Consider the following 144179-nt stretch of genomic DNA (forward strand, 5'->3'; position numbering starts at 1 on the left):
CGACAATAAATGTAAATAGATTAAATCACTCTATTAAAAATCAGAAATTATCAGCATGGATATAAAAAAATCAGTTATATGCTGCTTATAAGGCACACTGCTATACACACATGCACACAAACACACTCTGAAACAGAAAATATAAAAAGGAAAAAAAAGAAATATACTAAGCATATATGAACCAAAAAAGAGCTGGTGCAACAATATCTGTCAAAATAGAATATGAAGTCAACACATTAATGTGAATAAAGCAAATAAGCTATACTTCATGAAAAGGCTATAGAAGTGATAAATTTGTATTTGCCTAACAATATAGAGTTAAACTCTAAAACACCAAAAGCCAACAACTACAAAAATTCAGAATTACAAAATAAAATTGAAAAGCTCATGTAAGCATAATGGCAAAATTTAACACCTCTTTCAGAAACCACATATTTGGAGAATATACAGAGAATCTGAGGAACGCATAGGACATAATTGTGAATTTACATATGCCTGCACCCAAAAGACAACACAACAGAGGATACACATTCTCCTAAAGCATGCATGCAACACATTAGATATGTATAAAATTAACTGTATACTCTCAGTCACAAAAAGTCATAGTTATTCAAACCATATTATCTAATTACTATGTAATTTATTTAGAAATTAACTACTACCACTAGTAATTAAAATCCTATAGGTTAGAAAATCTGAAAAAAACAAAAGCTTAAACAATGAGTAAGTGAAAAAATACTTCACAAAGAGAATCATAAATTGTAATGGTTTTATCAACAAACTAAAATATGAAAAATTTGTGAGATATAGATAAAGCAGTACTTAGAAGTTATGAATAGTCTTATTAAATATATTTACTAAATTTAAATGAGCTAGCATTTAATCCAAGAAGCTAGATGAAGAAGTGAAAACAGTAAGAAAGTTGAAGCAATAGAATGGTAAAAGCAAAACACAAATTAATAACCTAGGAAAAAACATTAATGGAGATGATTTTTAAAATCTATTTCTTTGAAAGCTAATAAACTAGGCAAGCCTCTAGAAAGTTTGATCAAGGTAGATGTGTACACACATAAATGCATTATCATATAATGGAATACTAGACGGAGTGAACCAGGTCATCCATACAGAGGAATCACAAAACCTATGGTAAAAAGATAAAATTGCTGAATGATAAGAATTTCTGTAGTTTACTTATTCATTTAACAATGTTTTGTATGTTTATATATACAAATTGTGTGTGTGTGTGTGTATGCATGGGTATGTTGTGGATATTTATGTAATAAAGTCACCTCTAACATTTTCTTAAGAAGTGTAAAGCACGTGGTGAAATGTTAGCATTTTTAAATCTTTCAAGAAATTAAATTAATATATGTGTGCTTGGAGTTTCTTTTTACCCCCTTTACTCAATCCCATTCTTTCCTTCCACAGAGGTAATCACTATCCTGAAGACGGTGTTGTTTTGTTTTTTCTTTCCCAACTAGTTTTATATTTTTACATTTTGGAAAAACTCCCATTCTTACAAAGCAGTTTCTCTTTTTCCATTTTAGGAAATTACAACTTTCCTTTGACAGTTTGGTTTTCTAGTTGTTTCTTTTATTTGACAAAGGAATGATACCATTTTTTAAAGATTAAGCCAACTAAATTAATACTGACATTTAGGCCAAGGACCATAAGGAAGCCAATTTTTTCTTAGCACCAATTATGTTGTGGGTAAGTAAAACAAAACAAAACTGGAAAATAGAGTCACCATCCACTATAAATCTTCAGAGTATTACTGGCCCATTCGGCTTAAGCATAGAAAGAATTACAGAAAAATATAAAAGGCATCGTTCAGTGCTCTCTGAAAAGAAGTGGCTTCTTGTACTAATATATATTCCATTCACCAAATTCTTACATGTTGCTTTTGTGGAATAAACATTGAGTGATTATATATATATCCCACTTAATTTATCATGGTAATTAATCCCAACCATCCATGATATTAATTTGCTGATATTGGTAGCCTGTGAGTCGCTTTCTTTCTGGAATAAAATAGGAGAGTCATTCTAAGTACCTTTATTTTACTTCTGGAGATGTTTAACCTTAACTACATCACTAAGTGCAGATTGACTGATGACTACACACATCTTACTCCCAGGTACGGTAAAGGCCAATATCAGAATGTCTAATTGCCTTTTATTCATTCTAGATTAGGCAATTAAGTTCTTTTACAGTTTATCAGAGTTCCTAGGATCTTTTCCTCAAATTTAAGAAATAAATTGTTATTCTCAAGGAGACATTATGCTTGAGTCTCCTGAAGGAAATACTAACATTTATTAACCATTTTCCTAGGTCAGGAGTCTCTTGAGTTGCCATTGACAAATAAGTTCAATTTCAGCTTTTCTTTACCTTCTGGTATTTCTAGCTCCTCTTCTTTTCAATTTTTTTTTTTTTTTTAATATCTTCCTTGGCTTAAAAACTCACAGATGCATTGCCCAGCCATGTTTTTTTGCCCCTTTTATTCTGGATTGTTGATATTTAGAAGAAATTTAATACAAAAATGCAATTATTCCCAAATGCATCACACCGATATCAGATTTTTTACATAATGAATAAAAATAATATATCCCAGAACTTGTGAATAAGGCTGTGAAGTCATATCTAAAAAAATTGGTCAAACTGATGATGTCTTATTGCCACCCATTGAAATTCCATATGTGCTGTATTCTACCTCTTCAGTTTTAAAACTTGCAGTTGCTACCAATGTGTATAAAATCTCTACACCCTTCGAAAATTGAACATATTCATTCATATTTTTTTGAGTAGAAATTTAGCCAGGCATTAAAAGTAATATAAAACTAACACAAGATACAGTTGTTTACCACAGGAATTTGGATTTGCTGAATAATGTATGAACACACTGGCATAATTCCCGACGGTGCAAAGCAGCATACGAGCCAATGTCTAGTAGGGGCAAGCGCTCATGTAAAGAACAATTAATTTGAGATCAGGAAGGCTTTGTGAAATTCTGGGAGTGGAGAACCCAGATGGCTACCTAGTTAGTGGGTGGAAACGTAGAGACCAAGGAGAGGTGAGGATTATAGTTAGAAAAGTGAGTGTGACTTATTCAGGGGCCAGTACCGTTTCTGACCTAGCTAAAGCAAAGGATCTACAATGGGAAAGAGTGAAGACAAAATTGATTACTAGAGCAGGTTGCATTGTGGAGGATCTAAAAAAGGACATTTTTTTCTGAAAAAAAAAAAAATTCAAAGATCTATTGATGGCTTCTTAGCAGGTGAGTGAAATGGTAAAATCTGTGAGTTAAGAAGAAATAAATTCAGAGCGATGTTTATTAATGTATGTTCCCAGGATCATTAATTAATGGGGTTACTCCAAAAGGGCCAAGCAATGTCAAATAAGTGTGGAAAAAACTGGAGCATTTGACTTCAAAAGGAAAATACAGAATTTCCCTAACCTATTTGACCAGGGAACCCTTTCTAGGAAAACTGTGCTTGGATCATATATTCTATATATATTGATACCAACCTCAATGTATACATTGACATATGTAATAAATGTCCAATTCTGTGTTTTTAAATAGCTCGCTTGGTGTCTAGTTTGATTCTCTGTTCCCAGATTGGTAGAAATTCAGGATCTCTTAATTTCCCCCAGGAGTGTGTCTATGTTCTGGAGTCTTCTAGTGCCAGGGAGTTAGAAGGCTATGAAATGGCGAGGTGGCACTTATCTGCTGCTTTGGGTCATTGATGTATACTAGCATCTGCTGAGATGTCCTCACTGTTCTCTGGTCCTGGGGAATTGGTCAGTACTACTGTTGTTGAGACATGTCTTTCAAACCTGGTGGCTCTCTGTAGTTCTTCCATACTATTCTGGAATTGATGGGAATACTTTTCTTACTGATCTGTTCCATGCTGAGGTATAAGAAACTCTATGTGGACCCACAGGGGCCCCGTCTTTCTTAGACAAGTCAATTAGCTATTCTGTGAGGCCTTCCTGCTTTCTTTTGGCTTCTATCCAGGAAAAGGGGCAGATGTCCCATGTACCTAATGATTTTGGGCTTTTCCCATGAGATTTCCACCTAAATCTTCTACTCTATGCCATGAGTAAGTTTTGTTTCCTAGAAAGCTAAATTTTTAAAACTCATAAGCAACAAAGGGCTCCCTTTTCCTCATATTCTCCTATAGCTTCTATTCCCTGAGGAAGTGATTTAGTTGTCCGTAAGACAGCTTAAGACCGGGACAAGGATAGAGGCAAAGAATACCTGAGGTAAAAAATCAGTTACTATTTCAAAGATACTTCCTACCACACTTTGAATGCCTTTTAGGAAATGCTGATTATAATCCACTGAGGATTAAAAGCCGATGAATAAAAGGATGTGTGTAGTAGTGGTGCTGCCTTGAGCTTTGATTATCATGTGTGGTCTTAATAAATAATGAATGCCTCCTTGTCTTGTAAATCACTGTCTTTGGCATGGTGCTTTGCACAGTCCTCTCCCACATTAACTCTTGAAAAGCCTTTCTTGCTTCTGGCAACTCTTCCTCCACCATATGCAGGACAGGCTAGCTCGTTGAAGACATGGGGACCAGCTGAGAGCCAACACCAATAAACAGACTCCTAGGTTAGCTCCAGATGAGCTGCCAGCTGACTGCAGGTGCTCAAGTGACCTCAGCTGAGACCAGAACTGCTCAGATGAGCCTCCACTGAAGTGTTGATATGAATCATAAACAAGTAAAATGGTTGTCTAACCCACTGAGTGATGGAATTACTTTTATTGCATCAGTATAAAAATATGCAATACACTACAATGCAACAAAGTACATAATATGAGATGGTAGGTATTGAAGACAGAGGAGATACTTTGTGGGAAGATTTCCTCAATATGGATAATATGAGATGAGGCAAAAGAAAAATTCTAATGGGATGAGCAAGTTCCTTGGAAGGGGCTCATTTTTCATTCATTGGAAAAACAGTTCATTTTATTTTCTATTTTATAGGAACTAAAGAAAACGGAAGAGTCAAGTGTCATTATGTAGATGGTACTCTTCAGTGACTTAGAAAACTGTAGACAGGTAGCTGGGTGGAACCATGCCAGATGGGGTCTTCGTATCATTCTGCAGTTGTGCCTTTTTGTAAATCACTCTCACTCTCACTGGCTTGGATTCAAGAGGTTGATTTCCTGACACTACTGAAATGAAAAATAAACAGTTGTCTTATATAAGCATATTCTCAGACATTACACTAGATTTATCTTAATTCCTGATGACATGTATTTTCCTAAAGATTTCCTCAAAGCAATGACAAAACCGTCATAAAACCAAGAAATGTCAAAAATATAGAGGGATTGATGAGATGTGTCTCCAAGTTCTGAATCGAAAGTCTATTATAAGGTGGACTGCTACGAGTTAGCTGTGATTAGCTAGGCTCAAATATACTAGCTCTAGTCTCAGGGGCACTTCTCCTAGTCCTATTAATGGCTTTTTTTTGAAATTTATTTTACATCCATCACCTTATTTAATCTTTACAACAATTCTAAGATTTAGACAATATTTTTATCCACAATTTTAGAGAGAAAGAACTGATGCCAGTTCTTTTCAACCCAGTTCAAAGGACACTGGAATCCTGTGGTGCCTCAAGAGCCCCTGAGCCAAAAGAGGAGGGAGGGGAAGAAAGGCCACTTGCTCTGGCTTCAACCAGAGCACATCTAATATACATAAGTATATACATTGTGTTTAAAAATTAGATATTCTAAATTTCTAATTATATATTATATATATAACTAAACATATATGTATGATATGACATATATATATGGCACCCATTCAAATTTGGTTAGAGAAATTCCCAAACACTGTAGCATACCATGATGAGTCCTAATGCCCTTATGATCTACACTAGAAACTTCTTGAAGTTAGAGACCTCATCTTATCCTTTCTTTGGTCTCACAACAGTGTGGAACCTCCCTTGACCTGTGAGCCAGCCTTCGGAAGAAGGAGCCCATGGAAATCCTTGCCCTGGCGATGCTCTGGGCTCCAGAACAGCTCTGTCTAAGCATCTCCCATGACCCCTGGCAACCTTGCTGTCTGCTTCTCACTAAAGCCAATTAAATTACTCCCGGTACCTGCAGCCTTCTCGCTGTTACCACGACTCATTGAGTTCTCGCCCAAGAGGGAAGTGATGTCTTCTCCAAATATCCTGAGGCAATTTTCAATGAGAAATTGTACAAGAGAAATCTGTAACACAAAAAGACAAGAATGGGGTGCTCTTTTCCATAGGGCATAGTTATAAATCACATTTTCTATACAGACCTTGGATCTAAGAAAAAATGGGAAGGACTTCCCAGTAAAATTCAGACTTGATAAAAATACGTAGAAACCAGGGGCACCTGGGTGGCTCAGTCGGTAAAGCGTCTGCCTTCGGCTCAGGTCATGAAAGCAGGGTGCTGGGATCAGCCCTACATCACGCTCCCTGCTCAGCGGGAACCCTGCTTCTCCCTCTCCCACTCCCCCTGCTTGTGTTCCCTCTCTCGCTGTGTCTCTCTCAGTCAAGTAAATAAATAAAAGCTTAAGAAAAAACCAAAAAAACAAAAACACATAGAAACCAGAGTTCTCTCAGAAATAACTTAGAAAGAGTGATACTTTCCCGTGTACTTTGGGTATACATTTTAAAATACTGCTCATCCGTGGGCTAAAGTTATAATGCATGGCCTAGGTTAAAAGCTAACATTTTGGGATCAGTGGTTACATCTTTAAGCCTAGGATAAATTTGGGGGCCCCTCAGGTGAGCGTCTGACTCTTGATTTCGGCTCAGATCACAATCTCATGGTGGTGAGATCCAGCTCCACATGGAGCCAACTTTGGGCTCCGTGCTCAGCAGGGAATCGGCTTGGGCTTCTCCCTCTCCCTCTCCCTCTTCTTCTGCCCCTGCCCCTCTCACAGTCTCTCTTTCCCTCTCTCAAATAAATACATATCAAAAAAATAAATAAAACTAGGATAATTTTCAAAGTAGCCTACCTTATTAAAGTTTATTTATTTTTTGCTTTTAAATTTTGTTTCCAGTTTTACTGAGCTGTAACTGATGTATACCATCTTATGAAACTTTATAAAGTATGAACGACAACTTAAGAAAACCATTTCTTAAATGAAGAAGTATCATAAAGTTGGGAAGCAGGGATTTTGGTGGGGTTGTGAGGGAAAACCCACACAGCTGGAGAGAAAACGTATCTGTCTGTCTAACTTCAGTCCCTTCTCACGCATTGCTTTGCCTCATGCTGGCTCTCTCTGGGTGAGCTTGGGGAAGACCTGTCATCTTATTAGGATATTCTGGAATCTCTTGCTAGTTTCCATATGACGTAGCAGAGGTGAAATAGTAGCTGAGTACTTTTCTAGATGAGCCACAATTGGCAGAGGAAGGCCAATGTGTTTGGAGGCATGGGGGCTCATATTGCCCAAGCCACCCAGGATGTGCCAGTGATGACCGGAGGAGCTGGCTGTTGTCGCCATTGTGTAGTGAGGAAACCATGGCTTTGCCCAAGGTTACGAGTCCCTCAGGGATTAGGCTGAGAGTTGAACCTTGACTGGTGAAGTTCCAAAGCCCAGGTTCTTTCCTATCGTATCACACGACTCTTCTCTCTCTCGTTTAGTCAGTCTAGTGTTTAGTCTCCTGGAGGGGGAAGAAGTGACTCGACTGCTCCGAGTTTCCCGTTTAACGACAGCCCTTCCCAGACCCCGCCAGAGTAGCATAAAGAACTCTGCCACTCCACAGGGGCCTAATGAAAATGTGCACTTCACAAAGTTCCATCCGTCAGAGTTACTACTGCACTTGTCTGGTTCAAAGTAGGGATTCTACCCCCTGGGGGACAAAAATGAGAGCTCTCATTACCTTTCTTATCAAGTTGTCTTCCAATTCCAAGCTGCCGGAATCAGGTGGGTAAAGAACACTTGGGGCTATACAAACGGATAAATTATAAGCTGTCATCTGATTGGATGAGGAATGTAGCTCAATGTTGTATAGCACTCCAAAAAGGTATCGCAAGAGAACAACATTTGCTCTTGGCAGCTGGGCTAAAAGCCTAAGGTCAGAAAAACACACTTTTAAATTAGGCAAGTGATCCCACTTAAGAGGTTGGAAAAACAGAGACAGGGAACAGGATACATCCTTGTATATCTAGCACACAACCCGCTCTAGCAGAGTTCCAGGCATGAAGGTATACAAAATTGTTGCACTGAATTCAGTTCCTGAGCCAGATAACAACTTCTCTGCTTAGTTAAATGTTTCACAGACTTTTAAGGTCATAGCCCTGGAAGTCAATGCTCTAGCATCTGTCTTGGACCAGGGAATTTCGTCTACCAGTTTCATGGATCCAGAAGGGGTAAAATGGCCAAGGAGTCCACATTAATAAGATCAGGAGAAGAACAATAATAGCCCTAAAGCATGCCTCTATTCTGAAGCTGGACCCCATGGGTGTGAAGAATTGAAACTCTTTGGCGTTGGTCATGATTTTAGTAGGCAAAGCTGCAAAACGTAAGCCAATGTTTTCCTGATAGTATGTTGGGTGTATTTTGGAGATGTGACCAGAGTAGAGTAATTATGGCATCATTACCTCTGGGCTGCAGTTATCTTCTCCTCTTTGTTGCCTTGATCAATAACACTGAGCCATTTGTCATAGAGATCGGATAAAAATATACTTCCTTGGATATTTCTAAGAAAGTCCTTATGGAGATAAAAAAATATGTATATATATTATAGAAAATATTTATTGGAAATATTCCAGAGAAAATATGTAGTTAAAAAATTCAGTTCAGCCCCCACTTCCTTCACAGATACCCAAACTGGGACCCACACGGAGCTCGGCTTCGACTTTCCATTGACTTGCTCACACAGGAGCAGGTGCTTGGATTTTCTCCCGCTAAAACTTAGAGGCATAAAAGCAGAGCTTAGCCTGTGGTGGAAATGAAGATAAAGCTCCCTTCTATCATCTGGAACTTATTTTGTGTGAGTGCTTTTTTTTTTGCAAAGTACCACAAACTGACAGGGTCTGGCTATAGACCATCCTAAATCCTATTAGCTTCCTGGACAGAAATACACATACCCATGTTGCTTGTTTTAGACAAGGTGCTAGCTCTTAATTCTAGCAAGAAAAGGCCTGAAACAATCAAAACACAAACAGGTGGGCTCTTGCACACATATTAGGAAAGAACTAGGTCTTCTCACTCGGGGTAGGTGTGCTCCCTGGAAGAAAGCTACTCTCACAATTGCTTCATTCTTCCTTTTCTTAACTGTCTAAAAGTCGAGAGTCTAATGGCAGACTCACTGTGGTCCTGAGGATAGATTCATTTCTAGTTTAGGACAATTGTCCAGTTAGTTTGCCATGATATTATCAAGGCCAAGGTTGCAGAGTCTGATTCTCCACCAAGATCCGTCAACTTCAGGAAGAGAAAACTTTAGAAATGTCTAAGCACCATACCCACAAGTGCACACCCTCTTCCTAGTTGGTGCTGATAACACAGAATCAGGAAGGAACCTCCTAACTCTTGCTAAAAAATCGATTCCATGTGTGCACCTTACAGAGGGCAACGCTCATCTTGCTACCTAGTGTATCATCATTCTTCTCCTGTCTCCCAATGCCTACATGTATATTACTACTGGATATCACTATGGCCCCAGAGTAGGAGTGGTTACCTAAGTCATTTGCTATTTATCACATCTTCGAACATTAACGGGGGACAAGGGAAGACCAAATGTGACTGAGATTCAAAGACTGTACTCATTACTACATTAACATAGGGTTGTTCAGAGCTGTTAATTAGTGCCAAGGTGGATGGATTAAATTTTTTCCCTGCTCCATTTCTTTTGGAAACTTTGCCATCATTAGCAGGGTGGTGAGGATGTCTGTTTCGGTAAACAGTGTGTTTGTGTCAGTGCGTATTTTGAAATTTATTATCATGACTAGTAGTCATTTCAGTATTAGTATTTTGCATGGAGTCTTCAGGAGTGGAGGTGGGGAGGGCGGTGTGTAGTGAAAACAGAAAGTATTTCTAACACATGGGGCTTTTAACTCCTAAAGTAGCTTCCTTAAATTTTGATTTTGTCAAGCATTTTCAGCTTGTCAGGTTCTTAATCTGTTATGCCCATTACAGTTCTTGAGCAGTCATGATGAAGGACACCAATCATAGCTTCAGTTACTCACGTGTGGATAATGCTAGAACCTTCCCTACCTTGAAGACGGATGCGACCACATGAACAGATTCGCTGTACGGGTTCACTTTGACCCCAGAATTTAGTTTTTTCTTTAGGACTCTGCAGGATTTTATATTGGCTGATTTGCGGAAGACGCCTTCTGTGAGTGGCCCTTTTTGATTAATAAAGGAAAGCATATCCTGTAGGAAGAAAAGAAAAGTATATGGCATCTCATATCCACAAACGCAGAGCACAAGCTTGCCTCCGTTTTGAAAGAGGAGGGGAATGTAATGGTACACTGTTTTTGAGCTGGAAGGACTAAAGTCAATTTAGATTGTTTTTTTTTTTCAGTGTCTCTCTATATACTTTCTACCGAAATATCTATTTTACAGTCATACACTGAAACATTTTAAACACTTCTTTTAATCAGATTTTCCTTTCCACTGAGTTTCCACTTTTAAATCAAACTTCTCTGCTTCAAAGCCTTTGGGGAATCACCATCTGTTTCCTACTTTAGCATTTTTTTCTCATTATTCCCTACATAGATGCTCTTCCCCAAGTATGGAAGTCTATTTAGGAAATACTCATTTCCCATTTGTTTATTTCTCTTTAAGTGACTGTATACTCCTTTCCTACTTGTTCTATTTCCTTCCCTCTTTTAAAGTCAGGCTCAGGAACTCTCTTCTCCTTCTCTGATTACCCTCCCTTCTCATGAGTCTTTCATTGTCTTTTGCTGTATCTTCATGTCCTCTCCCTGCTGTGTAGAAACTTAATAAGGCCTGGACTCAGGGAATCCAACGGATCTGAAGTCTATTATGCTACTTATCTATTGTCTGAGCTGGGGCACATACATCCTGTACTGAGGCTTTTCTGATTCGTTTAGGCAGTGCGGAGGATGATAATCCTAGCTAGCCCCTAAATTTGCTGTGATGCATGGACCTGGGGTAGTAGCTAGCAGGTAACATGCTAGCTAAGGTGATATATTTCTTCATAGCTAGCAGAACGTTCCCTACATACCGTACAGTGCTTGCAGAGATACCGAATACTCAGTGAATGTACACACTGACAATTCACTACAGCAGTTTGAGATAACACGGGCCAAACTCTGTGGCTTTCATTTGACATACTCTGTTAGGATTAACAGATTCCTATTTGCCAGAGGATGAGTCTATGCTCGTGTCAGATGTTTGCAGTTGTTAGACTGAGTAGACTCTGCTGAAGGAGACTTGAGACTCATGTGAGGAGGAAGGCAATGAAGGGAGAGTGTGAAGATGAGGTGGACTCTCAGAGATTCACATACACAGAGTCCATTTTGACTCATCTGAACAGGCCTCCATGGGTCTTTGTGGAAACAAGACAGAAGTGGAATGGACAAGAATGTCTTTTCCTTTTGTATTTGCCTCATGAGTCTGCTGGACCTAAATCAGATTCTGTTCTTTGAAATAACAGTAACAGAGCTCCTCTTCCAAAGCCAGGGACTATGTAATGACGTCTCCATTTGGGGATAGATTTGGATGAGGACGCTTGGCCTTTCAGTTTCCGCTCCTCAGGAGGGCTATAGAAGACCAAAAGGAGATGACCTACCAGAATTGGAAAGGGCAGGTTGTCTTTATCACAGATATCCATGAGGGAAACTCCAAAGAGCTGTCCTGGCTTTGCGGAAGGTGGGGCTGTGCACTGGGTGAGCTGGCAAGTGCGGGAGCCCCACCAAAAGGCCCTGTCTCTGAAAAAATGGCTTTTCACAGTCTTCCGGCCGGAGTCTAAGAAGAAGAGAGAGTACTAGTAGTAGTAGTTGTTGTGTAATACGCTGAACCTTCTTTTTCCTTTTTTTTTTTTTTTTATAGATTTTATTCATATTTTGACAGAGGGAGAGAGACAACGAGAGAGGGAACACAAGCAGGGGGAGGGGGAGAGGGAGAAGCAGGCTTCCCTCAGAGCAGGGAGCCCAACGCGGGGGTCGATTCCAGGACCCCCGGATCATGACCTGAGCTGAAGGCAGACGCTTAACAACTGAGCCACCCATGTGCTCCAGGCTCATCTTAATTCCTAATGACTTGTATTTTCCTATAGATTTCCTCAAAGCAATGTGGTAAGCATCATAAAACCAAGAAATGTCAGAAATATGGAGGGATTGATGATACGTGTCTCCAGGTTCTGAATCGAAAGTCTACCTTCTAAGGTGGACTGCTTCCAGGTAGCTGTGATTAGCTAGGCTCAAATCATACTACCTCTGGTGTCAGGAGCAGTTCTGCTACTCCTATTAATGGGTTTTTCTTGGATTACATCCATCATCTTATAGAGTGTTTACCACAATTCTAAGATTTAGACATTATTTTTATCTACATTTTAGAGATGAATAAACTGATGCTGAGCTGGAATAACTGGCCAAATATAATATAGCTGGTAAATGGGGGCATAGGAATTTACACTCTGGAGAGGTTGTTTGACATCAAGTCAAGTCCTTTTTTCTCAATGATGCCAGTTCTTTTCAACCCGTTTCAAAGGGCACTGGATTCCTGTGGTGCCTCAAGAGCCCCTGAGCCAAAAGAGGAGGGAGGGGAAGAAAGGCCCCTTGCTCTGGCTTCAACCAGAGCACATCTTATATACATAAATATATATATTATGATTATATATTTATATAGAATAAGTATCTAATTATATATTATGTATATATAACTACATATATATGTATGATGTTATATATATATGTGTGTGTATATATATATATATATAGAACCCATTTAGAATTTTGTTAGAAAAAATTCCCAAACACTGTAGCATACCATGAAGTGTCCTAATGCCCTTATGATCTACACTAGAAACTTCTTTAAGTCAGACATCTCATCTTGTCCTTTCTTTGGTCTCACAACAGTGTGGAACGTCCCCTGACCAGTGAGCCAGCCTTCGGAAGAAGGAGCACATGGAAATCCTTGCCCTGGCGATGCTCTGGGCTCCAGAACATCTCCCATGACCCCTGGCAACATTGCTGTCTGCTTCTCACTAAAGCCAATTAAATTACTCCCGGTACCTGCAGCCTTCTCGCTGTTACCACGACTCATTGAGTTCTCGCCCAAGAGGGAAGTGATGTCTTCTCCAAATATCCTGAGGCAATTTTCAATGAGAAATTGTACAAGACAAATCTGTAACACAAAAAGACAAGAATGGGGTGCTCTTATCCATAGGGCATAGTTAGAAATCACATTTTGTATACAGACCTTGGATCTAAGAAAAAATGGGAAGGACTTCTCAGAAAAATTCAGAGTTGATAAAAATACGTAGAAACCAGGGGTGCCTGGGTGGCTCAGTCGGTTAAGCGTCTGCGTTCGGCTCAGGTCATAATCCCAGGGTGCTGGGATCAGCCCTACATCGGGCTCCCTGCTCAGCGGGAAGCCTGCTTCTCCCTCTCCCACTCCCCCTGCTTGTGTTCCCTCTCTCGCTGTGACTCTCTCAGTCAAGTAAATAAATAAAAGTTTAAAAAAAACACAAAGAAACAGAAACACATAGAAACCAGAGTTCTCTCAGAAATAACTTAGAAGGAGTGATACTTTCCTGTGTACTTTGGGTACACATTTTAAAATACTGCCCATCCGTGGGCTAAAGTTATAATGCGTGGCCTAGTTTAAGAGCTAACATTTTGGGATCAGTGGTTATGTCTTTAAGCCTAGGATAAATTTCGGGGCCCCTCAGTTGGGCGTCTGACTCTTGATTGTGGCGCAGATCACGATCTCATGGTGGTGCGAAGCAGCCCCACATGGAGCCAACTTTGGGCTCCGTGCTCAGCGGGGAATGGGCTTGGGCTTCTCCCTCTCCCTCTCCCTCTTCTTCTGCCCCTGCCCCGCTCACGCTCTCTCTTTCCCTCTCTCAAATAAATACATATCAAAAAATAAATTAAACAAGGATAATTTTCAAAGTAGCCTACCTTATTAAAGTTTACTTATTTTTTGCTTTTAAATTTTGTTTTCAGTTTTACTGAGCTGTAACTGATGTATACCATCTTATGAAACTTTATAAAGTATGAACGACAACTTAAGAAAACCATTTCTTAAATGAAGAAGTATCATAAAGTTGGGAAGCAGGGATTTTGGTGGGGTCGTGAGGGAAAACCCACACAGCAGGAGAGAAAACGTATCTGTCTGTCTAACTTCAGTCCCTTCTCATGCATTGCTTTGCCTCATGCTGGCTCTCTCTGGGTGAGCTTGGGGAAGACCTGTCATCTTATTAGGATATTCTGGAATCTCTTGCTAGTTTCCATATGACGGAGCAGAGGTGAAATAGTAGCCGAGTACTTTTCTAGATGAGCCACAACTGGCAGAGGAAGGCCAATGTGTTTGGAGGCATGGGGGCTCATATTGCCCAAGCCACCCAGGATGTGCCAGTGATGACCGGAGGAGCTGGCTGTTGTCGCCATTGTGTAGTGAGGAAACCATGGCTTTGCCCAAGGTTACGAGTCCCTCAGGGATTAGGCTGAGAGTTGAACCTTGACTGGTGAAGCTCCAAAGCCCAGGTTCTTTTCTATCGTATCACATGACTCTTCTCTCTCTCGTTTAGTCAGTCTAGTGTTTAGTCTCCTGGAGGGGGAAGAAGTGACTCGACTGCTCCGAGTTTCCCGTTTAACGACACCCCTTCCCAGACCCCGCCAGAGTAGGATAAAGAACTCTGCCACTCCACAGGGGCCTAATGAAAATCTGCACTTCACAAAGTTCCATCCGTCAGAGTTACTACTGCACATGTCCGGTTCAAAGTAGGGATTCTACCCCCTGGGGGACAAAAATGAGAGCTTTCATTACCTTTTTTATCAAGTTGTCTTCCAATTCCAAGGTGCCGGAATCAGGTGGGTAAAGAACGCTTGGGGCTATAGAAACGGATAAATTATAAGCTGTCATCTGATTGGATGAGGAATGTTGCTCAATGTTGTATAGCACTCCAAAAAGGTATCGCAAGAGAACAACATTTGCTCTTGGCAGCTGGGCTAAAAGCCTAAGGTCAGAAAAACACACTTTTAAATTAGGCAAGTGATTCCACTTAGGAGGTTGGAAAAACAGAGACAGGGAACAGGATACATCCTTGTATATCTAGCACACAACCCGCTGTAGCAGAGTTCCAGGCATGAATGTAGACAAAATTGTTTCACTGAATTCAGTCCCTGAGCCAGATAAACACTTCTCTGGTTAGTTAAATGTTTGACAGACTTTTAAGGTCATAGCCCTGGCAGTTGATGCTCTTGCATGTGTCTTGAACCAGGGAATTTTGTCTACCAGTTTCAAGGATCCAGAAGGTGTCAAATGGCCAAGGAGTCCAGATTAATAAGATCAGGAGAAGAACAATAATAGCCCTAAAGCGTGCCTCTATTCTGAAGTTGGGCCCCATGGGTGTGAAGAATTGAAATTCTTTGGCGTTGGTCATGATTATAGTGGGCAAAGCTGCAAAACGTAAGCCAATGTTTTCCTAATAGTATGTTGGGTGTATTTTGGAGATGTGACCAGAGTAGAGTAATTATGGCATCATTACCTCTGGGCTGCAGTTATCTTCTCCTCTTTGTTGCCTTGATCAATAACACCGAGCCATTTGTCATAGAGGTCAGATAAAAATATACTTCCGTGGATATTTCTAAGAAAATCCTTAGGGAGATAAAAAAAAAATATATATATATATATATACATAAATATAAACTATAGAAACTATGTATTGGAAATATTCCAGAGAAAATATGTAGTTAAAAAATTCAGTTCAGCCCCCACTTCCTTCACAGATACCCAAACTGGGACCCACGCAGATTTCGGCTCTGACTCTCCATTGACTTGCACATGCAGGAGCAGGTGCTTGGATTTTCTCCCGCTAAAACTTAGAGGCATAAAAGCAGAGCTTAGCCTGTGGTGGAAATGAAGATAAAGCTCCCTTCTATCATCTGGAACTTATTTTGTGTGAGTGCTTTTTTTTTTGCAAAGTACCACAAACTGACAGGGTCTGGCTATAGACCATCCTAAATCCTATTAGCTTCCTGGACAGAAATACACATACCCATGTTGCTTGTTTTAGACAAGGTGCTAGCTCTTAACTCTAGCAAGAAAAGGCCTGAAACAATCAAAACACAAACAGGTGGGCTCTTGCACACATATTAGGAAAGAACTAGGTCTTCTCACTCGGGGTATGCGTGCTCCCTGGAAGAAAGCTACTCGCACAATTGCTTCATTCTTCCTTTTCTTAACTGTCTAAAAGTCGAGAGTCTAATGGCAGACTCACTGTGGTCCTGAGGATAGATTCATTTCTAGTTTAGGACAATTGTCCAGTTAGTTTGCCGTGATATTATCAAGGCCAAGGTTGCAGAGTCTGATTCTCCACCAAGATCCGTCAACTTCAGGAAGAGAAAACTTTAGAAATGTCTAAGCACTCTCCCCACAAGTGCTCACCCTCTCCCTAGTCAGTGCTTATAACATGGAATCAGGAAAGAACCTCCTAACTCTTGCTAGAAAATCGATTCCATGTGTGCACCTTACAGAGGGCAACACTCATCTTGCTACCTAGTGTAGCATCATTCTTCTCCTGTCTCCTGATGCCTGTATGTATATTACTACTGGATATCACTATGGCCCCAGTGTAGGAGTGGTTACCTAAGTCATTTCTGGACCTTGCTATTGATCACATCTTCGAACATTAACGGGGGACAAGGGAAGACCATATGCGACTGACATTCTTATGACTGTAGTAATTACTATGTTAACATAGGGTTGTTCAGAGCTGTTCATAAGTGCCAAGGTGGATGGATTAAATTCTTTCCCTGTTGTATTTCTTTTGGAAAGTTTGCCTTCATTAGGAGGGTGGTGAGGATGTTTTCATGGGTAAACTGTGTATGTATCGGTGTGTATTTTGAAATTTATTATCATGACTAATAGTCATTTCAGTATTAGTATTTTGCATGGAGTCTTTAGGAGTGAAGGTGGGGAGGACGGTGTGTAGTGAAAACAGAAAGTATTTCTAACACATGGGGCTTTTAACTCCTAAAGTCGCTTCCTTAAATTTTGATTTTGTTAAGCGTTTTTCAGCTTGTCAGGTTCTTAATCTATTATGCCCATTATTGTTCTTGAGCAGTCTTGATGAAGGACTCCAGTCATAGCTTCAGTTACTCGTGTGTAGATACTGCTAGAACCTTCCCTACCTTTAAGACGGATGCGACCACATGAACAGATTCGCTGTATGGGTTCACTTTGACCCCAGAATTCAGTTTTTCCTTTAGGACATGGCAGGATTTTATATTGGCTGAGTTTCTGAATATGCCTTCTGTGAGGGGCCCTTTTTCATTAATAAAGGAAAGCATACCCTGTAGGAAGAAAAGAAAAGTATATGGCATCTCATATCCACAAACGCAGAGCACAAGCTTGCCTCCGTTTTGAAAGAGGAGGGGAATGTACTGGTACACTGTTTTAGAGCGGGAAGGACCAAAGTCAATTTAGATTATTTTTTTTTCAGTGTCTCTCTATATACTTTCTACCCAAATATCCATTTTACAGTCATACACTGAAACAATTTAAACAGTTCTTTTAATCAGATTTTCCTTTCCATTGAGTTTCCACTCTTAAATCAAACTTCTATGCTTCAAGGCCTTTGCGGAATCACCATCTGTTTCCTACTTTACCATTCTTTTCTCATTATTCCCTTATGTAGATGCTCTTCCCCAAATATGGAAGTCTATTTAGCGAATACTCATTTCCCATTTGTTTATTTTTCTTTAAGTGACTCTATACTCCTTTCCTACTTGTTCTATTTCCTTCCCTCTTTTAAAGTCAGGCCCAGAAACTCTCTTCTCTTTCTCTGATTACCCTCCCTTCTCATGAGTCTTAAATTCTCTTTTGCTCTATCTTCATGTCCTCTCTCTGCTGTGTAGAATCTTAATAAGGGCTGGACTCAGGGAATAAAATGGATCTGAAGTCTATTATGCTACTTATCTATTGTGTGAGCTGGGGCACATACATCCTGTACTGAGGCTTTTCTGAATCGGTTAGGAAGTGTGGAGGATGATAATCCTAGCTAGCTCCTAAATTTGCTGTGATGCATGGACCTGGGGTAGTAGCTAGCAGGTAACAAAGTAGCTAATATGATACATTTCTTCTTAGCTAGCAGAACGTTCCCTACATCCCGTACAGTGCTTGCAGAGACACCGAATACTCAGTGAAGGTCCACACTGACAATTCACTACAGCAGTTTGAGATAACACAGGCCAAACTCTGTGGCTTTCATTTGACATATTCTGTTAGGATTAACAGATTCCTATTTGCCAGAGGATGAGTCCATGCTCATGTCAGATGTTTGCAGTTGTTAGACTGAGTAGACTCCACTGAAGGAGACTTGAGACTCATGTGAGTGCAGGAAGGCAATGAAGGGAGAGTGTGAAGATGAGGTGGACTCTCAGAGACTCACATACACAGAGTCCTTTTTGACTGATCTGAACAGGCTTCGTTGGGTCTTTGTGGAAACAAGACCCATGTGGAATGGATAAGAAAGACTTTTCCTGTTGTATTAGCCTCACGACTCTGCTGGACCTAAGTCAGATTCTGTTCCTTGAATTAACGGTAACAGAGCTTCTCAGCCAAAGCCAAGGGCTGTCTAATGACTTCTCCATTTGGGGATAGATTTGGATGAGGACACGTGGCCTCTCAGAGTTTCCCCTCCTCAGGAGGGCTGTAGAAGACCAAAAGGAGATGACCTACCAGAATTGGGAAGGGCAAGTTGTCTTTATCACACACATCCATGAGGGAAACTCCAAAGAGCTGTCCTGGCTTTGCGGAAGGTGGGGCTGTGCACTGGGTGTGCTGGGAAGTGCCGGAGCCCCACCAAAAGGCCCTGTCTCTGAAAAAATGGTTTTTCACAGTCTTCCGACCGGAGTCTAAGGAAAAAGAGAGAGTACTAGTAGTAGTAGTTGTTGTTTAATACGCTGAACCTTCTTTTTCCTTTTTTTTTTTTTTTACACATTTTATTTATATTTTGACAGAGGGAGAGAGACAGCGAGAGAGGGAACACAAACAGGGGGAGGGGCAGAGGGAGAAGCAGGCTTCCCTCGGAGCAGGGAGGGAAGCCACCCAGGCGCCCCAGACTCATCTTAATTCCTGATGACTTGTATTTTCGTAAAGATTTCCTCAAAGCAATGTGGTAAGCATCATAAAACCAAGAAATGTCAGAAATATGGAGGGACTGATGATACGTGTCTCCAGGTTCTGAATCGAAAGTCTACCTTCTAAGGTGGACTGCTGCCAGGTAGCTGTGATTAGCTAGGCTCAAATCGTACTAGCTCTAGTCTCAGGGGCACTTCTCCTAGTCCTATTAATGGCTTTTTTTGGATTCCATCCATCATCTTATTTAGTCTTTACCACAATTCTATGATTTAGACATTATTTTATCTACATTTTAGAGATCAATAAACTGATGCTGAGCCAGAAAAACTGATCAAAGGTAATATAGCTGGTAAATGGGGGCACAGGAATTTACACTCTGGAGAGGTTTTTTGACATCAAGTCAAGTCCTTTTTTCTCAATGATGCCAGTTCTTTTCAACCTGTTTCAAAGGGCACTGAAATCCTGTGGTGCCTCAAGAGCCCCTGAGCCAAAAGAGGAGGGAGGGGAAGAAAGGCCCCTTGCTCTGGCTTCAACCAGAGCACATCTAATATACATAAATATATATATTATTGTTATATTTATATAGTATAAGTATCTAATTATATATTATATATATATATATAACTACATATATATGTATGGTGTTGTATATATATATATAGATATATAGCACCCATTTAAAATTTTGTTAGAAAAAATTCCCAAACACTGTAGCATACCATGATGAGTCCTAATGCCCTTATGATCTACACTAGAAACTTCTTGAAGTCAGACACCTCATCTTATCCTTTCTTTGGTCTCACAACAGTGTGGAACCTCCCTTGACCTGTGAGCCAGCCTTCGGAAGAAGGAGCCCATGGAAATCCTTGCCCTGGCGATGCTCTGGGCTCCAGAACAGCTCTGTCTAAGCATCTCCCATGACCCCTGGCAACCTTGCTGTCTGCTTCTCACTAAAGCCAATTAAATTACTCCCGGTACCTGCAGCCTTCTCGCTGTTACCACGACTCATTGAGTTCTCGCCCAAGAGGGAAGTGATGTCTTCTCCAAATATCCTGAGGCAATTTTCAATGAGAAATTGTACAAGACATATCTGTAACACAGAAAGACAAGAATGGGGTGCTCTTTTCCATAGGGCATAGTTATAAATCACATTTTCTATACAGACCTTGGATCTAAGAAAAAATGGGAAGGACTTCTCAGAAAAATTCAGAGTTGATAAAAATATGTAGAAACCAGGGGCGCCTGGGTGGCTCAGTCGGTTAAGCGTCTGCGTTCGGCTCAGGTCATAATCCCAGGGTGCTGGGATCAGCCCTACATCGGGCTCCCTGCTCAGCGGGAAGCCTGCTTCTCCCTCTCCCACTCCCCCTGCTTGTGTTCCGTTTCTCGCTGTGTCTCTCTCAGTCAAGTAAATAAATAAAAGTTTAAAGAAAAAACAAAAAAACCCAAAAACACATAGAAACCAGAGTTCTCTCTGAAATAACTTAGAAAGAGTGATACTTTCCCGTGTACTTTGGATACACATTTTAAAATACTGATCATCAGTGGGCTAAAGTTATAATGCGTGGCCTAGTTTAAGAGCTAACATTTTGGGATCAGTGGTTACATCTTTAAGCCTAGGATAAATTTCTGGGCCCCTCAGTTGGGCGTCTGACTCTTGATTTCGGCGCAGATCACGATGTCATGGTGGTGAGATCCAGCCGCACATGGAGCTAACTTTGGGCTCCGTGTTCAGCGGGGAATCGGCTTGGGCTTCTCCCTCTCCCTCTTCCTCTGCCCCTGCCCCACTCATGCTCTCTCTTTCCATCTCTTAAATAAATACATATCAAAAAATAAATAAAACTGGGATAATTTTCAAAGTAGCCTACCTTATTAAAGTTTACTTATTTTTTGTTTTTAAATTTTGTTTCCAGTTTTATTGAGCTGTAACTGATGTATAACATCTTATGAAACTTAATGAAGTATGAACAAAAACTTAAAACCATTTCTTAAATGAAGAAGAATCTTAAAGTTGGGAAGCAGGGATTTCGGTGCGGTTGTGAGGGAAAACCCAAACAGCTGGAGAGAAAATGTATCTGTCTGTCTAACTTCAGTCCATTCTCACGCATTGCTTTGCCTCATACTGTCTCTCTTGGTGAGCTTGGGGAAAACCTGTCATCTTATTAGGATATTCTGGAATCTCTTGCTAGTTTCCGTATGATGTAGCAGAGGTGAAATAGTAGCCGAGTACTTTTCTAGATGAGCCACAATTGGCAGAGGAAGGCCAATGTGTTTGGAGGCATGGGGGCTCATATTGCCCAAGCCACCCAGGATGTGCCAGTGATGACCAGAGGAGCTGGCTGTTGTCGCCATTGTGCAGTGAGGAAACCATGGCTTTGCCCAAGGTTACGAGTCCCTCAGGGATTAGGCTGAGAGTTGAACCTTGACTGGTGAAGCTCCAAAGCCCAGGTTCTTTTCTATCGTATCACACGACTCTTCTATCTCTTTTTTAGTCAGTCTAGGTTTAGTCTCCTGGAGCGGGAAGAAGTGACTCGACCACTCTGAGTTTCCCGTTTAACGACACCCCTTTCCAGACCCCGCCAGAGTAGCATAAAGAACTCTGCCATTCCACAGGGGCCTAATGAAAATGTGCACTTCACAAAGTTCCATCCGTCAGAGTTACTACTGCACATGTCCGGTTCAAAGTAGGGATTCTACCCCCTGGGGGACAAGAATGAGACCTCTCATTACCTTTTTTATCAAGTTGTCTTCCAATTCCAAGCTTTCGGAATCAGGTGGGTAAAGAACGCATGGGGCTATACAAACGGATAAATTATAAGCTTTCATCTGATTGGATGACGAATGTTGCTCAATGTTGTATAGCACTCCAAAAAGGTATCGCAAGAGAACAACATTTGCTCTTGGCAGCTGGGCTAAAAGCCTAAGGTCAGAAAAACACACTTTTAAATTAGGCAAGTGATTCCACTTAGGAGGTTGGAAAAACAGAGACAGGGAACAGGATACATCCTTGTATATCTAGCACACAACCCGCTCTAGCAGCGTTCCAGGCATGGATGTATACAAAATTGTTGCACTGAATTCAGTTCCTGAGCCAGATACACACTTGCCTGGTTGGTTAAATGTCTGACAGACTTTTAAGGTCATAGCCCTGGCAGTTGTTGCTCTTGATCTGTCTTGGACCAGGGAATTTTGTCTACCAGTTTCATGGATCCAGAAGGTGTAAAACGGCCAAGGAGTCCAGATTAATAAGATCAGGAGAAGAACAATAATAGCCCTAAAGTGTGCCTCTATTCTGAGCTGGCCCCCATGGGCGTGATGAATTGAAACTCTTTGGCGTTGGTCATGATTATAGTGGGCAAAGCTGCAAAATGTAAGCCAATGTTTTCCTCATAGTATGTTGGGTGTTATTTGGAGATGTGACCAGAGTAGAGTAATTATGCATCGTTACCTCCGGGCTGCCGTTATCATCTCCTCTTTGTTGCCTTGATCAATAACACTGAGCCATTTGTCATAGATATCAGATAAAAATATACTTCCTTGGATATTTCTCAGAAAGTCCTTAGGGAGATAAAAAAAAAATATGTGTATATATTATAGAAAATATGTATTGGAAATATTCTAGAGAAAATATGTAGTTAAAAAATTCAGTTCAGCCCCCACCTCCTTCACAGATACCCAAACTGGGACCCACACGGAGATCGGCTCTGACTCTCCATTGACTTGCGCACGCAGGAGCAGGTGCTTGGATTTTCTCCCGCTAAAACTTAGAGGCATAAAAGCAGAGCTTAGCCTGTGGTGGAAATGAAGATAAAGCTCCCTTGTATCATCTGGAACTTATTTTGTATGTGTGCTTTTTTTGCAAAGTACCACAAACTGACAGCGTCTGGCTACAGACCATCCTAAATCCTATTAGCTTCTTGGACAGAAATACACATACCCATGTTGCTTGTTTTAAGCACAGTGCTAGCTCTTAATTCTAGCAAGAAAAGGCCTGAAACAATCAAAACACAAACAGGTGGGCTCTTCCACACATATTAGGAAAGAACTAGGTCTTCTCACTCGGGGTATGCGTGCTCCCTGGAAGAAAGCTACTCTCACAATTGCTTCATTCTTCCTTTTCTTAACTGTCTAAAAGTCGAGAGTCTAATGGCAGACTCACTGTGGTCCTGAGGATAGATTCATTTCTAGTTTAGGACAATTGTCCAGTTAGTTTGCCATGATATTATCAAGGCCAAGGTTGCAGAGTCTCATTCTCCACCAAGATCCGTCAACTTCAAGAAGAGAAAAGTTTAGAAATGTCTAAGCACTCTCCCCACAAGTGCTCACCCTCTTCCTAGTCGGTGCTTATAACACGGAATCAGGAAAGAACCTCCTAACTCTTGCTAGAAAATGGATTCCATGTGTACACCTTACAGAGGGCAACACTCATCTTGCTACCTAGTGTATCATCATTCCTCTCCTGTCTCCTGATGCCTATATATATATTACTACTGGATATCACTATGACCGCAGTGTAGGAGTGGTTACCTAAGTCATTTCTGGACTTTGCTATTGATCACATCTTCGAACATTAACGGGGGACAAGGGAAGACCAAATGTGATTGAGATTCTATGACTGTAGTCATTACTACGTTAACATAGGGTTGTTCAGAGCTGTACATAAGTGCCAAGGTGGATGGATTAAATTCTTTCCCTGTTCTATTTCTTTTGGAAAGTTTGCCTTCATTAGGAGGGTGGTGAGGATGTTTGCATGGGTAAACTGTGTGTATGTATCGGTGCGTATTTTGAAATTTATTATCATGACTAGTAGTCATTTCAGTATTAGTATTTTGCATGGAGTCTTTAGGAGTGAAAGTGGGGAGGGCGGTGTGTAGTGAAAACAAAGTATTTCTAATACATGAGGCTTTTAACTCCTAAAGTAGCTTCCTTAAATTTTGATTTTCTCAAGGGTTTATTAGCTTGTCAGGTACTTAATCTATTATGCCCTTTATGGTTCTTGAGGAGTCTTGTTGAAGGACTAAAGTGTGCCTCATAGCTTCAGTTACTCGTGTGTGGATAATGGTAGAACCTTCCCTACCTTTAAGACGGATGCGGACCACATGAACAGATTCGCTGTACGGGTTCACTTTGACCCCAGAATTTAGTTTCTCCTTTAGGACCATGCAGGATTTTATATTGGCTGATTTGCTGAATATGCCTTCTGTTAGGGGCCCTTTTTGATTAATAAAGGAAAGCATATCCTGTAGGAAGAAAAGAAAAGTATATGGCATCTCATATCCACAAACGCAGAGTACAAGCTTGCCTGCATTTTGAAAGAGCACGGGAATATAATGGTACACTGTTTTAGAGTGGGAAGGAGTAAAGTCAATTTAGATTGGTTTCTTTTTTTCAGTGTCTTTCTATATAGTTTTCACCCAAATATCCATTTTACAATCATACAGTGAAACAGTTTAAAAACTTCTTTTAATCAGATTTTCCTGTCCACTGAGTTTCCACTTTTAAATCAAACTTCTCCGCTTCAAGGCCTTTGGGGAATCACCGTCTGTTTCCTAATTTAGCATTTCTTTCTCATTATTCCCTACATAGATGCTCTTCCCCAAGTATGGAAGTCTATTTAGGGAATACTCATTTCCCATTTGTTTATTTCTCTTTAAGTGACTGTATACTCCATTCCTACTTGTTCTATTTCCTTCCCTCTTTTAAAGTCAGGCTCAGAAACTCTCTTCTCCTTCTCTGATTACCCTCCCTTCTCATGAGTCTTTCATTGTCTTTTGCTGTAACTTCATGTCCTTTCCCTGCTGTGTAGAAACTTAATAAGGGCTGGACTCAGGGAATCCAATGGATCTGAAGTCTATTATGCTACTTATCTATTGTGTGAGCTGGGGCACATGCATCCTGTACTGAGGCTTTTCTGATTCCTTTAGGCAGTGCGGAGGATGATAATCCTAGCTAGCCCCTAAATTTCCTGTGATGCAAGGACCTGGGGTAGTAGCTAGCAGGTAACATGCTAGCTAAAATGATACATTTCTTCATAGCTAGCAGAACGTTCCCTACATCCCGCACAGTGCTTGCAGAGACACCGAATACTCAGTGAATGTCCACACTGACAATTCACTACAGCAGTTTGAGATAACACAGGCCAAACTCTGTGGCTTTCATTTGACATACTCTGTTAGGATTAACAGATTCCTATTTGCCAGAGGATGAGTCTATGCTTGTGTCAGATGTTTGCAGTTGTTAGACTGAGTAGACTCCGCTGAAGGAGACTTGAGAGTCATGTGAGTGCAGGAAGGCAATGAAGGGAGAGTGTGAAGATGAGGTGGACTCTCAGAGACTCACATACACAGAGTCCATTTTGACTGATCTGAATAAGCCTCGGTGGGTCTTTGTGAAAACAAGACCCAGGTGGAATGGACAAGAATGTCTTTTCCTGTTGTATTTGCCTCATGACTCTGCTGGAACTAAGTCAGATTCTGTTCCTTGAAATAACAGTAACAGAGCTTCTCAGCCAAAACCAGGGGCTGTCTAATGACTACTCCATTTGAGGATAGATTTGGATGAGGACACGTGGCCTCTCAGAGTGTCCCCTCTTCAGGAGGGCTATAGAAGACGAAAGGAGATGACCTACCAGAATTGGGAAGGGAAGGTTGTCTTTATAACACATATCCATGAGCGAAACTCCAAAGAGCTGTACTGGCTTTGCGGAAGGTGGGGCTGTGCACTGGGTGTGCCTGCAAGTGCTGCAACCCCGACAAAAGGCCCTGGCTCTGAAAGAACGGCTTGTCACAGTCTTAGGGCCGGAGTCTAAGGAAGAAGAGAGAGTACTAGTAGTAGTTGTTGTTTAATACGCTGAGCCTTCATTTTCCTTTTTTTTTTTTTTACAGATTTTATTTATATTTTGACAGAGGGAGAGAGACAGCAAGAGAGGGAACAGAAGCAGGGGGAGGGGCAGAGGGAGAAGCAGGCTTCCCTCGGAGCTGGGAGCCCGTTGCGGGGCTCGATCCCAGGACCCCGGGATCAGGACCTGAGCTGAAGGCAGACGCTTAATGACTGAGCCACCCAGGAGCCCCAGACTCATCTTAATTCCTGATGACTTGTATTTTCCTAAAGATTTCCTCAAAGCAATGTGGTAAGCATCATAAAACCAAGAAATGTCAGAAATATGGAGGGATTGATGATACGTGTCTCCAGGTTCTGAATCGAAAGTCTACCTTCTACGGTGGACTGCTGCCAGGTAGCTGTGATTAGCTAGGCTCAAATCGTACTAGCTCTAGTCTCAGGGGCACTTCTCCTAGTCCTATTAATGGCTTTTTGTGGATTTCATCCATCATCTTATTTAGTGTTTACCACAATTCTAAGATTTAGACATTATTTTTATCCACATTTTAGAGATGTATAAACTGATGCTGAGCTGGAATAACTGGCGAAAGATAATATAGCTGGTAAATGGGGCACAGGACTTTACACTCTGGAGAGGTTTTTTGACATCAAGTCAAGTCCTTTTTTCTCAATGATGCCAGTTCTTTTCAACCCGCTTCAAAGGGCACTGGAATCCTGTGGTGCCTCAAGAGCCCCTGAGTCAAAAGAGGAGGGAGTGGAAGAAAGGCCCCTTGCTCTGGCTTCAACCAGAGCACATCTTATATACATAAATATATATATATATTGATTACATATTTATATAGTATAAGTATCTAATTATATATATATAACTATATATATATGTATGATGTTATACCCATTTAGAATTTTGTTAGAAAAAATTCCCAAACACTGTAGCATACCATGATGAGTCCTAATGCCCTTATGATCTACACTAGAAACTTCTTGAAGTCAGACACTTCATCTTATCCTTTCTTTGGTCTCACAACAGTGTGGAACCTCCCTTGACCTCTGAGCCAGCCTTCGGGAGAAGGAGCACATGGAAATCCTTGCCCTGGCGATGCTCTGGGCTCCAGAACAGCTCTGTCTAAGCATCTCCCATGACCCCTGGTAACCTTGCTGTCTGCTTCTCACTAAAGCCAATTAAATTACTCCCGGTACCTGCAGCCTTCTCGCTGTTACCACGACTCATTGAGTTCTCGCCCAAGAGGGAAGTGATGTCTTCTCCAAATATCCTGAGGCAATTTTCAATGAGAAATTGTACAAGAGAAATCTGTAACACAAAAAGACAAGAATGGGGTGCTTTTTTCCATAGGGCATAATTATAAATCACATTTTGTATACAGACCTTGGATCTAAGAAAAAATGGGAAGGACTTCTCAGAAAAATTCAGAGTTGATAAAAATATGTAGAAACCAGGGGCGCCTGGGTGGCTCAGTCGGTTAAGCGTCTGCGTTCGGCTCAGGTCATAATCCCAGGGTGCTGGGATCAGCCCTACATCGGGCTCCCTGCTCAGCGGGAAGCCTGCTTCTCCCTCTCCCACTCCCCCTGCTTGTGTTCCCTCTCTCGCTGTGTCTCTCTCAGTCAAGTAAATAAATGAAAGTTTAAAAAAAACACAAAAAAACAGAAACACATAGAAACCAGAGTTCTCTCAGAAATAACTTAGAAAGAGTGATACTTTCCCGTGTACTTTGGGTACACATTTTAAAATACTGCCCATCCGTGGGCTAAAGTTATAATGCGTAGCCTAGTTTAAGAGCTAACATTTTGGGATCAGTGGTTATGTCTTTAAGCCTAGGATAAATTTCGGGGCCCCTCTGTTGGGCGTCTGACTCTTGATTTCGGGGGAGATCACGATCTCATGGTGGTGAGATCCAGCCCCACATGGAGCCAACTTTGGGCTCCGTGCTCAGCGGGGAATGGGCTTGGGCTTCTCCCTCTCCCTCTCCCTCTTCTTCTGCCCCTGCCCCGCTCACGCTCTCTCTTTCCCTCTCTCAAATAAATACATATCAAAATATAAATAAAACAAGGATAATTTTCAAAGTAGCCTACCTTATTAAAGTTTACTTATTTTTTGCTTTTAAATTTTGTTTCCAGTTTTACTGAGCTGTAACTGATGTATACCATCTTATGAAACTTTATAAAGTATGAACGACAACTTAAGAAAACCATTTCTTAAATGAAGAAGTATCATAAAGTTGGGAAGCAGGGATTTTGGTGGGGTTGTGAGGGAAAACCCACACAGCTGGAGAGAAAACGTATCTGTCTGTCTAACTTCAGTCCCTTCTCACGCATTGCTTTGCCTCATGCTGGCTCTCTCTGGGTGAGCTTGGGGAAGACCTGTCATCTTATTAGGATATTCTGGAATCTCTTGCTAGTTTCCATATGATGTAGCAGAGGTGAAATAGTAGCCGAGTACTTTTCTAGATGAGCCACAATTGGCAGAGGAAGGCCAATGTGTTTGGAGGCATGGGGGCTCATATTGCCCAAGCCACCCAGGATGTGCCAGTGATGACCGGAGGAGCTGGCTGTTGTCACCAATGTGTAGTGAGGAAACCATGGCTTTGCCCAAGGTTACGAGTCCCTCAGGGATTAGGCTGAGAGTTGAACCTTGACTGGTGAAGCTCCAAAGCCCAGGTTCTTTTCTATCGTATCACACGACTCTTCTCTCTCTCGTTTAGTCAGTCTAGTGTTTAGTCTCCTGGAGGGGGAAGAAGTGACTCGACTGCTCCGAGTTTCCCGTTTAACGACACCCCTTCCCAGACCCCGCCAGAGTAGGATAAAGAACTCTGCCACTCCACAGGGGCCTAATGAAAATGTGCACTTCACAAAGTTCCATCCGTCAGAGTTACTACTGCACATGTCCGGTTCAAAGTAGGGATTCTACCCCCTGGGGGACAAAAATGAGAGCTCTCATTACCTTTCTTATCAAGTTGTCTTCCAATTCCAAGGTGCCGGAATCAGGTGGGTAAAGAACGTTTGGGGCCATACAAATGGATAAATTATAAGCTGTCATCTGATTGGATGAGGAATGTTGCTCAATGTTGTATAGCACTCCAAAAAGGTATCGCAAGAGAACAACATTTGCTCTTGGCAGCTGGGCTAAAAGCCTAAGGTCAGAAAACCACACTTTTAAATTAGGCAAGTGATTCCACTTAGGAGGTTGGAAAAACAGAGACAGGGAACAGGATACATCCTTGTATATCTAGCACACAACCCGCTGTAGCAGAGTTCCAGGCATGAATGTAGACAAAATTGTTGCACTGAATTCAATTCCTGAGCCAGATAAACACTTCTCTGGTTAGTTAAATGTTTGACAGACTTTTAAGGTCATACCCCTGGCAGTTGATGCTCTTGCATGTGTCTTGAACCAGGGAATTTCGTCTACAAGTTTCATGGATCCAGAAGGTGTCAAACGGCCAAGGAGTCCACATTAATAAGATCAGGAGAAGAACAATAATAGCCCTAAAGCGTGCCTCTATTCTGAAGTTGGGCCCCATGGGTGTGAAGAATTGAAACTCTTTGGCGTTGGTCATGATTATAGTGGGCAAAGCTGCAAAACGTAAGCCAATGTTTTCCTAATAGTATGTTGGCTGTATTTTGGAGATGTGACCAGAGTAGAGTAATTATGGCACCATTACCTCTGGGCTGCAGTTATCTTTTCCTCTTTGTTGCCTTGATCAATAACACCGAGCCATTTGTCATAGAGGTCAGATAAAAATATACTTCCTTGGATATTTCTTAGAAAGTCCTTAGGGAGATAAAAAAAATATATATATATCTGTATATACTATAGAAACTATGTATTGGAAATATTCCAGAGAAAATATGTAGTTAAAAAATTCAGTTCAGCCCCCACTTCCTTCACAGATACCTAAACTGGGACCCACACGGAGCTCGGCTCTGACTCTCCATTGACTTGCACACGCAGGAGCAGGTGCTTGGATTTTCTCCCGCTAAAACTTAGAGACAAAAAGCAGAGCTTAGCCTGTAGTGGAAATGAAGATAAAGCTCCCTTCTATCATCTGGAACTTATTTTGTGCGTGTGCTTTTTTTTTGCAAAGTACCACAAACTGACAGGGTCTGGCTATAGACCATCCTAAATCCTATTAGCTTCCTGGACAGAAATACACATACCCATGTTGCTTGTTTTAGACAAGGTGCTAGCTCTTAACTCTAGCAAGAAAAGGCCTGAAACAATCAAAACACAAACAGGTGGGCTCTTCCACACATATTAGGAAAGAAGTAGGTCTTCTCACTCGGGGTATGCGTGCTCCCTGGAAGAAAGCTACTCTCACAATTGCTTCATTCTTCCTTTTCTTAACTGTCTAAAAGTCGAGAGTCTAATGGCAGACTCACTGTGGTCCTGAGGATAGATTCATTTCTAGTTTAGGACAATTGTCCAGTTAGTTTGCCATGATATTATTAAGGCCAAGGTTGCAGAGTCTGATTCTCCACCAAGATCCGTCAACTTCAGGAAGAGAAAAGTTTAGAAATGTCTAAGCACTCTCCCCACAAGTGCTCACCCTCTTCCTAGTCGGTGCTTATAACACGGAATCAGGAAAGAACCTCCTAACTCTTGCTAGAAAATGGATTCCATGTGTGCACCTTACAGAGGGCAACACTCATCTTGCTACCTAGTGTATCATCATTCTTCTCCTGTCTCCTGATGCCTGTATGTATATTACTACTGGATATCACTACGGCCCCAGTGTAGGAGTGGTTACCTAAGTCATTTCTGGAACTTGCTATTGATCCCATCTTCGAACATTAACGGGGGACAAGGGAAGACCAAATGTGACTGAGATTCTATGACTGTAGTCATTTACCACGTTAACATAGGGTTGTTCAGAGCTGTTCATAAGTGCCAAGGTGGATGGATTAAATCCTTTCCCTGTTCTATTTCTTTTGGAAAGTTTGCCTTCATTAGGAGGGTGGTGAGGATGTTTTCATGGGTAAACTGTGTGTATGTATCGGTGCGTATTTTGAAATTTATTATCATGACTAGTAGTCATTTCAGTATTAGTATTTTGCATGGAGTCTTCAGGAGTGAAGGTGGGGAGGGCGGTGTGTAGTGAAAACGGAAAGTATTTCTAACACATGGGGCTTTTAACTCCTAAAGTAGCTTCCCTACATTTTGATTTTGTCAAGCGTTTTTCAGCTTGTCAGGTTCTTAATCTATTATGCCCGTTATGGTTCTTGAGCAGTCATGATGAAGGACACCAATCATAGCTTCAGTTACTCGTGTGTGGATAATGCTAGAACCTTCCCTACCTTTAAGACGGATGCGACCACATGAACAGATTCGCTGTACGGGTTCACTTTGACCCCAGAATTTAGTTTCTCCTTTAGGACATGGCAGGATTTTATATGGGCTGAGTTTCTGAATATGCCTTCTGTGAGGGGCCCTTTTTGATTAATAAAGGAAAGCATAGCCTGTAGGAAGAAAAGAAAAGTATATGGCATCTCATATCCACACACGCAGAGCATAAGCTTGCCTCCATTTTGAAAGAGGAGGGGAATGTAATGGTACACTGTTTTAGAGCGGGAAGGACCAAAGTCAATTTAGAATGTTTTTTTTTTTTTTGTCAGTGTCTCTCTATATACTTTCTACCGAAATATCCATTTTACAGTCATACACTGAAACATTTTAAACACTTCTTTTAATCAGATTTTCCTTTCCATTGAGTTTCCACTCTTAAATCAAACTTCTCTGCTTTAAGGCCTTTGCGGAATCACCGTCTGTTTCCTACTTTACCATTCTTTTCTCATTATTCCCCTACGTAGATGCTCTTCCCCAAGTATGGAAGTCTATTTAGGGAATACTCATTTCCCATTTGTTTATTTCTCTTTAAGTGACTGTATACTCCTTTCCTACTTGTTCTATTTCCTTCCCTCTTTTAAAGTCAGGCTCAGAAACTCTCTTCTCCTTCTCTGATTACCCTCCCTTCTCATGAGTCTTAAATTGTCTTTTGCTCTATCTTCATGTCCTCTCTCTGCTGTGTAGAATCTTTATAAGGGCTGGACTCAGGGAATCCAACGGATCTGAAGTCTATTATGCTACTTATCTATTGTGTGAGCTGGGTCACTTACATCCTGTACTGAGGCTTCTCTGATTCGGTTAGGAAGTGTGGAGGATGATAATCCTAGCTAGCCCCTAAATTTGCTGCGATGCAAGGACCTGGGGTAGTAGCTAGCAGGTAACAAAGTAGCTAATATGATACATTTCTTCATAGCTAGGAGAACGTTCCCTACATCCCGTACAGTGCTTGCAGAGACACCGAATACTCAGTGAAGGTCCACACTGACAATTCACTACAGCAGTTTGAGATAACACAGGCCAAACTCTGTGGCTTTCATTTGACATATTCTGTTAGGATTAACAGATTCCTATTTGCCAGAGGATGAGTCTATGCTCGTGTCAGATGTTTGCAGTTGTTAGACTGAGTAGACTCCGTTGAAGGAGACTTGAGACTCATGTGAGTGCAGGAAGGCAATGAAGGGAGAGTGTGAAGATGAGGTGGACTCTCAGAGACTCACATACACAGAGTCATTTTGACTGATCTGAACAGGCCTCGGTGGGTCTTTGCGGAAACAAAACCCAAGTGGAATGGACAAGAATGTCTTTTCCTGTTGTATTTGCCTCATGACTCTGCTGGACCTAAGTCAGATTCTGTTCCTTGAAATAACAGTAACAAAGCTTCTCAGCCAAAGCCAGGGGCCGTCTAATGACTTCTCCATTTGGGGATAGATTTGGATGAGGACACGTGGCCTCTCAGAGTTTCCCCTCCTCAGGAGGGCTGTAGAAGACCAAAAGGAGATGACCTACCAGAATTGGGAAGGGCAAGTTGTCTTTATCACACACATCCATGAGGGGAACTCCAAAGAGCTGTCCTGGCTCTGCGGAAGGTGGGGCTGTGCACTGGTTGTGCTGACAAGTGCTGGAACCCTGACAAAAGGCCCTGTCACTGAGAGAACGGCTTGTCACAGTCTTACGGCCGGAGTCTAAGGAAGAAGAGAGCGTACTAGTAGTAGTAGTTGTTGTTTAATACGCGGAACCGTCATTTTCCTTTTTTTTTTTTTTTTTTTTTTACAGATTTTATTTATATTTTGAAAGAGGGAGAGAGACAGCGAGAGAGGGAACACAAGCAGGGGGAGGGGGAGAGGGAGAAGCAGGCTTCCCTCGGAGCCGGGAGCCCGATGCGGGGCTCGATCCCAGGACCCCGGCATCATGACCTGAGCTGAAGGCAGACGCTTAATGACTGAGCCACCCAGGCGTCCCAGACACATCTTAATTCCTGATGACTTGTATTTTCCTAAAGATTTCCTCAAAGCAATGTGGTAAGCATCATAAAACCAAGAAATGTCAGAAATATGGAGGGATTGATGATACGTGTCTCCAGGTTCTGAATCAAAAGTCTACCTTCTAAGGTGGACTGCTGCCAGGTAGCTGTGATTAGCTAGGCTCAAATCGTACTAGCTCTAGTCTCAGGGGCACTTCTCCTAGTCCTATTAATGGCTTTTTTTGGATTCCATCCATCATCTTATTTAGTGTTTACCACAATTCTAAGATTTAGACATTATTTTTATCCACATTTATAGATGAATAAACTGATGCTGAGCTAGAAAAACTGATCAAAGGTAATATAGCTGGTAAATGGGGGCACAGGACTTTACACTCTGGAGAGGTTTTTTGACATCAAGTCAAGTCCTTTTTTCTCAATGATGCCAGTTCTTTTCAACCTGTTTCAAAGGGCACTGGAATCCTGTGGTGCCTCAAGAGCCCCTGAGCCAAAAGAGGAGGGAGGGGAAGAAAGGCCCCTTGCTCTGGCTTCAACCAGAGCACATCTAATATACATAAATATATATACTATGGTTATATTTATATAGTATAAGTATCTAATTATATATTATATATCTATATAACTACATATATATGTATGATGTTGTATATATATATAGATATATAGCACCCACTTAGAATTTTGTTAGAAAAAATTCCCAAACACTGTAGCATACCATGATGAGTCCTAATGCCCTTATGATCTACACTAGAAACTTCTTGAAGTCAGACACCTCATCTTATCCTTTCTTTGGTCTCACAACAGTGTGGAACCTCCCTTGACCTGTGAGCCAGCCTTCGGAAGAAGGAGCCCATGGAAATCCTTGCCCTGGCGATGCTCTGGGCTCCAGAACAGCTCTGTCTAAGCATCTCCCATGACCCCTGGCAACCTTGCTGTCTGCTTCTCACTAAAGCCAATTAAATTACTCCCGGTACCTGCAGCCTTCTCGCTGTTACCACGACTCATTGAGTTCTCTCCCAAGAGGGAAGTGATGTCTTCTCCAAATATCCTGAGGCAATTTTCAATGAGAAATTGTACAAGAGAAATCTGTAACACAAAAAGACGAGAATGGGGTGCTCTTTTCCATAGGGCATAGTTATAAATCACATTTTGTATACAGACCTTGGATCTAAGAAAAAATGGGAAGGACTTCCCAGTAAAATTCAGACTTGATAAAAATACGTAGAAACCAGGGGCGCCTGGGTGGCTCAGTCGGTTAAGCGTCTGCGTTCGGCTCAGGTCATAATCCCAGGGTGCTGGGATCAGCCCTACATCGGGCTCCCTGCTCAGCGGGAAGCCTGCTTCTCCCTCTCCCACTCCCCCTGCTTGTGTTCCCTCTCTCGCTGTGACTCTCTCAGTCAAGTAAATAAATAAAAGTTTAAAAAAAAAACACAAAAAAACAGAAACACATAGAAACCAGAGTTCTCTCAGTAATAACTTAGAAAGAGTGATACTTTCCCGTGTACTTTGGGTACACATTTTAAAATACTGCCCATCCGTGGGCTAAAGTTATAATGCGTGGCCTACTTTAAGAGCTAACATTTTGGGATCAGTGGTTACGTCTTTAAGCCTAGGATAAATTTCGGGGCCCCTCTGTTGGGCGTCTGACTCTTGATTTCGGCGCAGATCACGATCTCATGGTGGTGAGATCCAGCCCCACATGGAGCCAACTTTGGGCTCCGTGCTCAGCGGGGAATGGGCTTGGGCTTCTCCCTCTCCCTCTCCCTCTTCTTCTGCCCCTGCCCCGCTCACGCTCTCTCTTTCCCTCTCTCAAATAAATACATATCAAAATATAAATAAAACAAGGATAATTTTCAAAGTAGCCTACCTTATTAAAGTTTACTTATTTTTTGCTTTTAAATTTTGTTTCCAGTTTTACTGAGCTGTAACTGATGTATACCATCTTATGAAACTTTATAAAGTATGAACAACAACTTAAGAAAACCATTTCTTAAATGAAGAAGTATCATAAAGTTGGGAAGCAGGGATTTTGGTGGGGTTGTGAGGGAAAACCCACACAGCTGGAGAGAAAACGTATCTGTCTGTCTAACTTCAGTCCCTTCTCACGCATTGCTTTGCCTCATGCTGGCTCTCTCTGGGTGAGCTTGGGGAAGACCTGTCATCTTATTAGGATATTCTGGAATCTCTTGCTAGTTTCCATATGATGTAGCAGAGGTGAAATAGTAGCCGAGTACTTTTCTAGATGAGCCACAATTGGCAGAGGAAGGCCAATGTGTTTGGAGGCATGGGGGCTCATATTGCCCAAGCCACCCAGGATGTGCCAGTGATGACCGGAGGAGCTGGCTGTTGTCGCCATTGTGTAGTGAGGAAACCATGGCTTTGCCCAAGGTTACGAGTCCCTCAGGGATTAGGCTGAGAGTTGAACCTTGACTGGTGAAGCTCCAAAACCCAGGTTCTTTCCTATCGTATCACACGACTCTTCTCTCTCTCGTTTAGTCAGTCTAGTGTTTAGTCTCCTGGAGGGGGAAGAAGTGACTCGACTGCTCCGAGTTTCCCGTTTAACGACAGCCCTTCCCAGACCCCGCCAGAGTAGCATAAAGAACTCTGCCACTCCACAGGGGCCTAATGAAAATGTGCACTTCACAAAGTTCCTTCTGTCAGAGTTACTACTGCACATGTCCGGTTCAAAGTAGGGATTCTACCCCCTGGGGGACAAAAATGAGAGCTCTCATTACCTTTCTTGTCAAGTTGTCTTCCAATTCCAAGCTGCCGGAATCAGGTGGGTAAAGAACGCTTGGGGCTATACAAACGGATAAATTATAAGGTTTCATCTGATTGGATGAGGAATGTTGCTCAATGTTGTATAGCACTCCAAAAAGGTATCGCAAGAGAACAACATTTGCTCTTGGCAGCTGGGCTAAAAGCCTAAAGTCAAAAAAACACACTTTTAAATTAGGCAAGTGATTCCACTTAGGAGGTTGGAAAAACAGAGACAGGGAACAGGATACATCCTTGTATATCTAGCACACCACCCGCTGTAGCAGAGTTCCATGCATGAATGTAGACAAAATTGTTGCACTGAATTCAGTTCCTGAGCCAGATAAACACTTCTCTGGTTAGTTAAATGTCTGACAGACTTTTAAGGTCATAGCCCTGGCAGTTGTTGCTCTTGATCTGTCTTGGACCAGGGAATTTTGTCTACCAGTTTCAAGGATCCAGAAGGTGTAAAACGGCCAAGGAGTCCACATTAATAAGATCAGGAGAAGAACAATAATAGCCCTAAAGTGTGCCTCTATTCTGAAGCTGGGCCCCATGGGTGTGAAGACTCGAAATTCTTTGGTGTTGGTCATGATTATAGTGGGCAAAGCTGGAAAACGTAAGCCAATGTTTTCCTAATAGTATGTTGGGTGTATTTTGGAGATGTGACCAGAGTAGAGTAATTATTGCATCGTTACCTCCGAGCTGCAGTTATCATCTCCTCTTTGTTGCCTTGATCAATAACACCGAGCCATTTGTCATAGAGATCAGATAAAAATACACTTCCTGGGATGTTTCTTAGAAAGTCCTTAGGGAGATAAAAAAAATATGTGTATATATTATAGAAAATATGTAGTGGAAATATTCCAGAGAAAATATATAGTTAAAAAATTCAGTTCAGCCCCCACTTCCTTCAGAGATACCCAAACTGGGACCCACACGAAGCTCAGCTCTGACTCTCCATTGACTTGCACACACAGGAGAAGGTGCTTGGATTTTCTCCCGCTAAAACTTAGAGGCAAAAAGCAGAGCTTAGCCTGTGGTGGAAATGAAGATAAAGCTCCTTTCTATCATCTGGAACTTATTTTGTGTGTGTGCTTTTTTTTTGCAAAGTACCAGAAACTGACAGGGTCTGGCTATAGACCATCCTAAATCCTATTAGCTTCTTGGACAGAAATACACATACCCATGTTGCTTGTTTTAGACAAGGTGCTAGCTCTTAACTCTAGCAAGAAAAGGCCTGAAACAATCAAAACACAAACAGGTGGGCTCTTCCACACATATTAGGAAAGAAGTAGGTCTTCTCACTCGGGGTATGCGTGCTCCCTGGAAGAAAGCCACTCTCACAATTGCTTCATTCTTCCTTTTCTTAACTGTCTAAAAGTCGAGAGTCTAATGGCAGACTCACTGTGGTCCTGAGGATAGATTCATTTCTAGTTTAGGACAATTGTCCAGTTAGTTTGCCATGATATTATCAAGGCCAAGGTTGCAGAGTCTGATTCTCCACCAAGATCCGTCAACTTCAGGAAGAGAAAAGTTTAGAAATGTCTAAGCACTCTCCCCACAAGTGCTCACCCTCTTCCTAGTCGGTGCTTATAACACGGAATCAGGAAAGAACCTCCTAACTCTTGCTAGAAAATGGATTCCATGTGTGCACCTTACAGAGGGCAACACTCATCTTGCTACCTAGTGTATCATCATTCTTCTCCTGTCTCCTGATGCCTGTATGTATATTACTACTGGATATCACTATGGCCCCAGTGTAGGAGTGGTTACCTAAGTCATTTCTGGACCTTGCTATTGATCACATCTTCAAACATTAACGGGGGACAAGGGAAGAGCAAATGAGACTGAGATTCTACGACCGTAGTCATTACTACGTTAACATAGGGTTGTTCAGACCTGTTCATAAGTGCCAAGGTGGATGGATTAAATTCTTTCCCTGTTCTATTTCTTTTGGAAAGTTTGCCTTCATTAGGAGGGTGGTGAGGATGTTTTCATGGGTAAACTGTGTGTATGTATCGGTGCGTATTTTGAAATTTATTATCATGACTAGTAGTCATTTCAGTATTAGTATTTTGCATGGAGTCTTCAGGAGTGAAGGTGGGGAGGGCGGTGTGTAGTCAAAACAGAAAGTATTTCTAACACATGGGGCTTTTAACTCCAAAAGTAGCTTCCTTAAATTTTGATTTTGTCAAGCGTTTTTCAGCTTGTCAGGTTCTTAATCTATTATGCCCGTTATGGTTCTTGAGCAGTCATGATGAAGGACACCAATCATAGCTTCAGTTACTCGTGTGTGGATAATGCTAGGACCTTCCCTACCTTTAAGACGGATGCGACCACATGAACAGATTCGCTGTACGGGTTCACTTTGACCCCAGAATTTAGTTTCTCCTTTAGGACATGGCAGGATTTTATATTGGCTGAGTTTCTGAATATGCCTTCTGTGAGGGGCCCTTTTTGATTAATAAAGGAAAGCATAGCCTGTAGGAAGAAAAGAAAAGTATATGGCATCTCATATCCACACACGCAGAGCACAAGCTTGCCTCCGTTTTGAAAGAGGAGGGGAATGTAATGGTACACTGTTTTAGAGCGGGAAGGACCAAAGTCAATTTAGATTTTTTTTTTTTCAGTGTCTCTCTATATACTTTCTACCCAAATATCCATTTTACAGTCATACACTGAAACATTTTAAACACTTCTTTTAATCAGATTTTCCTTTCCATTGAGTTTCCACTCTTAAATCAAACTTCTCTGCTTCAAGGCCTTTGTGCAATCACCATGTGTTTCCTACTTTACCATTCTTTTCTCATTATTCCCTTACGTAGATGCTCTTCCCGAAGTATGGAAGTCTATTTAGGAAATACTCATTTCCCATTTGTTTATTTCTCTTTAAGTGACTGTATACTCCATTCCTACTTGTTCTATTTCCTTCCCTTCATTTAAAGTCAGGCTCAGAAACTCTCTTCCCCTTCTCTGATTACCCTCCCTTCTCATGAGTCTTTCATTGTCTTTTGCTCTATCTTCATGTCCTCTCTGTGCTGTGTAGAATCTTAATAAGGGCTGGACTCAGGGAATCCAACGGATCTGAAGTCTATTATGCTACTTATCTATTGTGTGAGCTGGGGCACATACATCCTGTACTGAGGCTTTTCTGATTCGTTTAGGCAGTGCGGAGGATGATAATCCTAGCTAGCCCCTAAATTTGCTGTGATGCAAGGACCTGGGGTAGTAGGTAGCAGGTAACATGCTAGCTAATACGATACATTTCTTCATAGCTAGCACAACGTTCCCTACATCCCATACAGTGCTTGCAGAGACACCAAATACTCAGTGAGTGTCCACACTGACAATTCACTAGAGCAGTTTGAGATAACACAGGCCAAACTCTGTGGCTTTCATTTGACATATTCTGTTAGGATTAACAGATTCCTATTTGCCAGAGGATGAGTCTATGCTCGTGTCAGATGTTTGCAGTTTTTAGACTGAGTAGACTCCGTTGAAGGAGACTTGAGACTCATGTGAGTGCAGGAAGGCAGTGAAGGGAGAGTGTGAAGATGAGGTGGACTCTCAGAGACTCACATACACAGAGTCATTTTGACTCATCTGAACAGGCCTCGGTGGGTTTTTGCAGAAAGAAGACCCAAGTAGAATGGACAAGAATGTCTTTTCCTGTTGTATTTGCCTCATGACTCTGCTGGACCTAAGTCAGATTCTGTTCCTTGAAATAACAGTAACAGAGCTTCTGAGCCAAAACCAGGGCTGTCTAAGGACTTCTCTATTTCGGGATAGATTTGGATGAGGACACATGGCCTCTCAGTGTTTCCCCACCTCAGAAGAGCTATAGAAGACCAAAATGAGATGACCTACCGGAATTGGGAAGGCCAGGTTGTCTTTATAACACACAACCATGAGGCAAACTCCAAAGAGCTCTCCTGGCTTTGCAGAATGTGGGGCTGTGCACTGGTTTTGCTGGCAAGTGCTGGAGCCCCACCAAAAGGCCCTGTCTCTGAAGGAACAGCTTTTCACAATTTTCTGGCCGGAGTCTAAGGAAGAAGAGAGAGTACTAGTGGTAGTAGTTGTTCTTTAATCCGCTGAAACTTCTTCTTCCTTTTTTTTTTTTTTTTTTTACAGATTTTATTTATATTTTGATAGAGGGAGAGAGACAGCGAGAGAGGGAACACAAGCAGGGGGACGGGGAGAGGGAGAAGCAGGCTTCCCTCGGAGCAGGGAGCCCGATGCGGGGCTCGATCCCAGGACCCCGAGATCATGACCTGAGCTGAAGGCAGTTACTTAACGACTGAGCCACCCAGGTGCCCCAGACTCATCTTAATTCCTGATGACTTGTATTTTCCTAAAGATTTCCTCAAATCAATGTCGTAAGCATCATAAAACCAAGAAATGTCAGAAATATGGAGGGATTGATGATACGTGTCTACAGGTTCTGAATCGAAAGTCTACCTTCCAAGGTGGACTGCTGACAGCTGTTATTAGCTAGGCTCAAAACATACTAGCTTTAGTCTCAGGGGCACTTCTCCTAGTCATATTAATGGCTTTTTTTGGATTACATCCATCATCTTATTTATTCTACACAACAATTCTAAGATTTAGACATTATTTTTATCCATATTTAGAGATGAATTAACTGATGCTGAGGTGGTATAACTGGGCAAAGATAATATAGCTGGTAAATGCGGGCACAGGAATTTACACTCTGGAGAGGTAGTTTGACATCAAGTCAAGTCCTTTTTTCTCAATGATGCCAGTTCTTTTCAACCCATTTTAAAGCCACTGGAATCCTGTGGTGCCTCAAGAGCCCCTGAGCGAAAAGAGGACGGAGGGGAAGAAAGGCCCCTTCTCTGGCTTCAACCAGAGCACTTCTAATATACATAAATATATATATTATGATAATATATTTATATAGTATAAGTATCTAATTATATATTATATATAACTACATACATATGTATGATGTGTTTTACATATATATATGTATATACAAATATATACATACATATACATACATCCTGTACTGAGGCTTTTCTGATTCGTTATTACATATATACATATATATACAAATCTATATGTATATATATGTATAGCACCCTTTGAGAATTTTGTTAGAAAAAATTCCCAAACACTATGGCATACCATGATGAGTCCTAATGCCTTTATGATCTACCCTAGGAACTTCTTGAAGTCAGAGACTTCATCTTATCCTTTCTTTGGTCTCACAACAGTGTGGAACCTCCCTTGACCTGTGAGCCAGCCTTTGGAAGAAGGAGCACATGGAAATCATTGCCCTGGCGATGCTCTGGGCTCCAGAACAGCACTGTCTATGCATCTCCCATAACCCTTGGCAGCCTTGCTGTCTGCTTCTCACTAAAGCCAATTAAATTATTCCCGGTAGCTGCAGTCTTCTCGCTCTTACCACGACTCATTGACTTCTCTCCCAAGAGGGAAGTGATGTCTTCTCCAAATATCCTGAGGCAATTTTCAAGGAGAAATTGTACAAGAGAAATCTGTAACACAAAAAGACAAAAATGGGGTGTTCTTTTCCATAGGCCATAGTTAGAAAACACATTTTGTATATAGACCTTGGATCTAAGAAAAAACGTGAAGGACTTATCAGAAAAATTCAGAGTTGATAAAAATACGTAGAAACCAGGGGCACCTGGGTAGCTCAGTCAGTTACGCGTCTCCCTTCGGCTCAGCTTATGATCCCAGGGTGCTGGGATCAGCCCTATATCTGGCTCCCTGCTCAGCGGGAAGCCTGCTTCTTCCTCTCCCACTCTCCCTGCTTGAGTTCCCTCTCTGTCAAGTAAATAAATAAAATTTAAAAAAAAAAAAACAAAAAAAAAAATAGAGACCAGAGTTCTCTAGGAAATAACTTAGAATGACTGATGCTTTCCCGTGTACTTTGGGTACACATTTTGAAATACTGCTCATCAGTGGGCTAAAGTTTTAATGTGTGGCCTAGTTTCATAGCTAACATTTTGGGATCAGTGGTTACATCTTTAAGCCTAGGATAAATTTCGGGGCCCCTCAGTTGAGCGTCTGACTCTTGATTTCGGCTCAGATCACAATCTCATAGTGGTGAGATCCAGCCCCACATGGAGCCAACTTTCAGCTCTGGGCTCAGCAGGGAATTGGCTTGGTCTTCTCCCTCTCCCTCTTCTACTGCCCCTGCCCCGCTCACGCTCTCTTTCCCTCTCTCAAAAAAATAAATATCAAAAAATAAATAAAACTAGGATAATTTTCAAAGTAGCCTACCTTATTAAAGTTTACCTGTTTTTTGTTTTTAAATTTTGTTTCCAGTTTTATTGAGCTGTAACTGATGTATAACATCTTATGAAACTTTATAAAGTATGAACGAAAACTTAAGAAACCATTTCTTAAATGAAGAAGAATCTTAAAGTTGAGAAGCAGAGATTTTGGTGGGGTTGTGAGGGAAAACCCACACAGCTGGAGAGAAAATGTATCTGTCTGTCTAAATTCAGTACCTTCTCACGCATTGGTTTGCCTCATGCTGGCTCTCTCTGTGTGAGCTTGGGGAAGACCTGTCATCTTGTTAGGATGGTCTGGAATCTTTTGCTAGTTTCCATAAGATGTAGCAGGGGTGAAATAGTAGTTGAGTACTTTTCTAGATGAGCCACAATTGGCAGAGGAAGGCCAATGTGGTTGGACCCATGGGGGCTCATATTGCCCAAGCCACCCAGGATGTGCCAGTGATGACCGGAGGAGCTGGCTGTTGTCGCCATTGTGTAGTGAGGAAACCATGGCTTTGCCCAAGGTTACGAGTCCCTCAGGGATTAGGCTGAGAGTTGAACCTTGACTGGTGAAGCTCCAAAGCCCAGGTTCTTTCCTATCGTATCACATGACTCTTCTCTCTCTCGTTTAGTCAGTCTAGTGTTTAGTCTCCTGGAGGGGGAAGAAGTGACTCGACTGCTCCGAGTTTCCCGTTTAACGACACCCCTTCCCAGACCCCGCCAGAGTAGCATAAAGAACTCTGCCACTCCACAGGGGCCTAATGAAAATGTGCACTTCACAAAGTTCCATCCGTCAGAGTTACTACTGCACATATCCGGTTCAAAGTAGGGATTCTACCCCATGGGGGCAAAAATGAGAGCTCTCATTACCTTTTTTATCAAGTTGTCTTCCAATTCCAAGCTGCCGGAATCAGGTGGGTAAAGAACGCTTGGGGCTATACAAACGGATAAATTATAAGCTGTCATCTGATTGGATGAGGAAAGTTGCTCAATGTTGTATAGCACTCCAAAAAGGTATCGCAAGAGAACAACATTTCCTCTTGGCAGCTGGGGTAAAAGCCTAAGGTCAGAAAAATACACATTTAAATTAGGCAAGTGATTCCACTTAGGAGGTTGAAAAAAAAGACAGGGAACAGGATACATCCTTGTATATCTAGCACACAACCCGCTGTAGCAGAGTTCCAGGCATGAATGTATACAAAATTGTTGCCCTGACTTCAGTTCCTGCGCCAGATAAAATCTTCTCTGGTTAGTTAAATGTTTGACAGACCTTTAAGGTCATAGCCCTGGCAATTGATGTTCTTGCATCTGTCTTGGACCAGGGGATTTCCCCTAACAGTTTCATGTATCCAAAAGATGTAAAACGGCCAAGGATTCCACATTAATAAGATCAGGAGAAGAACGATAATGGCCCTAAAGTGTGTCTCCATTATGAACCTGGCCCCCATGGGTGTGAAGAATTGAAACTCTTTGGCATTGGTCATGATTATAGTGAGCAAAGCTGCAAAACATAAGCCAATGTTTTCCTAATAGTATGTTGGCTGTATTTTGGAGATGTGACCAGAGTAATTATTGCATCATTACCTCTGGGCTGCAGTTATCTTCTCCTCTTCGTTGCCTTGATCAATAACACCGAGCCATTTGTCATAGAGATCAGATAAAAATATACTTCCGTGTATATTTCTAAGAAAATCCTTAGGGAGATAAAAAAAAAAAAACTATGTATATATGTTATAGAAAATATGTAATGGAAATATTCCAGAGAAAATATGTAGTTAAAAAATTCAGTTCAGCCCCCACTTCCTTCACAGATACCCAAACTGGGACCCACACGGTGCTCGGCTCTGACTCTCCATTGACTTGCACACGCAGCAGCAGATGCTTGGATTTTCTCCCACTAAAACTTAGAGGCATAAAGCAGAGCTTAGTCTGTGGTGGAAATGAAGATAAAGCTCCCTTCTATCATCTGGAACTTATTTTGTGTGTGTGCTTTTTTTGCAAAGTACCACAAACTGACAGGGTCTGGCTATAGACCATCCTAAATCCTATTAGCTTCCTGGACAGAAATACACATACTCATGTTGCTTGTTTTAGACACAGCGCCAGCTCTTAATTCTAGCAAGAAAAGGCCTGAAACAATCAAAACACAAACAGGTGGGCTCTTGCACACACATTAGGCAAGAAATAGGTCTTCTCATTCGGGGTATGTGTGCTCCCTGGAAGAAAGCTACTCTCACAATTGCTTCATTCTTCCTTTTCTTAACTGTCTAAAAGTCGAGAGTCTAATGGCAGACTCACTATGGTCCTGAGGATAGATTCATTTCTAGTTTAGGACAATTGTCCAGTTAGTTTGCCATGATATTATCAAGGCCAAGGTTGCAGAGTCTGATTCTCCACCAAGATCCGTCAACTTCAGGAAGAGAAAACTTTAGAAATGTCTAAGCACTATACTCAGAAGTGCTCACGCTCCTCCTAGTCAGTGCTTATAACACAGAATCAGAAAAGAACCTACCAACTCTTGCTAGAAAATGGATTCCATGTGTGCACCTTACAGAGGGCAACACTCATCTTGCTACCTAGTGTATCATCATTCTTCTCCTGTCTCCTGATGCCTATATGTATATTACTATTGGATATCACTATGGCCCCAGTGTAGGAGTGGTTACCTAAGTCATTTCTGGACTTTGCTATTGATCACATCTTTGAACATTAATGGGGGACAAGGGAAGACCAAATGTGACTGAGATTCTAAGACTGTAGTCAGTACTACATTAACATAGGGTTGTTCAGAGCTGTTCATATGTGCCAAGCTGCATGGATTAAATTCTTTCCCTGTTCTATTTCTTCTTTTTTTTTTTTTTTCTTATTCATTTGAGACACAGAGATAGAGAGGGAGAGAGCATGAGGAGGGAGAGAGGCAGAGGGAGAGGGAGAAGCAGGCTCCCCGCTGAGCAGGAAGCCCGATGCGGGGCTCGATCCCAGGACACTGGGATCATGACCTGAGCCGAAGGCAGACGCTTAACCATCTGAGCCACCCAGGCGCCCCTCCCTGTTCTATTTCTTTTGGAAAGTTTGCCTTCATTAGGAGGGTGGTGAGGATGTCTGCTTCGGTAAACAGTGTGTTTGTGTCAGTGCGTATTTTGAAATTTAGTATCATGACTGTAGTCATTTCAGTATTAGTATTTTGCATGGAGTCTTCAGGAGTGAAGGTGCGGAGGGCCGTGTGTGGTGAAAACAGAAAGTATTTCTAACACATGGGGCTTTTAACTCCTAAAGTAGCTTCCTTAAATTTTGATTTTGTCAAGCGTTTTTTAGCTTGTCAGGTTCTTAATCTACTATGCCCGTTATGGTTCTTGAGCAGTCATGATGAAGGACACCCATCATCGCTTCAGTTACTCACATGTGGATAATGCTAGAACCTTCCCTACCTTTAAGACGGATGCGAACACATGAATAGATTCCCTGTACGGGTTCACTTTGATCCCAGAATTTAGTTTCTCCGTTAGGACTCTGCGGGATTTTATATTGGCTGAGTTTCTGAAGATGCCTTCTGCGAGTGGCCCTTTTTGATTAATAAAGGAAAGCATACCGTGTAGGAAGAAAAGAAAAGTATATGGCATCTCATATACCATGCCTGCCTCCGTTTTGAAAGAAAAGGGGAATGTAATGGTACAATGTTTTAGAGCGGGAAGGACTAAAGTCAATTTAGATTGCTGTTTTTTCAGTGTCTCTCTATATACTTTCTACCCATATATCCATTTTACAGTCATACACTGAAACATTTTCAACACTTCTTTTAATCAGATTTTCTACTAAGTTTACACTTTTAAATCAAACTTCTCTGTCTCAAGGCCTTTGCGGAATCACCGTCTGTTTCCTACTTTCCCATTCTTTTCACATTTTTCCCTTACATACATGCTTTTCCGCAAGTATGGAAGTCTATTTAGGAAATACTCATTTCCAATTTGTTTATTTCTCTTTAAGTGACTGTATACTCCATTCCTACTTGTTCTATTTCCTTCCCTCTTTTAAAGTCAGGCTCAGAAACTCTCTTCCCCTTCTCTGATTACCCTCCCTTCTCATGAGTCCTTCATTGTCTTTTGCTGTATCTTCATGTCCTCTCCCTGCTGTGTAGAAATTTAATAAGGGCTGGACTCAGGGAATCCAACGGATCTGAAGTCTATTATGCTACTTATCTATTGTGTGAGCTGGGGCACACGCATCCTGTACTGAGGCTTTTCTGATTCGTTTAGGCAGTGCGGAGGATGATAATCCTAGCTAGCCCCTAAATTTGCTGTGAAGCAAGGATCTGGGGTAGTAGCTAGCAGGTAACATGCTAGCTAAGATGATACATTTCTTCATAGCTAGCGGAACGTTCCCTACATCCCGTACAGTACTTGCAGAGACACCGAATACTCAGTGAATGTCCACACTGACAATTCACTATAGCAGTTTGAGATAACACAGACCAAACTCTGTGGCTTTCATTTGACATATTCTGTTAGGATTAACAGATTCCTATTTGCCAGAGGATGAGTCTATGCTTGTGTCAGATGTTTACAATTGTTAGACTGAGTAGACTCCGCTGAAGGAGACTTGAGACTCATGTGAGTTCAGGAAGGCAATGAAGGGAGAGTGTGAAGATGAGGTGGACTCTCAGAGACTCACATACACAGAGTCCATTTTGACTGATCTGAACAAGCCTCCGCATGTCTTTGTGGAAACAAGACCCAAGTGGAATGGAGAAGAATGACTTTTCCTGTTGTATTTGCCTCATGACTCTGCAGGACCGAAATCAGATTCTATTCTTTGAAATAACAGTAACAGAGCTTCTCAACCAAAGCCAGGGGCTGTCTAATGACATCTTCATTTGGGGATAGATTTGGATGAGGACGCTTGGCCTCTCAGAGTTTCCCCTTCTCAGGAGGGCTATTGAAGACCAAAATGAGATGACCTACCAGAATTGGGAAGGAGAAGTTGTCTTTATCACACACATCCATGAGGGGAACTCCAAAGAGCTGTCCTGGCTTTGCGGAAGGTGGGGCTGTGCACTGGTTGTGCTGGGAAGTGCTGGAACCCCGACAAAACGCCCTATCTCTGAAAGAACGGGTTTTCACAGTCTTCAGGCTGGAGTCTAAGGAAGAAGTGAGAGTACTCGTAGTAGTAGTTGTTGTTTAATATGTTGAACCTTCTTTTTCCTTTTTTTTTTTTTTTTACAGATTTTATTTATTTTTTGACAGAGAGAGAGAGACAGCAAGAGAGGGAACACAAGTAGGGGGCGGGGGAGAGGGAGAAGCAGGCTTCCCTTGGAGCAGGGAGCCCGACTCGGGGCTCGGGTACCAGGACCCCAGGATCATGACCTGAGCTGAAGGCAGATGTTTAACGACTGAGCCACCCAGGTGCCTCAGACTCATCTTAATTCCTGATGACTTGTATTTTCCTAAAACTTTCCTCAAAGTATGTGGTACGTGTCATGAAAACAAGAAATGTCAAAAATATGGAGGGATTGATGATACGTGTCTCCAGGTTCTGAATCGAAAGTCTACCTTCTAAGGTGGACTGCTGCCAGTTAGGTCTGATTAGCTAGGCTCAAATCATACTACCTCTAGTGTCAGGGGCACTTCTCCTAGTGCTATTAATGGCTTTTTTTGGATTACATCCATCATCTTATTTATTCTACACCACAATTCTAAGATTTAGACATTATTTTTATCCACATTTTAGAGATGAATAAACTGATGCTTAGCTGCTATAACGGGCCAAAGATAATATAGCTGGTAAATGGGGGTACAGGAATTTACACTCTGGAGAGGTTGTTTGACATCAAGTCAAGTTCTTTTTTCTCAAAGATGCCAATTCTTTTCAACCCATTTCAAAGGGCACTGGAATCCTGTGGTGCCTCAAGAGCCCCTGAGCCAAAAGAGGAGGGAGGGGAAGAAAGGCCCCTTTCTCTGGCTTCAACCAGCGCACATGTAATATACATAAATATATACATTATGTTTATATATTTATATAGTATCAGTATATAATTATGTAATATATATAACTACATAGATATATATATAGCACCCATTTAAATTTTGTGAGAAAAAGTTCCCAAACACTGTGGCATACCATGATGAGTCCTAATTCTGTTATGATCTACACTAGAAACTTCTTGAAGTCAGAGACCTCATCTTATCCTTTCTTTGGTCTCACAACAGTGTGGAACCTCCCTTGACCTGTGAGCCAGCCTTCGGAAGAAGGAGCCCATGGAAATCCTTGCCCTGGCGATGCTCTGGGCTCCAGAACAGCTCTGTCTAAGCATCTCCCATGACCCCTGGCAGCCTTGATGTCTGCTTCTCACTAAAGCCAATAAAATTATTCCCGGTACCTGCAGCCTGCTCGCTGTTACCACGACTCATTGAGTTCTCTCCCAAGAGGGAAGTGATGTCTTCTCCAAATATTTTAAGGCAATTTTCAATGAGAAATTGTACAAGAGAAATCTGTAACACAAAAAGACAAGAATGGGGTGCTCTTTTCCATAGGGCATAGTTATAAATCACATTATGTATATAGACCTTGGATCTAAGAAAGAATGTGAAAGATTTCCCAGAAAAATTCAGAACTGATAAAAATACATAGAGACCAGGAGCGCCTGGGTGGCTCAATCGGTCAAGCGTCTGCCTTCAGCTCAGCTCATGATCCCAGGGTGATGCGATCAGCCCTATATCGGGCTCCCTGCTCAGTGGGAAGCCTGATTCTCCCTCTCCCACTCCCCCTGCTTGTGTTCCCTCTCTCGCTGTGTCTGCCTCTGTCAAGAAAATAAATATAATCTTAAAAAAAATAATAAAATAAAAAACAGAGACCAGAATTCTCTAAGAAATAACTTAGGAAGAGTGATACTTTTCCGTGTACTTTGGGTACACATTTTAAAATACTGCTAATCAGTAGGCTAAAGTTTTAGTATGTGGCCTAGTTTAATAGCCAACATTTTGGTATCAGTGGTTACATCATTAAGCCTAGGATAATTTTTGGGGCCCCTCAGTTGAGCATCTGACTCTTGATTCTGGCTCAGATCACTATCTCATGATGGTGAGATCCAGCCCCACATGGAGCCAACTTTGGGCTCCGTGCTCAGCGGGGAATGGGCTTGGGCTTCTCCCTCTCCCTCTCCCTCTTCTTCTGCCCCTACCCCGCTCACGCTCTCTCTTTCCCTCTCTCAAATAAATACATATCAAAATATAAATAAAACAAGGATAATTTTCAAAGTAGCCTACCTTATTAAAGTTTACTTATTTTTTGTTTTTAAATTTTGTTTCCAGTTTTATTGAGCTGCAACTGATGTATAACATCTTATGAAACTTTATAAAGTATGAACAAAAACTTAAGAAAACCATTTCTTAAATGAAGAAGTATCTTAAAGTTGGGAAGCAGAGATTTTGGTGGGGTTGTGAGGGAAAACCCACACAGCTGGAGAGAAAATGTATCTGTCTGTCTAACTTCAGTCCCTTCTCACGCATTGCTTTGCCTCATGCTGGCTCTCTCTGTGTGAGCTTGGGGAAGACCTGTCATCTTATTAGGATATTCTGGAATCTCTTGCTAGTTTCCAAATGACGTAGCAGAGGTGAAATAGTAGCTGAGTACTTTTCTAGATGAGCCATAATTGGCAGAGGAAGGCCAATGTGTTTGGAGGCATGGGGGCTCATATTGCCCAAGCCACCCAGGATGTGCCAGTGATGACCGGAGGAGCTGGCTGTTGTCGCCATTGTGTAGTGAGGAAACCATGGCTTTGCCCAAGGTTACGAGTCCCTCAGGGATTAGGCTGAGAGTTGAACCTTGACTGGTGAAGATCCAAAGCCCAGGTTCTTTCCTATCGTATCACACGACTCTTCTCTCTCTCGTTTAGTCACTCTAGTGTTTAGTCTCCTGGAGGGTGAAGAAGTGACTCGACTGCTCCGAGTTTCCCGTTTAACGACACCCCTTCCCAGACCCTGCCAGAGTAGGATAAAGAACTCTGCCACTCCACAGGGGCCTAATGAAAATGTGCACTTCACAAAGTTCCATCCGTCAGAGTTACTACTGCACATGTCCGGTTCAAAGTAGGGATTCTACCCCTTGGGCGACAAAAATGAGAGCTCTCATTACCTTTTTTATCAAGTTGTCTTCCAATTCCAAGGTGCCGGAATCAGGTGGGTAAAGAACGCTTGGGGCTATACAAACGGATAAATTATAAGCTGTCATCTGATTGGATGAGGAATGTTGCTCAATGTTGTATAGCACTCCAAAAAGGTATCGCAAGAGAACAATATTTGCTCTTGGCAGCTGGGCTAAAAGCCTAAGGTCAGAAAAACACACTTTAAATTAGGTAAATGATTCCACTTAGGAGGTTGGAAAAACAGAGACAGGGAAAAGGATACATCCTTGTATATCTAGCACACAACCCCTCTCTAGCAGAGTTCCAGGCATGAATGTAGACAAAATTGTTGCACTGAATTTAGTTCCTGAGCCAGATAAACACTTCTCTGGTTAGTTAAATGTTTGACAGACTTTTAAGGTCATAGCCCTGGCAGGTGATGCTCTTGCATGTGTCTTGAACCAGGGAATTTCGTCTACAAGTTTCATGGATCCAGAAGGTGTCAAACGGCCAAGGAGTCCACATTAATAAGATCAGGAGAAGAACAATAATAGCCCTAAAGCGTGCCTCTATTCTGAAGCTGACCCCCATGGGTGTGAAGAATTGAAAGTCTTTGGCGTTGGTCATGATTATAGTGGGCAAAGCTGCAAAACGTAAGCCAATGTTTTCCTAATAGTATGTTGGCTGTATTTTGGAGATGTGACCAGAGTAGAGTAATTATTGCATCATTACCTCCGCGCTGCAGTCATCTTCTCCTCTTCGTTCCCTTGATCAATAACACCGAGCCATTTGTCATAGAGATCAGACAAAAATAAACTTCCTGGGATATTTCTTAGGAAATCCTTGTGGAGATAAAAATAAATATGTATATATATTACAGAAAATATGTATTGGAAATATTACAGAGAAAATATGTAGTTAAAAAATTCAGTTCAGCCCCCACTTCCTTCACAGATACCCAAACTGGGACCCACACGGAGCTTGGCTCTGACTCTCCATTGACTTGCCCACGCAGCATCAGGTGCTTGGATATTCTCCCCATAAATCTTAGAGGCATTAAAGCAGAGCTTAGGCTGTGGAAGAAATGAAGATAAAGCTCCCTTCTATCATCTGGAACTTATTTTCTTTGTGTGCTTTTTTTGCAAAGTACCACAAACTGACAGGGTCTGGCTATAGACCATCCTAAATCCTATTAGCTTCTTGGACAGAAATACGCTTACCCATGTTGCTTGTTTTAGACACAGTGCTAGCTCTTAACTCTAGCAAGAAAAGGCCTGAAACAATCGAAACAGAAACAGGTGGGCTCTTGCACACATATTAGGAAAGAACTAGGTCTTCTCACTCGGGGTAGGTGTGCTCCCTGGAAGAAAACTACTCTCATAATTCCTTCATTCTTCCTTTTCTTAACTGTCTAAAAGTCGAGAGTCTAATAGTAGACTCACTGAGGTCCTGAGGATAGATTCATTTCTAGATTAGGTCCATTCCCAGTTTTTTGACATGATATTATCAAGGCCAAAGTTGCAGAGTCTGTTTCTCCACCAAGATCCATCAACTTCAGGAAGAGAAAACTTTAGAAATGTCTAAGCACTATACCCACATGTGCATACCTTCTTCCTAGTCGGTGCTTATAACACCGAATCAGGAAGGAACCTCCTAACTCTTTTTTTTTTTTAATGATTTTTTTTTAAAGATTTTATTTATTTATTTATTTAAGAGAGAGAGAGAGAGAGAAACAGCATGAGATGGGATAGGGTCAGAGGGAGAATCAGGCTCCCTGCTGAGCCGGGAGCCCGATGTGGGACTCGATCCCAGGACTCCCGGATCATGACCTGAGCCGAAGGCAGTCGCTTAACCAACTGAGCCACCCAGGCGCCCGGAACCTCCTAACTCTTGCTAGAAAATCGATTCCATGTGCTCACCTTACAGAGGGCAACACTCATCTTGCTACGTAATGTATCAGCATTCTTCTATATGTATATTACTACTGGATATCACTAGAGCCCCAGTGTAGGAGTGGTTACCTAAGTCATTTCTGGACTTTGCTATTGATCACATCTTCAAACATTAATGGGGGACAAGGGAAAACCAAATGTGACTGAGATTCTAAGACTGTAGTCATTACTACGTTAACATAGGGTTGTTCAGAGCTGTTCATAAGTGCCAAGGTGGATGGATTAAATTCTTTCCCTGTTCTATTTCTTTTGGAAACTTTGCCTTCACTAGGAGGGTGGTGAGAATGTTTGCATGGGTAAACAGTGTGTATGTGTCAGTGCGTATTTTGAAATTTATTATCATGACTAGTAGTCATTTCAGTATTAGTATTTTGCATGGCGACTTCAGGAGTGAAGGCAGGGTAGGCGGTGTGTGGTGAAAACAGAAAGAATTTCTAACATATGGGGCTTTTAACTCCTAAAGTAGCTTCCTTAAATTTTGATTTTGTCAAGCGTTTTTCAGCTTGTCAGGTTCTTAATCTATTATGCCCATTATGGTTCTTGAGCAGTCATGATGAAAGACACCAATCATAGCTTCAGTTACTCGTGTGTGGATAATGCTAGAACCTTCCCTACCTTTAAGACGGATGCGACCACATGAACAGATTCGCTGTACAGGTCCACTTTGACCCCAGAATTTAGTTTCTCCTTTAGGACCCTGGTTGATTTTATATTGGGTGATTTGCTGAAGATGCATTCTGTGAGTGACCCTTTTTGATTAATAAAGGAAAGCATATCCTGTAGGAAGAAAAGAAAATTATATCGCATCTCATACCCCAAACGCAGAGCTCAAGCTTGCCTCCGTTTTGAAAGAGGAGGGGAATGCAATGGTACACTGCTTTTGAGCTGAAAGGACTAAAGTCAATTTAGATTGTTTTTTTTTTCAGTGTCTCTCTATATACTTTCTACCCATATATCCATTTTACAGTCATACACTGAAACATTTTAAACACTTCTTTTAAGCAGATTTTCCTTTCCATTGAGTTTCCACTCTTAAATCAACTTCTCTGCTTCAAGGCCTTTGCACAATCACCGTCTGTTTCCTACTTTACCATTCTTTTCTCATTATTCCCTTACATAGATGCTCTCCCCCAAGTATGGAAGTCTATTTAGGAAATACACATTTCCCATTTGTTTATTTCTCTTTAAGTGAGTGTATACTCCATTCCTACTTGTTCTATTTCTTTCCCTCTTTTAAAGTCAGGCTCAGAAACTCTCTTCTCTTTCTCTGATTACCCTCCCTTCTCATGAGTCTTTCATTGTCTTTTGCTGTATCTTCATGTCCTCTCCCTGCTGTGTAGAATCTTAATAGGGGCTGGACTCAGGGAATAAAATGGATCTGAAGTCTATTATGCTACTTATCTATTGTGTGAGCTGGGGCACATACATACTGTACTGAGGCTTTTCCGATTCGTTTAAGAAGTGTGGAGGATGATAATCCTAGCTATCCTCTAAATTTGCTGTGATGCAAGGACCTGGGGTAGTAGCTAGCAGGTAACATGCTAGCTAAGATGATTCATTTCTTCATAGCTAGCAGAACGTTCCCTACATCCCGTACAATGCTTGCAGAGACACCGAATACTCAGTGAATGTCCACACTGACAATTCACTAGAGCAGTTTGAGATAACACAGGCCAAACTCTGTGGCTTTCATTTGACATATTCTGTTAGGATTGATAGTTTCCTATTTGCCAGAGGATGAGTCTATGCTCGTGTCAGATGTTTACAGTTGTTAGACTGAGTAGACTCTGCTGAAGGAGACTTGAGACTCATGTGAGTTCAGGAAGACAATGAGAGGAGAGTGTGAAGATGAGGTGGACTCTCAGAGACTCACATACACAGAGTCCATTTTGACTGATCTGAACAAGCCTCCGCCTGTCTTTGTGGAAACAAGACCCAAGTGGAATGGAGAATGTCTTTTCCTGTTGTATTTGCCTCATGACTCTGCAGGACCTAAATCAGATTCTATTCTTTGAAATAACAGTAACAGAGCTTCTCAGCCAAAGCCAGGGGCTGTCTAATGACTTCTCCATTTGGGAATAGATTTGGATGAGGACACGTGGCCTCTCAGAGTGTCCCCTCCTCAGAAGGGCTATAGAAGACCAAAAGGAGATGACCTACCAGGATTGGGAAGGGCAAGTTGTCTTTATTACACACATCCATGAGGGAAACTCCAAAGAGCTGTCCTGGCTTTGAAGAAGGTGGGGTTGTGCACTGGCTGTCCTGGCTAGTGCTGGAGCCCAGACAACAGGCCCAGTCTCTGAAAAAACCGCTTTTAACTGTCTTCTGCCTGTAATCTAAGGAAGAAGTGAGATTAGTAGTAGTAGTTGTTGTTTTATTCGCTTAACCTTCTTTTCTTTTTTTTTCTAAAGATTTTATTTATTTTTTGATAGAGAGCCAGTGAGAGATGGAACACAAGCAGGGGGAGCGGGAGAGGGAAAAGTAGGCTTCCCACCCAGCATGGAGCCTAATGCAGGGCTCAATCCCAGGACACAGGGATCATGACCTGAGCCCAAGGGAGACGCTTAACAAGTGAGCCACCCAGCCATCCCGCTTAACCTTATTTTCACCATTCCCATTCTACGGTACATTCACTGCAATGGCTAGAAGAGGGAAACTGAGGCATTTTTTGTGTAGAATTTTCCATGTTTTGAAATTGGCCAATAGCATTCTTATGGTGTTAACAGTTGTTCCCCAGATCCTGCAAACTGATGGTTAAACCTAGAGACTTGATCAGACTTAGTGTCAATGCTTTCAATCCCATCTACTGCCCGTTGTGCTTTATCATGAGGCACTTAACTTGTTGTTTGTTTCCTATTGGTAAGTATGATTAGTGGATTCATCCAGTGTCAGATCTGATTTTAAAAGCTCAAAAGATCTGGTATTCAAATCAAGCTGAGTTTGTTAATCATCTGCTTTCACAGTGAGTCTCCTTCCAGTCTTAAGTTTCCTCTTTGGCTTTCTGAGTGCTCAACTTTTTTTTTTTTTTTTTAAGATTTTATTTATTTATTTGGCAGAGAGAGACAACGAGAGAGGGAACACAAGCAGGGGGGGATTGGGAGAGGGAGAAGCAGACTCCCACTGAGCAGAGAGCCCGATGCAGGGCTAGATCCCAGGACCCTGGGATCATGACCTGAGCTGAAGGCAGACGCTTAACGACTGAGCCACCCAGGTGCCCCTGAGTGCTCATCTTTCTATGATCAAAAGGATCTGCCTTTCATGACATGATCCGCCTGACCCCACTTCTCAGGCAGCCTCTGGTGTCTCTGCTCTGGGCCATCCCCAAGGATGACTCCCTGCAGTCAGGGTTCTTGGGAAATAGTCATTACATGCTGGCTATGTGGTAAGATTCCAGGTGACTGTGTTTTCTTGTGATACCCCACCAAGCTACCCAGAGATGACTTTTTTTTTTGTAAATTATGTTTGATATTTACGGAAAAGAGTCTAATCCACAATGAATTGCACCCAATTCCTCACACATACTCAAACATACATGTATATACACCATACCAGTACAAGGCTTGAAAGAAAACATACAAAAAGAAAAACAATGAGAGATTATGAATGCCTGATTTACCCCCAATTTCCAGAGATGATTTTGAATTACCCAACATTCCCTATCAAAGGAATGCAGAAGAAGAGCTTTACAAAGAAAAGGTGATCTGCAGTGAAAAGCTGAGTTGAAAGTTTCTACTGCTCAGCTATGAATGTTTTCCTTATAAGATACCTTAACATTTGCTTCCAAAATCTGCTTAAATAACTGAATTCTTTAAAAGTCCACAGAGGAGCCAAGCTGTAGAAGGATAAACAAATGAGCAACATTTCACCAAACACCCATAAACACCTGTCCACTGGGCTTTTCTGGGATGTAGTGAGTGCATCACCATATCCACTCACGTGGGTGGCAACACTCATGGCACTTGACCAGAGAGACCAGGATCTAAGAACCAGAAGCATCCTGGTTCTGCCACCTAGTTAGATTACTCAAAAATTCTTAAGCTTTGGTTTGCTTCACTTTAACATAAATGCTGCTGCCTACAACTCGTTGAACTAAATGTAATGTACTACTCAGCACAAGGCATGGCTCGTGGCAGCCTTGATAAAAGTAATTTCCTTGCTCAGAAGGCCTCAGGCAGTCTAGACATCAGTCTCTTCCCCCTCCAAAGCAGACATCACTCCCATTCTCTATTTGATTTTGCAACCTCTAGAAGGTAGGCAATCATGAAGGATGGCTACCACTTTATTTAACTAAGGCTCTTTCTTCCTGCTCTGAAATTGATACCGCTACCATTTTAAAAGGAGAGAAGAAAGAAAGCAAACACATTCTTAAATCCAGGAGGAGATTCCTGTACATCAAAATGTATGCATTTGCTGAAGATACGTGTTAATATGTAAGTTGAGTTGTTGTATGCAACCTGGGTTCCCTACTCTTCCCCTAGTTTTATTATTTCTAAAACTACCCAAATATATTCCATTCTTCAGCTTTAATAAGAAGAATGCTCTTAAGAAGAATGTTGTATCCCTTGGTACAAAGCTATATATCTAGCTACTCTTTGAGTATACAGAAAATAAGTACACATTGAGTCCTATACTTTCTCCAAGGTATTTTCAGGCTTAGCTGGATGTTTCATAATGTACATTATTTGCTGTTAGAGGTCATGTTGCCTCTATTACTAATAAAAATATATGCTATAGCCATGAAAAATATAGGAATGATTAAACAAGCTAACTTTATGGAAACCTATTCTTTCTTAAACAGTCCTGGCAAGATTTGGGTTAATGTTTCCTAATGCTTGAATTAGGGTATGAATATTAAAAAATAAAATTTTTGAAACTTTGTGCTTATAGAATAACAATCATAACAATAAAATACTTTCTATTTTGGCCCAATACTTCTCAGATGAATAACACATTTTCATCAGAGAAAAAAATATCAATGGGAGAATACTGGAATGGTAGGGAAAAAAATAGCAAGAAGGAAGATGAAAAAGCCCTGACCATAAACATTCAGTCTAGCTCCAGCCTTGACCTGTGTCTGAAGCAGACATGGAAAGTGGGGGCAGAATTGAGACTTGAATTCTAACTGTAAGCCCAAGGCCACTTCAGCCTAAGCCCAGAATAAATCCAATTCAGTTCCATAACTCTTTACTCCACTGGAGTTCTTCCATTCCAGGTGCGTCTAAGCCATGCAGTCATTTGATTCCATCCTGTGATGGCCTGAGATACTAGATAAAACCCTGGAATAGGGAAGACCTGTTTCCAGGCCACAAACAGCTTGTGCTCTAAGAAGACACACAGATGTGTACTCACATAATTATATGTAGAAAGTGTTCTGGGGATACAGAGAAAGGAGCTAACAGTCTACCTAGGAGAATTAAAACAAGCACACAACCTTCCTCGAAGTGAGTTGGGTCCTAAGACCTTTGGGTTTCTCTAAGCTCGATTCTGTGCAGTTTTGGGGTTCTTGCCTCTACTGTTCCTCCCCACCCCCCACAGAGAGAGTGAGCTCTGTGTCCTCAATTTGTGGGCAAGAGTGGAGACATGAGCCAAGAGAAGACACCTGAAGAAAGGGAAGGGGCTCACCTCTCCCTTGCTCATTCTGCGCCGGGTGCCTGGGCTTCAGGATGAACCGGCCTTGCATCTCTGCGAACCCCTGCTCCAGAAGGAGGGACTCCTGGAGGGTGGAAGGAGAGATGGAGTCCTCTGGTGTCTGCGGCAGCAGTGTGGTAGATGGAAGATGGCTCATTTTAATTCCATAGGGATGTTTATGTCCTATATGGAAAAAATATAGATTCAGGCTGATGGTGATGGCTCTGATCAAATCCCCCTTCCCATGAGTGTATGCATCACACTGGTATATGCTGCTATTCTCCTGGGGCTTCTGGCACTCACTCTGTGCCTCCTGAGTGAGCATCATATTCGCTCTTGTTGGAGACACCCTGCAGAAAGCAGGTGCCCAAGGAAAAGATTTTAAAAAGAGAAAAAAAATTTAAAGCATGTTACTTTACTTGGAATACAAAGATTCATCAGTGCATTGCACAATGCTGACTTTTGCTGTGTTTCCATCTGAGAATATTTAAGGCCTTCTAGTTTCTGCCTTGACACTAACGAGATCTGCACATCTTAGGCAAATTACTTGACCCCTCTGAGCCTTACATTCATCCTTTGAAATGCTTGCCCTCACACAAACTTATAAGGATCAGAGTAAATATATTAATATGCATTGGTGGGTAATATTTTTTAAATAATTGAACATATATATTAAGAATTGCTATTCTCTCTCACATAATGTCAGTTGAGCAGATTTTTTTTTCATTTCCTTTTGTCAATTTCTAGAGGCAGAGCTACTCAAGGGCAGTGGGATGGGTTGCCTTTATGCTTTATACTTCCCTCCCACTGCTGCCCTTCCTCCAAGGGGAGTCCTGCCAGGTGATGATCAGAGGGAAGGCTGCACAGTGTTGGGAACCCAGAAGCAAAGTGCAAAACGATGTTTACAGAGTGGAAAACTGCACCCAGAGTCAGTGAGAGTTGCCTGCCAAGTGATTTGTTTTGTTCTTGTATGCTTTAAATTGTTTCCTCTCTATAGAATTCTCAAAGACCCTGTGCTATAGGATATGGATCTCATTTTTTAAGAACAGAATGGAAGTTCTCTTTCTGTCGTTTCTGATTTATTATTGAATGTAACTTGGGGAGCTTTTGCTGTTCCTTCTCATCTGTCATAGATGCAGTGTCAGTGATGTGTTCACAAGAATCACAGTGACTTCCCTCTTTTAAGGAAAAAGAAGCTTCTACGACAGCAATACAACCAAATCACAAAGATAACCAGGAGATAATCCGCAATTGAGAATTGAGAGCATTGGTAAAAAATGCATTTTGAATGCTGCCAATGGATCATCATGAATGACAGGCTCTCTGGATTCCTTAGAGCTGCCTTGGTGTGTGAAGCTGCTCAAAGTCTAAAAAGTTATCATCTCTATTGTTTTACCTAAATTAATGCACTTTATTAAAATAAATATATTTAAGTATTTGACTTTTTTCCTTTTTGTGGTTGGCCGACTTTTACAGAGATGTCAATATTAATATGAAACATGAAATGGTGGGGGGGATTTTTTTCCTCAGCTATGCCCTTGGTGACTCTCTGTATTCTAAGACTGGGAATATACATTTCGTAGAAAGAAATTGGTTATTTAGATTTCTAGATCACTTGAAAATATTCTTTAGATAACTTGAAAAAGAGTAATAGCCTCACGGGATTATTTTCTTTTTAAGATTTTATTTATTTATTTGTCAGAGAGAGAGAGAGAGCACAAGCAGGGGGAGCGGCAGGCCAAGGGAGAAGCAGCTCCCCACTGAGCAAGGAGCCCAGGACCCTGGGATCATGACCTGAGCCAAAGGCAGACACTTAACTGAGCCACCCAGGCATCCCGCCTCACAGGATTATTAAAAAGATTTTGAAAAATGCATGTAAGAAGGAATGCTCTAAGATTTCTAGCAGAAATCATTGTCACCATTACCATACATTACTATACTTCAAGGTCTGCTACAGATCCTCTCTTTTTTCTCTGGTTTTTTAATCCTTCTATTTTTGGTAAGCACTGAACAATTTTGCTAATCCAAAGATTTTTTTTTAGAGAACTTGTGCTAATAACTATTTTAGGAGAGGTGTAATCTGTTTATCAATAACCTTAAGAACAGTGATGGAAAAAGCCTGAGAAACAACAAAGTGCAGGTAGTTTAGTCAGTGAAGACTTGAGGAGTTTAAATGTGATTATCTCATTCTCTTTATGATGCTGAGAAAACTTCTGGGCACAGAGCAGGTGTTAAATACATACCTATACCTGGATTCAGAGACATGATTGGATTTTAGCGGATTCTCACAAAATAGAGGCTATTTAGTTGTTAGGAACTGGAATTCAAGACTGGAATATGAAAAATAAATGTATGGGAAAAAGAAATTCCAATTCTTTGCTTTCATACCTAAGTGAGTAAATAAGTAAGTAAACAATAAACAAAAAAATTTTTAAGACAGCTCTGTTTGTCAGGTAAAATGAAGTAGAAACGAAAAATTTACATTTCTCTCCCTAACTAGACCTTAAGCTGATGAATGAAGAGATGTCCTCAGTGCCTGGGAACAAGTAAGCACCTGGTAATTCTTTAATAAACGTGAGAGTGAATATTGCATGTGATTTTCACTTTTAAGGGTATTTAAGCTGAAGACAGAACAACCATTACTTTGAGATGTAGAGTTACAATTTTGAACCTAATCAATCCCATCTTAGATTTTCCCTGACACTTACCAGTGAGTGGGTGTGGGGACGCTTCCTTGCCAGCACTCACCCACAGCTGGTAGTCTTTCTCAGAGCCCTTGGAAACAAAAAGAACTATGCATCATAACAAATCTTTCACAGTACTTGAAGAACACATTTCCTTTGCATTTCTCTGTTTCCAGAAAGAAAGAATTGGGGCCAGTATAAATGCCATTTGGTCCATGGAGGTAGCTACAGTACTTGTTAACTTGTTCCCTCATAGCCTCCAGTGGACCGTCCCAGGTTCTTGTCATTTTTGATAAAGGCCAGGAAACCACAGTACAATCAGCCCCTCACGGTGTGGGTGGCCCATGGCCTAAGAAATCACAGTTGTGCCCCTTCGCTAAGGAGGAAACTTCTAATCTCAGAGTCCTGCCTTCCGCTGTCTCTAGATTCCTTGGATAATGCTGGCTTTTGCTGCCAAATGTCCCTGCCCTGACATGCATATTGTCCAGAGAGCCATATACCCTGCTATGACTATTCCTGAGCAAAGTAACTTGAAAGGCATCAATAGTTCAGCAGCCCTGGGCAAAAGGAGACAAACGCCCAAGAGGCCTTGAGGAGATAGTGGACTGAAGTCAGCCACTGGCTTTGGTGCAGGCAAGCCCCACTTCAGGGAGAGAAAGAACAAGGACTCTAACCTAGACAACATATCAGATGCAGAAAACAATTACTCCCAGCAGAATTACCGCCCAGTAAACCTGGAAGTCCTACTTGAAACAAACACATCTAAATTATAAAGATCGCTGAACTATTTTAGAGAGTCTTCCAGGAGACTAAAGCAAAAAATGTTTGACATGGAGTTGTTGGTGATAGGTACTATGCTTGACCTGGACTCCTGATTAAGAATCATGGTCTTGCCCTTATGAAGAAAGGTCATAGGTATGGACACAGACACACACACAGACACACGCAGACACACAGACACACACACATAGCTAAATCTGCTCAAAATTGTATTGCAAATAACTCGTGAGAGCTAGTAAGGTAGGGTAGGGTTTGGAAATGCTATGCTGGAATCCCTTAAATCAGGCATACATAAAGCCAAATAACCCCAATTCTTCATTAAAACAGAAATTCTTTGTGTGGTGAGATTGATCACTTTATGCAAAGGAAAATCACAAACATGAAATAAAATGAGCTTCATCATTAATCAATCTCCTCAACTTCATCCCTAAAACCACTCACTCTCTTTCTAAGACTTAATTCCTATTTAGGGTATATATATCATACAGGTTAGAAATCAATGTAGATATGTGCTTTACTCAGTACATATAAATTCAATTTTATTTCAGATATATTATTAAATTTTGTTTGTACAGAAATCATTGATTTCTTATGCTAAATTCCAGTTGCCCTGAATTTTTAAGGGGCTTTATTATACCATTGGGTCAGACAGAATTTAAGTAAGAATCTTGTAATTATGTCATGTCATAATAGCAAGACATTTTTGCATTTATAGAGGATTTTATATAAGAAGCTGTGCTTTACAAGTGCTCCCTTCAGTTCTGTCCATCTGACTATCACTCTCCCTCTCTTTTCCCTTAGAAAACCTCATCCTCAAATATGTCCATGTCTTTCATCAAAAAAAAAAAAAAAAAAAAAAAAAATCCAGCAACTCACACCAGCACCATCAAAACATAAAGGAACAGGCCGTTAAAACCAAAACAAGATGAAAGTGATATGTACGAAACTGCCCCCAGATCATGGTCTTATTCAGAACTTGTCCTCTTTACCAGTTCTTAAGGGGTGTGAGCCGCCTCATCCCAAGGAACTGCATCAAGAGGAGGTAGCTTCTAGCCATGTGGTCTTTATGTCAAAATGTACAACAAAACATATAATTTAGGATTCATCTAACTGGGATTGAGTCCTTGGGTGATGACCAGGGTAAACAGGGATGGGGAGGAATCAGGAATGAAGACACAGACAGAAGAGTCCAATAGAGGAGGAAATATTTAGAAACTTAGAAATATTTTATTGTCTGTGTATAAAATATATACAATAAACTGCATGTTGTTATTAGCACTCTAAAATTATAGCCCAATTTTATGCTATGATTTTGAATTCGCAGAAAATTTAAAATGGGAAGACAAGAAGAGCACCCATGTATAGGCTAATAATATAGCTTTGCTGCCTTCAATTTCTAAATCTGGGGGACAAAATATGACTATGATATGTATAATAATCAGCTGTCTTATAACGGGAGGTACACAACACACACACACACACACACACACAAATCTCAAAAGTCAAAGATGGTTTTTAAATTAAAAATAGTTTGCAAGGGAACTTACAGTTATTCCTAGCATTGGTAGTGACATGTTGATAATGTCATTCACTGTGTCTGAATTTGTTACTGTTACAGACTGTAAAAAAGAAATGAGAAAAATTGCTATAAATTTTTAAAAATTTAAAGCAGGTGACCAAATAATTATTGTCAAATTATTATCCATACTCTAAAGGCAAAGCTTGTTTTCAGTTAATGACAAAGTAAAGCATATGTAGAGCACACACCCTTGATTACAATATTTTCATTTCTTTACATAACATGAAGCTAGTAGGAAACATTTCAGTGAAACATATATTTCCCTTCAAGGATTTGTGGCTTACAAAATATAGCAGCTTAAGCAAGAAAGAGAAAAACAGAATTCCACGAGGGGACATGAACTGACCCTCAGCTCCATAAGGCTATTCCCAAAATAGAGAGGGGAGATAGTTTAAAAAGGAGGAGCTAGATACTTTTCTCTCTTCGCAATTACATACTCAGTTTCAGCAAAATCAGAATAAGAACCGTCTGTGACAGACATTTAAAAAAAAAAACAAAACTACTATTTAGTCAATACTTTCTTTGTGTCATCATGGTTACTAAGATTTCCATTGTTGAAATCTGTTGAGACAAATAAAACCAATGAGTCTAGGAAATGAGACTGTAAATTTTAGAAGTTTATATTCCATTCACAACTCTGACAGTGAGTAGTTACTTATAATATCTCTCTATCACACCTTATATTGAGAAACTGCTCCATACAACAAGGAAAACAGTTATTGAAAATTATCTGAAAGGGATGGATAGGAATCTGAGATGATATCGATAAAAGTACCCGAATTCCAAAAGACATTTTAAAATAGGACAATATGTAACCAACCACGCATACACTTTTTATAACATTATTAGGCAATGAGGCCTGTGTTCTTTGAGAAACAGTGCATGAAGAAGACAAGCAACAGAAGTGGACACTCACAGTCCTTAAAAATATTAAAAACAAAGTTAAAAGAAACTTGTTCTTTCATTGTATTTTTCTTCTTATGAATTGAAATGCAATTGCTTGATATGACAGATGGCCCAAAAGTTGTTTGATAATCGAACTTTTATAAACAAAAGTGTTCATTGATTTCAAACTACTTGAGCTTTAAGGATTATAAAAAAAAGTGTTCAGAACCTAGCAGTAGGACTCAGAGCACCCAAACTCAAGGATATCCTATGTTAAATTGTCTAGGAGGGGCTTCCTATGTTAAATTGTCTAGAGGATTCAAGACTGGGTCTTAGCTTGAAATTTAGTTAGAAGTAATGGCTCTGCTATTTTTTTTAAGATGTCTGAAAGCCTTTCAGTACAACTTAAAAAGTTTCCCACAAAATTTTTTTTTTTTTTAAGATTTTTGTTTATTTATTTGTCAGAGAGAGAGCACAAGCAGGGGGAGCCACAGGCAGAGAAGGCAGAGGGAGAAGCAGGCTCCCCTCTGAGCAGGGAGCCTGATGCAAGACTCCATCCCAGGACCCTGGGATCATAACCTGAGTCGAAGGCAGATGCATAACTGACTGAGCCACCCAGGCATCCCTCCCATGAAATCTTTTTAAAGAAAAAAAAATCTCTTTTGAAATACTAATAATCACTTTTTAATTTATCTGGTCTGCAAGATAATGGTTTTCATGGTATAAGGAACATACTATGTTCAAAATAGTAATTCCAGAGATGTATGTATATTTTCCTGCATGTTGTAGGTTCTCCAAAACAGATAAATTCCAGTAGATAGAGCTCTCTGTAAACAAATGACTTCAGAAAAATAAGCTGCTTTTTGAAATAATTTAAAAGAAAAAGAAATGTTACTTTTTTTTTATATGAGTCAAAGTGTTACTTAATATAGGAAGAACAAGGAATATGTGATCAATTCTCAAGAGCTGAAGCCAACCCTGAGATAGATGATCTAGATGTTCAGACTGTTAGCCAAAAACAGCTATTACAATAATGCTCAATGATACAAATGAAAATATGCTCACAATAAACGAAAGAGGCATCTTAGCATAGAAACTAAAAATATTTAAAAACAGAAATTTTTTATCTGAAAAATATCTTAAAGAAAAAATTTACTGACTAGGCTACATTGCATAATGGAGATGACAAAAAGAAGTCAGTGATTTGAAAATAGATAATAGAAATTATCCTGTCTGAAGAAGAAAAGGGGAAAAAAAGATTGAAAAAATTAAGAGTCTGAGGGATCTATGAACAATATGAAAGGGTCTAATATACATATAACTGGACTCTCAGGAGGAGAGGAGAGAGAAAATGGGGAAAAAAATATTTGAGGTAATCATGATTAAAATTTCCCAAATTTGGTGAAATTAAATTTATAAATTCAAGAAGTTCAGAATATGCCAAATAGGACAGATTCAAAGAAAACCATGCTTTGATACTTCATAGCCACACTGCTAAAAACCAAAAATAAAGAGAAACTCTTGAAAGCAGCTAGAGAAAAATGACAAATCACCTACAGGGGATTAATGTTTGATTGATCACAGACTACTCATCAGAAAGCACAAAGACAAAAAGACAGTGGAACATCTTTAAAGAGCTGAAAGGAAAAAGTTTGCGAACAAAATTCTACATCCCTCAAAATATCCTTGAAGAGTGAGTGTGAAATAAAGCCATATTCAGATAAGAGAAATTAAGAAAATCTGTTTGCACCAGGTCTGCACAAGAAATGCTAAGGATCATCTCTCTAGGATGAAATGAAAACAGTGTTAGAGGGAAACTTGGATGTTCAGGAACAAGTGAAGAACATTAGAAATGCTTATTTTGTGTAAATTATACATAAATAAAGTTGATTTTTAAAGATTTCAAGGTAATTTTCCATGGAAAATTCTGAGTGTAACCCACTGCCACAGCTGAAATCAAAGCAGGCAGAGACAAGAGTGTGCTCTGCTGCTAGAGAACCCTCTGGCCTTATCTCCTTCATGCAATGCATCTACCTGGTGCTTAGAAACCAATCAAAATATTTGCATGGCTTTTGCTTTGGCCAGGAATAACTACCACTTTTTCCACCTTCAAATACTATTTTGTGTGACCTAGAGCTACTGTAAAGTATAACAGGAAAAAAAAAATGTCACTTAAAGATACCCAAAGTATCTTGTTCATCATTGCAAATGTCTTGGCTACTGCACTACAATTTCAGAAATCAAATTTTATACCAAGAATGGGCAACTGGTTTGATTTTTTTTCCCCCAACAGCCAAAAGAAAATGAGATAGAAATATGCTGATCCCTTAAAAGTGTCATCCCTCTGAGCTCAATTCAACCCTGATATTCCTTGGATCAAAAGACCTTTCAAAACCCCTCTGCAGTTGATATAACTACTAAGTGAAATACCTGACCCTTGAGTAGATCCTGTACTGGAAAGGAGACATTATTGAGGTCAACTGACAAAACGGGAACATGGAAGGCAGAGTAAAGTATTACACCGATGTTAAATTTACTAAAGGTGATAACTGTGTGATGGTGATATAAGAGGATATCTTTATTCCTGGGAAATACCTAGGTTTAAGGATAAAGGGCCATGGCATTTGTATGACCCTCAAAAATAAGTATAACATACACATAATAGGGACAGAGAAAGAAAATAAATGATAAAGCAAGTGGAGTAAAATGTTACTAATAGCTGAATCTAGGTAAAGGGTGCATGGGGTGTTTTTTGTTTTATTTTTATACCTACAACTTTTCTGTGAGTTTACAGTTATACCAAATAAAGCGTCAATGGGGGGAGGGTGGAGAACTGTGGAAACAATCCAAACCATTCTGTACATAAGTAGTAACCATTGGGAAAAAATGTTTACTTCTAGTAGGAAATACCTGCATGTGAAAATCACCTTATTACAAGCCAGTGTTGTTGCTATTAGAAAGAGCCAGGGAAATATTATGGATATTTAACATGCAATATTCTTTCCATGCTTAAGTACTGTGGCATGGATTCCTCTCGCTTCATATTACCTAGGATTCACTCTTTATGTATACAAAGACACGTGTAGACAGGAAAATACATTTTCCCACATGGTACTTTTCGAAATACTCTCTCTCTTCTTATCTCTTGCTCTCTCCTTCCTACCTCCCCATCTCTCCCTCCCTCCCTCTCTCTATCTCCATCTCCATCTCCATCTCTTTCATTCTATCTGAATCAGGAACATGGAATTTAATTTTTGGTCTTAAAAACACTTACACAGGCACAGTTCTTGATGTCCTCAGTGAAGATTCTGAGAGGAATGCTTTTGGGCTGGTCCTTCTCTTTGGCCAGATTGATGTACCTAATCAAATTCAATAAGAACCCCAAATAGAGTAGGATGAATTAGCTATTAGCTTACTTTCAAATTGATCTATGTGGCTAAAATTTTCAACATACTCTGTTATTTTTAAATGCATGTAAATAAACTCAGCAACATCAAATTATGGGTTGGAAGAAAACATGCAAAACTATTTCAGGAAAATAAGACATGACTCAGAAAACAACAGGTTGCTCTTGTCATGTAAGATGTGAGTAGCAGATCCAGTCATCAAAGCTTTCCTGCCTAGACTGGAGGGCCCAGCACCTTCAAGGGTAGGAATGAGAAGGTGCTTTGAGCATCACTCAGGAGAGTAAATTGCACTTAAGAAAATTTAATATGTATCTTTTGAGAATAATGTTAGCTCCAATCATTAGGTCTGAGAGAAGGGGAAGATGAGAGTGATAACCAGAATTTCATCAAAAATAAGCAATATGTGCATGTAAATAAGAGCAGATTATTTGCAGTAGCAGCCAGGGTACATCTAAATAAGAAATTATTTGAGGATAGTCTAACAATTTCTACTAAGTAGGGGAAGCATAGTGTGTGGGGGCACTGCTTTGAAGAGATTTATTCTTTTCTCATGGGTTAAAGATGTATAATATGTATAGTGACAAGATACCTTTGAAGGAAAGAATGCCATTTTTCCTTTTGTTCCGAAGAACTGCAATTTAAAAAAAATGGGAAGAAAAAATTAAGATACATACAATACTTATACTAGCAAAATAAGATCACCATTCCAGAAAAAAATAGCAGCAGCCAGTTAAGGATGTGGATGCATGTGTTAATATCATACTGTCCTCATAGTTGCACTTTGGAGGGACCCCACTCTTTTATGAGCGTATTAAAGCAATGGGAAGTAGATCCTAAAGTGGGAGAAAAGTTGGTTTTGAATCTGAACACTTAATTGTAACTATGTGATGCAAGCTATGTGATCATGGGCACTTTGCTTAACTGCGCTGATCTTCAGTTTCCAGAACTGGAAAAGGGTTAATTATACCCCGAGTGTTCCTGCAGCTGCAAGTGCTATTCAGATATAAAGAACATTATTATTCAAATTAAATCATACTTAAGGAATTTGGCATTTGGATGGAACTATCTTGGCCCAGAAACAAGAATAGCTTTTTAGGAAGAAACACCTGTAATATTTTCATTTCTTTATACACATAGCAGATTGGAATGTGTTAAATTAGTTTCTAGAAAACATTCTTCGTTACTGTGATCCTCTGAGCAAGATCAATCCAGCTAGTGCTAAACTACTAAAGGTTAGTCTTTTCTCAACTAAAGTTTTCACAGCATTTAATACCCAAAGTTGCGAATGTTTTAAGCCTCATGCATACATGGCCTTACCACTTACTAGCGTTTTTTTACCGTGGTAAACTACACAAAATAAAATTGACCATTAGTGACCTTTAGTACATTCACAGTTTTGTGCAACTACCGTAACTGTTTAGTTCTGGAACATTTTTTCACCCAAAAGCAAACCTGTGTCCACGAAGCAGTCACTCTTCCTTCCTTCCTGTTTCTAGCTCCTGTACCATATTTTGTGTATTTGTTGATAAACACTTGGGTTGTTTCTACTTTTGTTTGTTTGTTTTTTGGCTATTGTCGACAATGCTGCTATGAACGTTTGTGTATCAATTTTTGTGTGGACCTATGTTTCTCTTGGGTATCTATCTGGGGGTGGCATTGCTGGGTCGTATAGTAATTCTGTTTGACTTACTGAGGAACCATCAAACTGTCCACAGTGGCTGCCACATTTTATACTCCTCCCAGCAACACTGCTCCCCAACCCCTCCATCGCTGTTTCAGGATTTGTCCCATCTGGAAAATGGAACGCCCACTTAGCGTCCCAGCCTGCCTATGCGCATGGACACAGCTTCTAGTTAGCCATGCTGATCTGCAGAACAGTAATAATCACAAATAGCAAAAGCACTAGGTGCCAGGAATTGTTATAAATGCCTTCTATATGTTTACACAGCTTTTTAACTAATATAACATGTATAAGCCTGGCTTCCACATTTTCCTCCTTGTTAGGGAAAAAAAGTCTCTTGGAAACTCCCCTGTCAAAGACTTTATACATTCCCAATTGAAACTGTTTCCTTCCATTTGCAACATGGAGAAGACAGGAAGCAAGAGGAACTGAGAATCTTTACAGAAATACATCGTGGAAAAGAAGACATGCGGAGAGCATATAAATACATATTTCTTCCCAATAAGCTTTGAAAATTTCTCAAGTCAACGCTGCATTATAGGGCTTAATAAATTAACAACTTGTAAACATTTTCGTTGTCTTCCCTTTGTGATGATGTGGGACATTTTGGTGGAGTGGGGTGAGGAGAAGAAAGAAGGGTGTTAAGTGCATGTGATGAACACTCATTGTGCAAAACAAGAATGAGACTTGGGGTGTGGTTGTTTCAAACAGCAGATGTAAGTGTTGCACCACCCCTGTAAACTCAGGAGTGTCTGCTCAGGATGTCCGGGGTAGAGAGTCACATTCCCCATCCTCGTGTCAGCCTAAGAATGTGTCTTGCACAACTAACCTCTACTCAATGCAATCATACTTTTGTTTTAGATGGTCACCTCTCTAGAGACACCAACTAAGATAATCAGTACACAGCAATTCAGGCAACCTCATATTCAATGACATGATTAATTTATTTGTATAATTCCATACTATTTTTAAAGGAATGACCTTGGGAGTATAAGAGCAATTTTTCAAATTTAATTGGACTCTTTAATAGTACTTGCTCAAGAAAAATATGCCAGTGATTTAGAAACACACATACCCCCTGGGAATTAGGGGGCAGGATATTGGAGAGGGGTTCTAGAACCTCACTCTCTTGATTCTCCTTCCATATGCCTAGAACACCCAATTCCTCAAGTGGCTCCTAGAGCCCATGGGAAAAACCACTGATCAAAACCAAAAGAAATTACTCCAATAGTTCCCACTCTATGTTATCTACTTGCTCCCATTTGTACATACCTTTTGGGGGGAAGTACAAGGCAAATGAGTATCATTATGGGAAGTCAAAAAGGGAGTCACTGGCTTGACATATAGTCAGATTAAAATGTTTTTCTTTTTATCCCATGTAAATACAAGACCAAACGGTCGGTCTTACCCGAAGGTGGCCACAAAGGTCACCGTGGGCCAGCCCAGGATAAAGGACCTCCCAGCACAGATGTTGGCATCCTCCACTCTGTCCATACAGTTGGCAGTCCACATGGTGTTCAGTGGTATTTTCTTTTTTATCTTAAGTTTTTTCTTATACCTAGAAAGATACCCAAACAAGACCTCTGTTAGTTTGTTTCATAAATGTTATGGGAACAGCTGTGCTCATCAGAGACCAGTTCTCACTGCTCCAGGGCACAGCATGCCTCCCTTGTCTCTATTACCCTCTGTGCCCAGCACAGCAAATGGTGACATGACCTTTACAAAGTGTGTGTTGAGCGAAGTCTGGCCCTAGGAAGGCCCTGAAAACACTTCCTCAAATGGCAGCAAGTGGCCATTTTTCTGAATGTTGAGTGTTGAGTAAAGACTATATATTCCAGAGCTTTTTAAGAAAACCATTAATTCATTTATTATTGTTAGAATTTGTTTCTTATTATATATAGTTTTATGGTTATTATTATAGTTAATTATTCATTTATGACTTGCTTACTTCAAAAAGTATTTGAGGGGCTGAACAAAGCTACCTGATACACGATTTATAAAAATAGTCATACAATTTTTTGCTTAAGAGACACAAACCAGGGGGCGCGCCTGAGTGGCTCAGTCGGTTAAGCATCCAACTCTTGGTTTCGGCTCAGGTGGTGATCTCAGGGTCTTGAGATCGAGTCCCCATGTAAGGCTCCCCTCTCAGTGGGGAGTCTGCTTCCCCTCTCCCTTTGCCCCTCCCCCCGCTCACGCTCATGCTCTCTAAAATAAATAAATACATAAATAAATCTTCAAAAAAAAGAGAGAGAGAGAGACAAACCAAGAACAAAAAATAAACTTGGATCAGAAAGATTTTTTTTGGGGGGGGGGGATCAGAAAGATTTAAAAGTTATTTTCAACCTTAATTTTAAAAAAATACTTTCTAGCCTTTAAAGCATAGGTTATTTTCAATTTCCCTTCTTAAAATTTTATCCATATCATTTTCCCTTAGATTCTGGCTAAAACTGAAAAACTGTTAGCCTACAGATTGAGCCCAATTTAAAAATCATCAATCCATCCATCAATCAATCCCAGATCAGCGGTCAGGAGGTCTTATATGTGAGTGATGGATACTTCCCATTTCTCTGAGGAGTCAGAAGGTGATCAACTTTGTCAGTGGTGAAATTGCTTTTTGACAATTTCTGCCTAATCTTCTTTGATCTCTAACATGAAAACCACCATATTGATTGATTTGGTTAATTCACAACTTTAACTCTCAGGTGGGCTTGGGATTTAAATAGTTATAAGCCCTCTGAGGGATGCTTAGGGAACTTGGACACACCACTCTGGAACTCCTTACTATTCAGAAACACATGTGGAAACACTAAACTAAAATGAGATCAAAGACACCTCATGTGCAAAAATCCCTGTGACTCCAGTGATTCATGGAACAATTAAAGCTAAGACTCTCCAATGGGTTTTATGAAATAAAAATAATTTTGCTGGACGCACACTTGAAGGATAATCTAGATTCAAAGTTTATGACACAATGAATAAAGTCATCGGATAAAATCATTATCAGATATCAGATGTCTGATTATCAGATAAAATCATTTTTCTAGATAGTAACTCCAAAGGCATTGTCAGGGTAAAAATATATGGCTAATGGGAAAGATAGACATATATCTGTTGGTTTTTAAGATTTTTTTTTTTTTTTCTAATGTAGGTATCTGTGTGTATACAGACACCCAAGGTACTGTGTGGGAACTTCCAAATACATTGACCTGGAAAAAGGCATTTCAGTAATTCTCTCCTTAGTTCAAGAAAGCACCAAGATTATCTACTCCAAACCAAGGAGTTATCCCAAAGCCCAGAGCATGGTTTCGACTGTCCTATCACGTTTGGAGCACTTATCATATGCCAAGCACTGTTCTAAATATTTTATAAATACAAATATAAAAAATGTAATCCTCAAACAACTACACTAGGTGGTCTTTATTAGCTCTATTTTACAAATAAGGAAACTCACAGAAAGGTCAACTAAATTGCCAAAGGCAAGAGAGTTTGAACCCAGACAGCCTAACTCATGAGCCCATGTTTGTAACCACTTGGCCTCTGTGGGTGCTGACCTATCGTTCCATGAACTACCCTTCTCATGTTTCCTACCCTCACTCAGCCTCACTTCGGTCCCCAGAGCCATCAGGCTTTCTCATTGGATTATCTGGGGAGTGAGAGGATAAATCTCAAGACATTATATTAACAAAGCTGGTTACTAGCTTGGAAATATTTAAAGTTTATTACAACAAAGCTTCATACTTCAGTGGATTCTTCTAGGGTCTTACTGCATTTCTTCACTCTCAATCACTGACCCAACTGGATTATCTCAGTAGAAATTAGAAAGTATTAATCTGATGTAAACTGACTTGAGGAGAAGAAAGAGGAGGAGAAAGAACTGTGGTTTTTATTTCTAAAAATAGTCCTTTATTATATTTGTATTAACATGATGGATATCACTCTTGCTTTCTGCTACCTCAACCTTTATACCAGAAGGGAAGCCCCAGTGCACTGTGGAAATTTACAGGATTCTAGGGGGATTTCCCCTGTTCTAAGATAGGGGTATCCTTTTACAGATGTTGGGAGTGGGGGTCCTGTTATATTCTGTAAGTAATTCTTTGTAATTTCACGGATAATGAGTTAATAGTCATCTTCATCTTTTGACCTAATTTAAATTCATTTTTTGTTTCATTTTATATTCTTTAATAACTACATATGAGGAATGTGATGTCTAAAGAACTAAGTTCAGTCCCTTCCTTTTTGTAAATTCTTCATGGGCCTCTACTAGTATTAATATCTTAATATTTATCAAGCAGATACTGTTCTTAAAAATAAAGTAATAATTTTCTTTGAAAAATAACTTATTTAGTATTCTAATGAATATCAAAAGTAATAAGGAAGGTTCCATCTGACCTTAATTCTTGAGAAATTTCTGAAGGTGTATGAAAAGAATCCCCAAACAATTTTCACTATTATTAACATCTTGTACGACTAGAGAAATATAAGTTCTTTGTGAAGAAACAAACATTTAAATTCCTTTTATTATTACACACAAACTAAAATTCACTAATTTTGACAGAATAAATAGGTAGCAATTAGTCAACTACTTACCCAATTTGTGTTAATTTCTATAGCGTCAACCTAAAGATGAGAGTTTCCAGCTGAAGCCTGCAGGTGAGCTGAGGTAAAATGGAACCTGGGTCACCCCAACCCCTTCTTATGGCTAATTGGAAAACGTAGGCCCTAAATTCAGATTATTAATTTGAACAGATTGATTCAGGGCATAACACAATCCTCCAAGAACAAGGATGACAGGGATGAAACAAGGTTGTTAATGCAGGAGCTATTTCTTTTTAGTTGTTTCCTTCTAGAGAAAAAAAATGTAAACTTTTCCAATATTAACAGTGATCATAAATATACCCAAATATTTACTATGGGAATGTCCTCATGGTCGTTTTCTAAAAACTGTGGCAAAAACTTGTACGCGGCCACAGCATGAAGTGCTGCTCGTGACTGCTAGGGACAGAATTGTGTCCCCTCCCCCACTGCTCCCCACAGTCTTACCGTGAAGCCCTCTCTGCCAATATGACCATGTTTGAAGAGAGAGCTTTTAAGCGGTAACTAAGTGTAAATGGGGCCATCAGGGTAAGGGCTTAATCCAGTAGGATTGGTGACCTTGTAAGAAGAGGGAGAGAGAGCTCTGTGTGTGTGTGTGTGTGCGTGCAGGCGCTGAGGAAACCCCACAGGGCATAGGCGAGAGGGCAGCCATCTGCAAGCAGAAAGACAGCTCTCGCGGGAACCTGACCCTGATGGTGTCCCGAACTTGGACTTCCAAAAATCTGTGTTCTCTCTCTGTCAAGGGCCTTGGTTTTAGAAGCCAAATTCAAGTGCCTGAGATCACTTACATTTTCTAATATTCCAAATGGATGTAAAAAGTATATAAGATAATCTTTCAGGAGCTGAGTCTCTTAAAGAGAACATTATTAAATACATTGATGTAGATTTTGTCACATCATAAAAACCCTTGCGTAGACACAAAGACCTATCTCAAAAGCAATATGTGAAGAGGAAAAATGTTGCACTTCTTTTGTAATAGTGAACCAATCAAAATAAAAAATTCAGCTCTTAAAAGGATGCAGTTCTCTCATGGGGAAAGAACACTGCCTTTATATAAAATCTTTTCAGCAGAACACCGTAGGTTCTGTAAAACCCGCTGACAGGTAAGCAGTATCCAGGACAATAAATGGCTCTAGTAAGAAAAGAAAGGTCTTCTCCTCTCCCTAAGTGCTATAATAATTACAAAGATGAAAACAAAGTGAAGGACAACCTGTTCCCCTTATAAATCGAATGTGAGTGGTCTGCAAGGTCCCAAGGAGCAGGAAAGGAGTTTGCTGTTTGTTAGCGTGTCTCGGGCTGAGCATGCAAGAGTAGGTGTGGCATGGTGTGGCAGGAAGAGTGTGGCCTTGGGATGAAGGCAGGCCTGGCTTGGAGTCTCTCCCACCATTTCCCTGTGGATGACAGGTGCATTCCTGAGACTTCCTCCATCCCCACTTTCATTTCTGCAGTCGGTGGATGGTAACAATACTGGCCTTGGAGGGCTGTGGGGAAATTACACGAGGAATCTGTAATGCTCCTCGTGTGGTCCCCAGCATGCATCCCACACATTTTAGTCTCCTGTACTCACCTTGGTTAAATAAAGGGAATGGTAACTAGTCTGCTTTTTTAAAAATAATGATGTGGCCCTCTATCAGGAGGAGCAGAGTGCGTCATACGGACCTCATGCCAGGACCTGGACAGTCTTTTTCTCTCTGTCCTCCTCATGACATCACCACCTCCAAGGCTACATCTGTAGGCAATATCACTCATCTCAAATATATTTTACTATTTCTGTCTTTGCCTCTGATTTTATTTATTTATTTATTTATTTTTGGACAGCTACACTACCTTCATTTCTCAGTTCACTAAGCATTCTGACCTATTTCTTACCAGATACCAAGCAGATTGGAGTTGTTTACTCAACATAAAGGAAAGGTTGATTTCAATAATGAGAGAGAATCTAGGTGTTCATGGAATGTTGTATGAAATTCAGAAAAATAGAAATAATAGAAACAGCAGCACCACACGTAGAATAAAAGCCTGTACTTTGAAAGAAACGGACCTAATTTCAAACGTAGACTCTACTCATCACTAATATGGTGACCTGGGCAAAACCTTCAGACCTCTGATTTTCAGAGGTCTTCTCTAAAATAAAAATAATCCCATCTCACAGGGTAGTTGTAAGGTTGGAGAAGATTGCATACATGAAGTTCTTAGCATAACACCTGTCATGTAGTAAGCCCCTGATAAATTATCATTAATGTCACTCAGATTGAGTACAGCATTTTGCCAAATTAGTACTTGCATGTCTTACTAATGGCATGGCATAACTGGGAGCTGGTGAGGGCAGCAAAATAAAGGGGGCGTAGTTTTTTTTCTGGTGACTAAAAAGCTTCTTGATATTTGGTTTGTTGGAATAGTCTTTGTCTTTCATGATGTTTTGTGAATAATGAAAACAGAGACAGAGCAAGTAAACAGCTGACCTCCCATCCACCTGCTTTTGGACAGTTATTGAGCAATCATCAGGTTCCAGGCTGGCTATCAGTTACCTTTGTGTTCAGGGTTGAGAGGAAAGTGCACGCAGTTAGTTCTGTCTCCAGAATACATTCCCAGGCTGTCTGCTGCCTCCTTCCTTTTCACTGCACTCCTATCCTGGAGCCCTTGGGAGCAGCCATCAGGACTACTGCCTCCCCTAACCAGTCTCCCTGCCCCCACTCTCGCTTAACCATCCACCCATTACCTGCCAACAGTCAGAAAAATTTGCGAGAGCTATAAATCAGATTCAGTCAGTCCTAGTTAAAAATGCTTTGGCAAAATATTTCCACTTTTCACCATGGCCTGTGAAGACCGTGTGTGACTGGACCCTGAGCGCAGTTTCACATCTGATCGCATGCCCCATGCTTTCGGCTCCCATCAAATCAGCCTTCCTGAGTCCCTCCCCCCAGGGGTCAGGTTGCACCCACGTAGCCTGCCGGTCCCTCAGCCTAGAAGGTTCAGGCACCTTGTCTAGGACTGTGGCTGCTTCTCATCCCATAGATCGAGTTTCAGTGCTGCCACCTAGGAGAGGCCCTCCTGGACTACCCCTCTCTCATACGTTCCCATCATCTCCACACGGCCCCCTGCCTACTTTCTATCAGAAGCACTAATCACAATCTATAATTACCCCTCTTATTTTTGTCATTTGTAAGTTCCAGGCAAGAGACACACTGCTTGTCACATTCTCTATTGTATTCTCTGCAGGCGGGGGGGAGAGGGGGGTATGGCACAAAACAAGACCTCCATAAGTACTTGTTGAATGAATGAAGGATCCAAACATGGGCAAAAACAAAAGAAAAAAAATGTCATGTCTTCTCATGGTAAGGGTTAATGGAAATGTAACTTCGTGATCATCACAAGGGCACGTTGCTTAGTATACATACTTGGTATCGGACACCAGCAAGAAATCGCTGAATAAGAAGAGGTGCCGCTTCTGCCTCCTCCAGCCTCTCTTGAGCTCGACGGGGCCGTGGATAAGCAGGGTATGGGCGGCACCCTCAGATGATGTAGTGCTTTTGCTGCAGGCATCCACCTCAACAGAAGAGCTCTTCCTGCAACCCACCAAACACCACGGAGCAGCTAGTTACTAGTCAAATATACAATAGAGTTTTATGCTAAATGTCAAGGTTCGCATAACACTAAAATTTAGTCTCAACCCCGAAAGCAGAGCTCCAGAGCTCACATTCAGGGATCGCTGAGTTATAGAAAGCTATTGAAAGAGATGAGGTCGGACGTCTGGGTGGCTCAGTCGGTTAAGCGTCTACCTTCAGCTCAGGTCATGATCCCAGGGTCCTGGGATCGAGTCCCACGTCGAGCTCCCTGCTCAGCGGGGAGCCTGCTTCTCCCTCTGCCTCTACCCCTCCACCCTGTTTGAGCTCTCTCTCTCTCTCTCTCACATGCTCTCTTTCTCAAATAAATAAACAAAATATTTTAAAAAAGGAGAGAGAGATGAGGTCACTTGGTGAATTGATGCAGATGGAGAACAGTTTCAAGGACAAAGCCCTTGGGCATGCCAACACTTAGACGTGGGGTGGAGAAAGCAGCAAAGCTAATCATGAGCTTTTAGGAAGGGGAGGATCAAGAGGTAGAGTGTATTACAAGAAGGCAAACAAACAACAACAACAAACAGGACAATTGGTGGCCTAATATAAAACAAAATGATACGGTGTGTGTGTGAAGAATTAATTACAATTTGCTTTCATGTTAAGATAAAAATGAAGACAACTGAAGATTCTGGAAATTTACTTATCTAAATCTATCTAAATCTTATCTAAATCAATATTCAAACTTGGGGGAAAAATTCTCAAAGATCGGCAAAAATACTGGAAACATCAAAAAGTTTCTAAACACAAGAGTTTAGCTATTACTTGGCTGAGCTCTGACTGAGCTCTGATAGGACTTTCTGGTCATCATAGGTAAAACAGCTAAATTGAACAGAATGCAAAAGTTCTTTCATAAATAGGACAGATATTTTCATAGACCTGGGAAAATTCTCTCTCGTGGAGCCAAGAAAGTGTCTCCTCCGAGAATGTAAACCCTGCTCTCTTCAGCTCAGCAGCACTGAATCTTATGAACCTGAGTAGCCTTTCACGAAGCTGGTGCTGAAGTTACTCATTAGTGTACACGTATTAGAAGAAACAAAAGAGAACAACACTTCCTGTTATTGTCAGTCTGTTTTGAGGCTCAAAAATAGTATATCAAAAGACTACCTTCTGCAGTGAAGCCTTGAATGACCACCTATAAGTTCTGCATACTTTCTGAATGATGTGAACATCCTTTTGTCTTCAGTTCTCAGGACTGAAAATCAAGTGAGTCTACAGCACTAGGCAGAGTACTGTAAAATGCTTGAAGCCTGAGGATTCCATAGTAACCTGAGATCACTACCATTATGATGTCACGGATCTAAGGCTCATGTCGTAACTGCCAAACTGACATACTTGTTTCCCTGATTTGGCCTGCACGTTTTGATTTTTTAAAAGTAATCTTTTTTATTTTGAGATAACTATAGATTCATATGTATCTGTAAGAAATAATACAGAGAGATTACATCAATTTTCTACAGATAGAGACTTCCAGACACTTCCATCACCACAAGGATCCTTCCTATTACCCTTTTACAACCACACAAACTTCCTTCCACCTCCCCCACCTCTTTAATCCCTGGCAATCACGAATCTGTTCTCCATGTGTATAATTTTGACATTTCAAGAATGGTATACAGAGGGGATCATATAGTATGTAACATTTTTGTGATTTGCTTTTTTCCACTCAACATAACGGGAGAGTCATCCGGATTGCCACAGGTGCTCACAGTTCATTTCTCTGTGTCTCTTAGTAGTATGCCAGGATATGGCTGTATCACAGTTTGCTTCACCACCTGCTGAAGGAATTCTGGATTGTCTGCAGGCTTGGGCGTTCACTAATAAAGCTGCTGTAAACATCTGTGTACAGGTTTTTGTGTCAGCGTCGGTCTTCTCTCCTCTGGGCTAAATGCCCAGGACTCCAATTGCCAGGTCCTAGGGTAGCTGCTCTGTTTTGTTTTTTAAGACACTGTCTAACTGTTTTCCAGAATGGCTCTGCCATTTCACATTCTCACCAGTACTGTGGGAGTGATTCAGTTTCCCCACATCCACACTAGCATCCACACTGGCAACTAGTGTTGTCATTTTTTATTTTAGCTGTTCTGATAGCTGTGTCATGATATCTCACTGTGGATTTAACGTGCATTTCCCCAATGGTTAGTGATGCTAAATATCTATTTGCCGTGCGGACATCTTCTTCAGTGTGACGGAACCTACAGTAGTCTGTTAAAAACATTTTCCGTGGAGACGGTGTTCCCTGTCCACTAGAAAACTGACCATCTTACAGATGAGGAGGTGCTTCACGGACAGGTTAGACGCTTTCAATTCAAGCAGCTGCGACATAACATGAAGGATTCAAATCCAGCTGACTCAGGAGGTCACTCAGCTTCCTGTGAGGGCCCCCCACTCTTCTCACACGGACAGTGTCTTTCCTTTGACAACAGTGGAGGACTGAAATTTGATCCTACTAACAAAGTTCATGGTTTCCCTTATAGGCACCTCGAACAGGTATGTGAATCCCTCTCTTTTATTCCCCACTCGACTCTATGGGCCTCAAGGAAAGAGTCTATGTCTGATTTATCATTTTAATTCTCACAAACATTGGCACATTGGAGGAATTAAAAAATTCTCTTGAATGGGTGAATGAAATAGTTTTCTGGCATGGATGGATGGGGAAAAGGCATGACCTAAACTAGTCTCTCTCTCATTTACTTCATTCATTCAACAGATAGTGTTTGAACCTGTACTAGGAGAAAGACACTTGCTAGGTCTGGGCAACAGAGAGCCAGGCCCAACTCTCACAAAACCAGGATTTAAATGGGGGGGGGGGGCAGAAATTAAACAAAGAGTGTCATCAATAACTGTGTAACACCAGACTCTGGAAAGTACTGCAGAGAAAAATTAAAGAGTGAGATGAGAAATTAAAAGAGGGACCTGACACCTGATTTCAGTTGTGAAGAAGTCTCCTTTGAAGAGCTCCTTTAAAATGAGCTTTAAAGAATAATTAGGGATTGATTAGAGAGAGGAGAGAAAAGAGGAAGGCAGAGGGAAGGGACAAGAAGAGAAGTGTATTGGAAGGGAAGATACATTTTTCAGCTGAAGGGACAGAATGCGAATATGTGACGTTTCAGAGACATGGAAGAGTTTGCTAGTTTGGAGATACAGGCAGAAGGTACAGGAGCATGAAATATGCCTGAAAAAGTAGGTAGAGGCAAGAGCACAAGTCCTGGTAGACCTTTTAGACTTTACTGAGGCCTCTCATCTTAAAACCAAACTAGCACAGAAGTGACATGTAGATAGTGGCCTTCAGACTTTTCACCACTTTTATTTTTTTTAAGATTTTATTTATTTATTTGGGTGGGGGGTAGCAGAGGGAGGGGGACAAGCACAAACAGTGCTGAGAGTGGAGCCTGACCTGGGGCTCGATCTCACAGCCCTGAGATCATGACCTGAACCAAGATCACGACCTGAGCCGAGATCAAGAGTCAGAAGCTTAACCGACTGAGCCACCCAGATGCCCCTTCTCACCACTTTTAAAGGGACAAGTGCTAGTCTGGACATGTTTGATTGTATTAGAACCATGGAGGCTCATGGGGCAACACTTTCTGGCCTCCCATCAAGCATCTGTCAACAGTTATTTAATGTAAAAATGTAGGCAAACTTATCTCTGCACCTTCCCCAATTCCCAGATTATGTCCCATTTCTCTGCCTCTCCCTTCAGAGAGGTTAGAGATTTAGAGACCAGGAAAACTCTCCTTCTAGAATCTAGTATCTGCTTATCAATACTGATACGCATCAGTCTCACTTGGGGGAGTTTTCAGGCACTCCCTCTCTAACCCCCAGAGGTTCTGATTCATCAGATCCAGAAAACCTGTATTTTGAAAAATTTTTTGAGTGATTCTTGTATGTCACCAGGATTGTGAGTTACTAATCTTCAGGAATTAATTGAGAAAGATGTAGTGTTCTGATTCTATCTTCCCCTTGTAGTAAAGCCAAGGAGAGAAAAGTTTTCTTAGAAAGATAAAGGGAGCTTTCCTTAGTCATGTAATAGTTACATTTACAGTAATAGCTAAAGCTTAATTTCTTCTAAAATACCATTGCTACTTATTTTAATTTGATGAATGAGCTCTAAATAGAATCACAGTGATAGGGTTTGTTTTCATCTATTTCATTGAACACTTAACTTTTCACCCTAAATATCAAATAGAAGAGATAGTATAAGGTAATCCTAGGCCCATAATACCAATATTTTTAAGCATGTTGCAAAGACAAGACTATTTAAAAATTTTTTTTGAAGATTTTATTTATTTGAGGGAGAAGTGAGAGAGAGAGAGAGAGCATGAGCAGGGAGGGGGGTTGGGGGGAGGGGGAGAAGCAGACTCCCCTATGAGCAGGGAGCCCGATGTGGGGCTTGATCCCAGGACCCTGAGATCACGACCTGAGCCGAAGGCAGATGCTTAACTGAATGAGCCATGCAGGTGCCCCTAGACTATTTTCTTAATTCAATTTCTTTCTTTTAATTTTTTTATATTTATTTTATTTCAATTCCAGTATAATTAAGTGTTATTATTAGTTTCAGGTGTACAATATAGTGAGTGATTCGATAATTCTATACATTACTCAGTGCTCATCATGATAAGTGTACTCTTAATCCCCATCACCTACCATCCATCCCCCCACCCACCTTCCTTCTGATAACTATCAGTTTGTTTTCTATAGCTAAGAGTCTGTCTTTTGGTTTATCTCTTTTTTATTTGTTTTGTTTCTTAAATTCCACATATGAGTGAAATCATATGGTATTTGTCTTTCTCTGACTTATTTCACTTAGCATTATACCCTCTAAATCCATCCATGTTGTTGCAAATCGCAAGATTTCATCTTTTTTATTGCTGAATAATATTCCATTGTGTGTGTGTGTGTGTGTGTGTGTGTATATATCACATCTTCTTCATCCATTCATCTATCAGTGGACACTTGGGCTTGCTCCATAATTTGGCTACTGTAAATAATGTTGCAACAAACATAGGGGTGCATATATGTTTTTAAATTAGTGTTTTTCTCTTTTTAAAGATTTTATTTATTTATTTATTTATTTATTTATTTATTTATTTATTTATTTATTTGAGAATGAGAGAGGGTGAGCAGACAGGTGGGGGCAGGGGCAGAGGAAGAGGGAGAGGGAATCTCAAGCAGACTCTGTGCTGAGCGCAGAACCCAATGTGGGGTTCGATCCCATGATCCCGAGATTATGACCTGAGCTGAAACCATGTGCTAGATGCTTAACCGACTGAGCCACCCAGACACCCCACAAATTAGTGTTTTTCTATTTGGGGGGTAAATACTCAGTTATGGATCATATAGCTATTCTATCTTTAATTTTTTGAGGAACCTCCATATTGTTTTCCACAGGGGGCTGCACCAGTTGGCATTCCCACCAACAGTGCACAAGAGTTCCTTTTTCTCCACAATCTTGCCAAAACCTGTTGTTTCTTGTGTTGTTGATTTTAGCCATTTGGACAGGTATGAGGTGATAGCTCATTGTGGTTTTCATTTGCATTTCCCTGATGATGAGTGATTTGAGCATCTTTTCGTGTCTGTTGGCCATCTGTGTCTTCTTTGGAGAAATGTCTGTTGATGTCTTCCGCCTATTTTTAAATTGGATCATTTGGTTTTTTGGTGTTGAGTTGTATAAGCTCTTTATATATTTTGGATACTAACCTTTTATATCATTTGCAAATATCTTCTCCCATTCAGTAACTTGTCCTCTCGTTTTATTGGTGGTTTTCTTTGCTGTGCAGAAGCCTTTTATTTTGATGTAGTCCCAATAATTTATTTTTGCTTTTGTCTCCCTTGCCTCAGGGGACATATCTAGGAAGATGTTGTTACAACCAGTGTCTGAGAAATTACTATCTGTGCTCTCTGCTCGGACTTTTTTGGTTTCAAGTCTTACATTTAGGTCTTTAATCCATTTTGAATTTTATTTTTGTGTATAGTGTAAGAGAGTGGTCCAGTTTCATTCTTTTGGATGTACCTGTCCAGTTTTCCCAACACCAGTTTTTGAAGAGACTATCTTTTCCCCATTGTATATTCTTGCCTCCCTGCTTGTACATAAAATCATGGGTTTATTTCTGGATTCTCTATTCTGTTCCGTTGATCTATTGTCTACTTTTCCGTCAGTACCATACTGTTTGGATTATTACAGCTTTGTGATATACCCTGAAATCTGGGATTGTGATACCTCCAATTTTGTTCTTTCTCAAGATTGCTTTGGCTATTTGGGGCCTTTTGTGGTACCATACATATTTTAGAATTATTGGTTCTAGTTCTGTGAAAAATGCTATTGGTGTTTTGATAGGGATTGCATTAAATCTGTAGATCATTTTGGGTATGGGACATTTTAAAATATTTGTTCTTCCATCAATAAGCATAGAATATTTTTCCATTCATGTTGTCTTCAATTTTTTTTCATCAGTGTTTTATAGTTTTCAGAATATAGGTCTTTCACTTCCTTGTTTAAGTTTATTCCTAGGTAGTTTATTATTTTTGGTATAATTGTGAATGGGACTGTTTCTTAATTTCTCTTTCTGCTTCTTCATTAGTGTATAAAAATGCAGATTTCTGTATATTGATTTTGTATCCTGTGATTTTCCTGAACGCATTTATCAGTTCTAGTCTATTTTTGGTGGAGTCTGGAGGGTTTTCTGTATATATAGTATCATGTCACCTGCAAATAGTGAAAGTTTTACTTCTTCCTTACCCATTTGGATGCCACTTATTTCTTTTTCTTGTCTTATTCCCGGGGCTAGGACTTCCAGTACTATGTTGAATACAAGTAGTGAGAATGGACACCCCTGTCTTGCTCTTGATCTTGGGGAAAAGCTTTTAGTTTTTCACCATTGAGTATGATTTTAGCTGTAGGTTTTTATATGGTCTTTATTATATTGAAATATGTTCCCTCTAAATCTACTTCGTTGAGAGTTTTTATCATGAATGGATATTGTACTTTGTCAAATGCTTTTCTGCATCTATGAAAATAATCATGTGCTTTTTATCCTTTCTCTTGTTGACGTGATGTATGATGTTAATTGATTTGTGAATACTGAATCACGTTTGCATCCTAGGAATAAATCCCACTTGATCACGGTGAATGGTTTTTTAATGTATTGTTGGATTTGGTTGGCTATTATTTTGTTGAGGATTTTTGCATCTGTGTTCATCAGAGATATTGGCCTGTAGTTCTCTCTTTTTTAAAAAAGATTTTATTTATTTGCGATAGAGCAAGAGTGAGAGAGCGAGAGCGCACAAGCAGGGGGAGTGGGAGAGGGAGAAGCAGGCTCCCCGCTGAGCCAGGAGCCCGATGGGGGACTCGATCCCAGGACTCTGGGATCATGACCAGAGCTGAAGGCAGACGCTTAACTGACTGAGCCACCCAGCCATCCTCTTTTTTTTTTTTTTTTTTTTTTAAGTGTCTTTACCTGGTTTTGGTATCAGGGTAATGCTGGCCTCACAGAATGAATTTGTGATTTTGGAAGCTTTCCTTCTAACTCTTCTTTAAATGTTCGGTAAAATCCACCTGTGAAGCCATCTGCTCCTGGACTTTTGTTTGTTGGGAGTTTTCTGACTACTGATTCAATTTCATTCCTGGTAATCAGTCTGTTCAAGTTTTCTATTTCTTCCTGATTCAGTTTTGGGAGGTTATATGTTTCTAGGGATTTATCATTTCTTCTAGGTTGTTCAATTTGTTTGCATACAATTTTTCATAATATTCTTATAATCCTTCATATTTCTGTGGTGTTGGTTGTCCTTTCTCCTCTTTCCCTTCTGATTTTGTTTATTTGAGTCCTCTCCCTCTCTCTCTCTCTCCTTTATGAGTCTGGCTAAAGGTTTATCAATTTGGTTGATCTTTTCAAAGAACCAGCTCCTGGTTTCATTGATCTGCTCTATTGGGTTTTTTTTAGTTTCTATTTCATTTATTTCTGCTCTAATCTTTATTATTTTCTTCCTTCTTTAGGTTTTGGGTTTTGTTTGTTCTTTTTCTAGCTTCTGTAGGTGTAAGTTTAGGTTGTTTCTTCAATGTTTTTCTTGCTTCTTGAGGTAGGCCTTGATTGCTATAAACTTGCCTCATAGAACAGCTTTTGCTGGATTCCAGTTTTTGGACCATGGTGTTTTCATTTTCATTTGTCTCCATGTATTTTTTAATTTCTTCTCTGATTTATTCCCTTACAATTTTAAATCTTTGATTAAATGTGTATATTGGAAAACATTATGTAGTGTCGAGAGCATGAGCTCTGGAATCCAATTACCTAGTTTTAATCCTTCCTTATGATTTACTACCTACATGACACTGGGTAAACCAGTTATACTTCTAAAGTCTCAATGTCCTTATCTGCAAAATCAAAATGATGATAAAAGCATCTGCTTCATAGGGTTGTTGTGAGAATTAAATGAGATCATACTGCAGAAATGTTAGTATGGTACCTAACAGATTAATCCTTCAAATAATTTAGTTATGCTTACAGGAGACAATGAGACTTTTTATTCAAAAATAGCAACAATATAATGGGTATTCCCCCATGAATAAAGACAGGGAGAGAGAACAGGTAGTAATGCCAATTGAGTAACTACAAATTGCCAAGTTCTTTGCCAGGCAGTTTATGGACATCATCTCATTTGCTTGCAGCAGATTTGTGAGGTAAGAATCATTATTTCCATTTTATAGATGGAGAAACTGAAGCTCAATAAAGTGAAGTAACTGAGAACCACATACCAAATAATCTGCAGAGTCAAGTTTGTCTAATTTCAAAGTCATATAGTTTTTCCTCACCTAAACAATGTTTTCCTTCTGGAGGAGGAAAGAAAATATATTTTAAGCCACATCCCATTTAGGTTGGCTCCCAAATTATTTAACTGACACATATGTGAGTGTTTTCATCAGCTGTCAGTGTTTGCCTATGGTGCCCCTATCCCACTCAGTCTCTCCTCCCTGAAATGGCTGGTTGAGGAACACTTAGCCACTGCTGGTACCATGTCCTAACTCTCAGTCAGGAAGTTTGCATCAGCTCCCAAGATGGACAGGAGACTCCTGTTATTTTACGGAGCCAGATCTGAGGTTTTAGACAGGCAGGGAGTAGGAGGAGTCAGGACTGGGAAAGTCGAATGATTCCCCTCCTGATGTCTAGTGGTTCACATCGCTAAGATAGATACCAGGCTGTGAATTGTGCCTCCTCAGCTGATCCCCATTCTGGATCAGTATCCCTATGAGTAATTTCTCTCCTGATTCTGGCACTCTGGACTTTCTACTACCACTGATGGGTTTTTATCTCTATAGAGGGGAAAAAAGGGATGCCCAGGCCTTGGCTGCGAGTGCTCACTCCACTACCCTTTGCTGCCCTCTACTGACCATACCTGGAAAGTACATTTAACCTTTCAGGCCCTTGGCCCAAATAGATACTACAGTGAGTGAAACCAGGCACACAAAATTTGAGGTGCACCAAAAAACTAAGTAAATAAGATATGATATTTTAATTTTAATATAGTATTTTAAAAAGTCAATTTGCAAAAAATACATGGTGAACAAAATATCTAAATGTACCCTAAAACAGTACTACTAGCTTATATGTACACAGAACCTGCCATCCATCTTTTCATTCAAGAAAGAGGTCTAATACTGCAGTGGCAAATCATGCTATCAATACTGGTCAACCTTTTTCATCACTCACATATATGGGAGGAAAAAACCCAGAAAATTTAGAGTAAGTGAAAAACAAAAATGAGGAGGTCTAAGTGGAACAGATATTGTAACAGTCGAATCCTAAAGAAAACAAGTAAGAGAACAGGGAAAAAAAAAAAACAACTGATTAAGAAAACAAAACCAACTAACATCTTCAGAGTCAAGAAGCCAAAGAATGGGTGGCTATAAAATAAGAACAAAGAAAAAGATTTTTTGGAAATTAAAGATATCATCGACCAAATTAAATGTACTAGAAAGTCTTGAAGATTGAGTTTCAGGAATCCCACTTGACTTTGACACTTGGAACATTCATCTTTCAGTTTTAATGACATAAGATTACCCTTTCTTTCTCAGTAAGTAGAGCTATTTGGTCCTTCGGTAAGGAGTAATTTAATCATTGGAATAATGGAAATGCTATTTTAATTTGTAGAATCAACGTATAAACAAAACTTGGAAGACAACAACTGTAAAAGAATCTGACTAATACTAACATTGATAATATAAAAAAAATGGAAGTCTGAATATTAAGGCAGCAGAGACGTGGAAGAGATAATGTCACAGATCTTTTTCACCTATTTATTTATATAGCAAAAAATCAAGATACACTGTCTAAAATTGATGTAACAAAATACAGACGTAAGCATACTCTTTAAAATGGTAATAACCAGAAAAACCAAAACAATGTAACTGGAAAATGTAGAAGCAGATGGATAAAAGAAATAAGTTTCTCATCTTTCAATAGATGCTATTTCAAGTTCATAAAACAAGAAATGAAAGTATTAACATAGGTTTCAGAGGTATTGTGATAACCACCAGCAGAACAGAAAATATTTAAAAATAGGGAGCTGGAAATGAGGAGTTGGGGAACAGGCTCAGGCAGGGAATTTACTTTTCATTTGGTACCACTCTGTACTGCTTGTTTTTTAAAATGTGTGTATGTATTAATTTTACACTATAAAAGTTAAAAAAAAAAAAAAACCCTCTTTGCAGCTGCAGCTCTTGGCATCATTTCCTTCCCAGCTGCAGTCTCTTTCCTTACACCAGTGGTCAGATCCTACTGAGACAGGAAGGAGTAAGAGAGAAAAGAAAAGTTTCTGCCCTTAATTTAAGTGTCTTGGAATCTTTTTTATTTGTTTGTGCTTGTGTTCTGTCTTTTCAAATGGCGCCACTCTTTGGAATACTAACTTTTGACTACTTTCATCTGTGATGTCTAGAATCTTCTTAAAGTCTTGCTAAACTTTGGTATCCTTCTGTTCCTTCTTGACAAAGAGTAATCCTGACTCATTGGCTCTTACTGCGACCGTGGTATTTTATTTTCTTAGAATCTTGGTTCTGGTCAACTACTTCCTAGCCAGGTCCAACTCAAGCTGCCTAGGTAGGAATGAAAAGTCTATGGAAGAGTGATGACAATTACTACTATCAGAACAAGTAAGACGTGGCATATTAGTAAGTTAAACATAGTGCTAAGGGAGCAGGGTGACGTTCATTACCCCATTCCTCATGCACTGACAGAGGAGAATGTGTTTCACTCCACTGTTCTGGAGAGAACACACTCGGAGGAATTTGGGAGTAGACGTTTTCTCTAGACCACAATCTTGCACCAAAGTGCCAAAAGCATGGGACACGAGACACAAGGAAATGAAACCAGAATATCTAAATTTTCGAAGAAGGCAATAATGTCTCAGGGTCACTCTCTAAATTTGAGAAGCAAGGCAGAGGATCATAGGGGAAGGGAGAGAAAAATGAAACAAGATGAAACCAGAGGGAGACAAACCATAAGAGACTCTCAATCTCAGGAAATAAACTGAGGGTTGCTGGAGTGGTGGGGGGGTGGGAGGGATGACGTGGCTGGGTGATAGACATTGGGGCGGGTATGTGCTATGGTGAGCGCTGTGAATTGTGGAAGACTGATGAATCACAGACCTGTACCCCTGAAACAAATAATACGTTATATGTTAATAGAAAGAAAAAAAAAAAAAGAAAAGGTCACTCCCTGAAAGTAGGCAATATATATGGGAGATAACTACACACGAGTCACCAAAACAAAACAGTAACAACAACAAACACAAAGAAATACACACACATATTAAACATAAACCGTTGTGGAAGCACAACAGTTGCTGGGCGCTGTGTGCTCAGTGAATACGGACTCACAGGCTGTGGACTCAAGGCGGGTGCCTCTGGCTGGCTTGCCGTGGGACTGAAACCCAACAGTTCCCAGGTCCTCGCTGTCTCCAATAGAGGGAGCACTAAGTTACCTGCCACGCCATTACCTATTCACTTAATTGGGGGACCACAGTTTTGTTTGTGACAACTTTTTTTTTCTTTTAAAGATTTTATTTATTTATTTGAGAGAGAGAATGAAAGAGAGAGAGAACATGAGAGGGGGGAGGGTCAGAGGGAGAAGCAGACTCCCTGCCGAGCAGGGAGCCCAAGGCGGGACTCGATCCCGGGACTCCAGGATCATGACCTGAGCCGAAGGCAGTCGCTTAACCAACTGAGCCACCCAGGCGCCCCTGTTTGTGACAACTTCTATAGGGGAGATGCAGTTTCTTTTGTGACTGCTGGCCCCTTGGAGACTAGAACTAATTCGAGGTTCGAACCAACTTTGAAGAGGCTGAAGAAGCTACGCCCATTCCTGTGAAATCCCAGGACACCGCTACAGCTACCGGAACCCAGGCTCTGCGTAAAAGCCTCTGGGTGACACTGAGCCAACTGTATACGATTGAGAATGAAGGCACTTGGACTTTAATTTCTATGGGCTTTTGTGAGGGGATTTAGTTTGGGGGGAAGTGGAGTCATAAACAAAGAGTGTCCTATTGTTCAAATTTGGGACATTTTCGTGTGGATACAGTCTCTGTGTTCATTTCATCAAAGTCTGGTGAGCCACTTTGGACAACATGACTGGACCTAATTAGTGATACGAAATGGACCGGAGAGTTAACTTTCAGCTTAGCGTGCTGCATGGCGTTCTACCGGACTCATGGGGCCGGAGTCTTTTGTGGGCAGAAAGCAAGATGCCCTTCAGCAGTTCCAGAAGGACTCTGTGGGGAGGAGGCGAGTTCAGGCGTGTGTGAGCGCAGCAGTAGCGGGAGCAGGCGCGGCTCCGCTAAGGGGACTGCTGCCCTGGCTCCCTTCGGAGGCTGGAGCACAAAGGGCTACGACATTGGTTCTCAGCCTCCCATCGTGTGTGCGCGGCCTTCTTACCTTGTCTACATTTGCATCATCCATACAAAATACTGATATGTTTTTCTTTAAACATTCAGAGTGGACTTTAGAATCTTCGCTCATGGTAATGTGTTAGAACATGTTATACGTTTTTCTGAATACAGATTAAAATACATAGTTACTAAAATTAAAAAAAAAATGCCCGTGAGCATGCTACCTAAAGCAACTCACAGGACGCCCGTGGAACGCACAGTGTAATACACTAAAAAGCTTAAAAAGCTGGCAAATATTCAACGAGAGGGATGCATGCTACTCCACTCTCCAGGTCTCCATTCCAATCCTGATGACAGAAGGTGGTGTTGGGCAGAGATCTGGGGCCCCTCTCTCCACTGTCTCTCTCACACCATTCCAAGCAACAGAGAAAAGACCTTTCTAAGACTTATAGGAGTTCGAGTCAAGTGCTTTCTTATTGTGCCCTTGGCGTTCAGGACGCAGGGCTTCTTGCTCCCATGTTGGAGTGGGCTTGCGCGAGGATGCCTGCAGTTGCCTGGCCATTCCCGGCTCATTTCTTGAGGTGTAGTAGCAAACCCTGTTTCTGCTTGAGATCTAAGCCTCACTCTACCCAGCTTTGCTAGGGAACCCCATGATTTGGATGATAACATACATCTCAATCGCCTTCTGTCTCCTCTATTTCTCACTCGTTCAAATTCCAACACAGCATGTAGTTACAAAAACAAGTGAAAGAATGAGAGAAGAAAATGTTGATGGAAGAAGATGCATGCAGCTATGGTACAGCAAAATACTGTGTGTATATAAACATTTAATGATCGCTTGTTATGAAAAAGTGTTTTTTAAAAAATTAATGAAACTTGATACTCAAAATACTGTTGAGTTCTCCTTCCCCAACTTGGGGTTAGAGTCATGTAGCAGTCTAGTCTTTTTGGCTGAGTCTGTGCACACTGGAGCAGGGGCACCCTCCTTTGTTCCCTAGTCTCTGAGAAGCAAGGAGATATACTAGAAAGAATATTGGCCTTGGGGTCGGGCCTGGGGACAGATTCTGGATGTTTGAAGTTGGGCAAATTACCTAGGCTCCCTGAATCTCAGGTTTTACGTGTGTAAAATGGCAACAATAACCTTCCTAGGGTTGTTGTGAGGATTAAAGGAAATGCGTGTGAGTCAGCGAGACTGCCATTCAGAAAGAAATTCACATCCATGTCTAGGTATCCACTGGGCATGTCCCTATCTATAGTTTTTAAAGAGGTTTGGCATCTTTCCCTTGCATGGAAGTGGAGCCTGAGCGGTCGTGCTTATATTCAGAGGCCTTTTTCAGCACAGATAAAATGCCAAAACAATAAAGATTTTGATAGGATGTGTACCTTTGTGCAAACAAGCTTGCATAGCAAAATGGTGCAGATAAACGCAGATGACAATGGACTTTATACAAATAAATGAAATGATGTTTCTCTAGTATAAAAATAGATCAAATGGTAAGAGCACAAAAATAGGTGAAACGGTAACATAAACTGACTTGTGTAATCAGAGGGTCAACTCTTGACATTTTTCTCTCTAGGCCTTTTCTAATAGTTTTGTTGCTAAGGCTACAGTGTTTTTGCCAGATTGGAACAGCACTGTCAACTCTAATGAAGATTAAGTAGCTTTCCCAACTAGATTTTTTTTAATAAGCATCAGTTAATACTGCTGGCTTTCAAAGCCATGTTCGTGAAGAATGGAAAGATCTTTAAAGATCTGTTCTTAGAAAATGTAGCTCATAAAATTTGGAATTTAGCAGCATTTCTATTCCATAGTTATTCCAACACAAATTTTTATCACGGTTACACTGAACAAAATAACTTAAAATCTAATTTCACATATTTAATTAAAACAAGAATAAGAAATTATTATTTACAACTTTAGCCAAAAATTAATTCCCTAAAGAGTAACTGAGGTTACTTAACGAACAATTCTTTTGACTAGTGGGTAAAGTGTTTCACAACTGCTCACAAAGGCACACTTGATTTATTCTTTGCACAATATGGATAAGTTACAGGAAGTCATCTGAGGAAAGTGTAAATACAAATGCACCCAAAGAGACGTAGAGTTTTGTAAAGCGGAGTAAATGAAAACCAGTTTGCTCTGGACACTCAATTGCTAAGAGGATGTCAAAGGTAAGAGCCATTAGGAAACGGGTGAAGAAACACTCCTTTTGATGTGCTTGCTGAGGAGCCAGATGAGCTTCCTTGGTCATGGACAGAAGAGACCATCTAAACTCTAAAAAATGTAGTGCAGTTTGCACGCCCGCTGATTCCGCAATTCTACTTGTGCACTAAAGCATGAGAATTAAATTAAATAATTCATGTGAAGTGCTTAGCCAATTACAGATGCTGTATTTCCTTCCTTGGATGTCTATATTTTTGTAGCCAGAAATCCCACTGTTAATTTCCAATAAGAAAAGCTGAATATTACAGCCTTTAAAGTCAAAAGTTCACCTTAATTTGAATATTGCAGCATTAGTGACATCTGGTGGAAAATGAGTTACAATGCGGCATTATAGCTATTCTGATCTGTCCTGTCTAATAATAATATTATCACTTTCATCACATTTTCACATACCCCTTTCCCCAACTCCATGGGAGGAGTATACTTCCCTGCCCCACTGAAGTTTGGCTCAGCCACAAGACTTGGCCAAAATCAGTGGAATGTGGGCAAAAATGTCAGTGTCAAAGTTTGGAAACTAAGCTTTAAAAGTCCTGGCTAGCTCTTGCCCCTTCAGTGGTAGAATGAAACATGTGACCTGCAGATTTGCATGAGAATAAAACAAGCACCCCAGATAATCCACAGACTTACAGGAAAAAAAAAAATGCTTACGGTTATTCTATGGTTGTTTGCTATGAAGCGAAAGCCAACTAAAACATGAGATCGTTATACCTCTGTGTAAAATTCCCATCCAGGCTTGACTTCCCTGTCCAATTGATGACACTGGGAGAAGAGTCCTGAAGACCGGGTGTGGTTCAGTCCCATCTGGGGCTCTGTTTCAGACCTCGACAGGCCCAATCGGAACATGTTGTTTTCATTCCTGTACCTATGGTAAGCAAAACCGAGTCAGAGTCCAGGCCAGGCCTATCAGAGGCCTATCAGACTCTCTTGGAATCTTGGCTTCTCTGTTTCACATGGTATGGAAGTCACGCACGTTTTGTTTTTTTTTTTCCTTCCAAATCTTTATTTAAATTCTACTTAATTAACATATACTGTAATATTAGTTTCAGGAGAATTTAGTGATTCATCACCTACATGTAACACCCAGTACTCATCAGTCATTCCCAATTCTTGAACCTGTTGGTTTAAATATCTCCCTCCTAAGGTGAGCTTCAAGGTAGAGGAAAGAAGGCAGGACAAGTTTAGCTGGAGCCATAGGCCAAAGCTTTTCCAATTGAGCTTTACCAACAAAGCTCATAGCTTTGTATTTGTATTTCTTAAATGATACATAATCTATAAGGGGGGAAATTAGCAATGTTAGAAATCACAAATTAAAAGTGATAATATTAGGGTCATTTAATTTGGTAAATAAAAACACAAATGACAGAAATTTAAGTATTATCAATGATATATTAAGAAAGTTGCTACCAGTGAGCTTTTGTGGGGGAAGAACCACATTATTTCCGGCCATTTAGCAGAGGCATTGTGTTTCCTAAAGCAGTTACTGCTTTCTGAAAAGAATTTCAAACTTTTGTCCCAAAAGTAGTTTCAGAATTTTCAACTCTCTCCATATTTTTACTGAACTTCCATTTCTGCTTTCTTTCTCAACCTAATGTGTCATGTTATGAAGGTTATGTACAGCCAAGAATTCAAATGTTTTAATCTTACTAGTGACCACTTTGTACTATATCTCATGTTGGAAAACCAGACTCTTGACCATACCTAATTCAAAATCATTTCCATTTCTGCATAACTACTTTTCTTATTCAGGCAAGAGTTGTGGGTGGACCTCTAAAATTAGATAGCTTCAACTCTCAAGGGAATGGGCTTTCGCAACAGCATTCACTACACCCATCATCAAATACGGGGACCTACACTTGTCTTGTAGTGAGAGAATTGCCCTTTATTCTTAACAGGCAGGCAACAGGATCAAACAGATCATTCAGGTGAAATAACAAAGACAAATACATATGTGATAAATCTGTGTAGTTACTTCTTGGAAGCTTGCCATGTACTTTCCTCTCCTTCATATCTCAAACTTCAGAAAGGCCAGGACCCTGTTTCATTCATCCCAATACTTGGCACGTTAACAGGTGTTCACTTTGTAATTTTTGAAGGAATGGATACAGGCTATGTGTTTTTACTTTATAGTGAAGATTAACGAGTTAATACATATAAAGAGCTTAGAACAGTGCCTGATACTAAGCACTTAATTATTACAAAATGAGATAAGATTTAGAACAGAGATTAGAAGAGACTTTTTAGAAGTCTGCCTTCAACTGACCTTGGCAAAATAAGGAAGACTAGGCTAGCAATAAGGCTAGGAGTATAGAAAAGTTCTACAGCCCAACATATGCTAAAATGAATTAATTCCAAATGACATGTATTATTTTATACAAAGAATGATGCTTATTTTAAGTCCACAGTTATAAGATTAAAGGGGTATAATCAAAGCTTGTCCATTAAATTGAAAGCACCTCCAGACTGACTCAAGTTTGTATTCTTAGGCCCTGGTAGGTACAAGATATTATTTGCTATACTGAATCCATCCTACTATTTAACTGTGTTAATACCACACCAATATAAAAATATGTTAAGACAAATTAAAATATACATACTTAACTTTATTACATCATTTAAAGCTTGATTTTATAAAACATAAAAAAAAAATTTAAGTGTTCTGTATCACAGGAATTTAAACAGTGGCAATATACATAGCTTTGTAAGTTCAAGTTATATAAATTAAAATCAAATAACTGGAAATGCTTTTAATATGGAAAATATACAAATAAAATAAATGGCAAAAGGACCTAACAGGAGCAGTATTTCATTACTTACAGATTATCATTAGATAATTTCAGGATCTAAACAAAGACTCTGAATATTCGGACTTCTTTTGCTGTATTTTATATTTAAATATCTGCCTACCTATATTCCGAATCAAGGTACTTGACCAAAAGGTTTAAGAAGGCATTTAGCTTTATGGCAAAAGCTTTCCATCTACAGTTACCACCTTTAAAGGAATTGACATTAACAATGCTGATGTAATCTGCTAGTTCCCTTCTGAACAATGTGCAATAATTTATACCAACCCTGTATAAAGTCATACAGGTACCAAAAAATGGAACAATTATGCACAGTTCAATAGAAGTATAATGTTAAGTTTTCCCCATCTAAAAATTAACCAGTGAAACAAAATGTATCAACTATAGTTGACTTGGTTTCAGGAAAACCACATCTGAGAGTTATAAGTACATCACTGTCCTTATCTTATCCTCAGTCATTGACAGGAATTTTGTAGGCCACCATGCTATTTACTTTGTGGATTGTAGTAGTAAATGAACGAAGGGACGGACTTCCTCAGAATTGGTAATAAACTGTGGTCCCGACTCTTCCCATTTTTCAGGTACAACCAAATCTTTGTCTGTATGTATCAGTAGATCAAATGAACCTAAATTGGGGATAAGATCATTAAAGTACAATTATTTTTTTCTAAAGTACAACCACCCTTCCTGTGTCTTTCACATTTGAACCATCTATAGTGTCAGAAAAGCTAGTTTACCTTGATCTCTAATCAATTATATTAACTAATTGCTTTTCCTCAATGGAAATTTTAGTACAGAAAACACTGTACTCCTTTTACTTTATGAAAAACTCAAGTTTTTTTTTTTTTTAAAGAGAAAACCACTAAAAATATTTGCAGAAAGTATACAATTAATCATGAGACAGCATGAATCTAAGCCATAGAAAAGATAATACCTTGGTTCTGTGACAGCTGTATCCCAGTGCCCAGAACAGCATCTGGCATGTAGTAGGTATTTAGGATATATCTGATGAATGAAGGAGTAACTAAGAAAACAAAGACACAATTATAGCTATAAATCTTAATTATATACATAGAAATGTGTAGAAAATAAAAATAATGAAAGAAATTACATCAAAATATTCAAGAGTGAGTACTGTAGAATACTTTCATTGCTTTCCTTTTCAGCACTTGTAAATAAAATGCAAATAGCATTACTTTAGCTTTATCACACTTTTCTCATTCATATAACATGACATTTATAATTAAGAAAAAACTTAATGAGCGCGTTAATTCTTAAAGTAGTAGCTTAGTCTTTTCCACAACAAATTTAAGCCAGTGTGAAGTTGTATAATACTTACAAGAAACTTCCAATAGTGGCAGAAATGTCACCGTAGCTGTGATCTGTCTGATCACTGAACGGATTTCATCTTGGATAGCTTTCTGAGACTTTTCTCTGGGTGCACTATCAAAGAAACCAATTAATTCATTTTAAGTTTTAACAAGTTCTTTGAAACACAGGTAAGATTATTTATCTGATTAAATGCTTCCAAAATCAAATAAGTAATGCATTCAAAAGGAGTTTTTTTTTAAATGAAAATAAATATATGTCCTTAAGAAACTTAGTAGGCCCAATATGTATCTCTATTATTTCATTTATCCTTCCAATCATTTTTTAGGGTTGTTCTTAGTATCAGGTCATTAAATAACAGATGACTAGAAAACCTGCCAAGTACTTCAAGTCAGGAAAGCTTCAGCATGTCTTAAAATAAAGATAACAAGCAGTATCTAAAATATTGAATCGGTATAATCATTTTGGCATTTTTAGTAATGCCTAAATGTCTAATTTCCTATTGCCTCAAATAAGATGTTAATCGTGTATGGCGTTAATAATTAAACATTTTCTAAAACAGACCAAAGGCTTCAGGAGCAAACTCCATCATTTCATTATGAGAGATAGTTCAGAGTTTACAGGTAAGCATGCCTAGGACGATGCTAGAAATTAGCATATAATGATGGGCATCTCCCATCCAGATAATCTAAAAACTTCAGTTTAATAAGTGTCTAAGGAGGGGCGCCTGGGTGGCTCAGGTAGTTAAGCGACTGCCTTTGGCTCAGGTCATGATTCCCGGGTCCTGGGATTGAGCCCCACATCGGGCTCCCTGCTTGGCGGGAAGCCTGCTTCTCCCTCTCCCACTCCCCGTTTATGTTCCCTCTCTCGCATGCTCTATTAAATAAATAAATAAAATCCTAAAAAAAAAAAAAGGGGGAGTGTCTAAGAAGTTTGTAGCATTAAATGAAATACAGTAGAGCTGCACAGTAAGCTGGGAGAAAGTCTAGGATAATACTTCATGGTTAAAAGTACCTTTCTACAATTCATGAAATGGCCCACCTAGGACGGACAGCATGGTAGCTTTACATATAGCATCATAAACACTAAAGTTTGAAATTTATGGATTTAGCCTAAGCGCAATTATGTTAAAAGTCCGTGATAGGCAAAATTCTTTCGTGAGCACAATTTGTGAGCCCAATCCTTCTCCACAGGAGATTAAAGATCACATCTAACATACTTAGAAACAAACTACTTTATATGAAACTAGTTCAATATAAGTAGAACTCATCTAGTAGAAGAAAACAGTTTTGGAAAAAGATCTGTAAAAATGGAAGCAATTTACTTCATACTTACCTGTCATCTTTGGCAGTCTTGTCACACTCAATATCAAATTGCCACCTTTCAAGGACTTCACCACTTTTAATATTTGAGATGACAACCACCAGTTTCTGAACTGAACACTTGTATAACCAATCTGCAATACATAACAAGGAATCTTTTTTGTTTCACTGCATTACAAAACAACTCTCTTCCCAGGTCTCACTTTCTATCCTCAGCAAATTCCTACCGCTAGTATTTTGGAACTCTGCCAACCTGTACAGAAAACCTGCCCCACAATAACCTAGCTCCTGTTTTCAAATTCTCAGTATTTGTACCAGATATAGTACTGAGTGCTGAAGACAGAGTAGAAAACAGGAAGTACACCCTAATCCAAGTAAGATGCAGGAGATGGCCATTAATCTAATCACTGCACCGATAAATATAAGATTCTAATTGTGATAAACGCTATGAAGGTGCAGTATGTGATGCAATGAGAGCATAAGAGAGGAAAATTGGACTCACTCAGGGAGTTCTCACTTGACTTCAGTTCTACAAATAAATTACCATTAAATATGCAAAAGGGTACAGGTCTTAAATATTGAAAAGGGAAGAGCATCTGACCAGAGGATTGAAAGAAGGGTAATACAACTGCAGTAAAGAAAGGGGAGAATGAACAAGGTCAGTTTGTGTAGGATACACAGGGGTCAGACTATGCAAGGCCATATGGGCCAAATTAAAGAAGTTACACTTCAAGAACCAGGGAAGTCATTACTGTATTTGAAGTATGGTGTGATGTAATTAAATTTGTATTTCAGAACTATCCTTCTGGCTGTGATGTGGAAAGCAGAGTAGAGGTAAAGAGGGGATCTAGAGACACCAATGAATTAGCAATTCAAGCAAGAGGTAATGAAGGCTTAGAGAAGGATAAGCTGGTAGAGATGGATCAGCAGATAGATTCAAGAGACTTCATGGTTAAAACTGTTAGGATTTATTGACTACTTATGAGTAAGCAAGAAGAAAGACTGAGATAGCTCCCAACTTCCTAGTTTATATCGCTAGTTGGATGGCTGATCCATTCACTGAGAAAAAGAATGCAAATGGGAGATGATGCTTAAGTTTTAAGATTTTATTTTTAAGTAATCTCCACACCCAACATGAGGCTGGAACTTAATATCTCGAGATCAAGAGTTGCATGCTCCATTGACTGAGCCAGCCAGGAGCGCCTTAAGTTTAGTTTTCAGGTATCACTGGGATAGCCAGATGAAGATATCAACGGAGCCACGAAATATATGAGCACAATTAGGAGAATTGGGTTGGATGTACATTTGTGAGTCAACTACACCAAGGTTGTTAGTGAAGCTATGTACATGTCAGAGATCATCCTAGAGAGAGATTATAGTGAGAAGAGGGCCTCAGGACAAGCCCTGAATTAATCTTGGAAATTGGGATAGTATACTCAGGAATCTGTAGTGTTTTTTTTTTCTTTTTTTAAGAGACAAAACAATTTTGTAATATTTAGGGTTTGTGGGCCACCTAGGTCTCTGTTGCATAGTCTTTAAAAAACAGCCCTTTAAAAATCTGAAAACAGGGCGCCTGGGTGGCTCAGTTGGTTAAGCGACTGCCTTCGGCTCAGGTCATGATCCTGGAGTCCCGGGATCGAGTCCCGCATCGGGCTCCCTGCTCAGCAGGGAGTCTGCTTCTCCCTCTGACCCTCCCCCCTCTCATGCTCTATCTCATTCTCTCTCTCAAATAAATAAAATCTTAAAAAAAAAAAAAAATCTGAAAACATTCTTAGTTTGCAGGCAGTACAAAAATAGCCACTTGCTAGACACGGGCTGTCGTATGTATCAACTTTTTCTTGACATATATCAACTTTTTCTCAATTTAGCTCTGAAAAGGAAGAAATTGGGTAGTAACTTAAGGATTTGGGGTGGGTGGAAATTTTTTTCTTTTAAAACTGAAGAGAGATCAAAACAAAGAAATCAAAAATACCAGAGAAGAACTAGGATAAAATCCTTAAGGCTAGAAGAATGGGGATTCAGATTGAACAATTTGCCTCTAAGAAGAGCAATTCCTCCATTTTAACTAAAATAAAAGGGAGAAATTAAATAGGAAGGTCTGCATACATCCAAGGTGAAGAAATATCCTCAGTGTAGTCTTAAAGGAGACAACCCAAAAACCAGTAGCTTAGGTGGGGCTTGCTTCTCCATCAAATTAAGATGATATAGATTATTAGTTGCTTACTAATAATCTTACTTTTTAGCCCTGAAGATAATCCAAAAAAAAAAACCCAATTAATCTAATTTTAAAAATAAAGCTACTTGATACAAAGAAATATATTTGACTCATGAATTAAGAAAAAAAGATGACTAGTGTTTTTTGGAACTAGTTTTGGAAGATCAAATGGGGAGCTAGGGAGAAACATCCTACAACAGAAAAATTAGAAGTGAGAATCCTAAGTAGAGAAAAATATGAGGGGAAAAAGGAATAGATGGAGAACAAGTATTGATTCAATACAGTAATTTCTTGAGCTAAAGAAAAACAGTGAGTGTTCAGATAGAAAAGGCTTACTGATTAAAGGCAGGATTTTAAAAAAGACAAATGGAAATATATAAAAAATAAAACTCTACTGGTTGCTCTATTACTTAGTAGTTCTTTTCTTTAAGTTTAGTTTCCAGGTTGGATCCAATTTTATTTTCCTTTAAGTAATGATGGCTTTAAACTCTAGGCAGTTACAGAAAATATATGTTAAAAATATACAGTGGATTTTTCTCCGATAGTGAACACCATCATAAGGACAGAAAATTCCAACTTGTTCCATCTGGCTACATGAACTGCAAAAATCATTTCTAAGGAAGTTGATGGAGACAGTTTTGTGAAGCCATATCAGATTCCTAATATCAAAATATTCAACCCACTCAAACTGCAGTATGGGAAGGGTGGACTTTCTTTCAATTTATATATTATTTGCTTCCTTCCAATTAAGAATCACTATATTTGAGGCTGTAGTGTTTTATACCTTTTTGTACAGAGCTGAAAAATGACCACCAAGATGCCAGAAAATATGGGTTTCTACAAGGCCTGCAAAACTCAAAATGGTTTGCAACAATTAAATACTTTTCGGCGGTTCCACCACATTATTTAGGTATTTTATGAGCTCAGGATCAGTTGTTACAAGCAAGGTGAGTCCATATTTCTGCACTCTAGTAAAGGTTTCAGATGGATATATGCCACGCTGATATAAAATGCTGTTGATGCCAAATGCTGGAAACAAAAGGAATGTTAAAGAAAAGTCATTATCACTTTGTAACTCTGGAAAATAAAACATATTTAGATGTGGCTACGTTTCATTAATGGTATAAAACCATAAATGCCTTAACGTGTTTGTGGGTGTTTTGCTGAAAGCAGAGTAGGTAAAAAGTGGCATTAAACATTCTTAAAACCTTGCTTCTAATTAAGAGAGAACACGATACCTGCATTTCTGTGGCAAAAAAAGAGAAAAGCGCCAAACGGCATTAATCTACTGTCAAAGTAGTACTACAACTCACTGTAATCCAAGTCCCAATTCAGATTATGTGGTTAGAGGGTGTCAAAATGGGCTTTTGCATCTCAGTTAGCAACTGATTAACTGTTCTCTGCAATGCTCTCAGCAAACCTTTCCCTCTTTTTCCTCCTTTTCTCCTCACAAGTCCTGCCAGATTCTATCAGAAGGCACAACTGTCCTGGTCCGGAATGGCGTTTCCTAAATCTAGTCCATCACCGCCAATACCAGAATCAAAGAGGGGCCGAGGGGTTGTTAAAAATATACGTGGCCCCCACCCCGGCCCTACGCCCTCTTAAGTCGCGGAGGCTGGGGGCGGGCGGAAAGGGCCTGGCTCTGTAGTTGAAAGCAACGCTGCAGGTGGAGGGGCTACATCGCGCCGCAGGCCTCAGCAGCCCCTAGGCCTCAAGCTCCACCATTAGCAAGGAGCCCGGAGGCGGCGTCTGCATCCGCTTCTTCCTAGATTCTCCCGCCGGGCAGGAGGCTGGGGCAGAGAGAGCTTAATTCTCGGCCTCGCGGCCTCGCGGCCTCCCCTCCGCCCCCTACCGCTTCCCCCGCCTCCGTGGCTGAGCCACGGGCCTACCGGGCGGCCTGGCCTCAGTTCACCCCGCCCTCCGGCCTGCGCGAGGAGGACTTACAGAAGAACTCGGCCACGGTTTCGGCGCTCCCGCGCAGGGTGATGCCTTGCTCCCGGGAGAGCTGCAGCGCCATGGCCAGTCCTACAGACGAAGGAGTGCGCTTCCCCCCGGCAGAGAGCGACGGCGGAGACGCCCACAGCAGTTCCCCGCCACTCGTTTCAAAAGTAACGGCGCAGCACGCCCTCGGGCCTCGGCGCAGGCGCGATGAGCCTCTAGGCCCCGCCCCGTGGGGCGGGGCCTGCAGGTCCTCTGGGCGCTTTTCGGAGCTGGCCTGTCCGCAGGCGCAGGGGGTAGGCGTGGTCGCCCAGTTCTGGGTGGTCAAGCTCCGCAGGGTCCCGGCTGGGCCTGTGTAGTTGTGGTCTACTAGACCGGCCTGAGGGAAGAAGACGCCAAAACCTGGTGTGTTTTTTTGTTTTTTTAAAGATTTTATTTATTGGGGCGCCTGGGTGGCTCAGTCGTTAGGCGTCTGCCTTCAGCTCAGGTCGTGGTCCCAGGGTCTTGGGATCGAGCCCCGCATCGGGCTCCCTGCTCTGCGGGGGGCCTGCTTCTCCCTGTCCCACTCCCCCTGCTTGTGTTTCCTCTCTCATTGTCTCTCTCTGTCAAATAAATGGATAAAAATCTTTAAAAAAAAAAAAAAAGATTTTATTTATTTATTTGAGAGAGAGCACATGAGGGGGGGGGGGTCAGAGGGAGAAGCAGACTCCCCGCCCAGCAGGGAGCCCGATGAGGGACTCGATCCAGGGACTCCAGGATCATGACCTGAGCCGAAGGCAGTCGCTTTAACCAACTGAGCCACCCAGGCGCCCCAAAACCTGGTTTTAATGGCCGCTCCGTAGGCGTGCGGAGTGAGCGACCAAGGAGCACAATTTGTCAGTTTCAGAGCTGTTTTCAAGGTGATATGAACTGTCCGTCAGCTGCATCTTAAGTGGCCCCAGTGATCCCTAGATTGAAACTAGCGATTGAAACTTTTCCTAGATGCTTTGGGAGTCAGTAAAGAAACCGCGTGCGCGGTAGCCAAGCCACAGCTTGAGAGAGCCTGATTACTCTATGGAATCGCGGCTTTTCTTGAGAAATTGGGTTAGGCTTAAAGGGATGAGCCGCGGCCTTTTTTGTCCTGTGTTTTTGTCTATCCTGGGCTCAGCCTATTTCCACCCAGTTCCGCTGTGAGGCAGTCTGGAGCGGCAGGGACTGCAGTCGAACTTAGGCCTGGTCTACCCCGCGCGTACGCTGCACCCACAGACGCCGATGAGGAATAAGATCTCATTCATCAAAAAGGCCCACGTACACTGAAGAACTTTTCAGGGAATTTTGACTCACAAACTCATTGACTTCCTGTTAGGATGATATATTTTGGATTCAATTAATACTAATATTAAGCTATTAACGTTTTACTGATCTCCATTCACATTATATTTGAGCTCACTTAGCGCACCATCACTGATTAGTGTTACTAAATTTATAATGTTATGATTTAAGGGCTTCCAAGAAACAGTTAAGATAAACTGGGATAAACTTCAGACTATTTAGTTCAAATAGTTTGAGCTAACTAAAATCCCTATATATTTAAATCATACACTGTAGTATACCCGGCACTAAGTATCTAGTAAATATTTCCATTATTCTTCATTTCTTCCATAATGTAATTCTAAGATGTGTTCTCCCTCCCTTTCTTTGTTCCTCCCTCTTTTTATTTATTTATTTATTTTTTCCCCTAATTCCTTCAATAGCTAATACCTTACAGAACTGCCCTACAATTTTTCCCTTCAGCAGCCGTTTTCAACCCTGGCTGCCCATTAGAAACACTAGCAAAGCTTTTAAAACATTCTGCCTCTACAGATTCTGATTTCTCTGGTATGGAATGAAGGCTGCTCATTGGTATTTCTTAAAAATTCCCAGGCGATTGTAATGGGTTCAGAACTGAAGACAGACAAGTAAGTCACTGGGACACAGTGATAGCAGATCTAGAACTGGACAATTCAGGAGGTGCCAGAGTGAACACACCTACCTAGATCTGGATGTGAAGTATATGCATAACTCTCCCAGGACGAGCGGTTCTTGAGCAGGACAGGAGAGAAGGACACAATGACAAGTGGAAGAAGCAATGGAAAGCAGGAGAAAGAAGAACTTCTACATGAAGAGGAAAGAATATGTGGAAACATGCAAAGTTTGGAATGGCCCAGGTAGATGAACACATTGGAAAGTACTGGGGGGGGCTTGCCTGGGTGGCTCAGTAGGTTAAGCGTCCGACTCTTGATTTGGGCTTAGTCATGATCTCAGGGTGGTGAGATGGGTGTGGAGCCTACTTAAGATTCTCTTCTCCCTCTCCCCCTGTTCCCTCCCCACCACCTCCCTGCCCCCCCTGCTCACTTCCTGTCTCTAAATAAATAAATAAATAAATAAATTTTTTAAAAGGAAAATAATGGGATAAGAGGCTAAAAAAGACCAAGCAGAGGCTGAACTTGGTGTGCCAAGCTATGTGTTTAGATTTCATCCTACAAGATTTAACAGATTAGTCAGATCATGCACACACTTTGGAAATATCACCCTGAGAAAATGATGATGGGTAAATGGAAGGACACCTAGCATGACATCAGGGAAGCCAGTGAGGATGTTCTTGCAAAAATCCCAAGACAAGAGAGAGTGGGGGAATATGGAAAGAAGGAGTAGAGATGAGGGGAAGAATATGAGCAAGGGTTAACAAAGGGTGAAAGATTGAGAGGAGTCAAATATATATTCTTGGTTTGGGGCTTGAGCAAATAGTATGATGGCAGAGCCATTCTTCAGGATGGAAGCTATGGCATATGAATAAACTTTGAAAAGAAAACTGATGATTCACATTTGCACAAATTGTATTTTAGAGATCTAAAAGATACCCAAGTGGAAAGATAGGTTTAACAAGCCGTAGATGTGGGGCGCCTGGGTGGCTCAGTCGTTAAGCGTCTGCCTTTGGCTCAGGTCATGATCCCAGGGTCCTGGGATCCAGCCCCGCATCGGGCTCCCTGCTCAGCGGGAAGCCTGCTTCTCCCTCTCCCACTCCCCCTGCTTGTGTTCCCTCTCTCACTGTCTCTCTCTGTCAAATAAATAAAATCTTAAAAACAAAACAAAACAAAACAAAACAAAAACAAGCAGTAGATTTAGGGATCTTGATCTCCAGAAAATTCTGGGTTAAGAAAAAATATAGGAGTCATTTAGAATTTTAATGAATTTCTGATTGTGGATGGAATTCCTTAGGAAAGAGCATTTGGATTGAAATGAAAGAGAACCAAAAACAGAGACCAACAGAACAACGTTTAGTTGCTTATAGGCACACATGTGTGCTTGCTTTTCTGTCGCTGGAAAGTGGTTGCCCAGCCAGAGATTACATTTCCCATGCACTTGGGAGTGGATAAGGGACTGGATTTCAGTTGTGGAGTATGAGCAGAAGTTGAGCAGAAGTTGTGTGTGTCAGGTCCATAACAAGGCTCTTAAGAAGAGTGTATTTTTTTTATGGGCATTTTTTCCCCCTCCTAGCACATTTTAAAAATGTTAGGATCCTAAAGAATGCCAGAGTCATAAAATGAAAGGTCTCCTAGTCTCTGAACATTCACAGCCACCAAAAGACCAGCTTTGTAGTGTTACATGGGCAGGAATAAACTTTTGTGCTAAGCCACTGGGATGACCACAACTAAAACAATTGATTCTTTGCACCATATTGCTCATCAGACCTAATCTCCTCTGCCTACCCTATGCATACAAATCCTATTCCTCCTTCAAAGCCCAGTTCATATTCTTCTCTTGTGTGAATTCTTTTAACCATGGTCACCTTCTGTGCTGATTTCCTCTTGTGAAATCTTCGCATAATTTTTGATCACTCGTTTGGCAAATAACCATGCTTTTAAATGTGTATTATAATTTTAATTGACTTTTCATGTATTTTTGGTTTCTCTCTTTCTGGAATAAACAATCAGGCTTGCATTCAGTATATTTTTCATATATTTTTTTCAAAGGATGAAAAGGGTTTTTTTTCCTCCATTAAAAAAAGACAATTTCTAAACTAAACCCCAAAATAAAGAAGAAAGGGGGGGATTTTTGAATTTCAATGTTGATTAAACAATTATACAAAAGTTATGTGCTTGGCAAAGAACTAAGCCTGTCTCTGTGTACGTGCTTTGAATAATAAGGATTATATTTTAGGAGAACAAAAACTATGGAGCCAACTAGATTTCTGTGTTCCTTAATCAGCCATCCTGAGAATTTACCTTTATTTTTGAATTAATTGTAGAACCCATCAGATGCCTTACATTCTATAGCACTCAGTTTTTGATTTTGTAAATATCAACTGAAATCAATAGTAATTAATTTACATTGTTTTGTATTATGTATATTTTTCTTAAGCTTACTATCATACTTTTAGTCCAAGTTCCATATTCTCATACTATTATGACAAAATTATATTTATATATATTTATACTATATATATTAATCATATATTTATTATATATATTTATAACATATATAAATATATATTATATCACACACAATTTTAACTTTAACTTTATGCTATAATGCAAAGTGTTAGATTTCCCAGGTCTGGGTTAATGGTCAGAATTAGGGTGGATGATGGAGCATTCTGTCCCCTTCAGACAAAGTGGTGGACATTTCTATGCCAGCTGTCACACACCCAATAAGCTAGCATCTCTGAAAGGCCCTTGGCCTGTTGCCCTGAAAGTGTTTTATTCCCAAGCTTGCAGCTAAAATAAATGACTCCACATCTTTATTTCCCATCTATCAACTGCACGGTAGACTTTAAGGCTAATTTGTCACTCTACCCCTTTGGAGAAAGAAAAGGTGATAAATGGTTTAATTAGATTTCTTTTTTATAAGAAATCATTTCTGCAAATGTGAGGCTGTGGAAATCATGCCTGAGGGACAGAATTAGGAAAAGAAAATATTTCTCTAGAAAAAGTATCAAAATGTTATGACCATAGCCCAAGAATGATGAGACAGAAAGAGTATGCGTTGTTTATGACCACGCCACCGCTAAGGCTCTTATTCCGTGACAACCATTTCGGTGAACAAGAATAACAGGTCAGAAGATACTTTCAGAATATTTCACTGCTTTGACTGCAATGTTAAATCTTTATTTGACTTTATTATTTGTCGCACAGAAGTCCATAGTTCAAAAGAAAAATGGCGTAACTTTCAAATGGGTCTTTCTGCACATATATTTTCCCCAGCAGGGCGCCAATGTGTTTGCAGTCAGGGTGTAGCGCCCCTCACCTGCCTTGTGTGACTGCCCCAGCATGAGAAGGAAGTGCAGGTTGCGAGGCCGAGTCAGCCCTCGCATTTCCAGTTTTCCTACCCACGGCATCTGAAATCCAGGGCTACCTTGCCTAGAACTAATGACTGGGACTAAGTATTTCAAAACTGACAAACAAGCATCAGGAGGCAAATGCTTTTATTTATAGCCCCTGAGTCATTTTAACTTGAAATGATTTGACACAAATACCCAAAAGTATCATCTACAGGATGGTGTTAATATTTTCATGTTCATGAATTCTGAGCTTTAATTGCCCCATTTGTTTTACTGGAAATTAGTTGTTTGTCTTCTAAGATTAATAGAGAATTGGGTTTCCATGATCCTAAGAATACTAATCTTTCTTTTAAGATGGGATCTACGCTTAGATTTGAATGAAATTCATAGGTTTGTAGTAACAGCTATCCTAATGTTAAATTTTTCTAAAGAAGTGAAGAAGCATTAGAAATAATAAGTTGTTCAAATGAATTGTCAAGAAATCTCACAACTGGTAAGTGAATATTACTTAAAACCACATTGTAAGTGACTGATTCATAGTTCAAGTCCGTTCCATTATAGCCACTGGGAAAATTTAATACTCATTAATCATTCAATAGGGGAATGTATCCTTAACATATCAGTGTTTTTGAAACTTTCAGAATCTGTGGGCCACTTGATGGATGAGGATGTATACACAGATGACAATTTTAAATTAAAAAAATACAACAGGTTCAGTATAACTTTTAATATAAAAAATTAAATACATTTCAAAAAGTGAAATTAACAGTGAGTGGCTTTTTAAATCATGAAGATGACATAGTTAGGAATCCATCACCAAGATATTTGTTTCAGGCTCAGTATTACATACTTTGGACCAAAAATCAAGTTCTTCGTATTATGTAATGATCAACAAGATGCTTTTTCTTCCTCTTTATTTCTACTAAATTAGAAAATTCACAGTCAGGATGGCAGGGCAGGAATGAGATCAAACATTGGGAGAGAGGATATGGAGCATAACGGTCCAAGATTGGAGCCTGGTTCTGCCACTTATGAGCCATATGACCTTGAGCAAGTTTCTTGACCTCTCCGTGCTTGTTTCTCCAACTGTACAGTAAGGATAATAACAGTGCCTAAATCCCAGGGCTTGGGTGAAAATTAAGACAATTAATACAGATAAAGGTATCAGAAGAATGCCTGGCACATAGCAAATGTTCGGGAGATATTAACCCTTGTTATCTGTTGATTCTGTTCGATCATGACTAAAGTTGAGCCCATCTACAACATGCGGCCACAGCAGTGGTTTGTAAGCCATGTCCGTTCTAATTGGTCAAGTCTGGGCCATAACAGTTGTTGAGTATTTTTCAATACCACCCTCCGCAAATTCCTATGTATTCACATAGGGCATGGATATAAATATTATGGAAAGGATCCTCATTGAGCACTGCTTATTAGCACCCCATTAGATAGATAAGTACTTAGAAGCTAAACATTTATCAATTTCAAAATAAAGAAGGAGGCAGATTGATTCTGGACCCACTTCTTTAGCAAATTTCTTCTTTGCAAAGTAGTTCTTCCGGTTTATTTCATGAATTTGAACGTTGTTTAAAAAATGTATGTCCAAAGAAATTTTTTCTCTAAGAAGTGAATAAAATCATCTATTCAGACAAAGTTTTACTTCAACCAGTTACCTGACAATTTGCCTTTTAAAGAATTATATTATTCTATACATTAAAACATCAAGTTATTTTTTTCCTAAGTGTTTGGTTCAACCTATCAAGATATTAACATGTTAAAGTTATTTACCTATATCACCTGAGCAAGCCATTTGAATGAAAATAAAGATCTTTCCTGGAATTACAGGATGTAAAGGAAATGTTTTAAAATTCAATTATTTTTTGGAAAATTCATGTTTGTAATGGAAGGATTATTTCTGTTAGCAGATCTATTAAGATAATTCAGCATATTAGTACATAATTACTAAAAATAAAAAACTTGTAATGGGCACTCATCATAAGCACACATACGTGTTAATGTATTTAATTTTCACAGTGACTCATTAGCATGGGTACTATTTTTCTCCTCATTTGCAAATGAACAGAGCCATGGAGAGGAAAAGCGATTTTCTCACAACTAGTAACAGAGCAGGTATTAAAACACAAGGAAGTTTGACTCCAGAGATAATGCTTTTAAATACCACAATAAACAACCCTTGAACACAGAAATGACTATCTTCAGCATCCGTTCTTAGTGAAAGCTCTTAACAAAATATGAACAGATGAATACATTTACGTCATTGTATGAACATTTGTGTGTGAGTATATAATTGAGTATATAAAGGAGAAATATAGTACTTACATTAAAGCAAAAAAGTATAATTTAATATTTGTTCTGCATAAAATTGTAAAGTAGTTACATCAATCCTCATTTGCAAATGATTTCTTTGTTTACTTAGAGAGAAAACAAATCAACTAAAGGACTATTTTACAGGACCATTCAGGCAGGTAGGTGGGATTCTAAGATGGCTCCTGAGATTTCCACCCTCTGGTGCACACACCCTTGTGTGTGAGAGAATATATGAATAACATGGGAAATCACTTGTGAATTAGGTTACTAATCAATTGACTTTCTGTTACTCAAAAGGGTGATTATTCTGGGTAGGCTAACCTTAATTAAAGGCACTTTTAAGAGAAGGAGACATATCAGAGAGAACCACACCCTGCTGGCCAGGAAGAAAGCAAACAACCATGTTGTGACTACTTACAGGGGCCATGTGGCGAGGACTGCACTTGCATATTGTTGAACTCACCCCTGCCTTGGACATATGGCCTTCAGTGGGGAGGACAGGTAACAGTCCAGTGGCAGAGATAGAAGCTTTGTCTCATTCATGCAAAGAATGATCACCCCTCATTTGGGAGAGTTTAAGAAAAACAGAGGAGACCACAGATTACCACATGGGAGGCAACAGAGAGCACGGTGAAAAGGGCCCACTGGCATCACAGAGCGACAGATAGAAAGCCATCAGATGCAGGTTCTAAAGAACCTGCAGAGGTAATGCAGTGATGGGGGCACACAGGGGAAGGGACACCTGCAGCCACTCCCACTCAGAGCAGGTGCTGTAGATCGGAGGTGGGTGAGAGGCAGTGCAGGGGATACCATGCTGGGCTAAATCGCCTCTTGTTGGTGACTACTGGTATCCAGAGGCTCATTAACTGCTATTAACTGCAAAAAAACTCATCCTTTTTCCGACTGATTCAGTTTGTCAGCACCATTTTGAAGGCCGATCTCACATAATCTCATGAAAGGAGTATCATGCAGGCCAGTAAGAGCAGTCCTAGTTAGGGACTGATTACAAAGATCATACCCAAATCTTTGTTTCCAAAACTGAAGAAATAATGAGCTTATTAATAATGATCTCATCTGCTAATTTTAGAGAATTCTACTATACTGCAATACAATATTGAACTTTGAACACCTTAACATGGGAATTTTTTGAATGCATGAATAGTTATATGGATAGCTCTTCTTTTAAATTAACATAATAAGAGCAACAATGAGAGGAAACATTTAAAATGGGATGAGATTAATCAAAACAGCATCTTTCCAATGGCTTGGCATAATTGCCATCTTCTTTTAGAGAAGTACAGACAAGATTTTGGCTGTGCCCAGTCATCAAGGTCTTGACCTTTCAAACTTTGAAATCCTGGAAGAAAGATTTGAAAATACTCTCTAGGTGACTGCCTATGGTTTCCAAGGCGATATAAGAATAACTTTAATGTAGGCAGGAAAATGCATACTACATATATGCATTGCTCTTTTCTGACTGACCCTAACAGGGATGGATTGGAGATTGCAAATCCAGTCTCTAAATTTAGAGTAAATTAACAAAAGGATTCACGTTTCAGTCAAGCAAACCATTGTATGAAACTAATTGGTAACAGATGCTATTAACTGCAAAAAAAAAAAAAAAAGTATAACTGGATTCGATGGGAATCTAACCATGCAAATCACAGTCCAATTAGAATCAGACCCTAATAGGTGCATGTGGAAAACATTTTTGTGCATTTGATGCACCTCCATCCAGTACCTTCTGCCTCCTCACATAGTTTCCCCAATCTCTGTGCCCGCAGGGTGAATACTGAGAATTGAGAATACTCAGGTCTCAGAGTGATTACTGGGAACGAGGTTAACAAATTTCTTCCATCTTAACCAGAAGTTGTATGGAACTTACTCCACCTCAAAAAAGCTTTTAATAAAATATTGTTCATTTATTGTACCAAATTTGGATTTGTGGAAAATTGCAATGGCTTTCCAGGTATATCAGAGACACTTAAAATGTCATCATCCAAATTCCATAAAACATATTTGAATGAGATCAGGTCTTCTTAGTTAAGGATCTTATTCCATAGATAAAATTAGGGAAATAGGAAAACAGGACATTGGGCCAGGGAAAAACACACAAGTAGTCTATGTCTTAGTTTAAGTAAGCAGTAAACAAATCAAACCAGTTCTCTTAGTGCTTAATGCCACCTTAAAGGTATGTCTGGAATACATGGGTAATGCCATTTTATACTCCCACCAATTGCGTCTTAGTTGTTGTACATTCTTGCTATCACCTGATGTTGTCAGGTGTTTTTTGTTTTTTGGGTTTTTGTTTTGTTTTGTTTTAGCCTTTCTAGTAGGTGTGGAATGGTATCTTACTGTGCTTTTAATTTGCATTTTCTTGATGGGTACTCTTTTCATGTGATGTTTTCTTTTTATAATTTTTTAGTTATGTTTGCCTCTCCCCTCAACTAAATTATGAGTTGCTAGAAGGTAGGAACTTAATCACTGTTGACTTATTTTGAGAAAAAAAAGTTATCTTCATGTATAACCTTCTATCCTATTCTCCTCATATATCACACCTTTCTTAGCTGTTCTTCTCTTCACATCTGATAGTCTTCCCCCTCCAGGATTCTTTGACAGGACTGTCAAACTTGGGTGCTAACTTACCATCTGCAACACTCATAGTCTTCTTTCAACTACTTCTACTTCCAGGTTTTACTGAACAAACAAAACAATGGTTAATTATCAGTTGGAGCAATAAAATGCATGTATAAGTCTCATGATGTTTAAGTAATTTATTCAAATAATGTAAAAATATGTAAAATGTGTAAAATGTAAAAATGTAAAAGTATGTAAAAAATGTAAAAATAATTTTATGATTGATTTTGATAAACTGCCAGAAAATACTTTATCTGAAGCTCAGCAATTTTTACTTCTATAAAGAATTTTTCCTCTTTCTGCTTTTCCATTTTCCATTACTGTATATACTAATATTGTAATTTACTTCAGTATGTTTGGGATAAAAATAAAGACATTTGGAATGTAACTATGTTTTTAAAAGCGTCAATACCTTTATGACACAACAAGCAAAAAATACAGGTGATGCAATCTTATTTGCCAAAAAAGTAAAATAGTTTATTTTTTTTATTATGTTATGCTAATCACCATACATTACGTCATTAGTTTTTGATGTAGTGTTCCATGATTCATTGTTTGCATATAACACCCAGTGCTCCATGCAGAACGTGCCCTCTTTAATACCCACCACCAGGCTAACCCACTCCCCACCCCCTCCCCTCTAGAACCCTCAGTTTGTTTCTCAGAAAAGTGCAATAGTTTAAAATGTTGCTTTTGCACTTGGACTTTCAAAAACATGCTCAATAATGTATAGAAAATAATGATGTTTTTATCCTAAAATGTTAGCGTCACTTTCGCACGAGGCTTTTGTATACACCAAATGAATCGTTGGGCTTTTAAAGAGGTGCTATTTACCCTAAATGTTGTGAGGATTAGAGCTGGTGAAGAGCTTTGATCTCCAAAAGCAAACACAGAAACGCTAAGCAGCCTGCGTTGGTAAATCACCCAGCCCAGAGGAAGCAGAAAAAAATCACAATCCAGACACCCTTTTGGAATGTTGCTAATGCCACCTCACGTTTCATAAAAGTTGCCCTGAAACAGCCTTTGTTTTTGCTTAAAAATTCCGCATCATTACCAAGCTTTCAAACATGAACCACAGCATAGTATGTTAATACAGTCCTATTCTTCAGTCATTTCTTCATTCATTCTCCCTTCATTCCACAAAGCTGTTAAAAAAATTCAACTTTGATAGTAGGTAACATTCAGGGGGTGTAGGTAGGTTTCTTTGCCTGTGAGGAGGAAAAACAATCAACAAAGAACGGGGAGCAGCAGTGAGTGCCTGTGGCCGCTCCGAATCACAGCACGAAGTGTGTTACTTTTGACACATGGAGCTCCACTAATCCCGGGGCCATGATTAGCCCAGTTGTTGCTAACACCTCACAAGGCTCAGAACTTGCTGGCGACCAGAGACCTAAGTACATGTTGGAGCAAGGCTTCAAAACCAAGATTTGCCCTCCTAGAACCACAGATCTTTCCACTGTGTAACACCACCTGCCGGAGAGCGATCAACTCTTCCTGTTCCCTCACCAGATTAGTTTAATGATACTGAATTCTTTTCTCCCCATAATCCTACCGAAGGGAAGTGCAATTCCCAGATCGATTAGAGCTATTTTTTACGCCATAACACATGCCAAGACTATGGGTTTATTAAGGAATTTATTCGATTAGAATGAAAAAAGCAATCCATTCAGTAAGCTGCCTTTAGTTAGTCATGTAGATCCTGTCCTAAGTGAGCAACTACATGAACGTTCGACAGGGCTCTCTGATCCTGGCAAAACTTATTTTTATTTGTTTCCTCTTCTTCCCTCTCCCAGATGATAAGTTTTCAAACAAGGAGAGGTCCTAAACAAAAAAGTTGCTTACATATTTTTCTTTCCTCCAACCCCACAAACAATTGTAGGTCCTCAGAGGTATTGCTGACGAATCATGTTTTGAAGATACATGATTTCAGTGGACTTTTTCAAATATTTATTTTGTGTAATATGCAATATTAACATTAAAAAGTGACTAACATTTCTGGTATTAAAAATATACATGAGATGATTAAAATGTGAGAACAAAATAAATAATACTATGAAGTATAGATTCTTCATGATGTAATTACACATCTTTAGTATGTAAAGCAACCTTAGATAGTGTTTAGTTGAACGCTTTCATTTCCTCGGTGAAGAGATAAAATGACTAAGCAAATTCTAACCAGTTTTGGAAAAAAATGTGGCTTTTTAATAAATTCTATTATGGATCGAATGTTTATATCTCCCCAAAATTCACGTTAAAACTCTAACCTCCAAACTGACTGTATTTGGAGGTAGGGCCTTTATGGAAATAAGGTTAAACAAAGTCATAAGGGTGGGGCCCTGATCCCATAGGCCTAGCGTCCTTACAAGAAAAGACATCAGAGAACTTGCTCTCTCTGCCTCTGCATGTGTCCCAAGGAAAGGTCACGTGAGGAGAGAGAGCTGATCCTGCTACATCAGGGGAGACGTCTCACCGGACACGAGACATTCTGCTGGCACTTTGATCTCTGGCTTCCAACCTCTAGAATTGTGAGCGAATAAATTTCTACTTTTTAAGCCCCCGGCTCAGTGGCATTTTGCTACGGCAGTCTGAGCAGACTAATATAAATTCCCTATAAAAGGTTTTTACAAACATCTTTCAGTCCTAATCGACTTTAAGTTACAGAAAAATTGCAAGTGAGCTGCTGAAAATTTCATTACTCTAGTTTATGAAGATTAGTGGGATGACTGGGGGCGGATAACAAAAGGTGTCCCTTAGGACACATTTCTTCTTCTTCCTTTAGGAATAGAACCCCTCAATTTTAGTGGCTGTATCCCTATTTTGAATAAAGTCTATACTTTCAAAAATTCCTTGCAGCTAAGTGAGGCCCGAAAGTTCTGCCCATGGGCCCTAAGTGGAAGTAAAATGGCCAATTTCTGGATCTTGTCTTCAAAGAAAGGAGACATGCTCTCTACGGCACCTTCTACCTGTATGCTGGGGGAATGCAGAAGTGAAGGCAGGGACTGTAGATTCCGTGTTGCACTAACGAATGGTGGAACACTACACCAAAAACTAATGATGTACTACATGTTGGCTAACTGAACATAATAATAAAAAAAAAGGAATCCATGTTGCACATGACATGAAAAGAGGGTGTTGAGGAAGACAGGAAGAACATGTTAGAACATGGATGATTATGAGAGTTATCACATCTGCACTGGACTATGTATCCAGACCAAAGAGAGAAAAACAGATTTTTACTTTGTTTAAACTACTATAAACCAAGCAATCATAAGTATGTGTCAGAGGCTAGGAAAAAAAAAAAAAAAACACCAAACAGTCAAACATTCCGGTCTTAGTCTGACAGTTTTTCTGGTTCCATTGAGCTTTTAATCTGAAAAATAAAATGGATGATGATTATTAAAATAGTTCGACATCTTTCTAATGATAAGTGCTTTTATTTAACCAAACTTTAAGCTAATAAAAGGTATTTTTCTTAGTTCTGATACCCACAGAATATAGCTAAATATAGAAGGAAAAATAAAAGGCAGAGCATTTGTTTGTTCTTTATTAAAGAACCGGCATACATTTCATTTTTATAAAACTATATGCCTTTCAAAATCAAGGACCACTGGGAATACATTTTAAATCAACACCAGGTTTGCCCTTTTGCCTACAAAAAAAATAAAATAAAATAAAAATCCCAACCCTACAGCAGTAATGACATCACTTCCCTGATGCCAAAAAACTGCTTCAACTTTGGTAGTAAATGTTGCAAACTCATTTGTTATTCTTTGTGCACAGAAGCAAAGTGACAGAATTATTCTTGCGACTTGCTTTGATACATGTGATTCCTCTGGGATTAAACATTCCTGAACTCTTTCTGCTTTACTGATCTCTTTCATGCAATCCTTTTGACAAAGACTAGAGTCACAATTGTGTGTTTGGTTTTTTTCCCACTGTTTGGAGATTTTGGTTAAATTTTCTGATTACTTGACAAATATGCTCCACTGCTTAGGGCTTTGTCTTTCATTCTCTAAAGAATAATAGCTGTTAATGTAGATGAAGAACACAGCATTATTGTAAAATGACATGGAGAGTACACAGTAAATGTGCCTGAGTATTTTATTAGTTTTTTAAGGCCGCCACTCATATCAACAATCCTTGCTTTTCAAATGGATTTCCTTTAAACAACAAAAAATTGATCCTCGTTATGTTTTAAAAGAAGCTTAACAGTATAAATATTTATAATCCTGGGTTTGGGTTGAATTGTTAATACATAATAAATCACATTCTTCCTTCTGATTTCTGAAGAGGGCAAAGCATGAGTCAACATATTGAGATGGTTATGGATATAATTCTGTAATCTCCAGCATGATGAGTATCGAACGTGTATCTCTCAGCCCTGTCTTTGCTCAACTAGTACCTAACTAACATATTTTATTCTTTATTTTACACCTATTAGTAGGCAAAAACCCTCAACATATTTTAATTTGTTTTTTTTGGACTATGTTTCAATTTGAATTTAAAAGTGTTCTACTTGGGGGCGCCTGGGTGGCTCAGTTGGTTAAGCGACTGCCTTCGGCTCAGGTCATGATCCTGGAGTCCCTGGATCGAGTCCCGAATCGGGCTCCCTGCTCGGCAGGGAGTCTGCTTCTCCCTCTGCCCCTCCCCCCTCTCATGTGCTCTCTCTCATTCTCTCTCTGTCAAATAAATAAATAAAATCTTTAAAAAAAAAAAAAGTGTTCTACTTGGGAGCGCCTGGGTGGCTCAGTCGTTAAGCGTCTGCCTTCGGCTCAGGTCATGATCTCAGGGTCCTGGGATCAAGCCCCTCATCGGGGCCTCCCACTCCCTCTGCTTGTGTTCCCTCTCTCGCTGTGTCTCTCTCTGTCAAATAGATACATAAAACCTTAAAAAAAAAGTGTTCTATTTGGATTCCTTAAGCTGCTTAGAATCACATAACTATTTGTAATAATTTTTAACATTTTGATCATTTCAACTTATTGAAAATTTTTTTTAAATCAAGATTGATGTATATATCCCATTGTACTGACAAAGCAAGTCCAGGGATTCACCAAAGCTTCAAAAGAATGGCCAATTGATATAGTGATGAGCTGCAGTGATACCATATTCTTTCAATTTACCTACTGTCCCTGGTTCTCTGAATTAAGAAATTAAATCCACATGGAGAAATATATCAAGCCAAAAAGTAGGAGGAGGAGGCACATTATTTTTTTTCCAAGTGACTGAATAGTAGAACTTGCATTATGTTTATAGATCAATAGAACTGGACCTTATTTAGACATGTATTAAAAAATGCACCAAGAATATTCCAGAGTAAAAATAGAGCACTATGAATAGATCCCTGGTCTCAAGAGATATACCCCAAACAAATTAAGGCTGCAGAAAAACAATCCAAGTGGGATGGAAGAAACATTTTCCTGAATATTCACTATTCGGGGCTTTTTCTGCCTATTGTTTCTCAAAATTTGAACTGTGGGAGGCCAGCACTTATACAGACCCTCCTTTCCAATACTAGCCCTCAAACCTCGCTAATTTTATCTACAATAAGCAACTTATACCTAATTATGGTTAAGTATTTTCAGGGAGCATCTGTAAATGTGTTTTGGTTAGACAGTGCCTGCTTCACATTAGTGATAGCAACAGTTCTTTCATATACTTGTTATGTGTTAAAGCCCAGATGAATGTGCTCTTTGCCTCCATGTATCATCCTTTGAAGGCCATTCTGAAGATTTTTACCAGTACCTTAAATATAATGGATTGCGTACATTATGCTTTGATATATGGGACTCATGGATAATGGGTATAATAGTCTATAGACTCACACTTCCCCAGATAACAGATAAAAGGGTTTTTGGGAAGGGAAAAATTACGTTTTTTTTTTTTTTACTCAAATTAGTTCTTTAGTTCATGTTTTAAAATGTAAATAGGATACGACTCATGATTGTATGGCTATGTCACTAATGTAGTCAGATGTTGGAGAATATTTTATATTTTTGCTGCATGCATGTAATTATTTTATGGCACAACCTCCTCCTCTTACCCTCCCTTTCTCCCTTTCTTCTTCCCTGTTTTCCTCCCGATATATAATTCCTGTATATCCACTGTATGTAAAGCACTGCTCTAGTTGCTAGATTAAATAACATATTGCCTAATTAAAAGGATATGATTTGTTAAAGAGATGTGTAACTTAAACGCAGGACTCTTTCTTTCTTTCTTTTTTTTTTTTTAAAGATTTTATTTATTTATTTGACAGAGAGAGAGATAGCGAGAGCAGGAACACAAGCAGGGGGAGCGGGAGAGGGAGAAGCAGGCTTCCCGCTGAGCAGGGAGCCCGATGTGGGACTCGATCCCAGGACCCTGGGATAATGACCTGAGCCGAAGGCAGACGCTTAATGACTGAGCCACCCAGGCGCCCAGGACTCTTTCATCTTCTGGTTCCCACCAAGGGATTTTCTCAGCAAGTCTCATACCAGACGTCTTGGCCCCAGGGCCATGTGGTTTCATGTGGAACATGGAGCTCTCAAGCTCTGAAAAACTGTTTATTAGAAAAATTGTTTATTAATGCCAGTGGAATGACTTGTTAACAATATAATTGTCCTCCCCCAACCCAGCACTGTTACCCCTTACTTCTCCCCCCCCCCCGCCGTAATCACTGTTTTTCCCCTCTTGCTTCTTCCCAATGACTATGATGACTTTTTATCCTCACAGGGAAACACAAAGATGTGTTTAGCCTGCACCCAAAATTGGCCTTGCCTTTTTCCACACTTGCAAATGTCTTTAATCCCTCCAAACCACATCACCCTCCCAATCATTCTATCACTAAACTTAAAAGTACTGCGTGATAGCTCTGAAGCAGAGACTGGAATCATTCTACCCAGATAGAGTCCCTCCACCTCAGTGTATCTGAGATGGAACATTTCTTTTTCCTACCATGAGGAATCTTCCCCTACTTCTAAATCTTGCTCAGTGTTACCATCATTTCTCCAGTCTCCAAGCCTCAGTCTCTTGGCATTTTCCTTGATTCTCGTTATCCTTATATCTCCGCTTGTCCAAATATCACAGTTCTGGCCAGTGATCTTTTCTTTATTTGGTTTCAGATCTTTGGCATTTAGATTTGATTCCTAGTTCTGTGTCTAGAGTGACATGGCCAGTATGAGAGCCACTAACCATATGTGACTACTGGTTACTTGAAATGAGACTTGAATGAAAGTAATACCTAAAATTTTTTTTTTAAAGATTTTATTTCTTTATTTGACAGAGAGAGACACAGCGAGAGAGGGAACACAAGCAGGGGGAGGGGGAGAGGGAGAAGCAGGCTTCCCTCGGAGCAGGGAGCCCGATGCGGGGCTTGATCCCAGGACCCCGGGATCATGAACTGAGCTGAAGGCAGCCGCTTAACCGACTGAGCCACCCAGGCGCCCCGAAAGTAATACCTAAAATTTAATTTAATTTAATATTTAAATAGCTATTGTAGTGATAAGATTGTTAAAATAAATGAGATTTTTATGGAAATGAAGCCTTTTTAAAAACAAAGATGATAAAAACTTGAAAATTGCTGGGGGGGGGGCGGTCTTTGTCCAGGAATATGTTTTGAAAGAATATGGACAACCTCACTCTTTTTTTTTTTTTTTAATTTTTTTATTCTTATGTTAATCCCCTTACATTACAACATTAGTTTTAGATGAAGTGTTCCATGATTCATTGTTTGTGCACAACACCCAGTGCTCCATGCAGAATGTGCCCTCCTAAATACCCACCACCAGGCTAACCCATCCTACCACCCCCCTCCCCTCTAGAACCCTGTTTGTTTTTCAGAGTCCATCGTCTCTCATGGTTCGTCTACCCCTCCGATTTCCCCCGCTTCATTCTTCCCCTCCCGCTACCTTCTTCTTCTTCTTCTTCTTTTTTTTTTTTCTTAACATATATTGCATTATTTGTTTCAGAGGTACAGATCTGAGATTCAACAGTCTTACACAATTCACAGCGCTTACCAGAGCACATACACTCCCCAGTGTCTATCACCCAGTCCCCCCATCCCTCCCACCCCACCCCCCACTCCAACAACACTCAGTTTGTTTCCTGCGATTAAGAATTCCTCATATCAGTGAGATCATATGATACATGTCTTTCTCTGTTTGACTTATTTCACTCAACATAATACCCTCCAGTTCCATCCACGTCGTTGCAAATGGCAAGATCTCATTCCTTTTGATGGCTGCATAATATTCCATTGTATATATATATCACATCTTCTTTATCCATTCATCTGTCGATGGACATCTTGGCTCTTTCCACAGTTTGGCTATTGTGGACATTGCTGCTATAAACATCGGGGTGCACGTACCCCTTCGGATCCCTACTTTTGTATCTTTGGGGTAAATACCCAGTAGTGCAATTGCTGGATCATATGGTAGCTCTATTTTCAACTTTTTGAGGAACCTCCATACAGTTTTCCAGAGTGGCTGCACCAGTTTGCATTCCCATCAACAGTGTAGGAGGGTTCCCCTTTCTCCGCATCCCCGCCAACATCTGTCGTTTCCTGACTTGTTAACTTTAGCCATTCTGACTGGTGTGAGGTGATATCATTGAGGTTTTGATTTGGATTTCCCTGATGCTGAGCGATATTGAGCACTTTTTCATGTGTCTGTTGGCCATTTGGATGTCTTCTTTGGAAAAATGTCTGTTCATGTCTTCTGCCCATTTCTTAATTGGATTCTTTGTTCTTTGGGTGTTGAGTTTGATGAGTTCTTTATAGATTTTGGATACTAGCCCTTTATCTGATATGTCATTTGCAAATATCTTCTCCCATTCTGTCGGTTGTCTTTTGTGGACAACCTCACTCTTAAGTGACTTAGACCTCTACTACTCAAAATAGTAGCCACTCACCACATGTGGCTAAATTTAAATTAAATTACTTAAAGTTAAATAAAGTTATAAATACCGTTCCTCAATCATACTAGCTACATTTGAAGCTCAATAGCCACAAGTGGCTGGTGGCTACAAATTGAAGAGTGTAGAATGTTTCCATTTTTGTGGAAAGTTTATTTGAACACTGCTTGTCTAGAGTCTGTTACACCATCTTTGTGTTCAGTATAGACTGTTACCATAGCTTTCTTGTTTACTGATCAGTTTGTAGGATCCCTCCTTTAAATACATTATAATGTCAGATTAATTTTACCTAAGACCTATTCAGTAAATACCTTGACCAAAAAATCTTTAAAAAATCCTACTGACTAGGAATTCATGGCATAACTTTCAACACCCAGTGCCTTTTTAACGGACCACAGTAAACCTCTTTAAATTTATCATGCTATGTTCCCCAAAACGAATGTGCTCATCAAGAAAAAGTGGACCAGATTCATTCTAAACTCCAGTCCATTGCTCACATCCTCACAAGAATTTCCTCCTCACCTTTCCTCACATGGTTTACCAAAATCCTGAGCCCCATGTAACCCCCATCTTTCCATGAATTCTCTGGGACTCTCCTGTTGTCGGTGATCCCAATCTTTTCTTCTACTCACACTCCTGCAGCATGTCTGGATAGAAAGAAGGCTTTCTTGTACTTGCCATGTGAAAATGGTCGGTAGTATCTGCACAGAATGCAGTGTTGAGAGAAGCTATGAAAAGGCATAGGGGAAGAGGGATGAGATCAAGTGGCAAGCATAGTCATCAGTAAGATAAGGAGAGGATGCCAAACAAGCCATATGCCTGTCAAGCCTTCTCTGGGTATGTATTTGAATCCCCAAGTATTCATTCTGGGCACCTTACTTGTCATGCTCTCCTCTCCCCTCTCTGCATATACAAATGTGACTTTCCCAAGGCTCGGCTCTCATATTCAGCTTCTCTGGTGAAACCCTGGAAAGACCTTGGGAATCTTGTACTTTACGAATATACTTTATCACACTACATATTATAAATTCTCTAAAAGCAATCTTGCTTCTCTTCATTGGGCCTAAAACCTTGCAATATTTAAAGAAAATACTAAACAAACTTTTTGTGAAATGAAAGAACAATTGTTACAGTTGCCATGATTCATTATTTTCATTTAAATGACTTCACTATAAAGAGAAAAAAAAATAAATTCGAATTTGAATTTTTCTTCGCCTTGAACTTTTGCTCAAATTTAACTCCCTTTTCTTTTATTTCATGAATATATGTTAAAAACTTGTAAGGAGGGGCGCCTGGGTGGCTCAGTCGTTAAGCGTCTGCCTTCAGCTCAGGTCATGATCCCAGGGTCCTGGGATCAGGCCACACGTCGGGCTCCTCGCTCAGCGGGAAGCCTGCTTCTCCCTCTCCACTCCCCCTGCTTGTGTTCCCTCTCTCGCTGTGTCTCTCTCTGTCAAATAAGTAAATAAAAAATCTTAAAAAAAAAAAAAACTTGTAAGGAGATCTGGATTGGAAATTTTCTCTTGCTGATCTAAAATGAGAAATTCTGGACTTAGAGTTTGATGTCAAAAGATTATATCACTAGGGTGCCTGGGGGAGCTCAGTTGGTTAAGCTTCGACTCTTGATTCGGGCTCAGGTCGTGGTCGTAGGATCCCAAGATTGAGCCTCGTGTCAAGTACCAGGTCTGGCTCTGTGCTCAGTGGGGAGTCTGCTTGAGATTATCTCTCTCCCTCTCCCATTGCTGACCCCCCCCACTCTCTCTCTCTCTCTCAAATAAATAAATAAACCTTAAAAAGAAGAGTATATTACTAAAACCCAGATCAAATTTGAATAAATATCTGGATTTCTGAGGATTTTATTTTATTTTTTTTAGATTTTATTTATTTATTTGAGAGAGAGAGCACATGAGAGGGAGAAGGGTCAGAGGGAGAAGCAGACTCCCTGCTGAGCAGGGAGCCTGATGCGGGACTCGATCCTGGGACTCCAGGATCATGACCTGAGCCGAAGGCAGTCGCTTAACCAACTGAGCCACCCAGGCACCCTGGATTTCTGAAGATTTTAAAGGAAAGGAAATCACACTCAAAATCAAGCTCCGTTTATCCATAAACTAACTTAAAAGAAATTGCATTTGACAAACATGAAAAACCAATCAACTGCTCCTATTTGTGATTAATACTCAGATTTTAAATGTGAACTAAAACATTTCTAATTGTTCACCCACATATATAAGAAAATCTTGGCATTAATTTAAGTAATCGTTATAAGATCATACTGGTCATTCATTTTACTTATTTTTTAGTTTATTAGAAATGCCAAACACTGGGGCGCCTGAGCGGCTCAGTTGTTAAGCGTCTGCCTTCAGCTCAGGTCATGATCCCAGCGTCCTGGGATCGAGCCCCGCATCGAGCCCCGCGTCGGGCTCCCTGTTCGGCGGGAAGCCTGCTTCTCCCTCTCCCGCTCCCCCTGCTTGTGTTCTCTCTCTCGCTATGTATCTCTCTGTCAGATAATAATAAATAAATAAATAAATAAATAAATAAATAAATAAATAAATAAATAAATAAGAAATGCCAAGCACTAAGCTTTGCCACAACAAGTATTCAATAACTACTGAAGGAATTAACTGCAGATCTGCTGTCTTACTTTCCTAGCCCCCCCCAAAAAGACAAATGGTAGGTCTAAATACCATGATGCCCATTACTCACAAAAGGTTGCTTCGCTGTTTTATTCAGAATGCATTTCTAGTCATTACTCAGAGCAGCAATGTGTAGACAGGAAAAGAAAAATAAAACAGTTCTCAAGAAGTCCATCTAAAGTGAGGTTGATGATATAAGGCATAAAAACCCCCAAATTAAATGTCATAGTTGACTTTAGAATAGCCTAAAACCCATTGATATCCTTGCATATTTGATCCAATGCATTATTTCCAGAGACTGAACCCAGAAAGTGTTGCTTAAGCCCAGCAGGCTTATTCTGGCCTAGCTCCAATGCTATTGAGCATCTATAAGGCTTCTTTGACTGTACATCCATTATACATAGTACTGACATATATAAAGCTGTGTGCATTTAATTTTATAATGATTGTTCATCTGTGGGGGACTTAAGTTATATATATAAAAAATACATAAAGGTGGGATAGTAGAACGGTGGGATAATGTTTTCCATGAAAGTGGTTGAAAACTGATTTTTTTTTTTTTAAGATTTTATTTATTTGAGAGAGAGAGCGTGCGCACATGAGAGAGGGGAGGGTCAGAGGGAGAAGCAGACTCTCTGCTCAGCAGGGAGCCCAATGCGGGACTCGATCCTGGGACTCCAGGATCATGACCTGAGCCGAAGGCAGTCGCTTAACCAGCTGAGCCACTCAGGCGTCCCGAAAACTGATTGTTTTAAGGACATGCTGCAACGAGCTTCCACTGGCAGCAGTAAGGCTCTCAAAATTAGTCATTCTCTTTTTCTCTAACAACAGAAAGTAATTGGAGACTTCTATTGCTATAAAATAAATAATTATCATTTATCCTGAATAGCTAGTATTACTTTCTTGTGATGTTATAAAATCAAGATGATTGACATATGAAATGTGGCTTACAGTTATGAAATAACGTCAAGAGTAAAAACTTTTTGGAAAGCACAAAAAGTAAGGAAGATGTATGTGTTGATCATGAAACAGTCATATAATAACCCAATGAACACAGAAAAATGGAAAGTGTGACAGTGATAACTTATGCATAATATGTAGACTCAAAAGACTTCACTCTAAAATATAATTTAAACTTGGAACCATTTTCAATGAGGATTATGTCAAAATTTATAAGTGAGTAATAGTAATAACAAGAACCTGACATTTCCAGTAATCAATTAAGAGAAATTTGTCAAGGCAACATAATTTAAAGACAATCGTAACTAGTGATGAAGCATGGTATTTTTTCTATAACTTGGAAACAAAATAGCAAAACACATTGGAAAACTCCAAACACACCCAGACAAAGAGGGCACAAACAAAAGTCAGAAAAGAAGACAATGGTTATTTGTTACTTTGACATCAACGCCGTGGCTCCTGCAGAATTCCGCCTACAACATCAAGAAGTCAAGCCTGGGTAGGAAATAGAAATTGAGAATTTCAAGGATTTGATATGATGGAAAAGTAGAACAGTGATTCCCTGCATCTCACTGATGCTGCTTTAGCTCAGTATTTATTTATTAAATATTCGTTGAGAACTATGTGCTAGGCAAATCCCAGCTTTCATGAACCTTACATTCTAGTGGGTAGACTGATTGTGGAAGAATCGACACACGGATAAAATAATTTTAGGTAGTAATGAAAGCCATAATGAACAACTAAAGATAAAAAACAAATAGTACATTATATGTTAAAAAAAGAAAAAGAAGAAGATAGCAGGAAGGGAAAAACGAAGGGGGGGAAATTGGAGGGGGAGACGAACCATGAGAGACTATGGACTCTGAGAAACAAACTGAGGGTTCTAGAGGGGAGGGGGCTGGGAGGATGGGTTAGCCTGGTGATGGGTATTAAAGAGGGCACGTTCTGCATGGAGCACTGGGTGTTATAAACAAACAATGAATCATGGAACAGTACATCAAAAACTAATGATGTATGGTGATTAACATAACATAATAAAAAAAAAATTTTTTTAAAAGAACAAGCTCTGTATGCTTCTTAACCAGCAAGAGGGCCTGTGTGAGCAAAGGCAAGAGGAGAAGGACAGATGTGGATGGAGACAGAGTCAGATTGTGCAAAGCATTGTAGGAGGGGTAAATGAGTTTCCCCCTTAGTGTGATGACAACCACGTGTGAGTTCTGTTACCTGATTTACAATTTTACAAGTTCATTCTGGCTGCTATTATAACACTGTAGGGGAACAACAAGGAAACAGAGAAACTAATTAGGACTCTTTCAAAATATTCCTGAGGAGAGATAATGGTGTCTTGGGCAAAGGAGAAGTGGGGGAGGTGGTGAGAAGTCCTTGGATTTAGGTCATATTTAAAAGTTAAAATGAACAGGTCTTAACAATGAATCATTATGAGGTTTGCAGGAGATGAGGCAAGAATAACTTAATATGCAAAAACCTGTATCCAAGTAAATCTTTCTATACTGGAAGTTTTTAAGATTTTGCTGGCTTTGAGGGCAATGATCAAAGAAAGATCTCAGGTACGTTTTGAGGAGTTGCCAGAGATGAGTTCTTTGAAAGTCTCCTAGGATGTCCTTGAATGTACAAGTTCAGTAACTCTTGATAAAGACAACCACACACATGGGGAGCCTCGCTGGCTCAGCTGGTGGAGCATGTGACTCTTGATCTCGGGTCGTGAGTTTGAACCCCACGTTGGGTGTGGATCTTACTTAAAAAAAAAAAAAAAGATAACCACAGACATAATTTTAAGTTCAGCCATATTATGTCACTGTCAAAGATAAATGTTGCCAGATGGATTCACTTAAGCATATGTGACCCATGGACTTCTCTCAAACCAGATAGCGAATGAATAAATGTAGCAGTTTAGTTACCCATCCTTGCATCCCGGCCTTCAAAAACAATTACTATTTGATCTATAGACCAGATAAAGAGCAGATAGATAATTTTTATGCTTAGAGCAGAGATCCTTAGGTCACACATGGCTTTTTGGAAGGGAACCATGAATCCCTATATGTACCAAGTATTATCTGCAGACTGAAAAAATTAATAATTATTGCACATATGTATAATATTTGACAATATCTGGAAATCCAGTGTGATTAATTATAGACATAATTATTTTAATGTATTACTTAATAATTAGTAGTTTTCTGCCATGTATTACTCAAAGATCACACACCACAAATAACAAATCAGGAAATTTGTGGTGTTGGTTAACCAAGAATATTGACTCAGTTTTTTTTTTTTTTAACCTGGATAGAGGACCCAGGCACTGTGAGGAGCCTAAGATGTATAAGTTCTCAGCAGAGGGGAAATATAGTGAGGACAGTCAGGGAAGCAAATATATGGTCAGCTAGCTGACCTGGTAACTGGTAGTCCCTACAGTCTGGTGTGGCCCATGGCAGAGGGCCCTCCAAGTGCACTCAGTGAGAGTCTATAAAACCATCTGATACCTGCTGTAGGCCAATCACTGGGATTTTCACTTTCTATTTCATATTGGGCTCTGGAATCCTACACAGGCCTCAAGTCCTAAAGGCTGCTGTGGTTTGTATTTTATGATTTAATACAGAAATATTTGTCTCATTCTAGTAACAATCTCCAAATGGTAGATAAATTGATTTAATAGTAATTTCATATTTAGAAATTTCCTTAACATCTGATTTTTTTCTTATCTTCATACTCACCACTCATCGACATAATTATGTTTGAAACCTACAATCTTGCTACCAGTTTTTAAGCTTCATAAAGACACCTTTCTTGTCAGTTCACTGCTATAATCTCAAGCCTAAACACAGTACTAAGAACTGTTTAATGGATGCATAATAAAGATTTCACTCGTTTAACAGTTATTTTTAAGTACCTACTAAATATCTACTTGACCTAAGAGCTAGTTAGAGCATAAATAAATAAAAGTAGTTGCTCTTACAGAGTTCATATTCCAGTGAATATTTGATGAATGATGAGCAAGAAGTTTTTACTTGATTCATAGTCTCATACTTACTTCCCAGGTGTGGTGTTAGGATGTTTAAGAGTCCCTCAGTTGTTTATTTAAATAATACCTGAAGAACTATGTCAGAAGACATGTCCCTCTCTCTCTTTTTCTCATGCTCTCTCTCTGTCTCTCTCCTTCCCTCTGCCCCCATCTCTCTGTGTTTTCCTCAGGTGACAGACAACTACCAGCCCACCCAGTAGCCACTTTCCTCTTATCCCACAGTAACCAAATCTTAGGAAATACGTCCCTGGGAAATTCTGCACGTCCCGGACTCACTGATGGTTGGGCATGGCCATGCAACTAAGTTCTGGCCACCAAAACTTAACTAGAACTTATTGGTGGTACATCTGGGAAAATTGTTCAAAAAAATGTGGCCTTTTGCAAGTCCCCCTTGCTTAGGGCCCGAGCTATTCTGTCACTAAACTCCATATTCTTCTTAATGTTCCCTATACTACGACAAACAGAGAAAAGTTTTCAAAATACAGAAATGGACATGATAATATGATAGGGGAAAAAAAGCATTTGGTATATTCAAGCCAAAAGGCAAATTTTAAAGATTTGTGAAAGCTAATAAATATAAGCTAAAAATAAAGGAATAACCATGTAATACACAAATATGTAATAGGTTAAGAGGAATTTTGTGCATTATTACATAGAGATGAGAAGAACAGGTTCTGAATGTAGTCAGACCTATACATAAATAGCAATTACTAATTGTGTGAACTTTGACAAATTACGTAAGCTCTCTCGGCCTTCATTTCTTTATTTTAAAATGATAATAATACTACTAATTTTACTGTAATGTTCCAAGGATTAAGTTAGATAAGTTTATGAGGTTTTTAACATATAGATTAAGGATCAATAAATGGAATTTTCAATTAAAAAGGCAATATATTAAGAATAATAGTATAGAACAAAACTGATGTTTGGAAAGAATAAAAATTTAGAGGATAAAGTGAGAAGTTGTAATATATATACATATGCATACATAATTTAACAATTAAGAAGGTCAAAAGAAAGCTTTTAAGAAGGCAACAGTATACATTTAGGGCTTAATCAATTTTTGCTAAGAAAAACAGGATCATTTGAGTAGTGTTTATAAAAAAAAAAAAAAGTCCCCTGGGAGGTGGGGAAAATGGAGAGATGTTGTTTAAGGATACAAACTTCCAGTTATAAGATGAATAGTTCTGAGGAGGTGATGGATAACATGGTGACTATAGTCAATACTGTATTATACGCCCAAAAGTTGCTAAGAGGGTAGATCTTAAATGTTCTCATCACACACACACACACACACACACACACAATCGTAAATATGTAAAGTGATGGTTGTATCACTTTTGTGTATACACAATATGCTTGTGTATCAAATCATCACTTTGTACACCTTAAATAGGCACAATATTATTTGTCAATTACATCTCCGTACAGCTATAAAAAATCTATAGACCTCCAATTAGCCTTCCCAATATTCCAGGATCTCTGGCCAGATGTCTGCCAGGAGAGCTAAGGGCAGAGAGCAAAACCCTTGGCCTCTTGCTTTTTGCCTCACACTCTTGGTTGCCTGTGTGTTTAAGTAATTTGGGGCAAGGCCTAAATCCAACACCTGTCATGCGGTGTTTATGCCGATAAAAGCAAACCCTCCCACCCACTAACGACTAGCAATCCTTTTATAAAGCCACCACTTATGGAATGTCAAACACAATATTGTGTTTGCTGCTGAGTCTCATTAGTTTTCTAGCTTGATCTTCCTTGCTTTTATTTCCATGTCAATTTGCAAATCATCTTGCCAGAGTTATAGCATTTGATATACTTTAAGTTGGATTCTACTTTCTAAACCCTTGGAAATACATTTAAGAGAAACGTCACATCCAATTTCAATTTTAATATTTAAAATGGTTTTAAACTTCAGAGTGTTTTTTTCTTTCTTATTTCAGAGACCACTCACCCTTGCACTCCTATCTAGTTATATTTTAATCTGAGTATGGCGAGGAAGAGTGGAATAAAGAGTACCCAATCTTTGGCCTGAATTTAACAAGGGCACATGGTTGAACAAGAGGTAATTCTTAGGTTACACACACACACACACACACACATCCCTCATCTCATTGAATTTCCTAGCACCAAGGATAATGTGTGGGTTTGTTTTTTTTTTTTGGTTTGTCTTCTGATGTCCCAAGTCTGCAGATATTTTAAAATTTAGGTAGGAAGGGGGTCAAGTTCTTAATCAAGCAAAAAACAGCCTTACTGTGGTTTTTTTTTTCCAAAATATAAGTCTCCCCAGTTCTTCAAGAAAAATATTATGTGTTAACTGTGGAAAGTCAGAATGTCGAGTCTCTTGTCAAAGGGCAGATTGATGTGATATGAACTGAAAGAGAGAAACATTAGCTAAACTGTAACCCTCCTGAGACAAAAAATTTAATAAAACCAAGTAGACTTTGAAGTTTATTCATTATTTAAGGTGATTTTTTTCATGAACTTGTCTCCTTTTATATGTTATCCAAATATCCATATATTTACCCATAGGGATAAGAAAAAAATGCACATAAGACTTTTTGAACATATGGGTTTCTAAGTTTCACACTGATACAGATTAGGTACTTCTATAAGATCTTATACTGGCCACGTGGTTAGATTGGAAGCATCCAGAGCTTGACTACCCATGGCCAGAGATACCTAAAACTACTTTGAAATGTAAAGTGCATGATTCTAAGAAGTTAGAAGAATCTCTAACCTCTCTCTCACCACTCTGGCAACTTATCCAAAGGAACATTTTCCAACATATGTTACTTAAAATGCATATCCTCACTGGATGTTTGTAAAACAACTGGTTAATTTAAACAGGCTTCTTCATTGCAAACTTTCTCAGAACATTTGCTAAACTAATGTGCATGGTGAGGGACAGAAATATATATAATATGTAATATGTCAGGTCTTAGGCTTATTTTCCCATAGAAGATATTGTTCTTTTTCCAGGGCAAGGAAGAGTCAATATGTGTGAAGCAAAGGCAGGGTTAAAAAAGAGGACGAGAGGGAAAAAAAAAAAAAAAAAAACTAGTGAAGCTAACAAAGGCTGGAAGAGAAAAAAGAAAATTTCCACAGGGCTAAAACTAGAGCTCCTGGAAATCAGGGCCATTTCTTTATTGGAATTGTTAAACTTACAGTGTGATATAAATAACTGTTTTCTGAGCTGAGAACAGTCATGCTACTATTGGCTAGACTCATCCTGTTAACAATTTGTAGCAGTATGATATTTTGATATACTAACTGATTACACTTTCCTGCCTGCCATGTCCTTTTTGTTCCTTTGGCCTTCCCCATGCAAACCCGCATGAAGAATCCCCACTGTCTCAGCTGATGGTTGTTACACCAGAAGTGGAAGGGGTGGGGGGGATTCAAAGACTTGATTTTCCAGTTTAGAAAAAAAAAAAAATCTGACCAGTCAGACAGTGTCCCTTTGTCAGGGACACTAGACAGGTTGGAGAGGGAGGGGTGAATCAGAGAGGACATAAGAGGTTTAAATGCAGGAGGGTCCTTCAAAAGGGCCTGGTGCTCCACTCCCCTCTAGCTTCCCAGTTCGCAAAAACATCTTATAGGTTGGGCATACCAAAGCAGGAAGGTTCTGGGTGCCTTTCCTCTTCTGGAGAGTACTTAGGAAAAAATTCCCAGTCTTTCCAGTATGGAAGGATGCAAGGCAGTTGTGTGAAGGGGCTGCAGATGTGTGTAGGATGGAGGCCTTGAGATGGTCTTGCTGAGTTTCCTGGAGCCTAGATGCAGGGGGCTGAAGTTAGCTGAGTCAGAGAAACTCTCAGGAAGCACCTGCTCGCATCAAAGCTGAGGACAGGGGAATGAAAACTCAGTTGTGACATGGGGCTGGATGACCACACTGAGTCCAAGAGGAGATGTCTTTTCCCTTCCCTCGCCCTTGTCATTCAGTATCATTTCATCTATTTGTAGAAGAGAGAACCAATGAATACAGAGTTTATGTGTCCTAGGAAAGTTCACATAGCTAGTAAGTGGCCCAACCAGAGCTCTATGAATCCAAATTTGATGCTCCTTGAACTACTTCATGGCAAATGGGAACACAGTCGGCTTAGGGAGAAAATGATGCACTGAATTAAAAAAAAATTGTTTTTGTTTGAAATCTCATTTAGAAATTTGACAGTTGGAAATTAAAGACTTGATTTCAGAGACTAAGGTTTAGAGAAAGAAGCCATGGCCTTGGTTATAGTGTAGGGGAACATGGTGAAGGGGAATGTCGGTGGTGGAGGGGAGAGGGAGGATAGGACTGGGGAAGAAAGCCTGCAGGTTGGCAGCCAAGGCAGGGGAGGAAGAGCCCAGCTAGAAAAAGAGGGAAAGAATGCGAAGATGATCCAACAGTCAAAAAAGTTTCAAGAAGAATGTGTCTCCTGCTTTTAGTTAAAAATATAACGGAGCCGATCACAACTGTTCTCAAGGCCTCGTGTCAGAAAGACAGGCATTAAATTTTGAGCAATTAACTTACAAGTCATTTTCTCACTCATTTACTACATATCCAATTCCTATAAATGTAGTTATAGAATTTCCTAACGATACACAGATGATTTGGAGTAGTAAATCAGGAGGAGTAGGAAATGTTCTGGAATTAAAATAAAACATAGAATAAATAACATGTAAAATCACATCTACGGTAAAGAGTGCAGAAAATTATTCAAAGAAGTAACACCCCCCAAAATGCAGCAACGGCAATAAGGTGCATAAACAGCTCTAGAGACTCTCCTACTTCTGCATCCACTCCCTAGAACACAAAGTTAAAAAAAAATCAAAGATACTTCTAGTGATGTTCCAGAACCTGCATAAAAAAATTTCTAATTAACGAACTCCGGCAAAGAAATCAGGAAAGTATGCAGTTTCTTTTAGAATAAATATTCATCAGAAGTATTGGCTAAAGGAACATGGTAAAGTAACAGGAAAATTTATTTACGTGGAACGGTTTGATCCTAAAGTAATTCTTCATTTTCCCAGTATTTCGGTCAGTCAGGAATCTTCTTTAGGTGATAATAATGTGACATGCATGTATTTGACAAAGTATCAACACAATTTAGTGTCTCCAGAGCTCGGCCTCTGGAGCCAAGCAGTTGGAGTTAGAATCCTGGGTCTGATGCTCACAGACTAGGACTCTGTGCAGGTTTTCTGCATCTTTCTGCCTCAGTTTCTTCATCACAAAATGGTAATAATAAATATATTATTTTGTGGGAATTCATACAAAATAGCACTTAAAATAGTGCCTGGGACACAAGTGAACATACTATATAACGTTGCTACTATTATTACATGCCATATGATTTTATTAATTACAACTTTCATGAGGTTATTAGAAAATGCAGAGAGTAGAATAACTTTGAATAAATTTAGTGAAAATATCCAGAAATAATTTCCCTTTACTGTGCTTTATTTTGCTGATTATCTTCTCCTATGTTTTAGGATAGCTACTTTTGCTTAACCTTAAGAAAAATAATCCAGAACATTATCATGATTGTAGAAAAAGAAAAGAATATTCTAAATACCGTATATGATGATCTTAGATAAATGTCTCTTAAGCTCCCCTTTCAAATCTGAATGTCTGCCCTAGGGAAACCAAATAAACATAGACCTTTCCATGTTTTGTAGATTTACCATGTGTGAACTTCTGGACATAGGTACAAAAGCTTACAACATAAATCTGGGCTGTCCTGGACATAGGTAAACTAATCCTACTGTGGACAGAGGTGGAGACAGATGGAAAGGACAGCTACTGCAGGTAGGTATGAATGACTACGTTCCCATCTGGGGGGGCCTGCCAGGCTTTCAGAAAATGGACCCAACAGTAATTTTTAACAACATACATCTTTCCTTCTGGAAGCAATACACCAATCTGCAAATAATCTTGTTTCTTTTTCAGTTCTTGGAATTTAAACTACTTTAGGTTTTAGACTCTGACAAGGATTGCTTTCCAATGGAAGTGGTTATTGGAAGTTTTTTACTTTCTTCCCTGATGGCTCTCCTTTGTGAAAATTCACACCTGTTTTATATATAGACGGATATAGTTGTGGGCATAAATATAGGTATAGATTAACAAATCAGTTCTTTTTGATTTTTGCTAATATTATCTTTTCATTTTATCCTAGCTTAAATAAAATTCTTGAAAGTTCTCCCTTCAGAGTCTCAGAATGAAAGCAGGCCTGTAAATAACCAGGTGAAAAAGTACCAATTAATAGTTTAGTCCTGGAAGATAACTTCAGAAATTTTATGTACAATTCTTCTTGTAACTTTTCTAAAATTAAGCATTAGTGACTTACCCCTTGAATTTAGGTTTATCTTTATGATGTGAAAACTTTCAATCTAAAAGACAACGAATGATTTTCTATCCCTTCCTTTTCTTGTGTCTCTGAACAGATACAACTTCCAAGTAATCCAAGGTCCACTATTTTTCAGGGTATTTCTTCTGTACTAAGGATATTCTTAAAGAAGACACCTTAATCACACAGGCTAGTGACTCCGGGACTGTCACTTCTCTTGAGGCAGTGTAACTTACTGGTTAAGAGCATGGATTTTGGAACAAGACTAACCTGGTTTTGAATTTCTATCACATATTAACTCAATGGTCAGTGGAAAGATATTTCACTTTTATGAATTTCAGTAAGATTCAAAATGTTAAAAAAATAAGGATAATTAAGGATAATAAGGATAAGACTTCTTTAAATCTCTCTCATACAAATTAAATGAGATTCATTCTTTCATTATTCAAAGCTCTATTGAGTACCTCATTATGTATTAAACTCTAGAGCAGAGGGATACAATGAGGTGAATAGAGACAGATAACCATATTCACAAATAAAAGAAGAAAATATCAGTTAGTGATGAGAAATATGATAAAGAAAATAAAACCGTTGGGCTCCTGAGTGTTTCAGTCAAGTGTCCGTCTTTGGCTCAGGTCATGATCCCAGGGTTCTGGGATCCAGTCCCAACGTTTTCCGGTGTGTGGTGGGGGGGGTCTCTGCTCAGTAGGGAGCCTGCTTCTCCCTCTCCCTCTGCTGCTCCCCTTGCTTGAGCACTCTCTCTCCTCTCGCTCGCTCTGTCAAACAAATAAATAAAATCTTCTAAAAAAAAGAAAAAAGAAAACTGTTCAATGTGAAAGTAGTTGGACTACTTTAAAGGGGTAGTTGGGGAGGCCTTCTGAGGAGGTGCTATCTGAATTGAGAGCAACAAGCAAAAGGAGTAAGTTGCAAGAAGAATTTTCTGGGTGGGAACTTTCTGGGCAAAAGGCAGAGTAAATGCAAAGATCATGAGACGGAAACAAGATCAGTTTATTCAGGGGACAAAAAGGAGGCCAGGATAGCAGGCATTTAATGATTCAGAGAGGGTAGTAGCACAGTACAGAGATCAGAGAGATTCGAAGTAGAAGCTAAGCACTGGTGCTCAGAGTCAAACAAAAGAGAATTTGGGGTCAAATTCTCTTTACCACTTGCCAGCTCTGAGACAAGAAGCATTTAAAGTATTTGACCCCTGATCTCTTTATCTGTAAATTTATATACTTTCGGGCTATGATTATAGTTTTCTTTAAATTACAGAGTACATAAAAATTCCCCCCAAATGGCAGGAGCCATTATTATTATTATCATTATTCTTCTCTTACTACCTTTCCTAAAATAATCCAGTGCACTTGCCCCTAAAGGCATAGATGTATCATCCCAGTACACCTCTCTGTGAAATAACTATTTCAGCATGTAGTCGGCTAGTACAATATTTCAAATCCAGTGAGGATGAAAGATGTTCTAAAAAATCCTTTTTCCAGTCTTTCCGCAGTTCCTAGAGCTCTGTGCCTTAAAGCATTATTTTTTACCACACAAGCATAGCAAGGTTAGATGCTGGCTGGAGAAGGGCGAAGTGATTTATAAAGTCACTTTCATTTTTCAAGGGTTTTTCTTTCCAATGATAAGTGAGGAAATGTCATTGGGAATGTCAGCTGGGAATAAACTAAAATATTTCAGTTGCTGTGGGTTCACTTACTTATTGTCTGTATCCTGTACTTTGACATTTGATCAAAAGCCACATAAATCTTGGTTTGTTTCCTCCAAACCAAGCTTATTTCTTCTGTATCCTGAATTTGATCCTTCTTTCTCATATTGTATTTCTTTATCACCCCTGTCCTTGTTGGTTCTTCTAATGATCCATGTTCCTCTGCAGCTGTATTTCCACCAGACTCATTCTCTCTTCAAACCTGTTTTGAGCTCTCTCACTGGTCCCTCAGCATTTGGTCCCCCAATATTTATACACAGGGAAGAAATTTTATTAAAAGCTAATAATGGCCATGGTTGTTTTTTTTTTTTTTTTTTTTTTTAAGATTTTTATTTGAGAGAGAGAGTGGGTGAGAGACAGCACAAGCCAAGGGAGAGGTGGAGGGAAACGTAGGAGCAGACGAGCAGGGAGCGCAATGTGTGACTCGATCCCAGGATGCTGGGATCATGACCTGAGCTGAAGGCAGACGCTTAACCAGCTGAGCCACCCAGGCGTCCCAGTGGCCCTGTTTTTGAAAGGGTACAAGTCATCACTTTTTCCAGGTTTGGGATGTGAGAAAGAACCATCAAAGACACAAGTGACGCAGCACCAGAGTTTATATCCAAATCACAACTATTCTAATTATGTTGGAAAAAGTCAAATATACGGATATTTCCAAATATATGGAATACTGCCCATCAGATAAAGTATATCAGTGTTTCACTTAATTTCCCACTTTTTGTTCTGGCACTTTAAGCTGAACTTAAGGAAACATTAGCTGAACTTAAACTTTTTAAATGTAAGGGTTATTTTTTGATTGTTTTAAAAATAGCTTTCTTTAGACTATAAAATAAAAATATTCATAATGAAGAAAAGTAGAAAGAAGAAAATGCAAACCATTCCTGAACTTGGTTACATGTCCAAGCATATATTCTTAGGATGTGGCCAAACACGTGACGGTGGATAAAAGTGTGTGAGGGGCTAATTAAGAGAGTGGCTAGCCTCTCTGACAGTCAGCTCTGGCTGCCGTAACAAACTACCACAGACTTGGTGACGTAAACAACAGAAATTTATTTTCTAGTTCTAGAGGCTAGAAGTCCAAGGTCAAAATGACAGCCGGCTTAGCTCCTCCTGAGGCCTTTCCCCTTGACCTGCAAATGGCCACCTTCTTCCTGGACCCTCAGGAGATCTTTCCTCTGTGTATGCACATCCCTGGTGTCTCTGTGTGTGTTCAAATTTCCTCTTCTTATAAGGACTCCAGTCAGATTGAACCCAGGACTCACTCTAATGGCCTCATTTTAACTTAATCACCTACTTAAAGGCCCCATATCTAAAACCAGTCAAATTCTGAGGTAGTGGCGTTTAGGGCTTCAACGTATGAATTTGGGGGGACATAATTCTGCCCATAACACCGCCCATTTTTAAGCCCCAGAGATTTTTTTTTCTTTTGTGCCTGGAGCAACCAGGGCCTTAGGGACTGGCTACTAGAAAAGCAAACAAAAACTAAATCTGAGGAAGATACCAGAATGTTCACTGTTTATTTATGATGATAACTAAGAATGTCACTCAGACTAAAAATTCTATTATTGGCGTCACAGAAAATGGTCCATGTGCTCAAGCTACATAGGGCTTTAGAAGGTTGCCTGATCTGTTGTTTGTTTTCCAAAATCACTATGCAATTAATGCAATTCTAATACTCTCTATGTAGAGACAGCATCAGATCCCACAGGTAAGGGCTCAGTCCCACAAGACTACAATCTCTTTAGATGTCAATTGCAAGTCCGTGCTTCTGGCCAACGAGCTAGAGATTGGAGGTTCCCACAACCTCCTCCTCTGGTTTGATTAATTTACTAGAATGGCTTGCACAACTCAGAGAAACATTTACTTATGTTTACCAATTTATTATAAAAGATATTATAAAGGCTATAGATGAACAGCCAGATGAAGAGGTGTATAGGGTAAGGTTAAGAAGGGTCCTGAATATAGGAGCTTTTGTCCTCATGGACCTGGTGCACCACCCTCCTAGCAATTTGATGTGTTCACCAATGTGGAACCTCTCCAAACCTGTCCTTTGGATTTTTACGAAGGCTTAATTACCTAGGCATGATTGATTAAATCGTTGGCCATTGATGATTGAACTAAAATCTCCACCCCCATTCTTCTCCCCAGAGTTGGGGTGGCGGTGGGTGTGGGACTGAAAGTTCTAACTCTCTAATCCTTGGTTGGTTCCCTTGGCAACCAGCCCCCATCCTTACTTTCTGAAAGTCTCATTAACATAAACTCAGGTATGGACTAATAAAAGGACTTGTTATGAAAAGGGACTTGCTATGAATAGCAAAAGACACTTTTATCTCTGTTATTATGTAGGAAATTCCAAGGGTTTTTGAAGCTCTGTGTCAGTAGTGGGATGAAGACTAAATAATGTATTTCTTATAATAAATCACAATATCATATCTGGTTACCTTCAACTCTGAAATATGCTTAACTAATACTGAGCATCTCCACCTTTTGATTAATACCTTTTTCTTCACATTTGTTAATATATATAGAAATTTACAAATATTGTGAAGTCTTATTGGAATATGAATCACGTTGTCTCCTAGGCTGATTTTACAAACTGACTCTGACAATAACTGATTTCTCTTTGTTTTTTGGGTTAGTACCAGCTATCACAGTAAAGAACAGGATTGATAAAGACCACAAGTTAGAGTTTGTTATCTTTCTTTTTCATACATGCAAATAAATGAATAATATTTCTCATGACATTAACTATTCTATATCACAGAAGAGTAATTTTCACTATTACAGATGTGCATTTGTTGAACATCAGTATTGTTTGCATTTTATTAGTGAATGTGCCACTTAATCATTATGAACAGCTAATGGTTGCCTAACATTCCCTTATTCACTTATAGTCAGATGTTAGATTTATGTCAGTTTTTTTCATAGTAAATACCATTGTGAAGAGCATTCGTTTAACATGTCTTAGGATACTTTTAATTATTGATTAATTTATTAGTAAAATTGTCTCCCCAAATTTACTATGATGTGGCATATTTTTAAGGCTGTTGATATACACTGTACAAACTACCCTATACAAGGGTGGTACTAATTTATACTCTTACTAACAGTGTTGAAAAGCTGTTTCCCCACAGCTATCATTTATGAGTAATTTGGTGGAAAATACTATTTTAAAAATATTTTTCCTTTTGGTATATTAAACACTGTCATCTCATTATTTTCATATGCATTTATAGTAACTAATTAAACTTGGCTTTTCACATGTTTAATGTAATTTTTGAATTACCTGTTTATGTCTTCTGCTCCTTTTGCTATTGAATTATTTACCTTTTTCTGATTTGTATGAGAGTTTGTATATTAAGTATACTAACTATTTGTACTAGTTTTTAAAAAGTGTCAAATTTTTTGTTCCTGATATTTTCGATCACCTGAAATTTTTATTTTTGTGTACTCAGAAATCAATATTTTTCCTTTGAAAAAAAATTCAGGTTCTTCTTTTCTTACCCAAAGTCAGGTCATTGTTTATATACATCATGCACTGTGTTTTCAAATAAAATTCACTTTAGTTTTTCAATAAACTATATGTGCTGCACAATTTCCAAAATTCCTCCAAATTTAACACTTGCAAACTCAGCAAAGGGATGATTACTTCTTATCAGAGGCTGTGTAGTATGGTATAAGAACTACCAGCTATATGACCTTGGGTAAAATTACTTGTCCTCATGGAAACCTATTTCCTACAAAGTGAGGATACTAATTACCTCACAGGGTTGACATGAGGCTAAAACAATATTATAGATGTGAAAACACGTGAGAAACATTTAATAAATGTTAGTGACTTTCATTTTCACAGATCTGTTATTGTTGAACATCAGTACTGTTTACCTTTCACTGGTGAACTTATCACTTGGTTTATCTTTATCTTCAACATAATGCAGCCCACTCTCTAAAGCATTTGAGATTTTTTATGTACTAAAATACTAATACAGTAATACGATTGTTCATCTACTTATCTATATCTTTAGTACTTAGAATGCTTTACTACCATTACTTATTTTTCCTGCTAGCTATGTATTTCTCTGTAGGATATCTCCATATTGCCAAGGAAATTGAACACTAAATCCTACAAATTACTTCAGCACATAGGAAATATCAGATACCAAAATATTCTATTTCCAGTTCTGTAGCAAATCAATTTTTTTAATTAGGCTTCTTTCAGTAACTGGTGACATTTTTCAATTAATTGTAACATTAATACAATTCAAAAGAACTTAGATAAAAGGAATTGATCAGTTTTTGAAGTTAGGATGTCTAAGGATGCAGTTGGCTTCCGGGACCCAAGGAATCAGTGGTTTAGTCAGAAAGAATTTTCTTGCTCTCCTCTCGCTGCTTACTGCACTCTCCCCCCCTCCACCCCCACCATTACCATTGGTTGTTTCCCTATGTTACAAGACATATGACTCCCCTGACTTTAAGCCACTTTTGCTTCTTATTGACTCAGCTATCGATGATAACACTACTTCACCATCTCTAACTCAGGAATGTATCGGGGAGGAGGCCAACTGCCCTTCATCTTGGTGTGGGCCACATGTTTCTGGCTTCAATCACTGTGTCCACAGCGATTCAGCAATATGATTGGCCCAGCTGAGGACACATGATCAGTTTCATGACCAATCGCTTCTCTGCCTTTTGGCTGAACTGAAATGCAATCTCAGGACCAGCAGGAAGGGCACTGTAATTGGGAGCCCTATCAGGACCACAAGAACAAGGGAGGAACACATCCTTAAAGTAAACGTTGGAGTGTGCTACTACAGAGGATGTGAATGGGAAAACCTGTTTGGTAGGATCAAAACAGATCCCACAGATCCCACAGAGTGTTCATTTTATCAAATCAAATCACTTTTGTTAGAACATAATAGAAGATTTTATTTATTTATTTATCTGTCAGAGAGAAAGGGAGCACAAGCGGGGTGTGGGGGGTTGAGCAAGGAGCCCAAAGCAGGACTGGATCCCAGAATCCCTGATCCACCCTGATCATGACCTGAGCCAAACACAGACACTTAACTGGCTGAGCCACCCAGGCATCCCCAAGGAAGATTTCTTTAATCCCCCCCAAATTTACTCAAGTGCCCACCAATGCTGACTTCATAGTATTTTTCACTCATACCGCACTGGGCTTAATCTATAGGATTATTATTTAAAGTGTTCTTATACCCAGATCTGATGGTCCTTCACAAAGGCAAGAGAAAGGACAATTACCTTAATTAAAATATATTTGGCACAAAGATTGTCAGGAGTATATACCTTAATTCTCACTGTCTTAAATCAAGTTTACTTTAGCTCCTGGAGTTGTTGGGTTTGTTTCTGTTTTTTTTTTTTTAATTTTTTTCTTCTTTTTTTTTTCAGTGTTTATAAGTGCCTTGCAAATTTCTGAGCAAATGATCCATTTGTATGTTATGTTAATGGCATAAATGACTAATAATTGCATTCATAATTATCTTTACTTTAGCATTGCATTTCTGAGCCTCGTGAATTCAAAAACATCCAACCATGAAAATAGACCTTTAGTGGCATATGATACAATCTAATTTCCTTCCATCCAAAGGGCAATTTAGCAATATTGACCATTTAAAGGGCCAAATCAAACAAGATAATGAGGGATAATTCACTTTTCTCTTTCTGGATTACCATCCCAGATTTGGACAATATGGACAACAGAACAATGCCACCATAATTATTATTTGGCTTTCGGAGCTATACAAATGAATAATCTTTTTCAATGTTGCTTCCAAAAAAAGTTCTAACATTGTTATATAACTACATTTTTCCCTTGCCTTGGCTATTTTGGTCTTGTTAAAATGTTGTTTTTGATCAAATAGCCCATACACGATTAGCTGCAGTATTATAAAATAAATGAATCACAGCTGCACTGGAAAATACATAAGCAGGAATAAAGAATGATAAATGCAAAAACAATTCCATCTCTAGCTGGAAGTATCCTGACAGCAATAATTATAGAATGCAAGAGAGCCAGTTTGTCCATCATATATTAATTTGACTACATTCAAATATGCTGACTGAAATTTAAGGAATAACTTAAAATATATCTTCAGTTATATTGATCTCATGTATCTGCTTCTGGAAAACGGAAACACAAGGAAATATGCAATATAAAGGGAGGTCATGGCATTTGAACATGGTTATAAATGGTAGAGTTCTTAAATAAACGTGTGTGTGGTATGTTGATCTTACATTTATGCCCTCTCCCACCCAATGCACACTTTTTTTTCAGGCCATGTTGCTTCCTGACATTCAGAGAAAGATTCCTAGTTATTCTAGTGGGAGTCTAATCAGTTCACCCCCAGATATACCATGTATAACTAAGTACAACCTGCTATATCTTAATGGATTCTGATTATGAGATGAGAAGGCAATAAAATGAAAGAGAGAGAGGTGAGATAAGAAAAGTCTTCAATAAGAACAAGAGTAACAGTAGATTGTAAATCCACTCTACATGCAATAACAACAGAATTGACACTTTTTTCAGAAACTTCTTTTTTTTTCTAAGAAAGAGGTGAATCAAAAATGTGAATGGTAAACTAACTAGAAACTAGAAAAAGATACTGGCCACCCTCCCCTGAAACAGCAACTGAGAGGAAGGATGACAAATTTGGAAGATAGAAAACAGAGGCCCCACATTATGCAGTGTTCCCGCGAAAGGTACAAGATCACATGGGGCAACTACAAGGAAGTTCTCACACAGGTAAATGCTGACTTGTAATGTGCACTCAAGTCAAAGCACCTAGGTTCAAACCATGACTCTGTCTCTTCCAAGTTGAGGCACCTGGAGCAAGTTACTGAACCTCTCTGTGCCTTAACTTATGGATCTGTAAAATATGGATACTTATAATACCCTCTTCAAAAGTCTGATGTGAGGATATAACAAGGTTTAACTCCATCAACCTGGCATATGTTAGCAATGATTACAGTAAAACTCTAAAACAAATTTGTGTTATTCATTTCCTACTTTCTCATTGCCTACCATGCTCTGTTGATTGAGTGAAAAATCAAAGACAGGAGAAAACATTCCTAACCTGAAAAAAGACATGCATATGCAGAATGAAGGAGCACATCATTTTCTAGGCAAAAAAAAAAATAAAGAAAAGAGACATAGGAGACATATTCTGGCTAGATTTTGGAACTGCACATGTAAAGAAAAATTGCTAAATTTAAAAAAGGATAAAAGGCAGAATATTTAAAATATATACCTTTAACTCTCTTTTTCACATTAGACAATTTATCTCATTATTCTCTGATCTGCTTTTTTAACCTGCTATCTTCTGGAAGTCTGTCCATGTCATTGCATGCTTAGTTATCTCATTTTTAAAAACACACATAATGGAGTTTGATATTTTTTTTAATATTCCCATTCATTGACTTTGCCAGGGGAGAAAACATTGTATTATTTTAAATGGGAACCTGGTTAAATTTTGTGTTCTTAGACTACAATATAAAAATACATATCATACTTCTTCCTTTATTACACGTTGTTTAACTGCGTGTACTTGTTAATGATCAATTTTGAAGAAATGGTTCAGAATTTGGACATAGCATTCTTAGTCATATAAAAATACATATCATACTTCTTCCTTGATTACACGTTGTTTAACTGCGTGTACTTGTTAATGATCAATTTTGAAGAAATGGTTCAGAATTTGGACATAGCGTTCTTAGTCATTAAAAAAGGATTAGTTCAATTGCTCCAGGATGTATGCCATTTTGTTTGCAAATTGCATTGCACTTCTCAATGTCATCCAAAAACTGGAAGGCCATATGGCTCTCACTTCAATATTATAACAACTTTTAGTTTGTCTTTTGTCTTTTGAGTCAGAAAGAATCATGATCAAGATGTGCACACACCAAGGAAAAAAACTAAGGTTCACGTCTCAGGATCAGCTGTCTGTCCATTATCTCTTGCCCTCTGAGCTCTGTGGCAGAGCAGAGTGGCCCCCAGTCAGATGCTGTGTATGCCGTAGGTTTGTGCCACATCTGGGGCACCCCAAGCTTAGGAGGCCTCATTTTTTATAATTGCTCCCCAAAAACCTGCCCAAACTTTGCTCCAGGCTGTTTGCTATACAAACATGCTTTAACAGAGAGTCTAGAACAAAACGTTGTCAGTGCCTCTCCTCTCGACCTGTGCAGAAACACAAGAATGACCTCTTAGCAGTTACAAAGAGTACTATCCGGGTACTCAGTCC

General features: G+C 39.7%; 5 protein-coding genes, 1 long non-coding RNA gene and 1 pseudogene across 6 annotated transcripts; all 7 read right to left on the reverse strand.

The window, feature by feature from the left end:
- Positions 1–7881: 7881 nt before the first annotated feature.
- LOC135363620 (rho GTPase-activating protein 20-like) lies at positions 7882–12380 on the reverse strand. Its single transcript, XM_064584851.1, has 3 exons — positions 11758–12380; positions 10212–10373; positions 7882–8706 (listed from the first exon to the last, which is right to left on the reverse strand). The coding sequence occupies exons 1-3, from the start codon at positions 11797–11799 to the stop codon at positions 8593–8595; spliced, it is 318 nt and encodes a 105-aa protein (XP_064440921.1). The 5' UTR covers positions 11800–12380; the 3' UTR covers positions 7882–8592.
- A 3288-nt stretch (positions 12381–15668) lies between these two features.
- LOC135362980 (uncharacterized) lies at positions 15669–19117 on the reverse strand. Its single transcript, XR_010408571.1, has 3 exons — positions 18876–19117; positions 17327–17488; positions 15669–15791 (listed from the first exon to the last, which is right to left on the reverse strand). It is a non-coding gene; the product is annotated as an uncharacterized LOC135362980 (long non-coding RNA).
- A 3555-nt stretch (positions 19118–22672) lies between these two features.
- On the reverse strand, positions 22673–27422 carry LOC135362981 (rho GTPase-activating protein 20-like). Its single transcript, XM_064582867.1, has 4 exons — positions 27315–27422; positions 25903–26078; positions 24352–24514; positions 22673–22832 (listed from the first exon to the last, which is right to left on the reverse strand). Exons 1-4 carry the CDS (start codon positions 27343–27345, stop codon positions 22792–22794), a joined length of 411 nt encoding a protein of 136 aa, XP_064438937.1. The 5' UTR covers positions 27346–27422; the 3' UTR covers positions 22673–22791.
- A 10988-nt stretch (positions 27423–38410) lies between these two features.
- On the reverse strand, positions 38411–43921 carry LOC135362984 (rho GTPase-activating protein 20-like). The gene is made up of 4 exons (XM_064582873.1): positions 43354–43921; positions 41646–41736; positions 40085–40260; positions 38411–38698 (listed from the first exon to the last, which is right to left on the reverse strand). Exons 1-4 carry the CDS (start codon positions 43624–43626, stop codon positions 38501–38503), a joined length of 738 nt encoding a protein of 245 aa, XP_064438943.1. The 5' UTR covers positions 43627–43921; the 3' UTR covers positions 38411–38500.
- A 62-nt stretch (positions 43922–43983) lies between these two features.
- On the reverse strand, positions 43984–48964 carry LOC135363621 (rho GTPase-activating protein 20-like). Its single transcript, XM_064584852.1, has 3 exons — positions 48857–48964; positions 47442–47617; positions 43984–44177 (listed from the first exon to the last, which is right to left on the reverse strand). The coding sequence occupies exons 1-3, from the start codon at positions 48885–48887 to the stop codon at positions 44064–44066; spliced, it is 321 nt and encodes a 106-aa protein (XP_064440922.1). The 5' UTR covers positions 48888–48964; the 3' UTR covers positions 43984–44063.
- A 3485-nt stretch (positions 48965–52449) lies between these two features.
- Positions 52450–95582, reverse strand: LOC135363536 (rho GTPase-activating protein 20-like). The gene is made up of 10 exons (XM_064584018.1): positions 95404–95582; positions 77187–77354; positions 70604–70753; positions 68104–68145; positions 67382–67466; positions 63191–63262; positions 60888–60954; positions 58174–58362; positions 54712–54887; positions 52450–53328 (listed from the first exon to the last, which is right to left on the reverse strand). Exons 1-10 carry the CDS (start codon positions 95580–95582, stop codon positions 53131–53133), a joined length of 1326 nt encoding a protein of 441 aa, XP_064440088.1. The 3' UTR covers positions 52450–53130.
- On the reverse strand, positions 94600–102518 carry LOC135363622 (mitotic spindle assembly checkpoint protein MAD2A-like; annotated as a pseudogene).
- Positions 102519–144179: the final 41661 nt, after the last annotated feature.

This window comes from Mirounga angustirostris, unplaced genomic scaffold (assembly GCF_029215605.1).
Source record: "Mirounga angustirostris isolate CCGP_5_RB_7025 unplaced genomic scaffold, mMirAng1.0.hap1 SCAF_2, whole genome shotgun sequence".
Taxonomy (NCBI): domain Eukaryota; kingdom Metazoa; phylum Chordata; class Mammalia; order Carnivora; family Phocidae; genus Mirounga; species Mirounga angustirostris.

Coding starts and splice junctions, on each gene's coding strand:
- LOC135363621 (XM_064584852.1), bottom strand. CDS start 48,887: ATGAGTCGTGGTAACAGCGAGCAGGCTGCAG. Junction 47,618..48,856: donor TAACAGCGAGCAGGCTGCAG/GTACCGGGAATA, acceptor CTTCTTCCTTAG/ACTCCAGCCTGAAGACTGTG. Junction 44,178..47,441: donor ACTTCTCCTTCCCAATTCTG/GTAGGTCATCTC, acceptor TATCTCCCTAAG/GATTTTCTTAGAAATATACA.
- LOC135362981 (XM_064582867.1), bottom strand. CDS start 27,345: ATGAGTCGTGGTAACAGCGAGAAGGCTGCAG. Junction 26,079..27,314: donor TAACAGCGAGAAGGCTGCAG/GTACCGGGAGTA, acceptor CTTCTTCCTTAG/ACTCCGGCCCTAAGACTGTG. Junction 22,833..24,351: donor GGTCCGCATCCGTCTTAAAG/GTAGGGAAGGTT, acceptor TATCTCCCTAAG/GACTTTCTGAGAAATATCCA.
- LOC135362984 (XM_064582873.1), bottom strand. CDS start 43,626: ATGTATCCTGTTCCCTGTCTTTTTTTTCAACCTCCTAAGTGGAATCAC. Junction 41,737..43,353: donor AAGACAACTTGATAAAAAAG/GTAATGAGAGCT, acceptor TTTGTGTTACAG/ATTTCTCTTGTACAATTTCT. Junction 38,699..40,084: donor ACCTGGCCTTCCCAATTCCG/GTAGGTCATCTC, acceptor TTCTTCCTACAG/GCTATGCTTTCCTTTATTAA.
- LOC135363536 (XM_064584018.1), bottom strand. CDS start 95,582: ATGACTTTATACAGGGTTGGTATAAATTATTGCACATTGTTCAGAAGG. Junction 70,754..77,186: donor TTGCTGGTGTCCGATACCAA/GTATGTATACTA, acceptor GTATCTTTCTAG/GTATAAGAAAAAACTTAAGA. Junction 54,888..58,173: donor GCAGAATGAGCAAGGGAGAG/GTGAGCCCCTTC, acceptor CTTCTTCCTTAG/ATTACAGGCAGAAGACAGTT.
- LOC135363620 (XM_064584851.1), bottom strand. CDS start 11,799: ATGGATATCTGTGATAAAGACAACCTGCCCTTTCCAATTCTG. Junction 10,374..11,757: donor ACCTGCCCTTTCCAATTCTG/GTAGGTCATCTC, acceptor TTCTTCCTACAG/GATATGCTTTCCTTTATTAA. Junction 8,707..10,211: donor TGGTCGCATCCGTCTTCAAG/GTAGGGAAGGTT, acceptor TATCTCCATAAG/GACTTTCTTAGAAATATCCA.